The sequence below is a fragment of the Necator americanus genome, chromosome IV (genome assembly GCF_031761385.1).
Source record: "Necator americanus strain Aroian chromosome IV, whole genome shotgun sequence".
NCBI classification, from domain to species: Eukaryota; Metazoa; Nematoda; class Chromadorea; order Rhabditida; family Ancylostomatidae; genus Necator; species Necator americanus.
In genome coordinates, this window is record NC_087374.1 from 1,458,542 (window position 1) to 1,592,175 (window position 133,634).

A 133,634-nucleotide genomic window follows, 5' to 3' on the forward strand; every position below is an offset into this window, starting at 1 on the left:
AAATTCTTTATTGGGACTTTTCCTAACCTTTTTTTTCTTTTTCCTTCTTCTTTTTCTTTTCGGAGATCGACACGAGTGCTAAATGGTTGACACGTCACCGTCGTCGTCCGTAGCCTCTGTCCGTCCGTCCGTTTTTTTCGCCTCCTTTGCTTCGCCAGCAACGATGTGTGTCCTTCGGGGGGTTTTTCCACTAATTGACAGTTGCCTGCTGTTCGCCATTCAGTGCGTGATCACAGCGAGCGTGTCGTCCCGTCGTCCCGTCGTCGTCGTCGTTCGTTCGTGCCGAAGTTTCCCTCGCCTTGACATTCGGAAAAATTCTTTTAACCTAGTGACTTGAGTGCGATTTGAGAGATTGACGATTGGTTATGCTTACTATGGGACCCTCATTCTCATCATCTTCCTCATCCTCATTCTCACATATAAGTAGGAGTAAGTAGGAGGATCTGTCTGCTATAATCCTATCGATATAGTCAGCTCCGAATCAATTATCAAAACTCTGGAACAGTTCTTTCATCTTATTTTATTTCAAAGTATTATTTTATTTGTTTTTTTTGCGTTTTAAATTGTTATTGAATTGTTAACAATTGTTTTCTTTAGTAGAGCCGTACACGAGGTTGTTATAGTCCTTTATTCGTGGTTAACGTTTCGGCAATATCGCCTTCTTCGGAGCCTGAAAGGGGTGAAATCGAACGTGACTAATCCGATCAAACGCCTTATCCGCCCAACAAAGAAAGTCCTACGTTAACCGTTGGGCCTCATAGCTACCAGTGGAAGAAAACATCGTACCTTAGGATCAGCTGACTATCCTGCCACTGCTAGATACCTGATGTGAGGTGACTAGCGCAATCAAATATCAGCCTTAAATAAGGCGCGAGTTCCCACATAATGCAGAGGCACTCCTCCTTGCGATTCATCTTTGGGACCTTGGAGTGGATCCAAAAAGCCTCCAGAGCCTTGCGCGCCGCAATGCTAGGTTCGCGCGCCAAAATCGTGATCTTAACTTCAAAATCTTCTCCGTTATGACGCCGCACCCTGTGACCACCCAATGCAGTGGAGTCACATGATTTCCTTTTGCCGTCCAGGTGTTCTTTGATTCAAATTTAAATAAACAATGTTTTTTACCTAAACAAAAATCCGTTCGTGGGATAGGAAGGATTTTTCCTGAGATCACCTGTTTTCATCCCTGCAAATGGCTTCGTGTCAAATTGCTGCATCCATGCTGACCGGATCGATCAGTCTGGACTGCTGAAGATTCGTGGACATTCTTCAGGAATTTTTCCCCACACTTCCAATTACAAATTCATTTTATTGTTTACATACATGTTTTTTACGAGTTATTATTTATTATTATTATTTAAATTACGATTTTTTTTTCGAAGAAATGCTCTCATAGCCTTTAACTATTAAAAACCCTACCGAAAGGTATTGAATCCTTTACTGATTGTAAAAGATTTAAGGTATTAACGCAACAGCTAATGCAAATTTGCAATAGACTTTTCTGTTTATTTGATTACGGATGCCAGGCAAAACTATTTTTAATCATATTCTGCATCCTTAACTTCGAAACAATCCATTATTAGCAAACGATGTGCGAATGCATAATTTATTAAGCTTCTATATGAATCTATGAATAATTTATAGCAATAACTAGCTTCTTTGGAAGATTTATATTTGATATAAATTAAATAAAAATAAATAAATAAGTAAATTATTTATATTTGTGTTTAATTCGTCTATTCCTAGTTTAATTTTAAATCCACATGACCCCAGTCTATCTATAGACGTAGAGGTGTATGTAGATGACTCTGTCGACTCACGTAAGGTTGTGGATCTGAAATATGTGGCCAGGAACTTGCTCTCCTTTAAAAATACCATATGGTAATCCTTGGACGGGCTTAGTGGGTTTAAACTTCAATATTTATTGCTTCTAATTTTCTTTTACAATTATTTATTATTAATTCATTATTATTCATTATTAATTATTTATTATTCATTTATTTTTAAAAGTAATGTAGACATCTCTTCCTGAGGAGCACTATTGTCTAGTAATTTGAACTTCTAATAACTATTGATCACTGTTTTCCACATTTTCTCGGGATTCACATATTTAATGTTCTATATTAGAGGATTTTTCCGTTCACAAACGTTTCTACCTCTCTAAAATAATACTTTTTTACTACTATTTTTTATTTTTAGTGTTATTTTTTAAATTATTTTTATATGATGAACGGTGATCCGTTGGGACTACTAGACTCACTAGAATTGAGCATCCGCTATCAAAACTCACGAAAATTTCCCTTGCACTAATCTAGCATATGGATTTTTTTTTGTCGAGTTGTTTGAGTCACTTTCACATCTGGTATTCATGCGGAAGAAATATTAATTATTTATTCAATGATCTTATTACAGATTACACTGACTAAACACTCTCCGGGTCCTCCATTAAACTTCGAAGGCATCACGACACGAAATGGACGATGTCGTGGTCCCAGCACAAATTGTAGATAGGGTTAAGCACGTATTTTATGAATATTGGCATGATTATGCCCAGTTTTCCCTGGCAATTCAGGTGGAGACGCTCGAAGCTGAACTAGTTGCATCAGTGCCTCCAACGATGCAACTTATTACGGGCGGTAGAATGACTCCCTTCCGCAACACGTCTGCGATTATTCACACAGGACGTCCTTAGCTGCTTTCTTAGGTTACATTCCCTGAATTACTGAAGTCGGACGTCAACGGAATTAACCACGTTTTGAACCGTAATTAGTTGCATCGTAGGAAAAATGGGTGCTGCCGCCGCGGTTTCTCACGTGTTTCTCTGTATTCCTAGGCAGAATTGAGCATCGATATCTTATGAATTACACTTCTATCTATTCGTGTAGAGATCCTAACACTGTCAATTTCTTGATGTACTGCCATTTGAAAAAAAAATCAATTTTTCAATTGATGTTCGAGAACAACGAGCTTGCCTGCTCTAAAAAAACGAACTTTTGTTCTCGACCACAAAGAAAAAAAAACGGAGGGAAAATGAATGGAAAAATGAAAAAAATAAGCTTCTTATGATCCTGGAAGATATTTGAGAAGTGGATTGTCGTTGCCCACTCATCCTTTACTACGAAAAAATGGAGATCTCAAAACAAATGACTTACTTTTTTTTCCTTTTTTCTGGAAAAGTCAAAAAATTTGTAATAACCTACGTAGTATTCTGTGCTCTCTAACGAAGCCGAACTCTTCAAACGTTAATAACACCGAATCAATAACACATAATTTTCCGTGGATTTTTTTCCCCGAGCAAATGTAGCTACGGGAAAGAGAAGATCACTGCGTTTATTGATGTTCTCCGATTTTTTAGTGATCCATAAGAAACTCATTAAAACACCAACGTCTAAAATTTTTGTCTGCTGCAATTTTTTTGTTGTAATTTATTTCCCTAGAACATTTTAGTAATGGATCTAATCCTTATAACCTTCACCAGCTTTACAAATATCCAAAAATTAAGTGAATACGTAATAATTTAATTTAAATCTAATTTAATTTAAAGTAACTTTATAGTGAACAATTTCATTTCTTTTATTTATGTATTCCTGAATTCTCTGCTAGGCTATGCTATAGCACCTATTTAATTATAATAAAAACTTGATTTAATTCTACTAATCCAATATTAAAAAAAAATAATACTAGGGCTTCTGATTAATTTTATTTTTATTAGATTTTCCTAATAAATTCATCTAAAATTCGTTTCTTTTTTTTCATATTTTCTAGCCGTATGTGGATTTTCTTAAATAATGCATGTATTACGTCCAGTCAATCACCAGGGACCACGAATAAATTACCATCAGTTAGAAATCATTGACTGTTCCGTTTTGATGTTCCACTTTTTATTTCCTTCTATTCTTTCTTTCTTTTTTTCTATTTTTCTCTATTCCCAAACCGCTGTTCCTGCAATGCCCTTGCAATTATACAAAAATATGAAAAAAAAGTGGAAAAATGGAAGAAAAAGAATTTTTCCTTTAAAAATTACATTATTTTATAAATTTTTCTAAAATAGAATTATAAAATGTTGAAGAGTCTCATTTCAAAGTATTCATTCAAAGTTTTTCAAAGTATTCATTAAAGTATAAGTTTGTCGTTTTGAAAAAAAAAATTGGATGAACGAAACCAGTTTGATGGTTGTTTTTCTCAGGAAGAAATTGACTTGAGAAATTTCCATCCAAGTCCATAACTAGGTCCTCTAAACCGAGAAAAAATTGTGTTAGTAGTTGAATGTTGTTTTTCATTTATCAGCAATTCATAAAGCTGTGAAAATTCCCCAATGTCAGGATCTTGATGATTTTGATGGAACAATGCTCACCGGTGGCTGTGTAAACCACTTTCGACAATCAGATTGGAGAGTCTCCGATTTCCTGTGCTGTTGCCTCATAACAGTAGATTTTTTCAAATAAATATGATGCCGTTAATTAAACAATTTGTTTAAGAGCTATTTAATTAATCTTTTCCTTGTTTAATAAATTTTTTCCTCTGTATTCATACATTCAAGTATTAGTTTTCGTTTTTTAATAATTATTAAGATAAAAATTATAGAAAATTAAAAAATGTTGAAAAGCTCATAAAATTAGTACTTTTGAAAACAATCGGATGTTTACCACATAATATTCAATACATAAGAACCCGTGTCATCAGTTTTCTCTCAAACCACACAAAAATTGTGATCCTAACATGAATTACATGAATTATTTTTACAAAATAAAAAGAAATTGAAATCATTTGGAAAAAAATTCTTTTCTTCTCGAACAGCTCTTTTCCAAATTCCTTCCATAGCTCTTTTTCTTTTCCTCTTTTGTAATCTGTAATTTCTTCTTTTTTTCTGTCATCACGTCCAGAAAATTCAATTTTTGAAGAGTACTCGTGTGTAATTTCGCGAAGTTTTCTTTCTGTAGATGATCACGTGTACATTTTATCAAGTGTAGATATAAAATATTCTATAATCCTATAAAAAAAGGAGTTCTAAATAATCCTTCTGAAGAAGTCAGCAATATTCCAGAGAGGACAACTTACTTTCTCTTCTTCCCGTTGGACTTACATTCACAAAAGCGTTTATCTCGTCTATTTAATTTGTTTATTTCTTGCTTATCTCGCTCCAATAGACTTTTATAAGCTATATTTAGACAAGAAAATATTAGTAATAAATAACAATAAACCCACACTGTGCATAAACCCTTAAAAGATTAGGGTATCATTTAAAAAAAATAACGCTTAAAAAGTCTGCTGCTCACCGTTGAGCCGCGTTGTCGTCATAGAGTACTTAATAATTTGCTTACTATAAATTTTAATAAATAATTTTTTTATAATAATAATAAATAATCTAATTTTAATGATTTAATAATCTAATATAATTGTTTTACTTATATATGCATCTCTGCACATTTCATCTACTAGAGAAAGGCCAAGCACGATTTTCTTGCCTGGGGCACTTATGTTTATGCTGGCGACTGCAACGCGTTCGCAGCGGTCCATGTTATTTTAATTCCCCACCATGATTCACTTTTTCCTCATTTTTGCCTACGAAAACTCCTAGTTCGCCTTAATTACCGCTGCTTTGTAGCAAAATGCAGCTCAGAAATATTTTGACTTATTGTTTTTGTGGATTCTACTTCATAAACATGCACAAGTGATCAAGTTTTATTCACTCTTTTATTTTTTCCAACATTTTTTTAAGTTTGTTTTTTTTCTGTTATTTATTGGTATTCCCCAGTGAGCAAGCCAGATATGTTGTTTAGCGTAATAGAAATGAAACAGGTTTTCTTTTCAGGAAACGATCATGTTGCAAAGGGAAAAATTTAATAGAACGTACATTTCTTTGTGTACTTACGCATCAAATTTCATTGCTGTTGCTTCGAAATTCACATGTATAGTAGTTTTTTTTTTACTTTTCCCTAGTCCATGTTTTTTTTCGTTGTTCTGCAATTAACGAAATGGTGTGCCGGATTTCCAATGCGAAAAATATTCGGAGAATTAGTGATTTTTTTCTGAGTCGTTTCTTGGTGAACGAAGGGATTACACCAGAAAAAAGAGTCTAAACAGCTTTTTTCGATGTTCACTCGATGACAGTGGCAGTTCTTTGAATTTCCAGAAAAAAATACGTATTACGTGGTGGCGATGTTCTTGTGCAAAAGCGGTTAAATCGGCGTTTGACCTCTGACGGCAGAGTCGTAAAATTTCCAAAGAATAAACGCACTCCTCCTATAACAGCTCTTTAACTACGTCTGAGAATAGATTACATCGAAATTTGCGAAGATTTATTGCGGGTAATTTGGAAATATTATGACTAGACCAATCTCAAGCGAATCTATCCGGATATTCACAGTTTTGGTCTAAGAATCGCTTGAACGAGCAGCATTTTTAGTCAGTAGATGGCTTTCCAGGAAAATTTCATGAATTTTCGCTGGTTGCTGAGTGTTCGACCAATTTAAATCCATCAAATAATTAATTAATTACCAGTCCAACTATTCCTTTTCATCTTATAAAATTATTCCTTAAATTGCCCTAATTTTGTCCGGTTCCTTTGTCGCAAATAGTACAGAGGCTTTATCCAGGCTCATAACTAAATAGACCTCTTGAGAAGGAAGAATTATTCGCACTTCCGTAGATCAAGTTATGTGGACCTATTTTCTTTGATTTTCTTTTTTTCCCCAAGTCTGGTAGATTTCCGCTCTCCTTTTCACATCCAGAAATCATAAGGAAAGGCGTATGCAGCGCTAGCTGGTCATCATCACAGTTACGAGACGATTTATTCGAAATCGCCATAAACCAATCAGACCTTTAATCGCTTCGGGATCTACAAATGATGCTAGATTTGCCCCAAAGGATCACCTAGCACAGATTTGAAGCATCGGTTGGTCCATAAGTCATTCCACAAGCTGTATGGACGTACATCGTACATCAAACGATTCCTGATTGAAGTTGAAGGAGTCGGTGAATCCTATTTGAGCTGATAAAGGCCAAGCACTTTATCCTTTAATTCAGGATTCGACCTTTACCGCTTTCTTTTCGTTGTAGGGCAATGAATATTAGTATTCTTTTGTCTCTTCATGGTATTCAATAAAATAACAGATGTACTTCCTGCAATCTTCCGTGTCCCTCATTTGCTTTTCATCGAAGATTATTCTCAAGGAGTTTAAGTGCGTTGTTTTTTTGTTTTTGTCATCTATTCAGCAAATCTTTGACTTCTCATCTCATTGCGGCAATGAAAAGAAATTGATACAGGCTGAGAGGGAGGCTAAGAACTGGAAAAAATCAAACCAACTCAATTTTTTTTTCACCTCGATCCACTTACGACCTTAATTGTTAAAGGCATCGCTCCACGAATCTGACACGGATTTCAGGTGAAGTGTTCGTATACGGGATAGTAGATTACGGATAAGGGGATGATTCCGTCCATTTCTTCCTAATTCCCGAATAAAACTGCCCGGAAGATACGACTTCGAGCGTTCCGGGGCGCTGTTTTCCACAACGAGTTCGATTGGAGCGCGCCAGCCTTGTGCACTCGCCGCATCTTCTGGTGCGTTTTTTTTTTACGGCAATGAGGAAGAAATGGACGGGATCACCCCTCTCTACATAATTTACTATTCCGTATACGAATACTCCACCTAAAATCCGTACCGTATCAGATTCGTGGAGTGATGCCTTTAACAACAAACCGAAATGTTTCCCTGTGGAGGTCAGCGGCGGAAATTGAACTTTGCTATGGGCGGGGACGACGATCGACGATAAACAATTTGCATGCGTTTCAGTCAGCGACGTTTAGTCTTCGGTCAAAGAAGACGTTTTTTTCACGGAGACCACGGTAATGACACCAGGTTGAAGGTTATGGTGGTCACAACACGTCGTCTGCGAAAACATTCATCGCCACGAGAATCATTTATCTGTGCTGTTGTTGAGGTGACATTTTGACGGACGATGAGAGGGAGAGGACAGCAGAGTTTGAGGTGAACCCATCGCCTCAAAATTCAATTCGGTTCTCTAGCCGAACCTTTGTTTGATTAACAGTGATTGAAAAGAAAATGATGATAATTTCTATGCTTACTAAGTGATTTCATCGTTGCTCACCATTGCTGGATGTCACGGATACCCGTTCCAGAAATTTCGTTATTCAAAAGACAAACGAATAAAACATCTAAGGAAGATGACTAAGATGACGTTTTTTGTTTCCTTCTCGTCTATGAATCGTGGAAAAAAAGTAGTTTGACGAGTTTTCCCAGTTCTCTTCACGTACGAATTTTCGTTTCACTTTCAATTATTGTCACTTCAATTACATATTTATGTTTTGCTCTTAGTCTCAAACCATATTTTTTTCTAAAAATAATATAAGACATAATATAATAATACGAATATAATAATTTAATAATAATATAATACCCATTATAATAATATACATATATAATATAAGACCGAAAAACATTCTGCGATAATTGCAAGGGGAATCTTTTGCAAACCGAATGACCGCATGTGCAATTTTCTTCCAAACACAAGTTTAAGTTTTAAAGTGCTGTAAAATTTGTGTAAAGGGTAGGTATGAAGTGCGTGGAAAAGGTGGAAAAAAATGAGTCCTTGAGGAGCGTGCATGGATGCAAGCGACATTCGAAAAATCCAGGAAATTAACATCTCACATGGATTCCTAGTTGAAATTTTGGTGTATTTAGTCCTTTTTTCCTTTTCTTTTTTTCTGCTTTTTTAAAATTTCCTTTTTGAACTGGTAAAACCTTTAAAAAAGAAAAAGAAAAAAACAGAAAATCAGAGAACTTGAGGAAAAAAATTATTGTAATCCAAGCAACTTAACAGCTCCTTTTTAATTGCCCTAAAGAATCATTCCTAAAAAAAAGGAAAAATGATTTTCCAAAGCAAACCATGAGAGAAATATTCTAATTTAACCTAGTCGATCATAGAAATTTATTCTGGGAAAATTTTCTATTCACTTAAAATCGGAAACAGTCCAGGGAAGCCAATCAGGGACGATATGATAGGAATTCATTATGGATCATTTTATTCCTCATTTCTTTCCGCTATTCGTCTGGAAAAATCCCTGTAATTCGTTTGTAAATATCCCTGACCTAGAATTATTGTGTCTGAATTTTAAAGAATTTTGAAATTTTAAGCTGCTTTCTCCGGAATCCTCTCCGTAAAGATTTTAAAATTGGTTTCCACGCGTATCCACTGATGTGGATAACCTGTAATTTTCCATGAAAATCGTGAAAAATCACACGTTGCTGAGGAACCATCCGGTATCTGGTATTTATCAGTAAATTGTCCCAGTAATTATTTTCCTTTTGCACTGTATAATTTTCCGGGAGGCCGGGCAGGGGTCCGGACGCACTGCATGCGTCAATCCAGAGATGAGACGGCGGTGGTTTTTGGGCGACGACTCATTTTCAGTAATAATTTATCTATCTGAGTCCTCGAAACTCAGCTACACGTTTATTTTTGGGATCAACGTTGCTTTTTCTTTCTTTCTCTCTCCCTTTTGTAAATTCTTCACTTTTCATTTATTTCATTTCTCATAGTCCTTTCCGAATTATTTAAAAAAAAACATCGTGAAGTAGCAATGAGATTTTTCCTGTATCTTTCCTATTGAAAGGTCTTTTAGGAGAGGATTGTTAAACAATTAAATCCTGCCCAATTTGATCTTTTCACACAATTTCACACATAGACACCCATATCTGATTATTCTGTGCAGGACCTTCTTATGGATACCAAATAAAGTGAGACACTATCTAGGCAGTCATTCCATATTTTCAAAGTGTAACCGTAAATGCGTTACCCACCAAGATGCATTAATCAATTTCATAAAATTATTTTATATATTATTAGATTAATTATTTATTTTATTTTTATTTTATATTATTATTTATTTTATTTTATATTATTATATATTTATTTTATTTATTACATTTCATTTTTTAAACCATTTATTATCTCACAAAATTAGCTAGTAATCTCACAAAAAAAAACTCACGTCGACTCTCTTATAGACATTTTTCTTTTTCGTATCCATGAGAGATTGGTAACTGTAAAATTTTGTGGAAATATTATTTTGTGACTGTAACTGTAACTAAACTGTAAACTGTAGCTGTTTTTAGTTAATTCATTAAAATATATCTAACTAGTTCTACAATACGCCCATTACTCCTTTTTTGAATGGTTGATGACTATTTTAATTTTTCCATAGCAATAACCTTATCTTTAATTTTAAAATTTCTTTAATTTCTGTAAAACAGCACCAGAAAAGGGTCCCCTTATAGTTTTCTCAAAGTTAGGTCTCCAAGCAATTAGCTTCTGTCTCTGTTTTCTATTTTCAAAGTTCTAAAATAGGGTTAGACCTGCCTAATGAGGCTTTCTTAAACGAATAAGCTAATTTCCATGCATGTTTTGCTGCGAGAAAGCGTTCCTATCCAGGAAAATTCAGAAAACTTTCAAAATTTTGAAGGAAATATTTCGTGTTGATGATGAGATTCATGGAACAAGAGAAAAAGTACTCTTTTGTTGTATTTGGACGAGATAAGTTTTTTCAAATTAGAACAGAGAAGTGAGAAGTGATTGTCCAAGGATTCCACGGCGCGAGATTCCCAGAGCATGGAATCAGCGGGATTCTTGACTCGCTTGCGGTTAGCCTTCATCACCTTATTTGCCAGATCACTCCATCAAAAGCTTTATATTTACATATAAATTTAATTTAAAAGTATTTACCACTCAGAAGTAGTTAGCAGTTTAAGTTGATGGGACCCTTATTTTTATCAGCGGGATGATGGTGTTCATGTCAGTTTACATTTCCATTGAATGTTAATTGCTGAGACGAGAAAAACGAGAACTTTGTCCAATATTCCGGAATTTGTTTTCAAATTCTAGCGGTATCGAGGGAACGTAAATGCAACAAGATTTGAATTTCCTTCAACAGTAGAATATTCAGACAATTATTCAGCAAAATTCCAACAAGAAAACATCGATAAAATCTCCCACCATTAACGCATACGTCCCTAAAAAGTGAAGCGAAATAAGCTTCATTTGAAGAAAAAATTGTTTTTTAAAATTTAATTTTATTTTTTAAAAAATTTTTTACTTCAAAACTTTGATTCAATGGCAGAAATTTACTGGAAGTTGCTCTGCTGCTCCTCAAATTACATACATACTTAGTAACCTAACCTAGGAAAACAAGTACCAGGGAAATTCTGACGTCTGGGATTATCCGAACGTTCTCACTAGGATTAATAGAAGATCCATTGTCAATGTTTAAGGAATTACGTTGTTTTCAAAAATATCTGATCCAAACAAATTTTTTTGAAGCGTAGTATCTCATCATAATTGTTTAGAAATAACAGAATACATCCAAGGATTAATCCCACATAAGAGATTATGTCGTTAATTCAATCAAATATTTTTCAGAGGATGGATTATTTTAGTTTACCCACATCAACAATTCAGGTCGCAAGTGGGTGGGAAAAAAATTATCCACGTAAAATTATAAATTACTAAAATTAAAAAAGAAACCTATGACAAACTTTAAACCTGTGGCATTGTTTTGGAAAAATTAATTTAAAACTTAAAAAAAAAAACTTAAAAAAAAACTTTAAAAATTTAAAACTTTTAACTTTAAAAAATAAATTAACTTAAATTAACTTAAATTAAACATAAAATATTCGGAAAATTGGCTGACTGATTTTGACTTGATTTTTTCAAGTTCTTAGCCTCACAACTCAGCCTGTCAATGTTGAAATGTCAATTTTTTTTCATCGCCTCAATGAGTAATACTAATAATTATAGTAAAAAGTAGTAGTAAACAATAATAATCTATTTGGTATCCCACTCCACCCACTCATTTATCCAGACGACAAAAATACATCACTATGTTGGTGGTGGGTAGGACAACAATTTACTTACAGCCGTTGATTATGAATAGAACCAGAATAGCGGTTGGGGTGTCCGCCAGAATTAATGGACATTACGTTTTGTTGCCCGGATGTGCTGTGCTCTTTTCTTAAGTGCTACACATTGCTCATTCATGCTTTTGCTGTACCTATAGCATTGTTTTGGAGCTTTTCTGCCGGAAAAAAGTGAGCGGAATCCGCTGAGTGCCCGTGTGAGACTCGCACTCTGTTTATGGCGTGTTTATGGCGCTTCTAATTCCTGTGTCTGAGTGTTTCATAGTTTATTTTTTGGAGAGAGAGAGAAACAGCACGAGGATGTCGATGATGAGGGCGGAGCGAAGGTGGACGGGGGAGGAATTCGTGCCTGGTTCCATTCCAGACAACAAAGGTTTTGTTACAGGCAGGGCGGAATTCCCCCGATGTTCTGATTCATTCACGTCGGTCGTCGGTTATTCGTCTGGCATTCCGTTTCGTTATCAGTGCAGTAAAGGCATGTCGCGGCAGCAGATTGTTTTCGTCGTTCATGGATTTTTCCCCATTTTTCCTGACTTACATACATAGTTCCATTCGAAATTAAAGAAAAATTTCATTAAAAGTGCAATTGTTTCTTTGTTTCTTTAAGTAGAATCATATTTTCTCTTTGAAAATCCTATTTGCCTTCATTTCTGGTCAGCTGTGTTCGAAGTGAGCCGAAGCTTTCTTCATTGTTTTCCAGTGAAAACCCTTCGAAATGTTAATCGGATTAGCTAGGCTAGATCTAATTTGATTTCCCACCATAGACCATCAGCATTTCCTTGGAGATGGAGCAATATTTTCCAATCAACATTCTGTTTTTCTTTAACGAAACATCCTATACTAATTTGACTTAGAAGCATAGCGAAGAAAGAGGGAGACCGTTCCTTCTTGAATTCATACTTTTTATATTTTTTTATATTTTTATTTATATAAGACTAAATTTATAAAATGAAAAATAAAAGAAATTAATAAATTAAATTAACTTAACAAAAAATACAATTTTTAAATATAATAATAAATTTTATATAATTTCTAATTTTATTCAAAGTTTTTTTTATTAAGGAGCAATAGATTTATTTTCAGACGTAATTTGTAAAAAGTAGATAAAAGGTGTTTTTTGGAGTAACAGTCTTGTTTTATGAGCGATATTCATGTCCATAAAGTCCGCTCAATAATTGGCTGGTTTCTATGTTTCATGCTTCAAAAGGTCCCAGAATGGGACCCAGAGTTGTGGAACTCATGTATGACTCCGCCCTTCAGCTAAAAATCAGCCACCAGCCGCACTCTAATTTTGCGCTCGTCGCACTGGCGTGCGTGTGGGACCTGCGCGCCGCCGCACGGAACCGATCACGCAATACTGCACCACGAACCAGTTCGTTTTGAGCGCATTCGTTACTTCATGCGTATTTCATGGATACATAACAATTATATGCGGCTGTTCCTCCCGAATCTTGCTTTGACCGCGTACGTTGAGCACAAATTAATGGAGACCGCGTGTGTGTGGCTAAATACTAGTTGGTATCCATCAACGTATACGGTAACAGCCGAACTCCAGGACAAATAATTACGTCATAGGTATTGTATTCGCATGTTCTTAACTAGAAAACGGTGGAATACAATGATTTTACCGTTGTACGCACAAATTTTATCATTTTATCTATCAAAAACTTTTCTTACTTTAAATAACATCATTACATAATTTTCTGGATATCTACAGCTACAGCTGCCATGGGTAGATCAATCTATCAATCAATCAATCTGTCTATCTCATGGAGGACTTGTGAAATGACATTGCTTGGCGTTGTCCATAGCTTGTTGAAATTTTCGGATTTTTCTTGGCATTTCTTTTTAGAATTTCTTCCATAGCTTGTTGAATTTTTCGGATTTTTCTTGACATTTCATCAAAATTTCAAAGTATCTCACTTATCTTTTTTAATGTATGGAACAGCACATTTTCCTATTCATCGTGGTGCAGGTTTCTCCTTAAAAAAATCCACAATATCTCAAGAATCACGTAATCCTCTCCGAATTTTTCGTTTTTCCTGTCCTAGAACAGGCAGAATTTTGTTTCACTTCTTCGCTTCTTTAGAGTTTTCTTATACTTTTACGAGTTCCACTGCAGAGAAATGAACCTGAAGCATCCTGAAGTAAAGTGTTTACTTGTACTCAAGTGTTCGTTTTTCTCCGATGAGTTAACACAACAATGAACATTTGCACTTCACCTCAATCTAAGTGTTCACCTCCGTCCATGAAACGAGTTCCTATCAAAACCGCCCGCTGTATCCTTTCTTTTCACCTTCATTGACAATTTTTTTCCTGGTGATCTACTGACTTGTTTCCTTTATTTCGTGATTTTTTGCTCGGTTTTAGCTCAACTTCTCATGAACAAACAATTTTTTGCTTCACTGGGTGACGTTGCTAAGTGGGCTCCGCGTTTTTCCGCCTGTCCCACTGCCTTCGTGCTGCTCTTGCCGTCGACGCCAACGTCGACGCAACGCAAGCGCCAGCGTTTCTATTTGATCCTCGAATCAGTCGATATCTATCATGGTGCTGCGTCTATGCGTCCTATGGTCTTAGAAATACGTCTTCTTCTTCTTTTCTTGGAATCACTTACCTCTTGGATCACTTGGAATTCTAAGGCAATTTGAACTTAAATGATATCTCATTGCTCACCTTAACTTAGATGTTAACTGTGTCCATTCAGTCATAAAATTTTTTAAAAGTTAAAAATAAGTCTGTGTAGTCACACGCTTTTCCTGGTGTGTCTGTCTGTCTTCCACGAATTTTTTTTTTGAATAAGAGTCAATTCAGAAATTAGTGGTGCCATCAAATTATCTAAATTTCTTCTTTCAAATGGCTTTCTTTCAAATTTTATGATGTTTGTAAATAAACAACAAACATAACTTATTCGACCCCCATTCCCATTTTCTGGAATGAACCCGAAGATTATTGTTTAAGTTGCTTAAAAGTTTAAGTTTAGTTTTAATTTTAAGTTTTAGTTGCATCTTAATAGTTGTTGTTGTATTCAATCCTGAAACATCCGCTGAAATTTATTTCATTTTTTGTTCTTTCAGAGTTAGGGGAATCCAATATTCTCTAAAATTAATTTCATTTTTTCATTCTTACAGGAAACCTTCAATTGTGGCAGTATTAAAGGAATATGACCAAAAAAAAACAACTAAAAAACCCTACGACCAAGTCTGAGTTATATTTTAAACTGTAAAGCCGATATTTCGGGCGAAAAGACTGCAGAATTCTCACGGATTCAAAAAATTCGGTTCCTGTGCATTGCTAGTTTAATGCTTGCTTGAACTGTGCATTTATTGCATGAATTAAGCCATTTTTTAAAATTTTTTTGAATTTTTTCTTGAAATTTGATTTGCTTTCTGTGATCTTTCCAAGCTTCTACGCCATGGCACCTCACTCAAGCACAAATGAACGGATTAAATAAAATTTAAAGAGAATTCGAAGGGTTTAAAGGAATCGAAATAGAATCCATTACCGTAGTTCTGCTCCTCACCTGTTTCTCGATCGATTGAACAAATCAAATCAAAGAACGAGAGTGGCGGATATTGTGTACACGGTTAGATTGTTCAAAATAAATGTTGTCATAAAAATAAATATCTAAAATAAATCATAAGTCATAAGCATTTTACTTTAGCTACATTATTATATTACTAATATCGCACTACTCCCAATTTTCTGGGAGTTTTCATGTAATAAAAAATTTTCTACAATGAGCTCAACAGGCTCTACAGATCTAGAAGCCAACTCACCTACTTTCCCAACGAAAACTTCATCCACTTTTCCCATTTCTCCAAAAAGTAGATATCGTATTACTCAACTTTTTTTCGGTTGAATGATGCTGGCGCAGTCTTATCTTATGTGTTTGCTAAGAATCCTTGAGAAAACGTATGTATGGGGAATTATAAAAAATGCCTATTATACTTGCTGGATAGCCCCGTCACACCTAATTTATGAAGCAAGTTCTGCGTTTTCTGTAAACGAGTTGAATTCCGAGCGAAAACATTTGTTTTGAAGTTCTTCACAAACACTTCTTCGTATAAGTTCGGTTAAGACTAATTCCCCCCCCCCCCCACGAAAAAAAGATAAAGGCATCACCCCACGAATCTGAGGTGGTATGGATTTCAGGTGGAGTATTCGTATACGGGATCGTAGATTATGGAGAGGGGGTGATTTCGTCCATTTCTTCCTAATTGCCATAAAAAAACGGCCCGGAAGATACGACTTCGGGCGTTCTGGCGCATTTTTTTCTACAGGGAGTTCGACTGGAGCGCGCCAGCCTTGTGCGGCGCCACATCTTCCGGGCCGTTTTTCACGGCAATTAGGAAGAAATGGACGAAATCACCCTCCTCTCCATAGTCTCCCATGCCGTATACGAATACTCCACCTGGAATCCGCACCGCCTCAGATTCGTGGTGTGCTGCCTTTAAGTGAACAGGGGCCGGTGTAGAGCAGGCACTAAGAGGTTTCACTGTAACTGCTCCGATCGCTCGAGGTTTCGAAACCGCTCTAATGCCAACCAAACCTTTCCGACATCGATTATCTTTCAGGGCAGGACACCTTTAAGACTAAATCCCGTAACTTCGCAAACGGGTTTCCCCGTAGGACCTCTATCTAGCCTCAGGAACTTCTTGAACCATTCTGGTTTACAATGAGTTTTTGCGCAAGTTCACATGTCATTTCCATTATTCTCTCGGAATCCTAGCAATGTGTGGACTCGTACGAAACTGAAGCGAATGTGTCCAGAAAAAGGGGAGTTGTATAAAAAAAAAGAGAAGCGTCTTACTTTTGTCACTTTAGTTTTAATTTATTATTAATCAATTCTACTATTACTTATTTACTATTAATTTGGCTGGGCGGGTGTACCGCAGTCGGTAAGAGGTTACAGATTAGCTTGCGGATCAAATTTAGCAACGGATTCCTATGCAAAGAGATAGGTATCTAAACTATAAAAAATTATTAATTAATTGTAAAAATTATTATTCAACTGTAAAAAATTTCTGGATTTTTGGTAGTCCATTAGTTATCCTCAACTGGTTACATCAACCCTGTAACATGACAGCGCAGTCGGTTAGAGGCTTCGCTGCCTGCATGCCTGCGCTGTCGATTGATCGAAGGTTTGAATTTGGGTTTGATCCAACCTAATGCCAACCAAACCCGTTAATACTTCCAGGATCGATAATATGGAAAATTTGCTATACTAGTAAAAGTTCATAATTCTCCTCGCTGAGGCCCTATCCGTTTCGTTGCATTGAATATGATGCTAATATTATTTACATGTATTCGTTCTGTATCTGTACTTTTCCATAATGTATTTCTATTTATAGACTGGGAGGCGCCAGAAGCTTCCTCTATCCACATTTCCTTAATATTCACTTTCCGGAAATTTTCGGATACTTTTCGACTCAGTATCACCTTCAATTTTATTTTCACCTTTGGGAAATTTCCCTTTTCTCTCACTTCCTCCTTTTTAGTTCCGTCGACACACATCTCCACTTCCAATTTAACTTTTCTTTAAAAAAAAAGAACTATAAATGAGAAATTTTTGTACTGTCGATAGAAGACAGAAGTAAAGATCAATACTTTTATTGATTTCTGAAAACCTTTAATACTTCAGGGATCGATAATATGGAAAAATTTCCTATGCTAGCGAAAGTTCATACTTCTCCTCGCAATTTCTTTGGCTACAGTTCAGGCGAATCAATAAAGTGTACCAGTAGTCAATCAATATTCAATGTAGCAAAATTTAAGGACGAACAAAAGTCCTAATCGTCGTACTTTCATCAATCCTTCCTGCGCTTTAGAAAATTTAGAAAACTTTAGAAAATGTTCCTTTGGAAGTGGATTTGGAAGCGATCGTGACTCTTCCAGAATGGTTTCTTCTCGGCTTTTTTCCTCAGTTAGTCAGCAAATTTCTGCTTTACGATCATTCCATCAGTGAATTATGATATTTTCCATTCTACCGTACCATTTTCCTTAAAAAAAATAAGAAAAACATTTAAAAAACGCAACCCTAAAACCCTGAAACATGATAGTACACTGAGAAATGGGCCAAGGTCATGCATGTACCCCTCCGTTTCCACCACCATCATTATATCACAACTCTCAACTCTCAGCTGTATAAATCATTCCGATATATCCGGGGAGGAGAATCAATTTCATTTTTCTTCCTCTCCTCCTCCTCCTCCTCCTCCTTTTTTTGCAATGTATGTATGACCGTATGATAAGGGGTCCTGTGCAAACACACCACATCCATAGGTTTATGGATACGTTAGCACACAGCCGGCGAATTATTCCCGATACCGCATCGATCCTCATCTTTCTCTGGTCTTGTTCCCGGGCATTAAATGATCTACAACTCTAAACTCAATAAATACTCGTAGATTTTTATAATTCCGCAGCAAATTTGACAAATAAGGACAATTGATCTCAATTGATCCCATTTGATCTCTATTGATGAGTGATAATTAGGATCAGTGCAGGATAAGAAAATCGTCGTCAGGGTCATTCCGGATGGGAAACTAAATGTGTAGTTCGCTCCGAACTGTAGTATCCGATGAAAATGGCTCTTCACAAGTTCTCGGATACGGTACTAAGGTGAAAAAGATTGAAATATTCGACCTTTATCAATCCCCAATCAATGGGATCCGCGATCATGTCCGATTCCAATTCCCAAATTGTATTGGGATTTATGTACGTGCACCTGTGTGCAGAGTACACAATGATTTGCAAGGACAAATGTGAATGTCCTTATCCGGGGATCGGAGGACAAATCCATACCGTACCAGTTTATGAACACAGCGAGGTGAAGAGATTAATTGAAGGCCTTGGGCGGTGTCGAACCATCGACCGCAAACGTGTGCGCAGCGATGATCTCTTATCGATCCCATATACACCGGCTCTCATTCTACGCTTACTAATCCATGGAAGAAGTCCTAGAAATAGCAGAGAATTCCATTCGATTCTCGATTCTTCTGTTCCTTTTGTTGAATTCGTCATATTTTCGTGTTATTCGCTTCATATTTCGTCCGTCGCTGTTCGCTACAGTTTTCGATGCCAATAGAAACAGTCACTAAGATTCTCCAGCAGCAAATGTGAATGCTAACAAACAAAGCTTGGAATTCCCCGTTCCTGATTATTCAGCAGCTCCTCCGGCACGGCACGTGCTCCTCGGTCTCGATCATGTTCTTCGAATATTTGTTCCGTGAATTCGTCATTCATTTCATAGCGGCATCTGTAGAGCAGGTGTTTTCCAGGAGAAAAAAAAACTGCATGCCACTCATCCTGGGCTTCTTGACGTCAACTTCGCCTCGCCGAGATTTCAATATGTAGCTAGCTAGGTTGGATGGGGGTTGAATGGGTGGATTTTATGAGGATCTACGGGATCTATAGAGGTGGATGAGGGGTTACACGGTTACGGGCGCGCGCCATGTATCATGGAATTAAATCCTGCCGCCGCCGCCGCCGCCCTTCTCGCTCGCTCGCCGTTTCGGGGCATCGCTGGCTGGCTGGCTGTGCTTTTCTGTCGCTGCTTTCGGTGTCGGCGTGCGTGTGCCTGTGACTCATCCATCGCTCCTCTTTTGTGAGTGTTATCAGTGCACCATCCTCCGGCAATAGCACCAGCACCATAGACGACGTCTCACATATATGTGCATCGATGAGACTTCAGAAACCAACGTTATGCGGTGAGTAGAGGGGAATTTGTTTTTTTTTTCCTTCCATGAAGATTTTCTTCGTAATTCGACCATACCTCGGGAAATCCCCGTTTGTGAGACTTTCACTCTATTTCTTGGTAATTTTGGTAGTCCCAGCGAGAAAAATCCGTTTCTTCTCTATTTTTCTTGAGGATTTTCTTCGTTTTCGATTTGACCACACCTCGGGAAATCCTTATTTGTTAGATTTGTACACGATTTCCTGAAAATTTGGGTAGTCCTAGCCGTTATAAACCCCTTGCCTCCCTAAGACATCCCTATAAATCCAGCAATTCTTTTCGTTTATTAGAAACGTGCTAAGAAAAATAGTTTCCTCTCTAGGAAACGTTCGTTTTCCTCTCTTTCCATAAATGTTTCCTTTTTCAGCACTTTTCTTGATTTTTTTTTTAATTTTTTCTGACCACACCTCAAAATATCCTCATTTATGAAACTTTTACTCCATTTCTTAAAGATTTGCCTACTCCCAGCTGTTTCTACATCTCCTGGCTTCACTAAAACATAAAATAATAAAAAAAATAAAAAAATCCATCAATTCCCTTTCTTGATTAGAAACGTGCTAAGAAAAGCAGTTTCCTCGCTAGGAAACGTTCATTTTCCTCTCTTTTTGTGAATGTTTTCCTTTCGAGTTTTTTTTTTCCTGCAGTTTGTCATTCCACTCATTCACTCAGTCACTCACTCACTACACGTTCAGCTTCCACTCAACTTCTGTACCAACCGGTCTGGGAACTTTCGAACATCAACGATTTCGTTTCGTTTCGTTTCGTTTCACGTATCCGAATATAAAATCCGGGAAAAACGTTTTTTTGCTGCGTTCTTTTCGTTTCTGGAATTTCTGACGGTGATGCAGCACTTCGCGGATTCGTGCAGGTATCCACTTATGGTGGATCTTGGCCGAACAATCGAACATTTCATCCTCAACCATTTATTTCACAACTTTCCCTCCCAGTCGGAGCGGGATTAACGCTATGGATACGTATTGTTGGTTTTAATTCCGTACAAAATTGATGTACTGTACAGAAATGTAAAATTTCTTTTCCTTAATCTTGTTTTCTTCGTATTCTTAGTAATTTTTCATGTTACTTGTGATGTTTTGATGCTTCTTGTAGGATAGAAAATTCTCTTAAATTATCCGGAAGGACTTTCAGTGTTTTTTGTTCAGTGTTTACAAACTTTATTGATTTGAAAGAAACGGGAGAAAAGTGAAATTCTGTGAATTACCTGGGTCTTTTATATGAGAGGGAAACTAAGCAGAATCCGATTCTCATCCAGCCTTGAACTTTGGAAAATTAGAAAAAATTGTTTTGGATGCTTCTTGTACAATAGAAAATTCTCTTAAATTATCCGGAAGGACTTCTAGTGTTTAACAAACTTCACTGATTTGAAAGAAACGGGAGAAGAGTGAAATTCTGTGGATTACCTAGGTCTTTTACATGAGAGGTAAAAGCAGCAGAATCCACTCTTCTCATCCAGCCTTGGATTTCAGAAAATTAGAACGTTCGGTAAATGAAACTGCACCGGCGTGCACTTTAGGCAAACCAAACTTTCGACATTCAGATGATGTTTTTCAAAAATTTTTCCTTGCAAATTTTCATGAGCCTCGCCACGTGCACTTTCGTCAGGGTGGTTTTTTTTGTGTGATCACACGGAAATGAGCTCCGGACGAAATTCGATCCAAACGACCCCGTAAAAAGTTCAAGAAGGGGGAGTTCGACGAACGTGCAATCCTATTATCCTATGAATATGAGAAGACGCATACACCTACACGTATATTCCGCGCATTTTTTTCCCTGTTTTTCCCCTCGGGCTATGTAGTTTTCCTCTTTTTCTTGAATAACAAAAGTAGATGTTTGAAATTTCATCCATATAATACGGCCGGTTTTTATTCGTACTTCTTTTTCTTCTTTCTTTATGAATTTTCTTCTGGAAAACTCTTTTTTCTACTCACTTTTGTTCTCGAGAACGTCTACCTCAATTCCATGAATGTTTTTCCGAATGTTCACTGAACATTTCTGCTGAACATTTCAGAATAAAATAAAAGTGTTCTACTCTCAAAATCATTTTGTGAATCAGTGTTGACGGAAAATTTCAGTATGTTCAGTTCCGTCTATGGTTCAGGAAAAAGATTTTACGAGCATTTTTACGGGCAAAAAAAGTTTCACGAGCATTTTTCCCCAAAACATTCCGATGCGAATTTCCTTCCTGACAAAATGTTCCTAGAACAAAAAAAAAAGAAAAGAAAAACTAAAGTCATGCGACACATACACAACACGGTCATTCGTTGGAACAAAATGAGACCCATAGGCGTTTTTTTTTTCTTTCTGGATGTTGATTAGCCGCGTCGAATAGCACTCCAGGGATCGTACATATTTTGTGTCGCGTTAATTCCACACACGAGTTTAGGAGGGGGTTTGTTTTGTTGACTCGATCTCCACTTGAGCACTTAACTGTACGCAAATGTTTTGTTTACGTTACGTATTTGTGACGTAAAAACAAATTTGCAGCTAGCTGGATGGCCCTGTGCTCGTGCTCGAAGCTTTGGGTCCCACAACGTTTCGTTTCACTATTTTCCATCGTTCTTCTTTTAAAATTCTTCAACTCATAGCAAGAATTTGTTCATTTTCGGCAGATTTCCCTTAAGAATAGATAGGTCCCAGAACGTTGAAGCCTGGATATGACCCCGGTGGTGATCTTTGCACCTCGCCATGGCGCACTGGGCAACGAATGTCCGCAATTTCCGATTAGAACATCAGTGACGGGCCAGTGGCAGCCCAATAGAAGACCACTTTGTTCCCATCACTCACTTTTGGCGCACTTTCAAGGATTCACCGATCACTAATCCTCCTTGATTTATTTCCCCGACGTGACGAAGCAAATCTTTGCTTGCACGGAACTGTAAAGTTCTCGGAATCTTTTTCTTGAACACCTCTGCTGTTTCGGAAGAGTCATCCGAAAAATCCCTAACCTTTTTCAAACACAGCAAGCCTTTTTTCATTAAAAAAATTATTGCAAAGTTATTTCTTCTACTTTTTTTCCTCTGTTACTGGCTCTCTCTCTTTTTTACTTGACTCGTCGATGTTCCCATTTTGCCCGTTGGCGTCCCTCTTTCCATGAATGTTTAACAGGACTACCCTATCCTGAAAAGTGTGCAACTTCCTGAGGGTAATCGAATCCGGCATCGTCACAAATAACCATACATGTTTGAAAACTTCTCATTTTTTGAATCTGTCTCTTTTTTTTGCATTTAAAGACATGAAATTAACCAGTTGAAGCTTCTTCTCGCTGACCATGCCTTAAATATTTATATTTTGATTGTTTCATTTTGAAATTATTTTGACGACGAGCCATTTATTCATGACTACCGTATGGGGGGACACATTTTTTTCCTTAAAAATTTGTTTAATTTTTAAGTAGATGAGTGATTATGGTTTTAAAGAAATTTCTAAAGCGAAACCTCCTACCTCATTTCATGTACATCGAGCTAGTAGAATTTTCCAACTGGTGCTCCGCTTATTTTTTTTCCCCTGACAAACAGGAACATCCTGAATGTGTTGAGGCACTCGTGTTCGACACTGATCCGAGAGTTTTTATTAGGATTAGCAGCTTGTCCAGAAACTATCTTTGCTGGTTACGTGGTTGTCATCAAAAGCGAGTTTTCACGGAATGAAAAGAGGATTAGGACGTGAATTTCTGCAATGGGTGTCGCATTGCATTCGTTGTATTTACGCTACGCAGCTGTAGCTGACGCAAAAGCAGCGCAACTGAACCACTTCCTCAGAGAAATTCCTGGAACCACGAAGAAACCGCAACCTCCTGCTCCTTATTTTACTCCATAGATTCCAAGTTGGCGGAAAAATTGAGCGATATTCTCCTCTATGCCGTACAGAATTATTCTACCGTAATCCCACTGACGTCACTAATTGTTTTTGTGCATTTTTCGCATTCAAGCGAAATAAAGCTACCAGTAATCTCATCCCTGAGAACCAGTGCCGCTGAAAAAGCCACAGACTAATACTCAAGGATTTTCCTCGGATTTTTCGTTCCTTGAACGTTCTCTGTGGAACTTGCTGTTGTTTTATGCTCATGTAAACACTCTCAGCTTCATTCAGCATGAACACAGAATTCTCCAAAAAATTCATTGTTATCCTCGAATCATTTTTCCTGCTCGATACATAATTTCTACCCACCTAAAAATCCATAAATCTAATCTAATATTTGCTTTTGAGAGCAGTCATACGTATGAAAACACACAGTCATAGCGCTAATAAAATTTCCTCATAAAATTTCTATCCGTGTCTACGCCAAAACCTCAAACGCTACGCTACGCTCTGCATTTTTCAGCGCCAGTCCCTTGGCATCGGGCCGTTGGTCAACTGGCACGCCGTGATATGTCCATCGTGCAACCGCCGCCACATTTTATGCAATTCGCACAAACCCAGGCTCCACCCCTTAATTTAGATGACATCGATCTGCAAGGAGGACGACTTATTGATGTGGTTGAGGTGAGCGGGTGTAGATCCGATTGAGGATCCGCGATTCTCTTCTTTCGTTCCTTATTTTTGAATATTTGCGTGTTTTTTCACTCAAACTTGTGCATATTGCATCAATGTCACAATTCCATGCAAAAAAGAATTATTCTACGATTTTATTGCATCATTGCACTTTCATTTATGGCATCTGCACATCCAGAGAAAAGTTAGAAAACTCACTCAATCGTTGAGGTTTGATAAACACCCTCTTTTCTGCCATTGGTTTATCTCTTCCTGCTCAAGAAAGCGTGTTTAATCAAATTTTTAAAGGCAGCATACCACGAATCCAACATGATAAGGAAATCCGTGGGGAAAACCTCGAAATGAGGTTCTAGATTAGAGTTCTAGACTAGAGGTTTTAAATGAGGATCAGGGGTAATTCGGCTGGTCTCTCCCTAATCGTCGTAGAATTGGCGTGAAATATACCGTTCTTTCCTACGAAATCAGTTGTGACGCGCCATCCTTTTGGACGCGCCGCGTCTGTGAGCGAGCGATCGAAGATTGATGAAGGTCCCTCTCCAACTTATTTAAGTAGAACCAATGAATAGGCTGCTAAGGAGAACGGAACGTGCACAACGTGAACGAGGAGGCACGTTCTAATGTATCTCCTAGGAACTAAATCGGTTCCCACCCCATTTTTAATAGACGTTTAGAGGAAATTAAGCGTAGCCACGCTCATATTAGGAATCTACACCCAAACTCTATATTTGTCCATAAAGACCCCCGACATCGCGTATATAAAGTTGCGTTCTAACGTGCCTCGTAGGGAATAAAGTAGTTCCCACGCCGTTTTTTTTTAGATCAGATTCAGAAGGGAATTACAGTAGCCGACCCTTGAAGCAACAGTACATATGTAAGCAAGTCTTGTGATCCTTTATTGTGGTTCCTTTGGAATTCTTTATAGGATGGCAAAGAAGAAAAAACGTTAAATAACAGTCAGCTCTTATAGAGTTCTTTCAGGAATTTCAGGAAATGTCCCCTATACCTCGAAAATGCTAAAAATTCAAAGTTCACTCTGAAAAGTGCTATTCAACAACGAAAAAACAATTTTGACGTGCAATTAGTCCTAATTATAGGCTCCATGTATGCGCCTATAGTGATCCCCAGTACGGTTGGTGGTAGTTATGGTGACAACAATGCTCCATAACTAGGTAATAATTACACATAACCGGTATCTTACCGTATCCTCTCGAATAGACTACTGTTTATCATAACCGTGACGCTGTAATTGAAAAAAAAAATAATTAGCTTCAGTTTATTTTTACCGGCTGGAATAATCAAATATCCGGGGTTTTTTTTGTTTGGATTTTTATGCTGAGTTGAAACACCTGCATATTCCGAAAATCCCGGAATTCGCTCGATAAGTGGGAAAGAAACATTAATTTCAAACAATGAGGGAACGAACAGCTGAGAAAAGTGAGAAATTTATTTCTGTTTTCTGAATTTTTAATGATTCCAAATGATACGAATTACAGTATAATTTGTGGAAGTTTCTTGACTTAAGCTTTTACATTTTGTGGAAATTTCTTGACTTAAGCCTTTACATTTTGTGGAAATTTCTCGACTCTTTCTTCCCATCAATGCGGTTGAAAGTTTTTTTTTATAATAATAAGAATAAGAATAAGAATAATAAAAAAATAAAATCTCAGCGGGAGAAAAAAAAAATAGAAAAATGTTAGATACGCTCAAAATCCTCTGAAATATCGACTTAATAAATATATTTGTAGTTATTTTTTGTGATTCTGTTCGTAGAGTAAAATTTTGTTCGAGTAATCTGGTAATAGTATAATTTTTGGGTAATAAAATCATATTCTTCAATAATCCTCAAGCTTTTGTGCCCCAAATAGAGTTAATTAAATAGTTAGTTATTAATTCTTAAGTAATTATAAATTAGAAATTAAAATTAATGCCGTTTATTAATTCTATATATATTTCTGAAATTATTTTGCTATAAACACTGGAATAAATAGAGACATAAACGTGAATAAGGAAAACACTCAAGATTTATCTACTTACTAGGTTTTAAATTTTTGAGAATCATTTTTTTATTTCAAGATTCGGCTAAAAATTTCCAGAAGCTCCTGGATTCATTTTTTAAAACCCTATAAAAAGAGCAGCGAAAAGGCGTCTGAATTATTTATCGGTTATTTATTTTTTGCCTGGTGCCTTTGAGTTTTTCCAGAAAATGGAAAACAAGAGAAGTCTAACATTTTTTAGACAAGGAAAAATGACAAAAAAATTACATCAGCGTTTTGCTCACAAATTTATTGCAAACAATATAGCTTCAGTATGATATTTTACTTCAAATTTACATAAACAAATCACTACCCCATTATCGATCGTTTTGATGGTGTTTCTGCAAAACAGGTCCCGTGTTTATTGATCGTTGCACTTATGTTGAACCACGAGACCGCGACGCGCACGGTTAACATGTTGCGGCCGCGCTCGGCGTATGTATGAAAGTATGAACATCATATATGTAGATTTGAAGTGAACGAGGTGTAAGCAACTTGTCTAGGACTACTATCGACTTCTATAGGTGTTAAATATGAATTAGGTGTTTTTTTTTTCAAATTTTCACAATTTTCCTTTCCTCACCATTTTTTGGAAGCGTTCACGCTGCTTTTGCTACTGATTTCTACGTTTGCATTCTATTTTTTCATATAGTTAACAGAGAAAACTTTCTGGAATGCTAATGTCTTGCAGATTAGTGCAGACAGTGATTTTTTTTCTATTTCTACGTTCACTGATATGAGAAGTAGAACTGAATGATGAAACGTTGTCGCATTCCTTGAAAAGAGCATCCACGGAAATTTTTCACGCTCGATAAAAATATGGTCCACGACATAGTTTCTGGGAATGGCAATTGGAAATCAAAGGACGACTACAAATCCTTCAACCACTGCATGAAATGAGACTGCGTAGATTATTCGGGAAGCTAAGCGGGACAACAAATATCTAAACAAAAGGGTTTAGGGACCGCAAAAGTCTCAGTTTATCCTACGATACAACTTTTTACGCCCATGAGACTCATGAAATGAGACTGCGTAGATTACTGGCGAACCAACCTAGACGAACAAACTCTTCACAAAAGCAATCAGATCCACTTTAGGCCCCTTCTATTGTCACTCGTATTCATTTTAAAGAATACCTCTTCAGAAATACTCAGATGTCTTCGATTCTTAAATTTGTAGAAGGTATATTTTTTCTACTATCATTCCTGTAAACAGGTCAAGGTCCTGACGGGAGAATTTAGTGCCAAAAATTTCCACGACCGCTTTATTTGAGAATTTTTTTTGCATTTTTCGTATTTTTTCTTTCCGAAATTTTCTTTTCTGATCCAGGAATCGTTGGAAAAACAAATTTTAATATGTAGTTCCTTCCGGTCAACAGATTCTAATATAAGCTACATACCACCGTCGACAATCTGGTTCTGTGAGGGTACACCACAAATTTTCGCCCTCAATCCTACTCAGCTCACTTGATTTTGGTCCGTTTGAAGAGCGGCTCGAATCCAGATATGGGTATAGTTGTATACAGTCCTCCGTTCATAATTATTCCTACATATTTTTGCTCCTCCGTAAAAAAAAATCAGCTTTTTCTGATGGTGTATTTCATGAAGGAAAAAATGATATTTCAATACATCTATCCACATTTTTTCTAGGAAGAAGAAATAGACGCAACGGACGGATGCCGCGTTCAAGTGATCACCTATAGGATTGAGTCCGAAGATGGGACCGAACAGCTGACGAAGACAATTCGAAGAAAGGTTCGTTCGTCATGGAACTCTTCCAATATCTTGCAACATTTTTTCCCGTTCGCCCGTTATCGATTTTTGAAGCGCGGATCGGGGTTTCGGATTGTTTGCGGACGCCCACAACTCGATCGATCGATGCCTGTTTAGTATTCGATACATATGTGACTCATCTGAAGGGTTTAGGTGGTTGGAGTGCGTCCGTGCCCCGTTCGTACGTACGTCGGTCATAAAACGCGGGGGATCTCAGCGGGTACCGAATAGAAAGAGCATCCTCCGCAGTTAATGAGGCTGAGGTTTTTAGTTATGAGGAATCGAGCACATTAGTTTGCATAACGACGTGTTTTTCGTTTCTCGGCGGGAACATGCATGTGTTTCTGTTCGGGAACCCCTCTGTGTATTCATTAATCTCCTCTGAGGTTACATATTTGCAGTGGTGGTGCACACCTTAACGAACAGAGCAAAATCGCCTCCACATAAGCCTCCCTTGTCCTTTCGTGGTTTTCGGGATTTTTAAAAAAATTCTCTTCGAAGAAACCTTAAAATGGATTCTACTTCTCCGTAGAGATTTCTTCTTGGAAGAAACCTCAAATTACTTTTATCGGTACTCGTTTTTTATAAATGATTAATAATAATATTATAATAATAAATAATAAAAATAAAAAATATAATAGTAATAAAAAATTTACCAGTTGTGTAGAAATGATTCGATTAGATGATTTCCGTTACCAGCTACTGGAATCGATGACTTTTTTCCTAACTGTTGCAGTTTTTTCCTAACCACCATCACCTACCAGGTCATTCAGTAATTTGATCCTAGACGGTTACCGACGCAAACCATTCTAAACAGAAATGAACAAATTTTTTTTTTAAAGTTATGGAGGAGATGAATTTTCAGGATGTTACACTGATCCACTTTTACATATTTTTATTTCTTATTTTATTTTATTTTTTATTTTCATATTTCTTGCAGCATAGAACTACGTATTATTCATGTCAGGTCATCCTAAAAAAATGGGAATTTCTTTTAATTTCTTTCTTTTAATTTTAATTTCTTTTTTCATCGAATGGAAATTTTCCTAATTTTTTTCTTTGACAAGATTCTTTTTGAAAACTAAATTAAATAGTAACTACGCTAATTCTTTGATTAAAAAAAGTACGTAGTGCAAAATATGGGTACTTTTCTTCGTTTCCTGCATTTTTCTTCATATTTCTCGTCGGCTTTCGACTCGACCCTTCAAAACCTCTCGGATTTTGTGTGATGCAATGGAAAAACTCCATCATTTATGTGAATACTTCCTGAATATTCAGATTGAATATTTTCGGACCACTCCACAGCGAAAACTTAGTTTATCCTCGTACCCTAGCTCAGAATACCATCTTTTGGAGAGAAAAAACTCTTTAAAAAAAACACAGTTCCAACTGTTAATTGGAAAATTTACCCCCGAAGTGCCGTTTTTGAAACATTTATGAGAATTATGTTGTTCTATTTAATTCGAGAGGGGAAAAGTGGTTTTCCGATATGTCCAGGAAGGCGAATATTGATGTGCGATAAACGTGCAAACAACGTGTGACTGACATTTCTTGCATTTATGAATTTTCTTTTCACGCACAATTGCTCTACGACTCCCTTTACCGACTATGATTCTTTCTAATTCTTTTTTATCATTATTTTTTCCGATTATTTGCGGAGAAAATCGATAAATGGTTAATCTATTTTATTTTTATATTGTACTATTATTATCTTATTCTATGTAAATATTTAATTTAATATTATTTAATTAGTTAATTATTTAATGAATTTAAATAATATTCTATGTAAATTATTTTCAAAAATTTTAATCTTAATTACCGTGCTTTCCCAAATGTGCTATTGGAATCAGATGCAGTTATTTACAAATAAATTACGTGAAGTTTCATCGCCGAAGCAAAAAAAAACAATATCCCAAACTCTTTTGAATCTTTGAGTTTTTATACATGCTTTTTGTCGCGAAAAATCCACGAAATCTCTCAGAGTTTCTCTTTTCGGAACTATTTGGGAAAATGCGACGCTGCTCAGCTGTATGGTCAAGAATTTTCTATTAGTACCTAGATTCTAAATGTTTTTGAATTTTTTTTTCGTGATTTTATGAAATTGTTTGCGACGAAGAATATGTTTAGAATACATTATGTATGCAAATACATTTATGTGGTGGTCGTTCGAATTTGAAAAAAAAATATTCGTATGAGATCTCGTAACAATCCATTTGGTGAAATAACATCTGGAAGAAAAAATTGAATTCCCCTATTCAAGTCCTCTCATATTTCTCTCCATACGGCAAACGTTTGGTGGAGAAAATACTTTTCCATCAGGATAATCCGTGACGCTGGTAGTTGGTTATAGCAGTTACAAAACTAGGGAAAATGCGCAAGGAAATACAGTTCTCGGAATTTATGGATCTCATTGCTTTCTTTTTGAAGTTCTTTTTTATCTCTTTATTCTTTTCAAACTTTGTAAAATCGACGTGGAAATATGAAGCATTCAAAAAATTCTACATCATTTTTGATAAAGGATTCCTCGCCTTGCAGAGCCATAGTGTTGCAATTTTCAGAAAAAAATTTATTCGCTATAACTTTTTTTCCACTGTGACCATTAAAACGAGACGTCGAGCGGGAGAAAAGGCATTTTCAACACCAGGACATAAAAACTCCGGAAAATAACAAGAAAATATTTAAAAAAACAGAAGAATCTAGAAAGAAACAAAAAGAAAAAGTGAAAGAAAAAGTGAAAGAAACCAATACTAGAAAATTCAAAAAATTGTTGAAGTATGAAACTTGTTGAAAACGATGGAGGAGCAACAGTGGAGAGTTTAGAGGCACCGTTTAGACCTCCACGGACCTTAACAAACATAAACAAGAAAAAAGATCCTTTTAATTGCTCTATAACAATATTCTCCTAAAAGTTCCTTAAGTTAACTTAGGAATAATTCAAAGCTATCCTAAAATCCTAACCATAACGTGAAATTTTAATTTTAAAAATGAAATTTGAAAATTTCATACACGATCTGTCCTGTATGTGTTCTTTCAATAGTGATTTTGTTTGATGTTCGCCAGCCCAGTCGTCTTTTTAGACGTTACAGTATCCTTTTACATTATAATAACCGAAATAGCATCTGCTGTTATTTAATTTCATTTGAAAGTGTCAAATTTCAATCACAATTCTAAAAATAAAAAGTGCACTTCGAGTGAAGCGAGCGTTGTTTGCCTTTATTATGCGCTTGTTCACTTCAAGAATGGGAAATTAGCCAAAAGATGTACGAAAGTCAAAAACAAAGAAAGTTTTAAAATTTAAAATTTAAGAAAAAATCAGGAATTTTTTTTTAAATTCAAATTTACAAAATAAATAGTCAATGTAGAAAAATCACTCCTTGAAAACATTCAAGAACTCCATGATATAGGTGGTTTTAGCCCAAACATCGAGATGAGGAATTCCTGGATGTTTCTTTTAAACTTCGAAATGGAAAAATAGTGGTAAATGCTTTCAAACTTCATATTACCAATTTTCTGATTTTTGATAGTTCGTAGCTATTTTATTTTCTTTTATTACTTTTATTTTTTATTATTTTTATTTGTTTTTTTCACTATTTTCATTTTATTTTTTGCGTGTGAATATTTTTTTTGTCTTTTCCACAATTTCACGTTTCCCACAATATTTATTTCTATTTATCTTTTCTATGTCATACCTGTTTATCTATTTACTATAATCAGTATCTTCAAATTCGTGGAATATTAAACAGTTCGTTCCGGGTGTAAGATGCTAAGGGATAGCCTAAGGTTACCTTCCTGTTAAGAAAGAGAGAGAGAGAGAAAAAAGAGAAGAAAAGAGAGAAAAACGTTTGGAAGTGGGAAAATGGTTCGTTACCCTGATATCCTAGATTTCACAATAGGAAGTGCATTGTGTGTGTTTTGGTATTAACGTATTGATTATAATAAATTATTAAATATTGACATTTAAACTGCTGGATATACTGAAATTTTGAGTTTTTTTTTCAGAAAAAGTTTTGTTTTGTTTTGTTTTTTGTTCGAAAAAGATAAAGTTTTGAGAGCAAATATATTAACTTAATGAATTTTAGTTTTCATAGGATCGAATTAGAATTAGCAGCATGAAAAACAAGAACCTTAGCTCTGTATCCTGAAAAGGACAACCTAACCGTAAAAAAGCCGTGAAAAATACATAAAAATACGTAACGTAAATTACGTAAAAATAACCTAACGTGGATGTGAATGTAGGGTCCCGTAACGTATACTCATTGCTCGTTGAAACGTTCCTGAAAGCGTTCCTGAAAGCTTGAAACCTTGGCATACTTCTGTTTTGTTTTCTTATAGTGTGCCTACGAGGTTTTTTTTTTGAAAGATAGAACATTTATTTGCTTTAGGCACGCTCACTGCTCTGATCTTCAGTACTGATATTGATTGATCAACAATGATTCTTTAACTGGGAAATTTTTCCTCTAACTTCTAGCGAATCGCGGTTCATGTGAAACATTCGAGACCTGTCTAAGTTTACCTTTATGTAAACTACGGTACTGTACGTACCGACATATATATGTCTTTCTGGATTTCTTATGGAATTTTCGGGACGAACAGTCGTCGCGTCGTCGCTCCGTCGAGATTCGTTGTGCAAACACACACGCATACATATGCGTGGTTGAACTGTCGGCATGCATACATACATAAATTGTACTTTGCTCGTTTATTGGATTTTTCCCCGTAAATCATTTCGAAATTCACCAACACCAACACGCCCAATAATTTTATCCATACGTGTTTTCATTGCGGATCGCAATCGCAAATGTTTAACATCAGGATACCTGATGACGAATATGTTACATCGGTGGGTTTTCCTGGTTGAAATCCCTTATTGAATCTCATCTACCGTACCAAGAATTTGACACATTTGAAATTTTTGTTGGAAAAAATCCGCCAAAAAATTGAAATCATGATCCTACACTTTTTTAATATTTCAGGATTTATATGTTGGTAATGATTGATCTACTGTTTCTCAGTCGAATAAATCCATATCTGCCCTAACGAGGGACAATATTTGATTTATTCAAATTTCGTGCCTTTCCGTTCTGTCCTCTCGCGGAAATGCGCATGATTATCGATCGATTCGATATTTTGATTATTGAAAAGTTCATTGGCACTGTAAAGTCCAGATATGAACGTGGTTTCCCCACTCGACAACGAAACGAGTCACCTGAGTTACTCCGACGAGTACCATAGCACCATATATTTGGTTTTATTTATTATTTAATCGGTTTTAACTTTATATTATTTGTTATTTATTATTTATGACTTATGATTTATTATTTATTATTTATTTGGTTTTTCTTGAGGATGTAGATCCACTAATATTAGGTCAATGCATACGTAATTAAGTAATAATTATATAGTAATAAAATAATAGTAAAAATAAAATAAAAAATAAGTAAAATAAAAAATAGAAAAAATAAAATAGCAATTTTTTAAATATAAACTTACGCAGAGTAGAAAAAGGAGCTTAGCCTTTTGTAAAAAGCTGTTTAAAAGAGAACTTTTTTTCCTCTTCAAGTTAGTTCTTTTGGTTTTTCATGCTGATTTAATTTTTGTTTTTTTCTCTTAATTTTTTGATCAGTAGACATAAATATGCGTCTATATATGTCTCATACTGATTTGATCTTTGGTAATTTTTCGATCAATAATCTAAAATTACATACTTCTGTATGTCTAGTCTAAGTCGATTGTGTTCAGCCGAACGAACGCTTCGCGATCGCCACGCAACGTAAGTCTCTGCTCTTTCTGATACTCTTGTTTCCTCTGTACTAACCCAGTAACGAACGGACAAGGGTTGCGCTCAGTTGGTGGAACACACTCGACGCCGACTATGAATGCTCTATAGTTCGATCAGTGGTTAAAATTCATTATTTGAGCTGACTTTTCTCTACATTTTTGAGGATGCATTATTTTAGATAAATGGAATCGATATTCGCTGGCTTTATAGAGGGTATAAAAAAAACCTAAATCTGATTTTTTTTTCTAAAACGTATTCTCGGTAACTTTTTCCCGGAGGCTGTAGATGGAGTAGCTCTCGAGGTGCAGAGGGATCAAATTTTATTTCCAATCCATGATAATTCGGTACTCACAAAAAAGCGAGCACTGAACTCGTTACGTTGCATCCACGAAGAGGGAATACCCTAAATTAACCAAATTACTTCCCTAAGTGCAACGGCAGCTCTGATCAGCATCTCTGAGGCTTTTCTGACTCTTGAGGGAATAAAAAAAGAACATATGTAATAAAAGAAGAAGAAGAAAACTCCAGAAGATGTTCTGGAACAGTGCAACCATCGCTGCGGTGCACATTTTGCCCATTTTTGTCGCAAAAAGTGAGCTAATTATGTATGGGGTGCGTTGTAATGGATCCTCCGACCACATTTGCATTTAAACAGGAACTCCTCGTTGTTTCTGGATCACAGGATCAAAAAAATTAAGTAAAAAAGAAAAAAAAGAATGCCTGGATGTGAATCCTTCCTCTGCATTCAACTATAACGTTAATAGCTGACAATTTTTCTGATTTCATCTCAGAGTTTTTTCTTCTCCAGGCATTCTTTTTTTTTCTTTTTTACTTAATTTTTTTTTGCATGAGAATCTTACTTTGTCAGAAAATTACAACTATATTTTGTGACAGCTTTGTGGAAGCAATTTCTAGAAAGTGACATTTACTGTTCCCCTCCATTTCCTTTCCCTTCATTCCACTTCCTCTCTGTTTTTTTTCATTATTTCTCTCTCGTTTTTTTTCATAATTTTCACCTTTTTTTCCTTTTCCTAAATTCCAACTTACAATGAGTAGGCGGTTGTTGTTGATTGTTTGTTTTTTTCTGCGAGCTCCAGGAGCAGGCAGGGCAGATTTCGGTACCTTAGGAACCTTGTTTCGGTCTGATCCTGGTTAAGGATAAAATTCGAAATTCTAAGCAAGAAAAAAAAGAGCTGCAGAATCGTTCAAAAAGATTTATTTGTCGATTTCCCTGGTTTCTTTTGAGAAAAGCGGAGGTAAAGAAGCGCGTAATTGAAAAAGTCTAGTCTATCATTTATTCCAAAAATTCCAAAAATTCGTGAAAGTGAAAAGTGAAATTTTCCCCAATATTTCTCCTAATTGTTTTTCTTCACTTTGAAGTTCAGCAATCACTAAAATAGTCTGCACGCAAATACACAAAGGCTTGGTAATAAAATAGAAGAACGTAGAAGAAATTAAAATCCAAAATTCTTTTTTTAATACTTTTATTTATGACTCTATTTTATACCGTTTGGATTCCTTTTTTGAATTTTACTTTTTATTTTTTAGTAAAAAGTCAACTTTTATGTTCCTTCTCATCTTTATTCAGTATCTATCCGTGCTTTCCTGATCAATCCTGTGTTTCTTCAGTCTCGGTTAATTTTCTTCTCTTTTTTTTCTGAATATTTAGTAATTGTGTGAGATTATTTACTTGTTTTTTTTTTTCCTTTCAAACTAGTAGCTTTGTAAATTTTTCATCTTTTCGTATTCCCATATGCAATTGTACAGTATAGAACGATTTTTCTATGCCTATAAAAAATTAGTTTACAAAAAAATTTCATGGGATTAGATTAATTCAAATCAAATTATTTTCCTGAGTCGGAAATCCAACAGAAGAACTGTATCCGAAATTCACTTACTGAAAAAATAACGAAAAATACACGGTGTATTTCCCATCTCTCTTCAGCACCCCTGTAGTATTCTATATAAATAAAAAGATTGGGTTGGAGGAACAAGAAGACAAGGGCAGGAGATAAGTCTTATTAAAATCCTATTCTGAGCTGCCAGGGTCCAGAAAAACTTCCGGAGCAGACTCGGAGCTGCGCCAATCACTCACGTTTTTGTTTCACAAGCTATAATCCATGAGAGACATCGGCACATCTGGTTGCGAACACACATTTCCACGAATCCATGCAATACTGCTAGGAGCTCGCTTCATTCCTACTCATATCCATATGTTTCAGATAAAATTCGACTGCATGCAAACATCACGACGTCTGGAATTATCAAACGGGAAGGAGGCTAAGGTTGAGGAGAAATGTGAGCGATATCAAGGTGACATTAAAGGATTCCGACCGGTGGAAATCACTCAGAATAATCAAAAGTTGCAACTGGATCCGAATGATGCACAGGTAACGTGGATATCTTTTCTTCTTCGAGTGTTAGAATCTGGAAACAATCTTGAAATAGGAATAAATCAGGAGGAAACCTGAAAAATTGAAAACCAAGCAAAACCACGAAAAAACTCCGTTCATCACTATAATTCTTACTTACTCTCTTAACCTATCATTATAATTTTTATGTGGTTAAAAGCCATAAAAATTACCATGGCGATGAAATAAATAACTGAACAATTTTCCATAGAATTAATGGATCATCGGACATTTTCAAATAATCTCTGGCGTGTTTATCTTTCCACTACAGGTACATACTTTCTATATTTTAAATTCATATATTTTATCCGAAGCCATTAAATTATCTATCCATTAAAAATAACTAAATATAAATATAAATAGATGTAAATAAATATAAATGATGAAATTCTGCATTAAATTTTGTTCTCGATCCTTGTTTGATCTTATGGTGGGAGTACGTTTTTCCTTCGAATCGAAATGACACATAAAATACGGAATCGCTCTGCTCGGTTGGTGACGCGTGCAGCAACGGCGATAAGAGCAGGGAATTTCTCTTGAATGTTTGGGGATTCCGGGAAAAAGTAGCTTAATGAGGTGAAGAATTTGATTTTAAATATTTTCGAGCTCTTTTTAAACTTAACTCTTTTTAAACTTTTTAAACTTACCAGCGAAATTTGCTTTTTTTCGCTCCTTTCCCTCCCGTTATTGAGGTGAATTGTCACAGGTTTAATCAGTTAATTTATCCGGAAAATAACCGAAATCCTTAACGTTTCCTAGTGGACGCAGCACTCAGAAAACGTCCACGCATACATAATTTCTGGAATTTGGACGTATTGCACACAATATTGTGTGCACTACGTCCAAATTTCACATTTTTCAAATTTTTTCTTTCATAAATTTTAATTATATTGCTTATTGCGAACACATACTGATAGAATTAAGTTTAATTGAGTTCAGTTTTGAACGAAATGAGGAAATTCTTTGGATTTATTTGGGTTTTTGGTGAGAAAAAACAAAATTCTCTATTCTTTCCTCCTTCCTGAAAGTATCCCAGGTATGGTTCCACCATATATTTCTCCACTGAAGGTGAATAATGCCTGCAATCGGTTTTTTGTTGTTGAGTTTGCTGTCGGAAAGAGGTCGGCACGTACATATTTTCCCTTCAACGAACTAGAATCCATTTACTGTGTGCTCTGAAAATCCGTGGGTTTCGATTCGACGACTGCATTCTAAAGGGGAGATGTGGGGGGTAGGGGGGAAATATGTGGGGACACATCTAGCACTGTAAATTTCGCAGAAATTTTCTGTTGGACGGTCATTGATCTTCCCTCGGACATGAGCATTCCCTTTCAAGGCAAAAAGATTTTTTTAGTTACTTAAGTCTTACTTTATGTGCTCGAAACATTTCAGGATGTCGCCATCTCCAATGTTCTTGGACAAGTTCCCGATACATTTATGAATATGCTATCAAAGGAAAAAGATACGCTCGGTGAGTACTCACACACATTTTGTTGTTGTTGTTGTTGTTTTCTTGTTTTTACTTCAAATAAGTGTAGTCCCAGCTCCAATTAAGTACTGAGAAATGTTATAAAGCGGAAGAAAAAAAGAAAGAGAAAAGGAAGTAAAAGATTTTGGTCGTTTGAAATCTCTTGTACAGGTTCATTTCATAGCGAAAGTAGGTAGTTATAATGACTACGTAAATATATTGCTTTTGATTTTTTACTTTTTTTTATTTCGGTTGAATTTTAGAATTTCAGGAAGCTATAACTAGAAGTGTACAAATTTTTTTCTACTAAGATGGCCAGAAAAGCAACGATACTTCTTCTAATGAAATTTCTCCAATGAACTTTACCTTATTTTTTATTCCAATTCCATGAAAAAGAAATACATTTTAGTGAAAATGTTCCCCGATCTTTTCGCCCATATGCGCTCACAATCCACATTAATACCGGCATCGACAACTGAAGTGATTACGAATCCGGATGGAAGTACCACCACAAGGGTTAGAAGCAGTAAAAGTTACAGGTTAGCTTGTATATACCAAAATTAACATTTAAATTTAACAACAACAAAACTTAACAACAACACAACAACAAATCTTACAAATTCTCATCTTACGTAAAGAAATCTAAAGAAATCTAAGTGTAAAAATTACTGGATAGCAGCCCAGGAATTGTTACTGACCCGGTTAAATCCACAGTATAACGTTATAGTAGTTCCTTACCATATACAAAACTACTACAAAACAAAAAAATGTGTTTTGTCAATGATCAAAATGAGAAATCTATATGAGTTTCACTGCTTTTCTATTTTTTTTTACGTTACTGTACGAGGTCTCTAAAAAAATGTAAATAATAGTAAAAGTAATAATAAAGTAAAAGTAGTAATAGCAAAAATGCTACCTAGAACTGGGTTCGTTCACTTTTTTCTTTAAAAAAATGCTTCCTAAGAAGCTGTTCCATAGATAATTATCCAGTTGAATTAAATTCCATTTGAATCAGGTGTGAAAATTCGAAATTCATTGTTTTCTAACGTAAAATATGTCGTCAGTGAAACACGGCGTTGCCAGCGGTACAAGTACCGCTGGCAACGCCGTGTTTCACTGACGACAGCACCGACTTTCGATCTATTCGGATCAAAAAATTATTCTCATTGCCGAATTTTTTTCTGAAGCAATTGAGTTGATAATTGGATGGAATTGAATTGAATTTATATGAAATAATGATGTATAATAATGTGAAAAATTAGTTCCCCTTCAAAAAAAATAGTTTGGTCGCTGCTGTTAAATTTCTGTCCCACATCTTGAGAAATCTTGAGATCCTGAGAAAAATTTACAGTATTTGCTCCCTTTAATTGAACCGGACAGTATTTTGCAGATTTTTCTAACAGTAAGCTGCATCTACCTAGATTTTTTGGAAAAATTTGAAAATCTGGAGACAAAACCTTTTTTTCCTGATTTTTCGGCCAAAATCAGAATAGAATATCTGTATTATTGTTATCTTCAAAAGGAACTCAAATTAGAACAACTAATCATCCCGGGAATCATTGGGAATTATGGAATAGACAACATTACTTAAAGTGGCTAGTATTGGTTTTTTCTTCTTGGTTTCCCATGGTTTCCCATTACTCAAAGGCATTCATAGAGATCAGCTTCAGAAAATCCACAAAGAAAAAGGAGATAAGGAGAAAGAAAAAGAAATTTTTCCGAGAAAATCCCATAGTTTTCCATAGTTTATGTGCTGGAAATGAAATTACCGCAATTTTGCGTCATTTATGCCCTATGAATGTGAAAAATAGGTAATTATTCGTTTACACCTTCTTATTTGGTAGTTGAAAAATAGGTATTTATTCGTTCCTAACTGGTACCCCTCGGTTTGCAAAGTAACTCCTATGTCGTGGTTGTCGACCATAAAACTTTTCGGATTTTCCTGAAATTGGTCTTGTTGTTAGTGACGAACAGAGCTTTCTCTTATATTATAACGCTCCATTCACTACCAATTTCACTAATTATTTGCTTGGATGGAAGTTCGAACAAAAACGAATTTTATTTTTTTAAATTTTTTTACGAACGAGAAATAATGCGCACCTTCGTGTTATTTTTTTCCTTTTTTTCCGAAAGAACTTCTCCTTTTGTGGTCAAGCTCAGTAGGTACCCTAGTCTTTCCCCGACATAGATATTTACGTTCTCCCTCAGCACGTTTCATGACTTTTTTGGGAAATTCTACAGGGAATCCGAGGGGATCGTTGTTTTAGAAACCCTAGGAATTGTGTTGTGTTTGTGGTCTGCTTCCGAAGAATTAGCGGACATCGCTGAATTTTTCGACCATCGTCTTGGGAAAATACTAACCTAAGCTTGACCTTTTTTACAGTATGCTGCATCTATCTAGATTTTTAGAAAAATTTGAAAATTCGGAAAAAAAGTCTTCTTTCCCAAATCCCAGTGTAATCTTGACCTTGCTTACAAATGCTCTGCTTTTTGTGGAAAACAAAACGATTTGTGTTGGAAAAATTGCTCTCTTTAAAAATAAAAAGTAAATTTTACTTTTGCTGCACAAATAGCTCTTTTTAGTCACTCAAAAATCCCAGAATCTGCTTCTCATTTTGCCAGAGGATATCTTCTGAGCGCGCAATCACACACTTTGCCGGCGAATGTCCTTGAAATTTTTCGGCTTATGGAAAATATGGGAATTTAGGCAAAAGCTATTCGTAGCGTTCATGTACAGTTAGTGAAATACACTCCATAAAATGTGAAATCCAACACAAAACCACATTTTTCTATTGGAAATTATTGGAAATTGGGAATCGGTGGCGGCTGGAGCCGCGGTCATCCCAAATCCACGGTACGGAACTTGGCACCGGGACGCGTTCATTCGAATGTGACACATGGCCACAACGTTGGACCGGTCCGGGTCAAAACAAAGTTGATTTATTCCCCTTCTGGACTGAAACCGATCCAGATCCCATTTTTCTACACTCTGAAACTATTCCATACGACTTTCACTATGCTGATCGCTGCTGGTTCCATGTTTTATTTTCTGGTCGAGTTCATCCCACTGACGTTATGGCGATTTCTTGGGTGATTTTTCTAGAGTTTCATTAAGCTTTCGGATCTACGTTCCAATTCTACTTCAAAGTACTTCATATGAAAATTTTCAGACGTTAGGATCTAATTATAAATCAAGAAAAAAAAAGAAAAAAGAGATCAATCAAGAAATTTTATGGATTCAATAACGTGTGACGAAAAACAGTTGGATGGGTACAAACAGTGAAAATACAGTAAACTTCAGTTGTATTCCTGTCAACAATGTGTTTGTATGAGCTGGCGGTGCAAAATACAAATCATCTCACTCTATCCAACATATTTTAGAGTTTTTTTTTGTGAAAATTTCTGTCCCACATATTAAAGCCTTCAGACACGAATAAATAAAGCTGAAATAAGCTAATTAATTAAATTATTTACATTCATTCACCTTCATGGATGTGAGGCCAATATCGAGCAGAAAAAAGAAGAACCTTTCTGAAAAAGTGAAGTTTTTTGCACGCTTATTATTAAAATTATTCGCTCCGTTAATCATATGATTTCAAAGACTGTTAGAAGAATTTTGATAGCATTGTAGAATAGGGAAGAAAAATTGAGTTCTTCTTCCATCACCAGAAAAAAGAAAACTAATCAGGAAAAAAGTCAAAAAATCGAAAAATTGCAAAGAATGCAACTTGCACTTTGCTATTATTTGCAGTTGAATCACACGAATTGCTGCTTTTAGCGTTCAAAAATTCTTGTCAGAAGTCAAAAAAAAAAACAAAAAAAAATTCTTCATCTTATGAGAACTTTACGGGGGTTCAGCAGAGTTATTTAAAAGTTACATTTCTTTTTGTTCCTTGATATTCCTGAACTCCTTTTCACGACCACATATGTACATCCCAGAGCTTTTAAACTGGTGATCGCGTAGAAATGATGATGTGCGACGTGTGGAGTCATTTTTCATTTCCATTGCCGTAATGCAGCAGAGTTTTGCATAATCCATTATCATTTTGACTCTTTTGTGTTTTCATTCTCGGCTAGTCGGCATCGATTTTATTCGACGCTCTTCCGCTGTGTTAATCAATAGTAATAATATTATTTGGTGCAATTTCCACAGTGTATTATTTTTCAATGTGACAATATTTCAATTCTCTCTCACCATTAGCTTCCAATACTTCAAAAATGAGCAAAAAAAACTATTTTGAAATAGAAACTAAATGATAAACTAGTAAGTGGGCAACTGTTAACCTTTAAGGTCTGCATTGAGTTAAAATTACTATTAAAATTACCAGGTTTTATAAAATTTTCCTTAAGACCCGGAGCTGTTATCATTTATGTTCATTTAGTACTAAGTGATATTGTCGTCAAACATTTTTTTCATCGAAAATACAATCACGAAGGATTTTTGTGCAGTTCCATTTATTTTTTCTATGTATGTACGAAAATTCTTCAATATCTAACGCAGTTTGGAAGTCTCTCCATTATGCCCTCAGGGGAGTGATTTGATGGAAGTCCATTAAAAGTACTTCAGATAAGTGTATATACACTTTTATGTAGATGGAGCCTACCCTACTACATAAATATTCTCTACTCTACTGCATTATTGATAAAATTGCAATTAAATAAAATTTAATTTATACTATATATCTAATTTATATTACAATTAAAAGAGTATACAAAAAGGAGAAGAAGACAAATAGAAGTAGGTTAAAAAACATTTGCGTTGAGTTAAAGTTAAAAGATAAAAGTAAGTTAGAATGCAATGAAATAAAATAAAAAATAAATATAATATAAATAAAAAATAATATATATAAAAAATATAATAAAATAGTTAAAAGTTAAAATTAGAATGAAATGAAATAAAATAAAATCAAGGATAATTAATCACGAGCAGTTCTAACTACAAACGGCCATTCAGGAAGTGGAGGAATGTCTTCATAATATTTATTTATTTATTTATTTATATAGCAATTTTTTTGTTCCCACTTAGCTGAGTTTTTCAGAGACATGAAATTTTTGTTAGAAGACTCGTTTGAAAAAAAAGAATGATCCCATACTTCTTTCCAGCTCACACTTCTCGAAACATGAAACGTACATAAATGGAGTGAAGCAGATGTCGAAAAGCTCCTTCAAAGCATTTGTTGAGTACAAGGTAAATTTTGGACTTTTTTCGGATTATATCTACACTTTTCCTCTTATCTTTCTCACATCAACGTCTGCTTTACGTTCTTGAGATTTATATCTTTTCTACAAACCTTATTTTTATCTAAAAGTGCCTTAATATGGATAATTTTACGAAACAAAAATCTATAAAATTAAAAATGAAAAAAAAATTAAATTAAAAATAAAGTTTATTAAATAAGGACAAATTTAGGGCCCAGAAGGAGGTTTTCGTGTTAAACTGGCCGATAACGCTGACGATCTTTCCGAAGAGGAAACGGAGGATGATGACCACACTAGTCGGTAAGTCCCCAAGGACCGTGAGGATGGATGAGGCAAAAACTCTCTGCTTAGGTGTTATTCGGAGATCACAGACAGTGAAAGTGACATACAACCGTACGGAGCGGCACAAACGAAACAACAAGCCGAGACGAAGAAGCGATATGATAAGGTGTGTGCGTTTTTTTCCTGGATCTCGGGAATTTTCCCCACGCATCTCGAAAATCTCCCCGATCTAGGCTTGGTTTGCTGCCAAAGAACTTGTGGATAGTGAACAGAGATATGTGGATAAGTTACGACTATTGGATGAGGTATGGTGGTGCTAAATCGGTTTCCTTAGGTTCGTAACGTTCTTAAGGTCCTGCGTTTGCAGTTATTCCGACAAAAAGTGGTGAAAGAGGCTGCTATTGACAAGGACAAACAACAGAAACTTTTCGCCAATGTTGCCAGCTTACACCAATTCCATAACACTCACTTCCTTCCACAGTTGATGGAAGCAAGTCGAGATTGGCATACAACAAAGAGGTACGCTTATTTAAGTAGTATTGATACGGATAAATTTATAAGGTAAAAATTTATAAAGTAACAAAAAATTAAATTAATAATAGAATTAAGTAGAAAAGAGCGTCCGCATGAAATCCTATAGGATCAAAAATCCCTCGTCCGTTATCAATTCTTCCATTCTTTTCCCCGCTCTCATTACGATTTTTTTAGTATTTTATGCAAAAAAAATCAAAAGAGACATGAAGAGTCACGTGAAGAAGCTTATTCTGCGCTTGGCAGCAGTTTTCTTTCACTTTATTGTGATCCTCATCCAATAGTTACCTTTCAGGATAGCAAATGTGGTTCGAAAACAGGCTCCCTTCCTAAAAATGTACTCCGAATACACAAACAACTACGACAGAGCCACAAAAGTCTTTGAAGAAATGAAGAAGAAGAAAAGATTTGCGGATATTGTTCGCGAAATTGAGGTAGGATAGGATTTATCCTGGTAACATCTGAAGGAAACCTGAAGAAATTCTTATCTAGAAACTTCCGGAATGCGAAGGTCTCCCACTCAGTCACCACCTGATTTGTCCTGTCCAGAGAGTCATGCGCTACCAGTTACTTCTTCAGGTGTTTTCATTTTTTTCAGTTTTTTCTTTCCCTCTCACTTCGGACAAAAATTTTTATTCAACCACTAATTGCTGTTCACAAACTTTAAGTCTGAAGTCTGTTGTGTCTAATAAACTCGAAATTTTTTTCTACTGTAGTAATTACCAGTATACCATTCCTGAGCAAAGTTATTTTACTCTAAAAGTGCTTTTTCCCCTGGAAAACTGTATTGAAAATTTTTCTATTTAACAATTTTTATTTAGATTGTATTTTAAATTCTATTTACGATTTACTTTTATTTTATTTATTTATTTTAAATTTTTGCTCGAATTTATTTTTTAAATTCTCATTAAAAAATTCCTTAAGAAAAGTTCCCTAAGAGAAACGATCAAGAATCAGGCAAAGATACTATTTCTCGCCTCGATTTCTTGTATCGGGTTCATTTCATTTTCCGAAATTTTGTACGGTGAGTTCAGTAATGAATCGAATTTCCGACCATGATTAATATTTTCATCCATTCATCACCTGTTCAGGGGTGTTTTGCTAGAAATAAACATTTTTAGCATTGTCTATTAGCTATTTTAAATTTTATTTACGATTTATTTTTATCGATTTTATCTATTTATTTAAATTTTTCTTCCTTTGATTTCTTGAAGTGGTTAGATTATGATTTGAGATTTGTTGAAGAGTTCCTACCATGTTTATTGAAATGAAGATATAATGGTAACAATAGTAGAAGAAGAATACTGGTAATAATACTAATAATAAAACTAATAATAATAATGGTAATAATAATAATAGTAATAATAATAGTGGTATTCATTTGTTTATTCATTTATTTGTTTATTTGTTTATTCACATACGCCAATGGTGCACCAGAAAAGAAAGATTAAAAAAATGGAACAAACTTTGTCTGAGTCAGAGAATCTTACGAACAAAAAGAAATTACAAACTTTACTAAAACCGGAACTCAATTTTTATAAAAATTATTATTAATTTAAATTAATTTTGGAATTATACACATTGTAATAATAACAGTAACATTATTGCAATCAATTCAAAAGAATAATTACTTTTTAAAATAATTTTCAGCATTCTCATGATGGTAGAGATTAATTTCCACTATTTTCAGGAGTACAAGAAACATTTAGTGGAAACCGACGCAGACTACGAAGACACCGCCGCCGCTCTTCAACTGGTACTCCAAGCTGCTTCTCACGCCAATGAAATGATGAAAAAACTGGTAATTTTTGTTAAATTTTCATATAAAGTGGGGAATAATCCAGTAAAATAACATTGGCTATATTTTTTTATTCCAATAAAAAGATAAAAAAAATGAAACCAATATATTTATTGCTTTTGCGCTCACTTCCATTGACTTCGTAGGGAAAATTCGCGGATTTTGGCGTCGGTTTGGGTTCCTACGGGATTATTTTGAATAAGGGCCAAATGGAATTTTCTGGACTTTTTTTCTCGAAATTTTAGACATTACAGTCTTTTTTCACGTGTAGAACGAATAGTTGTGATAGTTCTGTCACAAATGTGGTCGACTCCAGAGAAAACACTTATAAGGAACGCTAGGAAAGTCCTAGGAATTCGAAACTTTCCTCTTTTCCTAGATTACCATTTATTTTTTATATTTATACAGTATAAGTATGCTATATTCTATTCTATTTATTATTTAATCTATATTTTTTCTATTCTACCCTACATTCAATATTTGTATATTCTATATTTTCTTTGAGAAATTTTCGCCAGGTGGAGTATTTTAGGATGGCTTCGGTAAAGTAATTGAGGTCCAAGAACAGCTTGGAAACTCCATTTCACTTGTGTCTCCCGGAAGAGAATTGCTGAAGACGGGAACTTTACAGGTTAAAAAAATTTCTTTCATCCTGTCATTCAGATCACAAATATTGCTAATTTACTATATCTTTTTTATCCCTCCGCATTCCAGAAAATTTCCTCCACAACTGAAAAGACAGAGGAAAGAGTGATTTTCTTGTTCAACGATCTTATTCTTCTTGCATGTGAAAGGAAAATGATTGGGCTGTATAAATATCGGCTGCGAGCCGTGTTCCATGCGTGTCATACACAGGTGATCGCATCGTGAAGCCGTGGATTTTTTCCAGGCTTTCCTTTTTTCCTCCGGAATTTCTGAAATTTTCCCGTTAAGATATGCGAGGGAGACAATCTGGAACGTGAACATTCATTTTATGTGCGGGGATCGGATGGGAATGGTCCGTCAAGATGTGTGGAGCTGTATACAGGTAATTCGCTAGTATCTATGAAATTTTCAGAAAAAGAAATCAAATCAATTAAGTTTTTTTTGCGTTTTTTTTCAAATACGCGGTATTTAAAAAGGGTATTTTTTTGTCTTTTTTCAATTTTTGTGTTGTTGTTCCTATATTTTTATCTATCAATAAAATTAAATTTAAAAAATATAGAAATGAATAAATAAAATAATAAATAAAATAAATAAAAATATAGATAAATATAGAATTAAAAGTTTTTCTATCAATAAAATTCTAAATTTAAATCCTCTATTCCATTCCAGACACTCAAAAGGACAAAAACGATTGGGTGGAGAGCATGTGTGCCGTAATAGATGACTGTAGAGCAAATTCGGCCACATTCGGTGCAAGCGTTGTGAGCATAAATTTCCGGAAATTTCCCACCACGATTTCATCCAACAATAGAATCCTACGTTTGTTTTTTTTCCAGAAATCTGCTTGCGAGACCAACAACAACCATAGCGAAAGCCGAAATTGTGCCGACTGCGACACGGAATTTAGGTATATTTTTTACATCTGAGTGAGAGAATTTTTTTCTTATACATTTCATTTCATTTCATTTCATTTCTCTTCCACTCTCGTTTACTCTTTTTTTTTTTGGAAATTGGACAGTGAGGTAACGTATAAAAAGCTTTATAAGAGTGTGAAGGAAAAGAAAACAAAAAAAGGAAAAGGAACGTTGAATTCACGTTCTTGTTGGCTCTATGGAATAGCCCAATCAACCAAAATTTCTACTCATTTTTTGTTCCAGAAAAGTAGAAAATTTCGTCTTCTTTTCGTTTCCCAAATCTTTTCGGAGAAAAATTTCGTTTCCCAAATCTCGTTGACTCAATTTTTTATTTCAGCCTCTTCTATCGAGGAGTGAAATGTGCAAAATGCAAACGGAAGTTGTGTAAGAAATGTTTCGGTCGCTATCGAACTGAAAGCAAAAACAACAGGATTTGCGAGGCTTGTGTGAAGAATATGGTAAGCTACCCGCCCTGCTTTGTTGCTTTATAGGACTCTACAGGTGGTTGCGTTGCGTTGCGTTGCGTTGTCGTGGGGTAGTGCGACGCATTGGGTGCAACTTAATCCATTTTATGCCAATGTGTCGCGACGTGCCCGGGCACTTCCAGAAAACATAAATGCACTTTCAAATGCTGAGATTTCAAGGAGAGAAGACTTCGAGAATGTCCGGCATTGCTTTGGATCGGAAATGCGCTCGCCTGATCCAATACAAATCCACATTTTCCACAAATCCTTACATTCCTGTCCATGAAGTTCCTATTTCAAGCAGTCACTCTGCCCATGTTTACTTATGTTTATTGTTTACTTGTGTTTACAAGAGCAGTCAATGTGTTTCCTGCCACATGTTTAGGTCCACAAAAACCAGAGAATTTTTAATGTCAAAATTAATACACTTATTCCAGGCACTTCTAAGAAGGTAGAAAAGCGATTCATTGAAGTGGTCTTTGACTCAGCCCTCGAAACTCAGGAAAATCTTTTATATATAAATCTGATAAGCCTTGTATATGGTATCCTTGGTGTTAATACGGACATTAAACATACAAAAAGAGCAGGAAACGTGCAGTCGTACCGGAAAATCGGAAAGTATGGGTTTACTGCTATTAGGTCTTGCATGTACCCATCGAAGAAAAATCGCTGGAACACAAAATATGTATTATTTACATAAATTATTTATTATTAAATGATTAGAAACAAATTTTATGTGCTTAGGTTCGCTTAGATCTTCTTTACAATATAAAATTCCTCTTTCTCTCGTCATTTAATTTATAAGAATCGATGCAGAGTTGTTTTTTTTTTGTTAAGCTAAAAAATAGAAGAGAAAAAAAACTAAAACTAGAACTAGAGATAAAAACTAAAAGCTAACTAAATCTAGCTACTTAAAGAATATTCTGAATTGAAAAAACTTTAACCGTGGCTTGGTAATTTGTTTCGATTTGAACTCCAGCGGTGCCATCTGAAAATCCTTAGCAGAGTCGTCCTCATCGTCGAATATTCCAGGGTTTCGAGAACATTCGTCGCTCAGCGTCCGCTCAATCGAACGTCAGACAAAATGTCTTAGCGGTGCCAGCGCAAGGAAAAGGAATCCTGCACGCAAGTAGAGTGAAGGTTTGTGGAAATTTCAAACACTATAACTGTTTAAAAGTGTAAAATTCTTATCTGTTGTATTTATTTATTATTTTATATTTATTTATTACTTTATTATTTTGTATTTATTTATTATTTATTTTTATATTTGTTATTTCATTTATTATTTATTGTATTATTTTATTTATTTTATTGTATTATTATATTAATTAATTTATTTATTTTATTTTGTTATTTTATTTATTATTTGTTGTAGTTCCGTGGTTCACTTGGAAAGACATTCGAGCGGTATTTTGTGGTTCGCAACGATTTCTGTCTTTATTCCTACAATACGTGTGATGTGAGTGATGTTGACGGAAGGAACCAGCAGGAAAGAAAACATTCACTCTCATCCATTTTTTTTTCAGGATGACTGCGCCCTCGCAATGTTACCGTTACCTGGCTGTGAAGTGAAGTTGTGCGGTGAACGATTCACCTTCTCACTTCGTGTTGGATCTCGTCGAATGTATACGGTAACCGTAGAAGATGAACAAAGTCAAATACGATGGATGGCCGTGTTGGATTTGGCCGCAAATGCACAACTTCAACAAAACCCGGACAACTGATACTTCTATGTGTTCTATGTATCGGAATATCGGAATATTTTCCCTTTTTGTGATTTGAACACTGACAGTTATGATGAGATTTGGTGCATTCATCTTTTCCTGGTCGGTTCGTTACGCCATTTTGCACCATATCTCCTCGATCACTCCTCTACGACTACCTTATCAGCCATGAAACACTCAGATACAACGGTTATTGCTAGTTGAGAAGCTCGAGCTCAACGCATAGTTTTAAGAAGAAAAAAAATCCTGTATAGTCCTAAAATTCAAGTGCAATCACCAGCCATTCTCGCTACGCTTCTAGTCATCAGTCGGTCGTTTAATTTCCATATCTATTTCATTTGTTTGAGAAAAAAACCGCTATAAATCCACACAGAACCCCAGAATCTCTTTCATCTCACTTATAGGCTTCTATTCGGTCTTTTCTTTTTTTTTCCTCTTCTTCACCGAATAACACCCAACTTTCATCCCATTCGTGCCGCTCGAGTTGTACAAAATTATTATGGAATGTAAATAAAATTACATGCATGGATTTTTTTTGCACCTACTCAGAAGAGCATTTATTTCGACATTTTTTTCTAATTCTAATCCTGGGAACGGGAAAAGTGAAAAATTGACTTGGGAACAGACGTAATTGTTTTGGTCGCAGGTTTTTAAGTTAGCGTCCAAACTTACGGGCTTTCTCCAGAAAGAGAAGCACGGCAATGAGTGGACGGTACTGAGTGAAAAAAAAACGAATAATTCTAGAGGTGTATAAAATTAGAAGAAGGTGACGGAATTCCGTGTAAGTTCAGATGTGAATAAAAGAGGACTTCAAGTAAGTAAAGTGGGCTAATCAGGACCCGTACGAAATAAGAATACCATAAAAATCTTAGCACAACATCAAAAAAGAAAAAAGAAAAAAAAGGAAGGAAAAAGAAAGAAAAAAGAAGGCGAAAAATTATGGACGAGTGGTTGATGGAAACGACGAACCTGGAATTATCTGAATTTAGTTGCATATGCAGACATATAGGGCGGATGTGGTGTAGCGGTTAGAGGTTCCGCTTCCTGCACGATCGATCGGAGTTTCGAATCCGTCCTAGTGCTCACCAAACCTTTCATCCCTCCGGAGTCGATAAATTGGTACCAGACTTGTCTGGGAGGATAAAAACACTGACTTGACACATCGGCTAGCCCCCGCAAGTCATTGTATAGGCCAGATACACGTTCGTGAACCTCAAACGATTCTGAATTGAAGTGAACGTGGTGGCACGGGTCCCAAACGGATTGATTAACGCCAGAAACTTTATCCTTTATCCTTTATGCAGACATGTACGCGCCAACTACGGTAATAAGGGTCCCAGATGGATCGGAGCGTAAACACTTGAGGGCAGTAGTAAATACGGCTTTACAATGGACTAAAATTATATGCACGTGAAAATGTTAGCGCATATGGGCTGCGAGGCGCAGTTGGTAAGAGGTTTCGCTGTGACTGCATGATCGGAGGTTCGAATCCGCCCTAGATCTAAAAAAAAAAAGAAAAAGAGGTTCCTACCTCCTCTCGATGAGAAAGATTTGAGATTCACAACTACACAGCTTTTTTTAGCATAATTGACAATTGCGCGACATAATTGCGAGAAATTGACAATAGTTTGTGTCGAGTTTACTTTTGAAGTTGTATAAATGTGGAATAATAGGTACATGACGAAAATTTTGATAGGTTTCTTTTCCGGTTTCTTCTAGTTCTTCGTGATCTTCTTCATGCATCTGATAAGATAAATTTGGAAAAATCTACGGAAAAGGTAAGGTCAACCTTTGAAAATCCATCTCATTTTGAAAAATTGAAAAATTTAGATGTGAAAAAATTTAAATATGAATCTCTCGCTCAATTGGTGCAAAACGAATTTCTTAGTATCACTAGAAATAAAACAAATCAATAAAATAAACAAATGTTTAGAAATAAATAAAACTAGAAATATAATTTTAAAAAATAGATAATATAACAACTACGCTTTCACAAAAGGTCTTTCCTAAGACAAAGGAAAGCAACAAAACGCATGAAATTCCACAGTATTCACTAGAAAGCGACGATGACGGTTGGATAGTGTCAGGAAACCCTTTAGAGGACTACATATACGCTTTTTTCATCCGAATTCAATGTTGCACATTCACGAAAGATAGCCAAACTTCTTCGGTAATAAAAATACTGAAAGGTCCTGATAGGTTATCAGGGAACAACGCCCTGATCAGGCGCTGCTTGCGAAAATCACACTTTAACACCAATTTTGTTGTGAAATGCTGCTTACTCCGTTTATTCGCTCCTGGTTTTTTTTTTTTGGAGTTTTTTCAGCGCAAAACAAAAATTTTTATTATTTTATTATTATTATTTTGTTAAGATTTTATTTTAAAATTTTTTAGCTATGAGAGAGCTTGTCCTTCTCCTTGGCCTATTCGCCTTCAGCCTTGCAGCTCCTTCATCCATCGACGCAACCTACTCGGATGATGTGGCTCGCAACAAAATGCTGCCGCTATCGTCGGCAGCGTACTCGAATTCACCACAAAACTGTCTCACGAATAAATTTACCAATGCTGTGGTAAGTGGTAGCGCATAATTAAAGGATAAAACTAAAAAAAAACTATATAAAAAATAAATAATAAAAGTAATAATAAAAAACATAATAATAATTAAAATAATAATAAAAATAATAATAATAGTAAATATCTATAAAAACCATGGTGGATGTAAATAGTATAGTTTTACAGCTAAAAAGACAATTGAATATAAAATGTGATCTGTTCAAAACTGATGTTTGCTCGGGATTCTCAGCTGTTCTGAATGGTGACAACGCAATTGTACTCGGATTCAGGTGCGTATGCGTAAATTTCCCTTGGCAGTAAATTTTTTTAAATGAAATTTTCCCAACCAGCGGATACATAAAAATTACATTAATTTACAGAGGAACCGACGGATTCCTTCAACTTGTTCAGGAAGCAGATAAAAGTGTTCTCAAGAGTCAGGTGTGTTTATGGAGTTAATAAATATAGGAATTTCCAGATATAACCATTATTTCCATCGCTCAATGCATAATCCACGGTGCATAACTTCCGTACCTACAACTTTCTTTTTATAAATTTGTTTTTTGTCGTTGTTGTTCTTTTAACTCGTTTGTTTGTTGTTGTTGATGTTGTTTTAAATTGATTTAATCGGAAGGACTCGCCGGAAATGTTGAACATGTTATTATTTATACAAAAAACATAGCACAATGACGTCATAAAGAAGTCAGAGAGCGTAATTTTCCAACCGAACAATAGCTTTGCAATTTTTTTCCTTTTTTTATTTTATCTACATATTTAGCCTATACTAGTTCAGATTCTATCGATTAGTATCGATTATAATCTTGTCTCCTTACTTTGTTAATAGCTACGGCTATTAGAATGCATCTGTACATTTCAATGAGAGAAATCACATGAATTTCTGTTTTCTATTTTCTTTTTCTTTTTTATTCATTTAATATATTCCGAAGCCTAGACTTCACCATTCAAAGCCTAACAAAATCCATTTTTCCGGCTTTCCGGAAATTTCTAGATTGTTTCCGTAATGCGTATGACTCGTTGGTAGGTTCGGACAAAAAAAAACCATCTTAAAAATTACTTGTTTCCCTGGAATTTTCGAGAGATGATGATTCCTTGAAATCATATTTCGATCCGTGTTCTCAGGTATCCTGGATTGCTGGCGGAAAAGTGTCAAAATACTTTAATGACGCCTTTATGTCTATTTGGAATGGAGGAATGAAGGATGATTTCAACACTTTGCGAGCAAAATATCCTACGTATCAAGTTTGGGTGAGTTAAACTAAGGTTGTAAGATAGAATTACATTAAATTCGTTAAATTATTGCGTTGTTGGTTGGAATAGAAGATAAAAATTGGAAGATAGAGCAAGAGAAAACATATTGGCTAATTTTTTCACGTTTTTCGATTGATTGATTCGATGACTGATTTAATTTGATTTTTTAAGTTTAATTTTTTTTGTTACAGATATTTATTTCTGTTTTTTTTACTACAAATAATTTTTTGTTTTTATTATTATTATTGTATTTTATTATTATTTATCCTTTTCATTATTAAATTCGATGGAAAATGCGATGAATAGATTTTCTCTCTGCTTGAAACATTTCCAATTCCAAGAAAAAAAAAATAAAAAATGTTCCTGGCTAAAGAACTCATTACTGTAATCTCCAGGTTACCGGCCATTCTCTCGGAGGTGCCATGGCATCACTGGCTGCGTCATACATCGTAGCAGCCAAACTGGTCCCAGCAGCTAACGTGGAACTGGTCACATTCGGTCAGCCAAGGACCGGAAACAAGGAATTCTCCGCCGCTCACGACAGTCAGGTCGGTCTCTACGGCTATTATCCAAGATTTGGAGTAAACCCGGAGTTCAACCGGTGGATCCGTTTAAATCCGGCAACTTTCTCCTATTGCTGAAATCAACAGCCTATTGTTTTTTGTTTTTCTTCCTCTGCCACCGTCCACACCTATCATTTTAAGAAAAAATCCAATAATAACAGTTTCAAATGTTCTCGTACCTTGGAACCTCGCCATACTTCTGTTTTTTTTTTCTATTAGTGTGTCTTTACTAATTAAATTAAATTTATTTTTTGAAGGTTCCATTTAAAACTTCGTTGGCACACAATGTAATAGTATACAATATAATTCACTTTTAGTTTTTTAAAGTTTTTTTTTTTAAGTTTTTTCAAAGTTCCTTCTAGTTTCTTTCGCTTCAGTCTGTCATGTTTTAGCTGTGAAAATTTATGAGTTGACTGGATCATTGTCGTCTATACCTCCCTAAAATTTGCTGTAATGTAGCCGTAAACAAAAAAATGGACCTGCAAATTTATTCGGGTACAATTTTTGTTAGGTTAACATTGCTACTGCATCAAAGTGAAGACTAATCTGCATCTCTAAGCACTTATGTAGCTCTGAGCAGAATAAAAATAACTTAAAAGTAAGTAAATAGGTTAACAAATTTCGAAAAATACGAAAGTATGAAATTTACCTCCTGCTTCTGCCGCAGCTCACTTTCGTAAAGTTGAATCAACATGTTCAATTCTAGCTCTCAGATTTTTTGAAAGAACGGGGAAATTTTTGAGAGGTTTTGGAATTTTGACGCGCATTAACCTACCAATTTGTTGAATGTCAAAGCAATTTCTATGAATATTTCGGATATATTTTATTTTGTAAACTTCAGAAGCACACGTTTGCTTCACAGCACTAACATCTCATATTTTTGTTTAGTAATACTTTTAATACACGCTTTTAGTATCAACCAACATCTCATTTTTTTTAGTAATGATATCGAATGAATTTTAATTCTACGTTAGTCTCGGCAAATTTCTCCTTTAACGCCTAGCTTTTCCATATAACTTCCTTCCAAAAAAAATTATTATGGTGTTAATAAGTAAAGACCAAAAAATTTTACTGGTCATCGAAGTTATTGGAGGATTTTAATGAAATTACAGATGCCATATTCCTTCCGCGTGACTCATTGGAGAGATGTTGTTCCACATATTCCGTTGGAAGACATGGAAGGATACTATCATCATAAATTTGAGGTTTCTTTCTTTCTTCAGGAAATTATTTGGCTTTCTGATCTTTAAACTTGCAACGTAGCAGCGGAGAATCAGTGATTATTCGACACACTGACGAGCACGCGTCCGCTTAGAACAATCGTAAAAGAATTATCAGTTCTTTTTTCCTCCCATAGTTATATCGTGACGATATCACGCTACTAGAAACTGCACGAGAACAGGCCACCATGCAACGAAGTCACTTGATTCTCCGGGTGAAAAAATAGCTGCAAGGACACTTCTAGGGAAAAAATGGGATTGACATCTAAGGATATGGAATAGTGGAAGAGGAAAAGAAGTTTGTGGTCTGAGTTTCGTCTTTCTGGATACATTGTGAGAAAGCGATCTGAGCGCTTCTTTAGATTAGTGATTAGATTAATATTAGCTCAGAAAATTTTCTTGGAATTGGTTCGCAGTTTTAAAAACAATATTTCATTACTACTAACGGGTGGAGCAAATAAAAGTGAGCCGGAAAAAAAGGGTCTCAGCTTACAAAGAAATACATCAAAGGAAAGGAGATAGTTCGTTAATCTGCTTATAGGAAATGTTCAAAATGACCCCCATCTCATCTCCTGGCACAAGTTCAGGAAGTTACGGAAAGCAGACCCTGGCTGAACTGCTGGAATGGCTGCCATGTCATCAGAAATGTTCAGCTGTAGTTTTTGAAGACTATGAAGGTTGTTGCGAGCTCTGCCCGCACTCTGGCACGAATCCTGTCAGAAGAGTAAAGATTGTGTGAATGTGATCCACGGTTCGGTGGGATGTGGGGGCAGTTGTATCATCCTGTTGGAAGTAACTGAAGTAGGTCTTTCTTTCCTCAGATAATCCTGCCACAAATGTTAGCGAACTATCTCCTTCCCTCTAAGGTGCTTCTTCGTAACCTGCCCCTCTTTTCCTCGGATCACTTTTATTTGATAAAAAATATGTTTACATATTCAAGGCATTCTACCACAACAACATGAAGAATGGCGCTACCTTCAAGGTTTGCTCAGGTAAGCTGTGATTTTCCTGGAAGAATGCTCGAATTTTCCGCAATGGTACCAATTTTCAGCTGATGAGGATAACGGATGCAGTGACGGTCTCGACATTACTACCTCAATTTCGGATCATACACACTATTTTGATGTTGATGTTAGTGATTACGGTGCGAAAGGATGCAAATAGATCGAGAGTAGTCTAATAAATTTCTTCAAAGGAGTTTTTCCAAGTGATTACAGTAGAATCGGGCAAACACTTTGAGATAAAACTATCAATTTTGAATGGATACATATTTCCAAGGCGTGAAGATTCCACGAATTGTATAGAAATAGGCAGAGTTCATCTAACAGAGTTCTTTTATTTTCTTTTATTTTTGTTTTTGTTTTTTTTTTAATTTTTTCATTTGTTTTTTGTCTTATATTTTAGACATATTTTTTCTTTTATTTTAGGTGCTCTTCTATAAATTGTATCGGTATTTCATTGCATATGCCTTCTTATAAATGTTATCCTCCTGTTCGAAAAAAAAATTGATCTATGAAAAAAATTAGAAAAAATTAATGCATCTTCGTGTTGTTCAATTTTCAAGAAGGGGAATTTCAGGAATTACCTACATAATCCGGCAACTTATCTGAATCATTCGACATTTTTCTAGGAAGGATTGAGCGAGCGAATTCTTTCTTCTTGACATAATAAGCAGCGTCCGTAGTAAATCTCTTCGGAACCTCATTTCACTGAACTTATCTCACTGCGCAGATCGTTGCGCTTTGGAAGTGCTCCAGTGATTAGTAACTTAGAGCTCGACGTAGCAAGAACAGGAAGAATTTCAATTTTGTCCTAAAAAAAGTCTTCACATGAAGTAAAAGCGATTTTGGTGCTGATGTATATTGCACTGTTGACTGATGAGTTGGAGAAGTGTCCACATTAAAAATATTTCTAAAATATTTAGTAATAATTTAAAATAAGAATAAAAATTTTAAAAAAATTAAACAAACTTAAAATGTCTGAACAATATTATACATTTGTATCAAATAACTACTTTAAAAAATATAGAAGCACACATACAGCCTGGAATAATGCATACAATCATTGCTTTGCCGTGTTTTGCGTTATACGATATATCCGAAAACTCTGATTTGAACAAGAATTTCAAAAAAATCTTCTGGATTAGGAGTTATGCAGAAGCAAAGGAACAACGCTCTGTAACTTCCAAAATCCGTCATTATAACCTTTTCAAACATCTCTCGATGATCATTTTTCTTTTTTTTTTCTCTCACCGTAACCTACACATTGTATTCAAACTGTTCATTGGTGCATTATCAAGTGCTGCAGGATGTGCCTACAAAGCCAATGTGGGTGGCGTGATAGAAGGGGAATTTCGGGAATTATCCAGATAATCCGGCAACTTCAATAAGAAGGTCAAAAACTGATCTGCGGTCTTCCAAAAAAATAACTAAATCACACCAATCTGTTGTTCTGCGAAAATTTCCATAAACTGATGTTAGTTCCATAGCGTGAATGAAATTTAAAGGCATCACCCCACGAATCTGAGGTGGTACGGATTTCAGGTGGAGTATTCGTATGCGGGACAGTAGATTGTGGAGAGGAGGGTGATTTCGCCGATTTCTCCCTAATTCCCGTAAAAAACGGCCCGGACGATACGGTTTCGAGCGATCCTGCACAACGAGTTCGATTGGAGCGCACCATATTCCGCGCCGTTTTTTACGACAATTAGGAAGATATGGACGGAATCACTCCCCTCTCCGTAATCTACTATCCCGTATAAGAATACTACATCTGAAATCCGTACCACCTCAGATTCGTGGGACGATCCCTTTAAAGTATTACGCCGCTGAAAAATGTAGATTATCAAGTAAAGAGTAAAAATTTTGGAAAAAATTGGGATTCACAACGTAAGGTGCACCAGCTCACTCTTCAAAGCATTTTCTTTTTCAAAAATTCAAAAGTAAAAAAAAACTATGTACGGAGTGTACAGTTAGAATCCGGACAATTAAAGTTTTTTTTTTGCAAAAAGTTGTGTCTCAAAAATTCAGAGAAATAGTATTTCTATCAAATTTTCCGAGGAGAATTGAAGAGTCTAGAGACAATATTTTATGAAAAATAGCACTTGAAGTAAAAAAAATATATTGTACGTTCTTTTTAACGCACATTTTTATAAAAATGAGAACGTAGCGAGTTCCGTAAACATACGGGAATTCTGGCTAGTCTTCATTTTGACGATAAAAAACCAGGATATGGAGAGTCAGCTTCAGTTATCGCATCAGGTGAGTCTCTTTTTTTCCCAAATGCACTTAATGCAAACGTTTACGGTAGCTTTTCTTTTTTTCCTAGAAATATTGACACTTTCACATGAAAAATCGACAGCTGCAAGGGAAAACGATAATCATGCGATCAGGAGCTTCGCCACAGACAGCAAAGATCGAACATTAATCGAACCGTTCCAGGACAAATCCTAAATCCTTTGAAAGGGAATCACATCAGAATTTTGCAATGACCATGTTATTTTTTTTTCTTGTATACTCCGTCTGTACCTGTATAGACAACCATTCGGAGAATAAATAAATATAATAAATAAATGCCTAGGAATAAACTCAGTTCGTTCCAATATTTAAGGAGAACTCATAGATACGATACCTCTTACGATACCTCTTAGTGAATTAGTGAATTTTCCTACAAAATTTGAAAGAGAAATAAACTCGGAGGAAAAATAAACTTAGAAAGAATCGGAAATTATGACTAGAAAAAGGGAAAATGGAAGAATTAGGGGGAAAGCTAGAAAGTTCACTCTCCTTTTTCGACTTCTCTTCTTCTTCCTAAAATTAGTTCCAGTTGTGAGCAGATTTTTTTTCTAAAAAAAATTATTTGTTAATTTAGAAGACGTTGTGACGCTTCGTTTTAACTTGTGAATGCGCCTGCAATGTAAAAAAATGTTAAAAAAATGTGCAATGTAAAAAAATCTGAAAATTAAACATTTTAAGCTGTCAAAGCTATTACCGCGTTATCTTCTTGTAAACAATTGTAATACTTATATTAAAAAAAAAGCTGACACGCCCTATATAATATGATAACACTAAAGATTGTAAGAAGTTTAGTAGCTGCAATTTCCCTTAGAAAAAAAATTAATTATCTAGTGTCAGATAAGAAAATATGGCATGACAATTTTCGGTTCGATTTGCAGTATAAAAGAATTCACTGAGAACAATAAAAGCATATTCAGTCTTTCCCCCTTACAAACATTTTTTTTCTCATTCACATTTTTGTAAGAGCGTGGATCATAGCGAAAATCGCTTGGCAGAGCGGCCATCCGTTTCAGAAATTCAAATTAATTCTTCCCTCGAACTGCACGTGCTCCTAAAAATGCTCCTACAATGCTCCTAAATATTTTAGCTTTCGACTGGTAAGCATAGAAGGGGAATGGAAAACGTAAAATGTTTCTTTTTTCCGGATGAAAATGCTATTCATACTTTCGCTTGCGGTCTCCGCCCATGCTTTGGGCACTTATTCGGACGAGTTCACCCGGCACTTCATGTTTCCGTTGAGCGCAGCCGCCTATTCGGATCGACCAGAAATGTGTATTAAAACGCTGACTCGGAACGCAACGGTAACTCATTTTTTCTACCGGAAACTCAATATTAGTGCTATATTACTCAATCTGAGCTCAGTATTCCGTTGAATATTTCCGCTTGTGGATATTTATGCTCGTTACGTTCACAAAAATACAAAGTTTTAGAAATTCTCACTTTCTCGCACTTTTTTTCCGCTAAAATAATAATTTCTACAACAGTAAATGTGACAAATTTGCTCATTTGCTGTGAGCTGAGATCGAGTGTCTCGGCTACCTACCTACAATGACTGTATTGAGTATAAGAAACGTTAAAAATTCGATGTAGCCGAAATTATACAGGAAAATTTTTGAAATAATTTAAACAAAAGCTCATTATTTAGCTATCTCGTCAAACTACAGTTTCATGTGGAGTATCCAACACCACCTGCTCTGGATTTACGGCGGTAATTCCAGAAGAACGAGCGATAGTGTTAAGCTTTAGGTTAGCTTTGAATTTTCTCTTTCTTTTAAACCAATTCCTTCAGAGGGATCTGATCAGAAAGATAAGACACTAACGATCTAATTTTATCAAAGCAGATATTCAATTCCATGAGATTCCGGATCACACCCACAATACAAAAAAAACAATAAAGCAGAGCAAATCTAATTGGTTTTCTTGAGCTGTAACCAAGATTGGTATTGATCGCCTGTTAGCTGTTGTTTAATAAAAACGATCAATACCAATCTTGACTACAGCTCAAGAAAATATCTATGTAATATCCAAAACCCCAAACTTACTGAGAGAAATAACTGACGAAGCTCCAGGAGCCAGGAATAAAATAAAACAAGATCAAATGACCAGTTTCTTTAACTCCCTCATCAGTTGCCGCAAGGAACTTTCGAGATTACGATATTTATTGAAAAAATTAAGTGAAATAAGTCAATTAAAAACTACGTTTCAAAGTGCCGAGATTCAAAAACAGTCGAACATGGGCCATGCGCAGCAATCGTTCAATCAATCGGCCATCGTTGTTTTCTGGAATAATCATTTCAAGGATTTTAAACAGTATAATGCTATGGTATGGTTCCTAGAGGTAAAAGAACTGTTATGTTATGAAACTCCTCAGCCTAGCCTTGCCATGTATGTAATACTCAAAAACCCAAACTTAGTAAGAGGAAAACTGTCTAGGTTCCAGGAGTCAGAAAAAAAAATAAAACAAGATCAAATGACCAGCTTATTTGACCTTAACATAAGTTGGGGCTAGGAGCTTTGGAGATTATGATATTTATTTTAAAAAATCAAGTGAAATAAGTCGATTGAAGAGTCGAAACTCCGATATCTACAGTGTTATTTTATGACTTTCCAGAGGTACAACAACAACCGCGCAACTAATCGATCAAGCAACAAAAAGCGCATTCAATAACTGGGTAAACTTTTTGATTTTACTTAATTATTAATTTATAATTTAGTAATTTTTAATCAAACTATAATTTATTATAATTTGGCTAATTTTGTTATCTCTCTCTCTCGATCCCTCCGAATCTTTGATCTATCATTTAGGTTAAATGGATGTTTGGAGGGCATGTATCGAGTTATTTCGGTAATGCATTCGTAAAAGTTTGGAATGGTGGAATGGGTGCAGACTTTGTGAAACTTAGAAAGAAGTATCCAAATTTTGAAATATGGGTACGTATGGGAAAATTTCCATGAGATCAACGAAGACAAGGATTATCCTATGAATTTTCTTTGCTGCAGATCACTGGTCACTCGCTTGGGGGCTCAATGGCATCACTGGCTAGTTCATATCTTATAGGAAACCGTTTTGCTGATCCACTAAGAACGAAGTTGATGACTTTTGGTCAGCCGAGAACAGGAGATCCACATTTCTCGAACACTCACAGAGAACAGGTAAGGGTCTCAATCTCTAGTCCTGGGAGTACGTATTGAAAACGGAGTCAGCAAATTTATGTTTTCTTGTTATGCCAACGAGGTTTTGGTGGAACTTTTTTTAATGGCCTGACATTTCGACAAACTCGTCCTTTTCAAAGGTCTGAAAATGGTTCGAGGTCTTTGATACCATGCATATCCCATCAACTCCTCCTCTCTCCTCGCCAAGCCTCGATATTGTTCCAAGTACACCACGCGAGACCTTCAAAAGGAAAACAACTGACCAGTCCCACCGACTAGCGGGGTTGGTAAACCACCGCGTTCTTAAAGATCGTCACCAAGGCGAATGGGATCTACGCACTGTGCAGTATCCTTAAGTACTGGTGTACTGGATAACGTTAAGGACCTGCATGTGGGGCAATCTTATAGCTCGCAGAGTGTTACGAACGGCAAGAAGTCATTGGTAATTGATAAGCACTCATTTTTGTTATTCATGGACGGATTCCTGACGGAAATCCAGAATGCTTCCAAACGTCGGGCCAATAAAAAAAGTTTCACTTAAACCTCGTTGACATAGCAAGAAAACATAAATACACTCTCAAATGCCGAAGTTTCAAGAAGAAAGGACTTGGAGAGAGACAGTAAAATTAATAAATTTACTAAATTATTTACTGAGATCCACATTTTTCTAATACTCACAGAAAAAAGATGTCCGAGATACATATGTTGATCCCTAGCCGGGTGGGAAGAAATTGGAGATAGGAACGAGGACGATAATTTCCAAAACTCATCCAATTTAATATCCATGCTTCCAGGCCGAGTATGCTTTTCGAGTCGTGCATTGGAGAGATATTGTGCCTCACATCCTAACCGCCGGTTACAAACATCACAGGCAAGAGGTATTACAAGTCAAGGGGTTTTTTCTGGATGGGTTCTTGTTCCAACCATCAATAGACCATCATATATCTAGGCATTCTACAAAAGCGGCATGAAACCCGGTGATTACACAGTCTGCAAAGGTGCGATAGTTTGTTATTTACCGTCTTCTGTTTACAATCAATACGTTTTCTTCTTCGTATGTGTTTATTTCAGATGACGAATCGAAAGAATGCAGCAATGGCCTGTTCCTTAAAGCAAGCACAAGAGACCATACGCATTATTTCGGGAAACATGTCAGCACCTATGGAATCGAAGGCTGCGTTTAAATAATAATAATAATCTGCAGGATTAATCTCTGTATTTTCCTACACATTATGAAAAAAAGTACAAAATACTACAAAATAGCTCATTTGATCTCAAACAGAACGTTTATACTGCGAGGTTAAATTTTGTGTATTGTTTTCCGCCTTTGATGCGGTTTGTGAGTACACCTCAGTTAGGAAAATTATAGGATTATAGGAATTGACGAATGCAGTTAACTAATAAATGATCGGTTGTATTTTTCACTTCCTTTTCCTTGATATAATCACTAGCGTTACTGTAATAATTAGATAGGACCGCAAGATCTCCCTGAATTTGAAGTCTTTAAAAATATGGAAGATTCCGTTACACAACATCATAAAAATATGCCAGAGAGTTTGGCGTTGGTCAGTCCTCGCCGGCGAGAGCGCCTCAGTTCTTTGAATTCACGAAAGGAATTTTCAAAAAATCTCACTTTGATGATGAGATTCAGAGATTCCAGGAAAGCTCAGTATTGAAGTGTATTTCTGCTAAAGAAATGGAAAAGTATAAGCATTTGTTCGAGAAAATGTCATGTCGGATGAGCAATAGAAGAGTGAAGGGTGGATAAAGTGTCTAACGTTAATCAATCCGCTTGGGATCCGCCACCACGTTCGTTCAATTCAGAATCGTTTGAGGTTTACGAAGGTGTAACTGGCCGATAAAACGACTTGTGGTGGCTAACCGATGTCCCAAGTCAGTGTTTTCATCCTCCCAGACAAGTCTGGTACCAATTTATCGACCCCGAAGCGGTGAAAGGCTTGGTTGGCACTAAGGCGGAATCGAACCTCCCGTAGATCATGCTGCAGCCACAGCGGAACCACTTTCCTTGCATACCGCTGGGAGATCTCCGCGTCCGCCTTCACCGAGGACGCGTCGCGTCACCACATAACAACATGTTTTACGATGACTTTATGTACCTTTTGGCATGCAGACATTTCTTTTTTCCTCCTTCACTCTCAAATCATCATTTCAAGCACGTTGTCGTACCAATCCAGAAGATAAAACACAGAAACCCAGAAATCCAGAAGATAAAACACAGAACTTCTCTCAGCGTCTTATTTAATGATATGACTGCACATAAGTACAATTGACACTATAGACCTCTGTAACGTCGTGGAATTAATTTTTCATTAGCTGCACTTTACTGGAAACTGCATTGTCTGAAAAATCCGAAAAAAAATGAGAAGAACAACATAGCGATGGCGTCAGTAACAAAATCTCTTTAAAGTTGTAAGTAACTCGAAAGTTTGTAAGTGTACGAAACGCTCCAAAAAAAAAACGAAAAGAAACGAAGCCAAACAGATTGTACTTTATTGAATTTGGGAGGAAATATGCAGAGTTTAAATGATAGTTGGAGTAATCCCAGCAATTGCCAAAAAAATTAGATGATTTTTGTAAACGAAAAATTTTCTGAGATAATGAAACGTTTCTGCATTCGAAATTCTAAATTACTGGATTAATTAGAATTTTACTGCACATGGACGTGAAAAATGACATCCTCGACTTCGTAAAACACTGTTTCAAGACTGATCTCAACAAAAAAAAAGCTTTAAAAAAACAGATACTTAAAATTTCGAAATCCTTTGAAACTTTCGATGATGCATGTTTCAGGGAAAAAAAGATGCTTAACCTCATTTGCAAAATCAGCAAGTGGTTCTTAATAGTTGATTTGTGGAAAATGATCCTTCTACATTAGAATGAATTTAAAAGAGTTAAAATCCCCTTCTTTACACTTGTACTTAAAAACTTCTATTATTTCTGGTAAAGTATCCGTACATTTCTGCATTCAAAATATTTAGAACACACATGTGTATAACGCTAATAATTTAGGTACTAATGATTTTAAAATATTAGCATTGCTTTGAATTTGAAAAAGAATTATTTACATAGCGGTCGCACCCCTTAGGCTCCTTAGACGTATTTAAAAGGATAAAGTCACTGGCGTATCAATCCACTTGGGACGCGCCAACGCGTTTTTTAGCGGAATTCGTAATCGTTGAGGGTTTGGAACGCGTTTTGGCCTATACAATGAATTGCGGGGCCAGCCGATGATCAAGTCAGTGTTTTTATCCTCCCAGACAAGTCTGGTACCAATTTATCGACCCCGGATAGATGAAATGCTTGGCGAGCACTAGGGCGGATTCGAACCCTCGACCGTGTGGCTACATCGGACATCTAACCGGCCGCGAACTGCAAAAACTGCAGAACTTAGGAACACCTGGTTGCAATTCCTGTAACTTGCTAAGAAAAAAGATTTCTCGTCATCAATCTGGAATGCCAATCCAGTGCCAATGACTTGACGTTGTGACTTTATCAGATAACTCTCGTGGAATTTTGTAGTCTATCCATTGTGGTTCGTCTACATGTTATATTCAAACTGTTCAATAGTATGTTATCAGTTGTTGCAAAATTTGCAAAAATAAAAATTGATGGCGTGATCAGTTGGCTTTCTAGTGTAAGAGCGATCATATCTGACTCAAAAATTCCCCAAAAATCACCAACACCGTCGAATTTCTTGGTCGTTTTCAGTGTTCATCGACAAATTGAAATATGTTCGCATATGAAATGTGTTTATGCGCTGGATCCGAATAAAAAGTCTAACAATACCTGTGGAATGAGAGAACATGGAAACTGGACAGATAAGTATGGTGTATTACAGAAGATGACATTCGAACTCAGGAGGTGACATACTATTCACACGGTAATTTTCGCTCCACATTTCCATCCAAAAAAAACATAAAAAATTTGAACATATTTCATATTATGGTAAAAAGAAAGTAGAAAACAAAAAGGAAAAGCTGTTCAATGTTGACCTATTCCTTCTGGTTCTTCCATGATCCATCAATCAAAAATTATTAGACTTGTAGAATTTTTAGAATAACTCCGTTCCGGCAAAGTTGAAATGGACTTAAAGGCATCACCCCACGAATATGGGGAGATACGGGTTTCAGATGGGCAATGCCTATACAGGGTCGTAGATCATGGAGAGGAAGGTAACTCTGTCCATTTCTTCCTAATTGCTGTAAAAAAAACGGCCCGGAATATGCAGCGTGTGCACAAGGTTGGCGCGCTCCAATCGAACTCGTTGTGGAGAATAGAACCCCGGAACGCCCGAGGCTGCATCTTTCTTGCCGCTTTTTACGGCGATTAAGAAGAAATGAGCGGGATCCCACGTGTGTCGGTGTTCCTGCGATCTACGATTTGACCATCGGAAATCCATATCACGCCAGATTCGTGAGGTGATGCCTTTAATTCGAAATTGTAGAGGGGCCGTGAACGCATCGAAGAGCGTGTACTACTTCTTAAGCAGAACCAAGATTGTTATCTATCTTTATTCTGACTAAGGTTTCGGGGTCGTCGCCTTCTTCAGAGCCTGGAAAAATCAAAGACACATGTAATTTTCATTTTTCCAGGCTCAGAAGAAGGCGACGACGCCGAAACGTTAGCCAGAATAAAGATCAATAACAATCTTGGTTCTGCTTAAAAAGTAGTACACAATGCCAAGATTCAAAAAAGGTCGAACTTGGAACTTACGCATCTAAGATCATCTCCTCTCTCCTTTTCGAATCATTGAGCTTGTGACACTTTTTTAACGGCTGGATTCTAACTAAACTGAAGAATGCAGTAAAAGGGTTAATTCTCTGATAAAAAAGACGTCAATCTGGGTCTTTTTCGTCCTTTTGTGTCTTGTGCTAATCAACGAAGAATCAAAAATCCCACTGGAAAAGATTGACAGAATGTCGCAGAAGCGATAGTCATTCGATCAGGAGCTTCATAGCAGAATTCAATGATCGAACATTGAATAACTCGAAGACAACGCTCAAATCCCCCAAATCCAATGATAGAAAATGGAGTCAACAGTTCTTGAAATTGAAAATTAATTCAATAAATTTTCAAAATAAATTCAATTCATTGAAGGCGAACCAAAAGTCAAGAAACAAATCAGTGAACTATTTATGGGGAAAGAAGAAAAGAATGTTGCATAGGACGGTAGAGAAAACTAGAAAACTTTGCTTCTTTTTACCAATCCTTTTACGAGTTTCTTTTTTGTGAGAGGAATTTTTGGGAAACAAATTTATTCACTGACTTCTTCTAGATGCGGATGTTTGTATTTTTTTAACCAACCACATTATCCACAAAAACCTTTTCGTTTAAAATGTCAAATCTTAAATTTGTACTATCGTATATCCAGTTGAAATGAGAAATGTCAGATCTTCCTTGAAAAACCAATGAATTTGAAAAATACAATAACACTGGACATTGAGCTGGAATCATTGAACCATTCGGTGATTGACAGCAAAAAGATTTGTGAGACCATTTTTTTGAGAAAAAAAAGATATCAGACAGATCTACTGCCAGATAAGAGGAACATATAATATTACCTAAGAAATTTACCAGTATATAAATATTCTTTCATTCGACTCAGAAAACAACTCCATCTTCTCGTTAGCCTGAAAAACTTCTCTTAGTAAATTTTGCTCTCATATTCCTTCAATAAGGATGACGATCGTAGTTAGCCACACTTAAAAATAGTTGTACTTGCTTGAGAGCTCAAATTAATTTAACTCCTCTAATAAACAGCGGAAATACCTACATACCCATTTCAATAAGTAATTTACCACTGGCAAGAAAAGAGAAAGTATCCAGTGGAGGAATGTTTCAATTAATTTTTTATTAATTAATGTTCATTGAAACTACAAGTGAAAGAAATTGCAAGATAAACTATTTTTTTCTCTCTTTTCAGAATGATTCCGCTGATCATCCTCTCTCTTGCGGTCTCAACTCATGCTGTGAGCAAATATTCAGATGAATTCGCTCGATCTTTCATGTTTCCATTGAGCGCAGCCGCCTACGCGGACAGACCAAAAATTTGCGTACAAAAACTGTTCGCTAATGCAACGGTAAATGAAACTTTTTCAAATTGAAATTGAAATATTTTGTACAGCGTTCACATTTGAGCGTAGTAAGCAAGAAGTATATTGTTGACTAGCAATCTAATTAAAATTACACAGGTTGAATGCAAAATAATCACTTCCTCAGTGAATACGCGAACAGTTATTCTGTTCCAGAGAGGTGTCAAAGTTCTAACTATGCAGGTTTTAGCTATGCAACTAAAACCATGGAATAAATAATTAATTTTTTTTTTGGAGTAAACTGAAGGAGAAAACCTACTATTTAGGTTACTGCCCGAATCCTAGTCTATTGTGGGTCACCAGATTCCACCTGCTCCGGATACACAGCGGTACTACCAGCACAAAGAGCGATTGTGTTAAGTTTTAGGTTAGTCCTATAATAGTACTTCTTGAGCAGTATACTGGGGAAAATTAGCCGCGTCTATAAAATCGAAAAGATCTAACCTTACCAAGACAGATGAATGACGAGACTACGGTACCCAGAAGTAGAATAAAAATGAATCAAGTAACGAATCTCATTTACCTTACCATAGCCTGTATCAAGAAGGAGCTTTTGAGACTATAATATTACAATTCGTCTGAAATAAGTGTTTTGAAGATTGGGATTGCAATATATGTGGTGTTATTTTATGACCTTCCAGAGGTACAACATCAACTGCGCAACTAATCGATGAAGCGTTAAGAAGCGCTTTCGGTGATTGGGTAAGTTGCCTAAAGCTCTCCTTCAGACTTCCTGAATCTCTAATTAACCGTGCGCTCATTCAGGTTAAATGGCCGTTTGGTGGGAATGTCTCGAATTATTTTGGCGCTGCTTTCGCGCTTGTCTGGAATAAAGGAATGGGTAAAAGCTTTGTGAGGCTCAGAAAGAAGTACCCAAACTATGAAATATGGGTACGTATAAACACGTCACTGTCAAGTGCAGGAAGGCAAGAATTATCGTATACGATTTCCGCACTGCAGATTACTGGCCACTCCCTTGGAGGCTCAATGGCATCACTGGCTAATTCGTACATCTTGGGGAAAGGTTACGCTGATCCACTAAAAACGAAGTTGATGACTTTTGGTCAGCCGAGAACAGGAGACCCAAATTTCTCAAACACCCACAAAGAACAGGTAAGCGCCTCAGTCTCTAGTCATGGGAGAACGGATTGAAAATGATAGCCAATACTGATAACAAATTAACTGGATTGTCTATGGTGGATTATAGTTGTATTGTCTATGGTCCAATATAGGGTTTGGATTGGATTCACAAGAGTAGAGACAATGCCTTCGAAAGTCATTTAATTTAACACCGAGGATTGCAGGCCGAGTACGCTTTTCGGGTTACACACTGGAGAGACATTGTGCCTCATATCCTATCCATAGGCTACAGACATCACAGACGAGAGGTTTGGCATCCCGCGCATATTCTTCAATATTTTTTTACATCCATCCTTATTTAGACATTCTACCAAAGCGGCATGAAACCTAAAGAATTCAAAGTCTGCGAAGGTACGAAAACATTTCATTTCGTCTTCTGTTCAGTTTTGACCAATATATTTCGTCCAGCAAAATCGCGCAATCATTTCAGATGGCGAGTCGAATGAATGCAGTAATGGTTTGTACTTCAAAAGTAGCACAAACGACCACACACATTACTTTGGTAAAATGGTCAGCGAGTACGGAATCAAGGGCTGTGTCTAATTTTTTTTCAAATCGCAGAATGTTATTCTGCAATTGTTTGTACATTGTGGAAAATTGTAGTAGTGTACCACTTTTCGGTAATCTCAAACAGAAATTCTTTTGCAAAACTGAGAGATAAATATTCTGCAACGTATGGTCACCTCTCATTGTTGATATACGACTGAAAATGATGATAGCATTTATTCTACACGGTTGCATATTCACAGGATGTTACGCAATAATCTACTCACAACGGATTTCTTTACATTAATTTCCTGGAAATGTGGAGGGTTTCGCTGCAATAACGGGAAATTCCCAGAATCACATAGCTAAGTGATATGAAAACATCAGCCACTTTCATGAAAAGAAGATGAAGATTATGAAAGACCGAAGATGACCTTGAACACTGTAGAGGATAGTGCAGTAAGATTGGTATTTCTTCGACAGATGAAGGAAAGGACGCTGAACCGCATCCTTACGGTCGATGTTAGAAGGTTAATATATTTCTCTTGTAAAATCTGCAAAAAAGCAACGGTTTGTGCGATGCTGTTGTCTCCTGATCCTCAAGCTTTCTTAGCCGTTAAAATCACAATTTCGGTGTTTTACATTAAGAGTTGTGATTTTTGGAGGTTTGTGGACCGTTAATAAATAAGGTCTGCCTCCTACCGACACATCACCATGGCGAACGGATGCCACCACAAAGGAACAACATTAATCGGTGGGAGAAGTAAGAAAAGGATACCAGCAGTTTGTTGGAGGAACCATGTTCTGGTAGGCTAGGTCGGTAAGTGAAGCGTCTGTACGCCATGTGTCGTGCCCCGGGTCCGCTCCGAGTAGGAGCAGCGGGCATCGGTGGGGGGACCCAGGGCCGACTGCCCGGATCCGGAGGGGCCCTGCGCTGGGCTAGTCGCCGTACGGCGGCCTAGCCCCTCCGAACCCTGCGGGCTCGATCCGAGGGTCCCTTCCCCCCTGCCCCGACTCCCCCTTTGGGGGCCTCGGGGCTGCCCCCTTGATCCCACGCCCCAATGTGTTTCCTAGGGTGCAATGCGGTTACAAGGGTTTTACAACTAGGGTTTATCCTTAATACATCAATACACGACACGGCACGCACAAATATACACGACATAAAGGTGGATCAAATAAGGGGCCAGTCATGGCTAGATGGTTAGGTGGCTCTCGGCGGCAGATGGTTGAAGGTTGCGGTTCGGACCCCGTGGGCAGCCAGCCAGGGATAGGGTTGTTGCGGTGGTGTGGCGGTGCGGCTATCGAACGAGGTGGAATATAACGCGACGCAACACGACACCATGAATAATGCGAATAGGAGACTGGTCCGAGATCGGGAGAGTGGCGAAAGAAAGCTGGAACTGGAACCCCGACTGCTCGGTGCCAGCCCTTATATATGGCTGCCACGTGGGAACGCTACCGTAATACATTGCCATTGGCAGGGTTTCCCACGCGGCGCGCGAGAACGGCGACCGGCTGGCTGGGAAAGTCGTGCCGGGCACGACACCATGCGGGAGAGCTAACTGAGGAGCCCTAAACGTGCTAAAAAAAAACTATACGTGCGTGTGTCTGCTTGACAATTACATCTGACCAAGAATAGAGCTTATAAGGTCTTAAAGAGGGTTTAGGCCCGAACTGCACTTGAGGGGTAAGAAACTTGAAGCGCTTTTCTTTTATCTAGTGTAGATTTCAAATTTCTATTTTTGAAGCCCTATATTTCAGTGGTCATTCATCGCTTTAATTCCTTTGTTTGTTTTCTCTATAAAAAAAAAGATCTTTTCATCGCAATAATTTCTTTGACTTGATGACTCTATTTTAATTTCAAACAGGAAAGAATGCAGGTAGAACCAGATGAATTGTGAAGTCGAGTACGACACGGAGGCCAACGTGAAGAGAATTGCCAAAATGTGGGCTAGAGTTACGTCAAGGATCGGCAGCTACATAGTCAAGCAGAGCCCCACTTTCATGACCTGAGTCCTCAATTTCAGAAAATTTCCAAAACTTTTCAGGACTTTCCAACAATAAAACGCGCTACTCTCGTAACGATTATTGTTCTGCAGGCATAACATTCTCCTCAGTTGTTATTGTATTCCACAGATCTTCCTTACTCCCTTATCCAGAGGGAACACAGCCGGTTAGTCGGAAGGCTACGTGACGCGTCCCCACGTGACTGATAAGAGGTTAATCGCCAACCAAAAGCGATCTCTTTGCGGTGGCAGGACCGGCTCGTAGTACGATGGCATCTCGGGCGTCAGTCTTCCAAAAGCGTGCAATCAAGTGATTGGGAGATGCAAAGGAGGCTCTAATAAATTAGCTCCAAACGTCCATTTCCAACGGACAAAGCATTCTTCCAATATTAATGAACTCAGAAACAACTAACGACGCGAGTCGGACGTCTGTAGATTAAAAAAAAATGTGGTCCGACGCCAGCTTTGACTGTCTTCGTCGCTCACATCAAGCCACGAAGAAACAATTTAAGCATTTATATGGACGTGGAGAAGTTATAGAGAGAAAATCATATCTTCTACGAGGATATAGTTGGCGATTTCAACGCTAAAATTGGACTCAGAAGAACGCCTGAAGAATTTCACGTCGGAATCCACTGCCTTCGATGGAATGACCAGTGAGAGAGGCTTTTTGGGTTAGTCATGACTACTAAGAGCATCCATGGGAGCTTGTATAACATCTTCAAGAGTGTACGAGAAAAGCGAATAGTTTCAAAACCACCACGAGACAGAAGCAGTACTGGCCGAAGCAGTGGAGGTGGGTAAGAGCATTCGCTGTGCCTGTCGGAACTTAGCCAATCGTAAAACAAAAACGACTGCTCTCCGGAACCCGGATAGAACAATTACAGCAACGATAAGAAGGAGAAAGTCTTTCACGACTTCTCCTCAGATCTCTCCGATAGCCACGTTCACTTTCCTCCTCTCCATCTGACTGAAGAGGGACTTGTCACACACCGCCCATTGTCGCCAATCACTGAATTTCTGAAGGAACTCTTTCAACAACTGCATTCAAACTAAACATGGCATGCAGCAAAACAGTTAATTCTTCGGTAGAAGATTATAAAGACTTGAATCTGCTTCTTTTTCGTTCTATGTTGGTCATGTGCTATTGCAACAAAGAATAAGCAATTATGCTGAAAAGATTGACAGAATGTCGAACACGCGATAGTCATGCAATCAGGAGCTTCATAGCAGACTTCAGTGATCGAACACTGAACAACTCGAAGACAACACCCAAATTCCGCTAATGCAATGATGTAGAAAATGGAATTAATAAAAATGGGATGGAATGGTAGAAAATGGAACAGTCAGAAAACACATTAGTGAACTATTGATTGGAAAGCAAAGAATTTGGCATAGGGCGGTAGAGGGAACTAGGAACGCTTGCTTCTTTTTATCGATCCTTCTTAGTGTTTTCTTTATATGAGGAAAATTTTTGGAACATAAATTCAACCAATGACTTTTGGGTTCAATCTTGGTTGGTGGTGGTGGTTCCACTACCAACCAAATGGTTCAATCTTTATTCCAAACATATAACATAAAAAAACCTTTCAGTTTAAACTGTTAAACCATATGTTTTCGCTTAGCCGGTAGAAATATGTCAAATCGTCTTCGTTAAACTGATGAACTCACAAAATTCTCTGCCACTGAAGACTATAGGAGCCATCCGTTGATTGACGGCAAGGAGTTTTGTGACACAACTTTTTTTTTTTTAAAAAAAGATAATTGATAGATCTATGCTGGATAAGAGAATAATATGACAGCACCTAAGAAAACTAGCAGTATATAAGTTCTTTCATTTGGTTCAGAAACGAGCTGTATTCCCTCGCTTGTGTCGACGATTTTTCCTTGTAGAAAATTCCTTTCATCTTTTAATAAGGGCAACGATCGTAATTAACCACGCTTGGAAACAGTTGCACTTCTTTTAAAGAACTCATCAGAGAATTCAAATTAATTTAGCCATATAACCAAAGCCAATGTGTACAACCCTATTCGTCTAGGACATTTAACACTGCCAAAAAAACGAAGCTATCCAAATAGGGGAATTAATGTTCTATGAAAATACTAGTTATGTAGAGAACGTGCAAGATAAATTTACTTTATACCATCTTGTTTTATTTATTAACTACTACATAAACCTAAATTTCCTGTCTCTTTTCAGAATGATTCCTCTCATCATCCTCTACCTTGCGGTCTCAACACTTGCTTTGGGCGACTACACGGATTTTTTCGCTCGAACTTATATGTTTCCATTGAGCGCAGCTGCCTACTCGGACAAACCAAATATCTGTCTAAGAAGGATGTTTCGTAATGCATCGGTGAATCTTCTTCAGAACTGAAATAGAAATACTTTGCACTAAGCTCTCATTTATGTACTGCTTACTACGTCTATTGCTACTAGCCATTTAACGAAACTACACTATTTAGCTTTATCGTCAAACCACAGTCGTTTGTGGCATGCAGAAAACCACCTGCTCCGGATTCACAGCGGTAATTCCGTCAGATAAGGCGATTGTGTTAAGTTTCAGGTTAGTCGACAATTGTCCTGGAGAAATTTATTAGGAAAAACTAACCGCATCTGCAACATCTAAAGGACATATACCAAGACGGGTAGTATAGTAGTACGCCACATACAAAGAAATAGGATGAAGTGACAAGTTTCCGTTTTTCCTTATCTTCAGCTGCGGCGAGAAGGAAATCTGTAGGATGTGATAGGTCATGTGAAATAAGTGTTTTGAGAATCGGAATAGCGATATCTACAGAGATGTTTCATGACTTTCCAGAGGTACAACATCAACTGCGCAACTACTCGAAGAATCGGCTAAAAGCGCTTTCAACGGATGGGTAAACTGCATAAAGCTCTCCCTTACACTTCCTGAATCTCTAACTGACCATGCACATATTCAGTTTAAATGGATGTTCGGAGGGCATGTCTCGAGTTACTTTGGCAATGCATTCACAAAAGTCTGGAACGGTGGAATGGGTGCAGACTTCGTGAAGCTCAGAAAGCAGTACCCAAACTTTGAAATATGGGTTCGTGCGAAGATGAATAAAGCCAAGAATGGAAGATGTACGAAGTCAAGAATTATCCAATGCACACTGCAGGTCACTGGCCACTCTCTTGGAGGCTCATTGGCGTCACTGGCAAATTCGTACATCCTGGGGAAAGGTTACGCTGATCCACTAAAAACGAAGTTGATGACCTTTGGTCAGCCGAGAACAGGAGACCCAAATTTCTCAAACACTCACAAAGAACAGGTAAGCGTCTCAGTCTCTAGTCATGGGAGAACGGATTGAAAATGATAGTCAATACTAATAACAAATTAACTGAATTGTCTATGGTGGGTTAGAAATTCAATATAGCGATTGGATTGGATCCACAAGAGTAGAGACAATGCCTTCAAAAGTCATTTAATTTAACACCGAGGATTGCAGGCCGAGTACGCTTTTCGGGTTACACACTGGAGAGACATTGTGCCTCATATCCTATCCGTAGGCTACAGACATCACAGACGAGAGGTTTGGCATCCCGCGCATATTCTTCAATATTGTTTTTACATCCATCCTTATTTAGACATTCTACCAAAGCGGTATGAAACCTAAAGAATTCAAAGTCTGCGAAGGTAAGAAAACCTTTCATTTTATCTTCTGTTCAGTTTTGACCAATATATTTCGTCCAGCACAATCGCGCAATCATTTCAGATGGCGAGTCGAATGAATGCAGTAATGGTTTGTACTTCAAAAGTAGTACAAACGACCACACACATTACTTTGGTAAAATGGTCAGCGAGTACGGAATCAAGGGCTGCGTCTAAATTTCTTTTTCAAATCGCAGAATGTTATTCTGCAATTGTCTGTACATTATGGAGAATTGTAGTAGTGTACCACCTTTCGGTAATCTCGAACAGAAATTCTTCTGCAAAACTGAGAGATAAATATTCTGTAACGTATGGTCACCTCTCATTGTTGATACATGACTGAAAGTGATGACAGCATTTATTCTACACGGTTGCATATTCACAGGATGTTATGCAATAATCTACTCACAACACTTTTTTTTCTATCTCCTAAAAATGTGAAGGATTTAGCTGCAATAACTGGAAAACTTTCAAAAATTACACGGCGACATTAAAACATTGGTCACCTAAATGAAAAGCACCAGCACAATGAAGATCAAAAATGACCCTAAACCCTGTAGAGAATACCACAGTAAGATTGGTATTTCTTCGGCAGATGAAGGAATGGACGTGGAACTGCATTCTTACGATCGATGTTGGTAGGTTAAAATATTTGTCATGTAAAATCTGCAAGAAAACAGTGTGTTGTGCGATCCCGTTGTCTCCTGATTCTCAGGTTTTTTCGCCTTTTAAAAGAAAATTTCGGTGTTTTCATCAATTTTGGTGTTTTTTTAAAGATTTAAAAAAGGCTAAAAAAGGTTTGCCTTTCTCCAATAAGTCACCTTAGAGAACGGTTCCCCTCTATGAATTGCTTCGGTTTCCATAAAACAGCTCAGCTGCGGTTGATTTTAAGCCTGTAAATATAGAAACTTTTTACGTGATTGTACACAAAATTTATTTTTGCGATTCACCGTAAATTTTGAGAAAATGATTTTTTTTTCAGAAAAAGAAACCCATTGACTATTTAGAATCTTAGAAAATTCTGTATTATTCAGCTTTTAATTACAGATAGTGAAGTTATCATCAGCCGTGTCAGATACCTTACTTAGGTCGTTCTGAGGTATTGCTGTGTTATCCCATTGATGGGGCGCGTTTACTCAGTAAGAGATTCGGCTGTCTCCACGATCAGTCGGAGGTTCACATCCTCCCTAGTGCTCGCTAAGACTGAGTTGACACAGTGGCTATCCTCTGGAAGTCATTGCGTTGGCCTCTTGCACGTTCGTAGACCTCAAGTGGTCCTGATGTGAGGTGAACGTTGTGGGAAAAGAAAAAAAACGAACAGAATTGAAGAAGAATTGAAGTGAAGTAGATAGATTAACTCCACACACTTTTTCTTTTTCTTTTATTCCATTGATTACTGCATTTGAAAAGAATACAATAACTACAGAGAAGAATGTTATACCGTTGTTAATGATACTATTTGCGAGAGAAGTGTTATTGTTAATGTTTTATTGTTAGAATGTTCTGCAATTTTTTTTTGGAAATTATTGAATTTGATTAGATAAAAGGGAAGTAAAAAAGTAAAAACGAGACTATGCAAGACACAAAGGACGTGGTTGCGTTAACCTCTTTTAGAAAGCAAATATCCTAGGCTCGAATGAGCAGCCAGATACAAGTTAATATGCAAACCAGTAAATACCGTGCAATCAGGTTCCTCGGAGGCCTTCAATCATTCCGTTCTCCGCCCCCTCTCTGGTAGACGTTTATTTCGTTCGACAAATCCACCTCGGACAGCACTCAATGTTTACAGTCAAAACTGGGTAGACAGAAGGGATCTTCCCCCACGGCTTGGAAGACATACGACGATTCCAACCCATACGGCTGTCCCACTACAGGAACTACTGCCACCAGGCCTGTAGGGTGTAGGAAGCGTGTAAGCTTGCTCACCGAGAGTACTACACCCTGGTCGTCACTCCTACAAGGATATCTGCTCCTAAGGGATGTCCGTCTCACGGACTTCATCCTACACTTATACTACGTAATTTGCGCTAATTATTTTAGGGATCCACAAACTCATGGCGCTCGACACTGCGTGACGCAAGCAAAGGTTCGATCACAAAAGCCCCCCTGGGCTTACCATGCCCGCGTACGGACTCCTCCCGATGCACCATGTGCTGTCCCGTATGCTAGTCCCCCAGGTCCAGTTTCGGAGACTCACTGATGTGTGGGCCCCGTGAGGAATCCTAACATCCAGGGAATGCGACGTGTGCGGACAGTCAGAGCTGGAGTTTATCCGCACATGGTCATGGTAACCACTAGGCTTGTGTTTGGCTTCGATGCTTCTCTCCCTGTAGCGCGGATCACCACCTTGGGAGGCCCTAAGGATACCGCTATATTTCCCCTTACTTTACCCTTACTCTGGCCCCATGCCGGCCTTACACTAGGCTCTGCTACTTGTGAGGATCCTCTGGCAGACGCCCTGTGGGCACTGCGGCCTGGCGTCTTCGATGCCTTGGCAGTATATGTACGCACACTTAACGTATACGTACAGTTGCCTAGCCACTCCCCTATGGCTCCTGTCTACTCTACTACGTTCAGTACACAGGGTACATACTCAGTCTTCATCCTACTCTACACATACATACACAACTAAATGGGCAGGGCCTAACCGTCCACTCACTACGGGCCCGGCAAGTACAAATCCCCGGACGTATGAACGAAGTCCTGGTCGCGGGACCATGTGCTCCGCTACGCCGGACAGCCTCAAGGACGCCGGTTACCTCCTGTTCGTGCGAGCTCCTCCTCCCCCCTTTTGGCAGATGGTATTGCTCGAAAGTGGCGCTGATGTTCGATACCAATCGCATCCTCTCCTCGATTCCGTTCCGGTTGCCGCTTGCCAGGTGACATGTTGATGGAATGAATTTCGAAACATGGAACAGCTCCTTTTGTAACAACGAAACTGGGCGGAGCGAAAAGCGCGCGAAAAGGAGGAGAGCTGTGGGACCTTTGTCGCGTCAGCGGCACGCGCCCTGAAAAGAGTCGCGTGGAAATTGCGACAAGATAAAAGAGAAGCGCTCCAAATTTTCTACCTCTCAAGTGCAGTTCGATGTGACCTCCTTTTGTTGCCATGCACAACCTTAAACTGTACTCTATAAGACCTCATAAACTCTATTCTTGGTCAAATGTAATTTTCGAGCAGACACACGCACGTATAGTTTAGGGCTTTTCAGTTACCTCTCCGCATGGGACTCTTCACTTACCGACCTAGTCTACCAGAACAGGGTTCCTCCAATAAACTGCTGGTATCCTTTACTTACTTCTCTCACCGATTAATGTTGTTCTTCTGTGGTGGCGATTCGCTGCACACGCTACGATACTCACGTTGCATTTTACTCACGGATTTGGACTTAGCAAGTCACAGAATACACTGCACTTTCCCTTGTGCCGTCCACATCTGGCTGGCCTGGGCGAAGGCTGATCCGCCGCTGCGGAGTTTGTGGAGTTGTGTCATCACCTGCCTGCTCCTACGCGTGAGCATCATGGTGCGTAAACTTTAGGTCTTCTTTTTACTTGGAAAATTTTATCATTTCTATCTTGTTTTGTTGCTTTTCTGCGATCGATCAAACGTGCACCATGACCTTACGGATACCTTATACAAATTTGATGGGTAGTTCTTTCTTGGCTACCTTAATAATCGGCGACCAGGTTAATTGCTTCACAATCAGGCTGTTGTGCTAGTTCTTGATGGTAAAACATCACAGAAAACAGAATTAACTACTGCTGTATCCTTCAGTAGAAGATTATGAAGACATGAGTCTGCGAATTTTTCGTTTTCTGTTGGTCATGTGCTACTGCAACAAAGAAGAAGCAATTATATTGGAAAGATTGACAGTAAATCGCAGAAGCGATAGTCATGCGATCAGGAGCTTTATAGCAGGCTTCAGTGATCGAACACTGAATAACTCCAGCACAACGCCCAAATTCCCCTGATGCAATGGTAGGAAATGGAATTAACAATCCCCGAAAATAAACTCAGTCTATTCAAAGCGGACTAACAGTCAAAAGACACATAACTGAACTACTGATTGGAATTCAAAAGCAAAGAATATAGCATAGGACGGTAGAGGGAACTAGAAGCGTTTGCTTCTTTTTATCGATCTTTTTAATGTTTTTTTTATATGAGGGAGATTTTTGGAACTTATATTCAATTAAGAACTTTTTGAGGATCCAAATGTTTCCAATATTTATTCTAAACACATTACATACAAAAACCTCTCAGTTAAAATGTCAAACTTTACATTGTATCATCGTTTATGCAGTGGAAATGTTTCAAATCATCTTTGAAAAACTGATAAGTTTGAAAAACTATAACACTAAACATTATTGGAACCATCGTTGATTGACGCCAAGGAGTTTTATGATACAATTACTTTTTAAGAAAAAAAAAATACATTGGTAGATATCTATGCTAGATAAGAGGATAACATGACAACCTCTAAGAAAGCCACCAGTATATAAATTCTCTCATCTGACTCAGAAAGCAGCTCCGTTTCCTCGCCTTGTCGCTTGTCTCTTGAAAAATCCCCTCATTTTATAATAAGGGCGACGATCGTAATTAACCACACTTAGAAATTGGTACACTTGTTTCAGAGAACTCATCAAAGAATCCAAATTAATTTAGCCACAAAATAGTAATGCGTACAAACCTATTCGCCTAGGACATACTAATAAGTAACACTGCCGACTAAATTGGAACTATCCAACTAGAGAAACTGATCTTCCATGAAAATACTAGTTACGGAAAGAAAATGCAAGATAAATTTATTACATATCATAGTATTATATTTATTTACTACTGCGCAAGCCTACTTTTTTGTCTCTTTTCAGAATGATTCCTCTCATCATCCTCTACTTTGCGGTCTCAACACCTGCTTTGGGCGACTACACGGATTTGTTCGCTTGAACTTATATGTTTCCGTTGAGCGCAGCCGCCTACTCGGAGAAACCAAATATGTGTCTAGGAAGGCTGTTCCGTAATGCAACGGTACATCTTCTTCAAAATTGAAATAGAAATACTCAGCACTGTGCTGTCATTTCTGTAGTACTTATACTACGCATATTGCTACTAGCCATTTAACGAAACTACACTATTTAGCTCTATCGTCAAACCACAGTCGTTTGTGGCATGCAGAAAACCACCTGCTCCGGATACACAGCGATACTTCCAGCAGATAAAGCGATAGTGTTAAGTTTCAGGTCAGTCCTATACTCGTCCTTTTTGAGCAGTCCATTAGGGAAAACAAAGCGTGTCTGCAATATCTAAAAGATCTGACCATACCAGGACGGACAGCAAATACTACAGTAGTAACAAACAATGAAACAAGATGAAGTGAGGAGTTTTCTTTACCTTTTCATCAGCTGTAGCAAGAAGTAACTTGGTAGGGTGTAAAAAGTCATGTGAAATAAGTGTTTTGAGGATTGGAATTGCGATATCTATAGTGTTATTTCATGACTTTTCAGAGGAACAACATCACCTGCGCAACTACTCGAAGAATCGGCTAAAACCGCTTTCAATGGATGGGTAAACTGCATAAAGCTCTCCCTTAGACTTCCTGAATCTCTAACTGACTGCCCACTCATTCAGTTTAAATGGATGTTCGGAGGGCATGTCTCGAGTTACTTTGGCAATGCATTCACAAAAGTCTGGAACGGTGGAATGGGTGCAGACTTCGTGAAACTCAGAAAGCAGTACCCAAACTTTGAAATATGGGTTCGTGCGAAGATGAATAAAGCCAAGAATGGAAGATGTACGAAGTCAAGAATTATCCAATGCACATTGCAGATTACTGGCCACTCTCTTGGAGGCTCAATGGCATCACTTGCTAATTCGTACATCCTGGGCGAAGGTTACGCTGATCCACTAAAAACGAAGTTGATCACTTTTGGTCAGCCAAGAACTGGAGACCCAATCTTCTCAAACACTCACAGAGAACAGGTAAGGGTCTCAGTCTCTAGTCCTGGGAGCACGGATTGAAAAAGAAAGTCAGGAGAAATAATAAATTCACTGAATTATCTGTGGTGGGGATAGAAATCCAACAAAGGAACTGCTTCTTCAACAGTAGAAAGAGTGCCTTCAAAAGTCGTTTAATTTAATATCGAGGATTGCAGGCTGAATACGTTTTTCGAGTTACACACTGGCGAGACATTGTGCCTCATATCCCATCCATAGGCTACAGACATCACAGGCGAGAGGTATGACATGAAGCATATAAATTTTAGTATTGTTCTGACATCAACGAACTTCTATTCAGACATTCTACAAAAGCGGAATGAAACCTAAAGCATTCCAAGTCTGTGAAGGTATGAAAATCTCTCATATATTCTTTTTCTTTTGTTACATGAATTTTGTTTCATGAACTAAAATCGCGCAATTATTTCAGATGGCGAGTCGAATGAGTGCAGTAACGGCTTGTTTTTCAAAGGTAGCACAAAAGACCACATATTTTACTTTGGTAAAATGGTAAACATGTACGGAATCATGGGCTGTGTCTAAAGTTTTTCAAATCGCAGAATATTATTCTGCAGCTGTCTGTATATTATGAAAAATTGTCGTAGAGTTCTACCTTTTGGTAATCTCAAGCAAAATTTGTTCGGTGAATTGAAAGATAAATATTCTGTAAGCGTACAATCACCTCTCAATGCTACTGTATTAATGAAAATCCTGAGATCATTTATTCTGTATGGTTGTATATTCATCGGGTGTTATGCAATAATCTACTCACAACATATTTCTTCACATTAAGATCTTGGAAAATTCGAGGGTTTCGCTGCAGTAACTGGAAAATTTTCCAAAAGTACACAGTTAAGTTACATAAAAGACCTTAGCCGCTTATATGGAACGCATCGACACAGTGAATACCAAAGATAACCTCGAAAGCTGCAGAAGATACTACAGTAACACTGGTATTTCTTCGACACATGACGGAAAGAGCGCAGAACCGCATCATTTTTCATTTTCAATGCAAATATTTCGGTATCTCTCGCAGCTACGGCTCCATAACCTTAAGAATCCTGAAGATTTGGCTAAAGTGAAGTGCTTCAACATACACCAGCGATCAACATGGGTTGGCAAAGAACTTAATAGATGAGCATAAAAACTTCATAGCGAATATTCCTCCACGAGAATGAACTTCTTCTCTGTTTCTCCAACTAATGAGCATCTTATAATCAGTGCAAACCAGATGGAGACCTTTCACAATTTACTAGCTGTTGATTGCAACTACTACTCTTTATTATCATATCGGACACCTATGGGCTATGGCTATGCTTTATAAATAATCTTCATGGATAATGGTGAAGAATCTTGAACAGAATGAGATTGAATCTTCTGAGAGTGAATGAGTGCAAAAAATGTTATAGAATAAGAAATGGAAACAGCCTTGTATAATAACGGTTAATTAATTGACGAAATAATGATGAAATGATGGCGAAAATAGGCGTTAAAGTATCGTTTTACATACAGCGGTGAGTACATGTAGTGAACGTGAACTACTAAGAGAATCTGGCAGCAGTAGATCAAGAATCGATTCCTATTTCCGATCACATACCATTGGCGATGTTTTCAGAGAGCTGAACAGCCCTCTGAACCTGAAAAAATATGTAGAGGACGTTGTAGAGAGTTTACCGATCCAACCGAGGAACTGTCGCTCTTCTCCAGCAATAAGGTAAAACATGATACTCATGCAGGTGAATTGCAAGCATGTATACTGTATGAGACTTTTCTTGCGTGCAAAAACTCGGCGAAGAGCTTAAAGTGTATACACTACCGAGTATTGCGGTTTTGTTTAATCTAATCCACAACGGAATTTATTCCTTTCCTCATCTCTCCTTTGTTGCCGATTTTCATGTGGCTGGACTTTTGCTAATGTAGTTATGTAAGTAAGTGTCGACTGGAGAAATCGCATCGCGTATTTGTGGGTCCGTTGTTGGCGGGAGAATTTGGAGAGCAGATTAGTTGCCACTACCTAATCATCACTGTACATAAACCCACTCTTTCAGAAGTTGTAAAGTTAAAGGCATCACCCCACGAATTTGTGGTGCTACGAATTTCAGGTGGAGTATTCCTATACGGCATAGCAGATTATGGAGAGGAGGGTTATTTCGTCCATTTCCTCCTAAACGCCGTAAAATCGAGAATAGAGCCGTAAATCGAAAAAATAAAAAAAGTAAAATCGCGCTCCAATCGAAAATTGTAGAAAATAGCGCGCCGGAACGCCCGAATCCGTATCTTCCGGGCCGTTTTTTACGGCAATTAGGAAGAAATGGACGGGATCACCCCTCTCTTCATAAATACGTTGAATAAATACTTTTCTGACAGCTAAACGGGAATGGCGTTATTGTTGATAACCGAGAATCGGCTTAAAATCTAAGAAAAAAAAACACTCCAATTTATGCAGAAAAAAAACTGTCGCTGACAACAGCAAACAATTGTTGCACTACGTAATAAATCGAGGTCACGCTGAAATCACCTGGACGAGGTGGTGTGCAGTACCCACTCAATTATAGAAAAGTGATAATTATGCAGAAATGTATTCTCCAGCGACGTAATTGGATTGTAAAAATCTAGCTAAGGAGCTTTTAAGTTTAAGCTTCGACAAAATTAATCACATCAGAATCGCTTTGCAGAATCGTCTGTATTCGTTCTATCAGGAACATTTCAGGTTAATTCTTATTCGCAGGTCGTGTGAGAAAATGCATACAATTGCAACGCATCCACTCTTTCCGATGTGGCTACTCGGAAGCAATAATCTACAAGAGCTCAAAATCCCTGATCAAATTTTTCCTGCCAAATTCGTTAGATGGAATGTGACTTGAGCTAACGTACAGTGAAGAGGGAAACTCTCTACTTTTAATCGGCAGCTGGTGCTATTGCCTAGCGCAGCTGCCCGCATCTCCACCTGGATACAGTTACAGTTCCTTGGATACAGTTCCAAACCATCTCGATGTACGGCAGAAATTCGTGAAGAATCCATCCATTCATCTCAGTTTCATAGCCTGCGAGACTCGCGTGAACTCCCTATCCCACTGAGAGACCCGAGTTCCTCAGGTCGACAATGCCCGGCAGTTCACCGTGACGAATTGGGGAGTTTTTACCAAACATACCACACTCCCTCTAGATATCTGACTTATTTCGGTCAGGCTTCGGCACTGTCCCGGACAACAGCAACTTCCAGCAACATCTAAGTAACTTCCGCCATATAACTGTACAAGTTGCATAGTTCTACTCGGCGGAAGTTGAAAAAACAAACTGTAATTCACTTTTCATAGGGCGAAAGTGGCGCAATCGATTAGCGGACCTCTCACAATGTACTCCTCATAATTCCTGATTGTTCAAATAAATGTTCTTTAATCATTACACTTTGACGCCATTTTTAGTAATAACGACTATTCATGACTTTTATAAACCAGATCATCAAGTAAATATTATGAATATCAAACAATTCAGGATATAAAAGGGCCCTAGCATTCTCGCCATGCATGCTTGCGTGTTTTCCGACCATACATCTCTGTGCGAACCAAAAATGTAGGTTTTAAAGGTTTTTTGGAACATTTCAGGTTATTTTTTTTGGCAGGGTGTGTGAAAAAACGCATAGAATTGCAACGCATCTACTCTTTCCGATGTGGCTATAATCTGCAAGAGCTCAGAATCAGTGATTAATTTTTTTTTTCTGCCAAATTTGTGAGATGAAATGTTGCTTGAGCAAATGTACAGTGAACACGGAAACTCTCAACTCCTAAAGGCATCACCCACGAATCTGGGGTGGTGCGGATCTCAGGTGGAGAGTTCCTATACGGGGTCGTATATTATGGAGAGGAGGGTGATTCCGTCCATTTCCTCCTAATTGCCGTAAAAAAAAACGGCTGGGAAGATTCGGTGCCGCACAGGGCGGACGTGCTCCAATCGAACCCCTTGTAGAAAATAGTGCGCAGGAACACCCGAAGCCGTATCGTCCGGGCTGTTTTCTACGGCAATTAGGAAGAAACGAAAGGAATCACACTCCTCCCCATAATCTACGACCCCGTATACTAATACTCCACCGGAAATCCGTGCCACTCCAGATTCGTAAATTTCGTGATGCCTTCAGTTGGCGGCTGGTATTATTGCCTGGCGCGGCTGCCCGAATCTTCACCGAAACATGTTGGAAGGATTTTTCGGAAGACGATTGATGATGAATTTGAGGTTAATAAGACTTCTGAGTTCTCGTTTCAAGACTCATTTACAACAAGCTTTATAAGTTACAATTTAACTGTTTTTTTTTTGTTTCTGTTCGCTCATTGGCTCTAATAAAACCACAGCATCTGTGAGAATGTGACTTAAAATAAATGCGGAAAGCGGATTATGAAGAACGGTACAAAAATGTACAAAAATGTGAGCCTGTTCAAAAACTAGTGATTTTTTTAAAGAACTAAAAGAACTAAGTTCGACCTGATTAGTTCCAAGCGGTTTTTAGGAAAACAAAAAAAAATATCCAACAGACATATTTCTTCTATTCTGTTAGGAAATAGCTCACTCCTCTTAAAAATTAAGTGTACCACTTCAAGAGTATAAATTTATAACACAAAATGACAAATTTAAGTTTATAAATTAACGTTAAATTAAAGTTTATAAATATTAATTTAATAAAGTAATTTTAAAATCCCTTAGCTGCGATTTTTCACGAGTAACAACGAGAAAAAGCTAAGAATTGTGAAGACATCGACTGCACGCAGGCTCTTGCACGTCCTCTTTTTATGTAATATATAAGGTTTTTTTAGAGTCTTAATACCCACTAGGCAACGGTCTCTGTATTTAAGCTTCTTTTGTAAGATAACATTATCAGATACTTCCACAGATAACGATGTTATGAATGAATTTCACCATTCACATTTTGTACTTCACAGAGAATATAACGCCTCTAAGATCTTTCATTTTCTTTTTTTCTTCCGTTTCATCACTTTTATCGCTTGAATTGTAGCTCTTTTTTAAGTTATAATGTAATTTAGGCGGCTATGAGTTTGCCACGTGCTTCCTTTAAGCTGATTCCCTTCGTAGTCATCTCCATACTTGGCTCGGTTTACTGTGCCGAATACTCGGACGAGTTTGCGAGGATGTTGCTGCCGCTTAGTGCTGCAGCGTACGCGGATACTCCATGGAAATGCTTGGCGATGCATTTCCCGAAGTCTCAAGTGCGTCTTCCCGTAAAGAAGAGAGAAAAGTAGCAGAAACTACGTTTAAGGGCATAACACCGCGAATCTGAGGAGATCTCACGTGGAGTATTCTTATACGGGATAGTAGATTATGGAGAGCGAGGTGATTCCATCCATTACTTCCTAATTGCCGTAAAAAACGGCCCGGAAGATGCGGCGCGTGCACAAGGCTGGCGCGCTCCAATTGAACTCGTTGTAGAAAATAGCGCGCCGGAACGCTCGAAGCCGTATCTTCCGGGCCGTTTTTTTACGGCAATTAGGAAGAAATGGACAGAATCACCCTCCTCCCCATAATCTATGATCCCGTACACGAATATTTCACCTGAAATCCACACCACCTCAGCTTCGTGGGGTGATGCCTTTAAATCTTCCAGAATATTTGCTCAAAAAAGGCAAGAGGAGAGCATTGAAACGTAATATAAAGTCAAAAACGATATTTAGAGAGAATGCTACGAATGTTTGATTTCCAATCCATTCCGTTAACAATAAAAGAGTAAAGACAAAGTAAGAGATGTTTAAATGTGAGCGGTAAAGATTATCTGGTATGAAATGTGCACAGAAATATTTTCACAGAAATGATAGGTTTTTTTAATTGAAAGGTATTATTTCCTTCAAAAATCCCAGTGAAAATGCAAAACATTCCTTACAAATTCAGTAATCAAAACGCTCAGGAGCACACAATGGCTTCAATTTATCACAAAAGCACAATTTGTTAGCGTTGGGACCATTATTGGTAGAATATTCGGTAAAGTGGCTTTAAATCCGTATAAAAAATCAAATACACTTCTTCACCTCACTCCCATTCAGTCCAACAGGTATAATGAGTTGAGTCGCCGGAAAAGCAGAGACATTTGAGTGATTCTATGGTCTGCTGATAACTTAAAGGCATCACCCCATGAATCTGAGGTGGTAATTTCAATTTTCAATTTCCGAGGGTCAAAGACTATACGGGGAGAGGGTAGATTACAAAAGCGGGTGGGATCTCGCTCATCTCTCCCTGCTTCATTACGACGTCCTCTTTTGCAACGCGCCACGTTTGCGCCCCTGCCTACGATTCGTGAAATGGAACGAATTGCCCATCGGAGCGGACTTTCGACGAATCGCAAGCGGGGGCGGGACGTAGTGGTGGCGCATTGTAATAGAGGACGTCGCAAGGAACCGCATTCCGATGCTGTCTGTTTAGAGTGATACAGAGACAGATGAGGGAGATTCTACTCGTTTTTGCAATGTACGTTCCTATTCTTTGGTCTTCAAAAATCCATACCACGTCAGATTCGTGAGATGATGCCTTCAATGATGGATGATGGCTATTCGGCGGCGATTTTGAAGAGTACATCCCCAAATCCTGGCTCTCATGGGAAAATAATGGAAGCTATGAACACCTGCAAATGCAGTGCTCAAAATAGCTAGGACATTTATAAAAAACTTGTACCCTTAGTTAGTTAAAGAGTTAGTTCTTAAGTTCAAAGCTCGTTAACAAGAGCGAGATCAAGTTAGAGGCACGTAATGCTAAAGCTACATCTCATTTAATGTTGCAGATTCAACGTCAGGTGACTGTGAACTGTGGTAAATACATCTGCTCTGGATTCACAGCTGTTCTTCATAAGCACAAGGCTATTGCCGTGAGTTTCAGGTGAAGAATACTTTATGTTGTGCTGGAAAAAAAAAATTTGGTTTAAGTCTATGTTACTAGTAGCTTCGACTACGCTCTCTAGCAACAAATGAAAACCAGATCAGAATCTTATACAAATTATTTGAGTTATCGCTCCTTAGTATTGTAAATATTGTTTTTTTCTTCTGCTTTCAGAGGAACAACAAATCCAGTCCAGTTGATAGATGAGGCCATCAAAAGTGTTGTCAATAGCTGGGTATGTTTTTTTCTTCTCTTTTTTTTTGCACTTTCGATCGTTGCCGCAAATTGAAGAAAAAGTACTATTTAATGCAGGACTATTATTTTACTCTTATCCTTTACTTAGCTTCCCTCTTTTTTTTAACAAATTCAACATGTCGCAAAGGAGCGCATGTGGGTGTTTTTCTTTGAGGAAGAAATTAAAATTTATTTAATGCATGAACGGATTTGTTAAGGAAATTTCGATAGGAAGTATCAGGTACTTTCTAGTTTTATTTAATCCGTGTTATCGAAAGAAAGAAAGTTAAACAAGTTTAATGTTTAGTCTGCAATCTCTGCCAAGGTGTCCATATACAGAGTTTAATTCGAGTTGATCTTTTTGGAAGTGAGTTATGGTATGAACAGACGTCCAGACAGAAACAGACAAAAGAATACCCACACCTTTTCATCATTTAAAAGAGTTTTATTTTGTTCTGTGACCGTTGAATGTGATTTTCTCATTTAGAAACTAATGATATGCCAAGTCCTTGATCAAAAGTTTTTATTCTCTAGTTCTTATAACAAACACAAGAGTTAAGCATGGATTAATTTTTATTTTTAATTATTATAGGTATAAAGTAAGTAAGTATTCAAATTTTTTAATTATAAATATAAAAAGCTATAGGCACAAATCTACCTTATATATTCTGGAACTACCAACTCAAAAAGAATTCCAATATGTAACAAAATGTTCTCAAGAATAAATTTTCAATAATATTTCAGATTGATTGGCCATACGGTGGAATGGTTTCAAAGTATTTCTATGATGCGTTCATGGAGATTTGGTTTAGTGGAATGGCAGCAGACGTTCAGTTTTTGACAACACAGTTCCCAAAATACGAGATTTGGGTAATTTTTTTCGAACGTTTGTTGGTATGAATGAACACATCGTTGGTTTCATTTTTTATTTATTGCGACATAGAATATTGAGACAGAATATATGTACAATGGTTGGTTTTTTTTAAGAAGGAAATTACAAACGAACGCATTGGTTTGGGATTTGTTGTGACGAATTCGTTGCTTTCAAAGTAGCGTCTTACTTATTCAAAAGATTAATTAACTAGGAGATTAACTGGGAAAATTTGCTGAGAAGTACTTCAACATTTACTTACATTTACAGAAAAACTCCAATATTATTGAATCCGACGAACAGTTTCATATGTAGTAATTTTTTTTATCGCGGATAATTTCGTAATTATGGGTTGTATCAGATTAGGCACTCACTTTTTTACACTTTGAAAAAACTTCTCGAATTCTGGGACACGCCTTTCTACTGGCAGCTCAAGTAAATGCAAGGATCCCCATCCGCTCTATTCCCGAACTTCGCTCCATCCAACTACCACTTGTTCAAAGTATTTAAAAAAAAGCCCTGAAGCTTTAGCCCTAAAGCAAAAATTGTTCAATTCTTTCATTGACTTCACATTTCCTGTTGAGTAGTTCTTGGAGAAATGGTAGAAAAGTGAAGTCAGTATCGTTTTTAGTAGTCTACAACAATTATTTCACAAATAACAACAGAAATATAAAATATATCGAAGTACAACTTCCCTATAACTTTTAACCCCTACACTTTTTGTTTTTATATCAACTATTTAAAGTATCCAGGCTAAGGAATCAATCTCCCTTCTCAAATCAAATTTGCAAAGATGGCACAAATTCGACGCATAGCACAGGAGCCGCCGCGGTTTTTTTCTTCGGGGAAGAGATTAAAATTTAATTTTTGGGTAAACGTAATCGTTAAACAAATTTCGATATGAAACATCGGCTACTTTCCACTTTTTTCCACTATTCAAGTAAGGAGACAAACCAAAATAATTGCTGAGGAGTATTTCATTGTGAAAATTTCTACTTGCAAAGGAAATAAATGAAAATTTTCAGGTTACTGGACATTCACTTGGTGGAGCAATGGCTTCTCTTGCTGCTCACTGGATGGTTGGAAGTAAAATGGTGGATGGTAGCAAAATTAAACTTGTAACACTGGGTCAACCAAGGACCGGTGACAATGTGTTTGCAAGGAATCATACTGCTGCGGTGAATATACGTATTGATTTATTGTCATTCGTATAACAACATGCGCTAATTCATGACGAGATAGCATTTCTATGATATTTTGGAAGGGTACTTCTCAATTCATTCTAAAAAGTTGTTTTCACTGCGTCCTTTGTTCAGATTGACTACACTTTCCGAATTGTACACTGGCGTGACGTCGTACCTCACCTACCTTCATACGACGAGAGACCAGGTGGCTACTATCACCATAAAACTGAGGTAATTTTGGATAAATTTGAAATATAACTCTATTATCTTTTATGAGGTAAAGACTTATCTCTCAAAGCTAGTATAATCACAGTCAAAGAACATTTGAATTTTTTTGAAGCCAAGAATTTTTGTAACGGACATAAATTGCAAGGACTGTCACTCACTCGAAAAACAGAACCCAACCAACTTTTTTAGTTAAGGAAAACCAGACGTGGAGTAAAATACGGTAGGAATACGCAGTCTGATATAAATATGTATTTACTTGTAGATGTCCCATTAAGGCATATCTCTTTTATATCTTTGAAAAATGCAAAAGGATAATAAAAGAAAAAATTTGTATGAGAAAATACTTTAAATAACGTTTTTAGACCATCTCAATGTTTCTGTCATTATTCCTGCTGAAAAGCTTTGATCTTTTGTTTTTTTCTTAATCATTAGCATACAAGATTCTCCATACAATATTTCAGGTTTTCTACGATGATGAGATGTCTCCGAAAAAGTATACCGTGTGCAAAGGTAAAAGAAATTTTTGATTTAATAATATCAAATTTCTTTAGCATAAATGAAACAGCCTAAATGATCTCCCTCTTGGAAGCATATAAGATGCAGGATGTGATGGAAGAGATTAAGAACATCTGGCTTCCTGCTCACCTATTCAGCACCACCATTCTTCCTGCTTTGACCTAAGCTTTAGAAACATGTGCGTTTCGCAAGGAGGACGAAGATGTTATCAGCGTCACAGAGCGCTGGGTTGAAAGGATGAAGCTCGAATTGTTCCGCTTAAAGGCATCACTCCACGAATCTGAGGTGGTGCAGATTTCAAGTTGAGTATCCTTATAAGGGATAGTAGATTATGGAGAGGTGGGTGATTCCGTCCATTTCTTCCTAATTACTGTAAAAATGGTCCGGAAGATGCGGCGCCGCACAAGACTGGCGCGCTCCAGTCGAACTCCTTGTAGAAAATAGTGCGACAGAATGCCCGAAGCTGTATCCTCCGGGCCGTTTTTTACGGCAATTAATAAGAAATGGACGGAACCACCCCTCTCTCCATAATCTACTATCCTTTACAAGAATACTCCACCTGAAATCTGCACCACTTCAGATTCGTGGGGTGATGCCTTTAACACAAATGAAGGAAAGGATGCTCGAGTGAAAGAGAGGAACAGTCCTTCGTTATCGATCGAAAGTTAGAGCTGCCGCATATGCCAAGGAAAGTAAAATTAGGTGGGCCAAACCCCATTTCTTAACCGCAAACGTTGGTGCAGAGCTTTGAGCGACTGGATATCACGCGATATCAAATGCACCGCCGGAAGACAGCTGCTCAGACCTCTTCTCCAAATCCTTGAAAGGAAAATGTGATGCTTTCGAGCCCCTCACAGGAAGAGAAGCCACTGGGCAACCTTGGCCAGCGATCGACACAAATGGAAGTATTCCCACTCACCGGTCTAGCAAATGAATGAAGAACGGGAGCACAGGTGCTGCAGAAAAGTGGAAAGTGGAAAACTCAAAACAGAAAGTGCAAACCTACTTTTTTTCTAACTATTGCGATATGAAGGTATGTATTCTCTGTTCATATTTCAAAGATTGTGAAGTTTGCACTACTGAATCCCGTTTAAACTAGAGAATCACTAAGGAAACTGTAACTCATTCATCTCACAAAAGATTTTTTATGTTCCTCCTTAAATGAAAATACTAAACAAAAATAATAGTAACACGATAATTTCAGAGTACGAAGATAAAAAGTGCAGCAATGGACTCTGGGTACATACAAGTATTTCGAATCACAAACACTACTTCGGGAGAAAAATCCGAGAATGGGGAGAGAGTGGATGTTTTGAATGAATCTGCTCAATTTCTCAATTTGGAACTACGCATTGTTTGAGAGTGATAATGACATGACAGTAAAGTGAATAAGCAGATGTAGATCGTAATCAAACAGTACTGAAGTAAACCTCGTGCCAGTTACAATAATAAAGTGAGCGTAACAATGATAAAGCGTCTTTAAATTTAGCTGAGATATTTTTTAACGTAAAGATACCGATTGGCACATACCTGAATGAACGGAAAGGGACAAAGTAAAAAATATCCCTTAAGTTGCAAAAAATTGGCCATCTTCAGGAAAGACTGACTGACTAGAGTCACAAGGTTATTTCTGATACAATTCTTAAAAATTATTTTTTTTCGGAACGAATTAGGGATTTTTTTAGAAAAAAAGAAAGAAAAAATAAAGGAAAAAAAAAATGACGAATTTTTGGAACCACTTGAACGTAAAGCTGCACCACAAGCGAAATGCAGCTACTGGATTCTGCCGGCTACTTGCATGGTCGGAGTGAAACGCACTTCTAGACAAAAAAAAACTGCCAAATCTTCTTTGTCATACGTTTTCACTTTCAAGGTCGCAAGTACGATGTTTCATATCTCCCACCAGTAACTACAGTTTGAAAAACAGTTCGTGTAAAAAGCAGCGAAAAAGTGAACAGCTATAAATTCAGCGATCAGATGAATCAAGAGCACGTGGCTGATTGCTTTAAAAGCATCACCCCACGAATCTGAGGTGGTACGGATTTCAGGTGGAGTATTCGTATACAGGATAGTAGATTATGGAGAGGAGGTGATTCCGTCCATTTCTTCCTAATTTCCGTAAAACACGGCCTGGAAGATACGGCTTCGAATGTTCTGGCGCGCTATGGCGGCGCTACAGAATCTATCTACCCGGTGCTGTTTTATAAACGGCAGAACTTTACGTCTCGACTGAACTACCTGCCAACGCTGAGCGTCCTCAGATCTTCCTTTACCAACATCTACATTAACCTTAAGCCAATTACGCCTCAAGAGGATGGAAATATAACATCTCTACTCAAGACTTCAGTGGGCAGTTTTCGCATCAAGACTCTCAAGTTGATCCTCAGGAAGGAACAATTTTCGAAGTGATTACCAGATCTATAATGTTTAAGCTAAATATCTACATATATAAATTGAAGATTTTTTTATTGAAATTCAAAGATTAAGAAAGCTTCACTTCTGCTGAAAGCACTGGATATCATTTCGCAGCTTAAATTACAGTGAAACATACATGCTTCCGCAACGCATGGGTGATCTACGTTACCAGAAAACATTACAGAAGTGAATTCTGTCTTTTTTAAAAGGGAACTTTCTCAAGGATTCGCACAACGTGAATCCATAACCGGTCTTAGAATTTACAAAAACGCTCGTTTTAGTGAAGAACATTTCTTACCTGATGCCGCCATTGGAATAGCAGTTATCGATAGCGCAGGGATCGGCACATTCAAAATTCTCAAATACTCCACTAAGGATTTTCCAGCAGCGAGGTCTCTGGTTGTACAACACGTTCCTCTTCTTGTACGATTCTTCTGATTATGCTTGAAATGTTTCATTTGGAAAATGTTTATGTCCCATCTGCTTTCTTCTAATCAAAGTTTTGCTGCGCTTGACGGAAGTGTGGAAGTTCCTTTGATTGAATCAGTTGACGTTTTCCTAGCTACAACGTAATTATGAACTGTGGAACTTGACGTTGACTTTACAGGCAGGTGTAGCATGTTAAAAAAATTCCCAAAGTTAGTCGAAAAAAAAGATAATGGATGTAGCAATGTTGTTTCATGGTAATATTTCCGGTGGTTGGTTCGTTTTGTCGTTCCGGTGTTGTCAAATCTACTAAATTAGATCTAAATCGCATGAATCGGGCAGATGTGACGCAGTTGGTAAAGGCTTCCGCTGCGACTGCTTGTGAAACCGTCTTTGTGCCCGTCAAACCCTTCATCCCTTTTAAAATATCTCAACACTTCAGGAACAAGCTAACTAATTCTTTCTCCTACTAAAAAAAAAGTATGATTTACCAGTAACGTGGTCACTATCACAGTCAACCAATATTTGCAATTAATTGAGGAAAGCCTTGTTCATTTCGCCGTCGGAAAGTGGCGATAACGGTTGTCGAAAAACTAAAAGAAATTCGTTTGAAAAAAATGACAGTTTCCAATTTCTTTGCCATTTTTGCACTCAGATGATATGATCATTCAAAGGCATCACCCCACGAATCTTAGGTGGTACGGATTTTAGGTGAAGTATTCGTGTACGGGATTGTAGATTATGGAGAGGTGGGTGATTCCGTCCATTTCTTTCTAATTGACGTGAAAAACGGCCTGGAAGATGCTGTTACCACCCTTTACTTACTTTTCTACTTTTTTTACTCTTACGTTTTTAAAAGTTGTGGTTTATGGTGCAATATTGCGTTGGCTGTTACCACCACAGGGTCCCGTAAGGTTCAATTTCTTCTAGATGATCTTGCTGCGTATACATGTACTTTTTGAGTGGACCGTCCTAAATTTCACCACTAAAAATGAATTTTTGAACTGAATTTTCGACTTCGTTCATTGGATGCGGCGCGGAAAATGCGGCGCGTGCACAAGGCTGGCGCGCTCCAGTCGAACTCGCTGTAGAAAATAGTGCGCCGGAGCCCTCGAAGCCGTACTTTCTGGGCCGTTTTTTACGGCAATTAGGAAGAAATGGGCGGAATCATCTCCCTTTTCTTAATCTACGATCCCGTATACGAATACTCCACCTGAAATCCATACCGCCTCAGATTCGTGGAGACCGCAAGTGCACCGAGAATATAGTGAGGAAGAGTTAGAAAGCTCCGTGCTCACCTTCTTAACATTAACGTACTTCCCACCTTGATCTACACTTTTTAAAAGTGGGAGCTTTCCGAGCTGGAGGAGAATACGATCAGACACGTAATGCAAATAAGCGACAACAGTTGGACCAGAGAGTCGTCGGTCTTCACACGAAGTTCCTCAAAGAAACATAGGATTTTCTTTGTGTCGCTCAGGAAAGTTACTCTTTCATCCTCGTGCAGTTCACGATATTGGATAACTTGTTTACCTCCTGCTACCTCCGCCACCATCGCTGAATAAACTGCTCTTTTTTTTCTGCTTATGACATTGCTCTGTAAATCGTTCTCCGCTTTTCGGTTGTCAACACTACCGTATTTGGACAACAATGAGATTATTAATAGTCAGTTCTAAATCTAATATCTTCGCTTCTCACTCTTCTTTTCCATTCCTCTCTCATAGTCGAACAAATTCAGCGTTTTTTTTTCTGAGAGAAGAGTTGCTGACTCTCCAGGCTACGAAATTCCCCTGTGACGGCGATCTTGGCCCGGCAGCTCGTTCGCTGCTTCCAGAATACCTGAATACGACTAAGATATCGGCTTTAATAACGTTTCTTTTCCTTTGCACGATCGCGATCTTCAAAAAAAAACGTAAGTGATGATTGCCCATGTTCGATTGTCCTTGTCTTTTTTCTCTGGGGTGATGAGCGCTCACTGAGGCGCTCGAGCAGATAAATCACTGTTGGCTTTGATTTTTTCCTGAGGCCCTGAGATAAAAGTTAGTTGTTGTTCAATAAAAAAAGATCAATGCCAATCTTGGCTACAGCTTAAGAAAATCAATTAAAAAGATAAGTGATGCATAGAGGATAAAAGGACCGGCTGCTCTCAAAGCGTTACTACAATTATGAAGAAGATAGAAAATAATCGTAGGATCTAACTGTTCATCTATTTCCCAGTCAAAAACCTTTATGAAAAAAAAACCCCTTCCAGAACAGTGATATTTGTCTCGACATAGCCAGGAAAATTTAAAGCTACTGCCTAACTCTATTTCGTTTCTCAAAGTACTTTAGTAGTTTACTGAATGTCTGCCCTCTAGCGTTTAGTTCAAGGGAATTGTAACGTTGCCAGAAAGGTCAGCGGCTGGGTCCCCACAAGTCATTGTATAGGCCAACACCTCAACGATTACGAATAACAGTAAATAGCGTTGGTGCATCCCTGGATACTGCTGGATTGATGCGCCAGTGAGTTTATCCTTCTAAATCTTTTTTAAGGCAGTAGATGTATCGGATTGTCCGCTTCTTTTGTGAATTTCATTTACAGGATATTAAGTTCTCAATTCGCGAATGCTATAGGATTTGTTCCTAAAACTTAGATGAATCAGATAAAGAAAATAAATACCAAAAAGCATGGGGAAAAATCAGGAATATATTCCCTACACCTACACCATTAAATTGCACAACACCATTAATGCAACCGAATATTAGGTAGATTAGACACTTCAAGCAAACGTTCCTTTCCTCAAACTGATCGTTTTATCAAAAAAAATGTTCTCTCTACAAATGCAGACAGAACGAGAATTAAAGTGATTAAGATAGTAACTGTCAAAAAAAAACCTCGTTATAATCCTTGCTCCTTTAAAAAGTGAACCGAGGAATCCACAAAATGTTGTCTTATCTACTTAAATTGTTTGACCATCACCTTAGCGTTAGTGTTTCTAACAGTTGTATGGTGATGAAATAATATTCTCTTTTACTGATTTTATTTTTATTATTATTTATTTTTTATTTAGGAACAATACCCTCTTTTACTGATTTTATATTTATCTTTATTTATTTTATTTTTATTATTAATTATCTTTATTCGGGAATAATACTCTCTTTTACTGATTTTATACTTATTATTATTTATTTTTATTTATTTATTGATTTCTACGCTTTATATACATATATTTCAAATGATTCAACAGGCGTTACAGTTTATTATTATCCATAAAAAGTGCAACACTACGTGTACCAAACGCTAAAGACCTCTTCATCCCCTCGATTCAGGATGATAGTGCTTCTTTTAATCTCGTTGGCCTCATGGGGTGCTTGTGAAAATGAAAACTACACTGACGAATTTGCTCGAAAATATATGTTCCCATTGAGCGCTGCCGCATACTCCGATTATCCTTGGTTGTGTCTGAAACACAAATTCTTAGGCTCCAAGGTATTGTTGAGGTTTTGTTTTGCAAAAAAAAAATCCTTCTAAATTTAATGCATTTGGCCCCAGTTGATCCGTCAAGCTACTGTAAAATGCGATGGAGGTGAATGTTCGGGATTTCTGGCGGTTCTACATGAGGAAGAAGCTATAGTCCTGAGTTTTAGGTGAGTTCTGAACACTTAAACGCTTTATATAAACTTTAAAATTTAAGTAATATAATTTAAAAATAATATTAATATTGAAGGGGTACACAAGGATTGTTGCAGCTACTTGAAGAAGCTAAACAGAGCGCAATTATGGCGTGGGTGAGCTTATTTGTATTTATTTTATGTCGTCTCCTTAAAAAGATATTGAGAGACTTCTTGAAAACCTTTCAAACAGTGATCCTTGAAAGCATATAGAAGAATTTAAACACACTTATATTTTTTCAAATATTTTCAGACTGCATGGCCTTTTGGTGGTAAAGTTTCAAAGTATTTTGAACATGCTTTTTATAACGTCTGGATTCATGGTATGGAAGAAGATTTCAAGGATTTAAGAGAGCGGTATCCTGATTACGATGTCTGGGTAAGTTCGAGAACAACCACTTTTTTTCATCCTTTACGAACTGAGTTGCAGAATTTCCCTCGGAATCTGAGATTTGAAGAAAAAAAAAACGAAAATGGTAAGGGGAGACATTTCAGGTGACTGGTCATTCACTTGGTGGCGCTATGGCCGCATTGGCAGCTTCACATATTGTCGGAAAAGGCCTAGTACATAAAACAATGGTGAAATTGGTCACATTTGGTCAGCCAAGAGTTGGCGACCAAATATTCGCAAGTTTTCACGATCAACAGGTAGTTAGGATTATATTTACCTAATTTGCACAACTTGAACACTTCAGTATACCAGACGCAGCTTCATTTAAATGAATTTGGGAAGAAAATATCTACAAAATGGCAAGTTCTTGAAATTTACCGGAGAAGAAAACCAACACGTGCATGATTCTGCAGAAAACTGCGCGTTGATCTGCCCTTGGGATTTCCTGCACTTCAATAAAACCATCCATAAGAACTCGGTTCGGAAAAAAGACGAAAAACCATACAGAATTGAAAGCTTCGCTGTTATATGACCGATTGTTTTTGAGCTGCCTTTGGTTCGTTTTCCGGAAAGAACGTCCAAGTTCCCTGGTTTTAGTAGTTAAAAGTAGCAAAGAAGATGACCGGTTTTTCTAAGAAGATCATTGGTTCCTTCAAAATACTTTCTATCATAAAATATCACCAAAAAATATTTTCTAGATAAATAATATTATTTTTTATTTTCAACACTATATTTGGTCACTCCACTAAGTTCGTTAGTAATATTTCAACGCCACCAGTTGATCATACGATTTCAGATCCCATTCTCGTATCGTGTTGTTCGTTGGCGTGACTTGGTACCTCATATTCCGTCCAAAGATATCTACCGTTACTATCATCAAGGAACTGAGGTAATCAGTCTTCTTTTTTTAAGTTGAGAGCCATCACCAAACGTTCTGTGGAATTTCTTCGTTATCTTTACCCTTGAAACACAGAGACGCATGATACAATCAAGTTCAGAGGCAGCACAAAACGAATCTGACGGTATATGGAATCCGCGTGGAAAAGCTAGAGATGGGGTTGTTGATTGCAGGATCCAGGTGGTTCCGCTCATTTCTCCCTAATCGTCGTAAAAAAACGGCATGAGAACCGTCTCAGTTCCTCCGTGGTACGCAAGAACGCTCCTCTATGTATACGTTCCCTCTACACCCTATTCATTTGTTTTGCTTGAACAGGCTGGTGAGAAGCCTTCATTGATTCTCGACCGCTCGCATGTAGATGCGGCACGTGCAGATACGGTGGCACGTTGCAACTGAGATCATCGCAAAAAACGGTGTCTTCCACGCCGTTTCTCACAACTTTTAGGAAGAGATTAGCGGATCCTGCCCGGATCCCGCAGTCTACTACCTCATCTCTAGCTGTTCCTCCGGATTCCCTCACCACTTCAGATTCGTGGTATGCTGCTCTCAAAGCCAACACATCTACGGTCACGAGCAAACGCGAAGTAACGGTTTGATCAGGCAGCAAGTCCTGTTTGTTAATCTATTCTATTATTTTATTTTTCTATTTATTTTTTCTATTTATTTTCTAGTCTACGTGCGTACTCCTACCTTTAACGCGCTTTACGGTAGGCGCACAAGTTCTTAGAAACGAGGCCGTATTCACCACTTCTCACAGATTGAGGCATTCGAGCATTTTGAAATTTATATGGAAGTATACAAGCGTAGAATTTTAGAAATTAATCTGTTTGGAAGCTGATACGACGTCCTTATCTCAAAAATTATTTTACACAGAGTTTGTCCTTTGTTGTATCGCACAAAAAAAATAAACATATCAAAAGTAGGAAGAGATTAAACATTTTTTTCCTTAGGTATTCTACACTACAAGCATGTACCCAAGGCAATTTGTAATTTGTGAGCGTGAGTGATTTTATTCATTCTTCCCTATCCATAATGGAAACCACGGTGAGGTAGAATGACCCAAGATTTTTTGTTTATCAGGTGGTGAAAACAAGGAATGCAGCAGCAGCATTTGGAATACTGGCGTTGACGATCATTTATTCTATTTCAACAAACTTGTAAGCGAATACGGTAAAAATGGATGCTACGAGTGATCTATATGCTTTAGTTTTTTTTGTGATAAAAAAAGCTATACAAATGGGTATTTCCTCAAATTTGGAAAAATTGTTGAATAAAATTAGCGATAGACGGCGATTTTTGTCTGTGGTTGTTGTGTGAAGTGTAGGAAACGTCAAATGAAACTTTTTCTGCTTAAAAGTAGAAAATAACTAAACCTGAATAAAGTAATTGTTAACAGATTTTTTCGATCCTAGGTAACCAATGCTATGAAATAATCAAACAAATAGAAGAAAATTCCAAAAATCAAAAAAAGACAAATTAAAATCAGATCCTGAAAAACGCCGGTCTTTACTTTTTTCAGAAAGCTTTATAAGTAGTATATGTAGTAGATAATTTGTATAAGTATAGTAGTAGATATTTTGTAATTGGCAACCTAGGTAAGTGAACTTAGACAAGAATATATGTTCTTCTGATCCACCTTCTGATCCAGTAAGTTACTTAGTATTTTTTAGTGTTGTAGAACAATAGATAAAGATGAAGGATAAAAGCAAGAGATGCGTTAATCAGTCCGCTCCGGATGGGGCCACCACGTTCATTTCAATTCGGAATCGTTTGAGGCTTACGAACGTGTAACTACTACCCTATACAGTCCCTTGTGGTGGCTACCCGTTATACCAAATCCAAGTGTTTTTATCCTCCCTGGACAAGTCTGGTACCTATTTATGGACTCCGGAGGAAGGACTCCGAAGGAGGAATAGCTTGGTTGACGCTTTAAACCTCCGCATAGATCGTGCAGACACGGCGGGACCTCCTACCGACTGCGCTCGGATGTCAAAAGTTCTTCCATGCCATGTCGAAGAAACAAAAATTATTTGCTCGCCCAATATATGAATTCTTCCTTCCACGACAGATCAGAAGCGATCAAGAGAGGCCAAAAAATGATAGATCAGAAACATTCAACATCAAAAGATCAATCATGCTCATCAATCAATCGATCATCAATCAGCTTATTCAGCTGCAACTGCCCCCATAGTCGATGAAAATGTCCGAGCTTGTGGCGCCTCTTGGTTGCTCAGAACGAAATACTTGGAGTATTTCGGAGAAAGCGACCGTGGACGTGTGGAGAAGGGATGAGGTCCGTGAAGAAGTCGGCTACACGAAAGAGGGTCGCGAATGGATGATGATCAAAATGGAATCGGTCTGGTTTAGATGGTTACTTGGCTGGAAATTTTCCTAGGGGAGAATATAGTGAAACATGGCTTGGGCTGCACAGTCACCGTCTTTACCATAGACGAATCGTTCCCGAAACTCCTAGGGAGATTGGGGCTGGACAAAGCGAACGATCTGCAGTTTTCGAATCGCTAGCGGAGTCTCTACGATATCAAGTGCGCGGATGAGAAGAGTTGCCCTTAGCTCTCGAAATAGGCTCTCCAGACGACAACATATCCAGAGAAAATAGCGTTTTCACAAAGGTTGCTTCTGAAGCTTGTCATGGTCTGGATGTTGGAGTGCCCTCAACGCTCGTTTCATGGACGGGGACAGAAATTGGTTGCTCGTATCATTTGAAATTCGATAAAAAAAAGAGCAATACTGTTATTTGGTCGCAATTTTTGCAAAAACAGCAAAGCACATATTAGATTTTTTTTTTCTTAATACGAAAGGTCAAACAACGGATTATCAAGCAAAACTAACTGACGAGTTTTTAGTGAAAGAATTTTTGGCTATATACAATTCCAATGATAACAAAGGATGCAAATCGTGTTAAGATAAGAAGCAAAATCACTGAAAAACCGTTAAATCTGGATGTACTTCCAAGTTATGCACGTAGTACTGTACCGTACGTAATAATGCACAACCAAAGACCACTCCTAGGTAGAATATCAAGGGGAATTAACGCAATATTTTCATACAAACTTCAAATAAAATTCTTTACGAAAAAAAAACCTTAAATGAATAAACTGCTGCTTGAAGCTTTCTTGATTCTGATCAGTATGTACAGGTACAAAAACTGCACCGCCCTTGTCGACACACAATCAGGGTCGTTTCCGGGATTTTTTCTTGCGTAACGAACCGATTTTGATGGTATCGATATTGATAAAACTTTCATAGTCATCTTTTTTTTTAAATTTACCTATCCATGACTATAATTCCGTTATATCCTTCAAGATAGAATTAGTTCTCCACAGTGTGAAGTAAAACTAACGCAGTAGAAAATCAGAGCCCCTTACTTACTTGTAGGGTGGGTGTAGTGTAGCGGTCAGAGGTTCCACTTCCTGCACGATCGATCGGAGGTTCGGATCCGCGCTAGTGCTCACCAAGCCTTTCATCCCTCCGGGTTGGATAAATAGGCACCAGGCTTGTCTGGAGGGATAAAAACACTGACATGACACATCGGCTAGCCACCGCAAGTCATTGTACAGGCTAGTTACGCTGTCGTAAACCTCAAACGATCCTGAATTGAAGTGAACGTGGTGGCGCTGGTCCCAAGCGGATTGATCAACGCCAGACACTTTATCCTTTATCCACTAGTCCCTTTACTAGCACATAGTCATCGTCTAAGGTTTTCCCCGTCCGTCGACCAACCTCACGCTGCAGTGGACACCTATTTTTCGAGCACTTGATCAGTTTATTTCATCATTATTTTATCATCATTATTTTTGAAAATGCGCGAAGTTCCCCCAAGTGTAATGTACTTTAGTTCATTTCACGAATCCCAGTTACTTCACATGGGCGAGATCCACGCTTTTTATAGGCTTAAGAGAGGCGCAAAGAGGAAGATTGATGTCCTTTGCGTTGGCGACGGCTGGCTAGTAGCCTAACGAGGTTTATAGTTATGATTTCAGCACCGATCTCGGATCCTAAGCGGATTGATTAACGCCAGAAACTTTATCTTTATTCTTTACTTACTTGTCATCACTACAGCTACGAACTGGCCTTCATAGTGTGTTAAGGAGCTCTGAAATTCACATCCGAAAAAAACATAGTTTTTTCTTCTTCGAAAGATCGGTAGTAAATGAGTTCATAAAATACATGCTATAGAAACTTCAATATTTTTTGATGATGTATAATTCCACAAAACAAAGCACCTTGGAAAATGTCAGAATTTTATAGATCTTGAATTATTTGAACTCAAACTAGAGAACTAGAGAAAATGCCTGAATCTTAGCAAAATTTTAAAATAATCACCTTAAACTTTTTTTTCACTTTTTCCTTTTTTGGACAACTACAGTGGAATGAAGATGAGGCAATGAGAAGCTTATAAGTGATTAAAACATGGCAGATCACAGAGCACTTACATTTCACTTTTGATTTTACATTCAGTGCCGCCCAGTCATCTCATTTGAAATTTAAAAAAAAACGTTTTCTGTTCTATCTTGACCTTTACACTCTCCTGCAGCTATCAGAATATTAAGGAAGGCAACTACGTTTGTCGTTGAAACGAACTATCTCGTGAAGTAGAAGTGTACTACGTAACACGATTAACCACAAGGAATTCCTGAAGTGCTAGATAATTTAGAAGCAACAGTTGAGGACGTACAATTAAAGGCATCACCCCAGAAAATCTGAGGTGGTAAGGATTTTAGGTGGAGTATCCTTATAAGGGATAGTAGATTATGGAGAGGAGGGTGATTCCGTCCATTTCTTCCTAATCGCCGTAAAAAAAACTGCCCAAAAGATGAGGTGCCGCACAAGGCTGGCGCGCTCCAGTCGAACTTCTTGTGGAAAATAGTGCGCCAGAATGCCCGAAGCCGTACCTTCCGGGCTGTTTTTACGGCAATTAGGAAGAAATGGACGGAATCACCTTTCTCTCCATAATCTACGACCCCGTATACGAATACTTCACCTGAAATCCGTACCACCTAAGATTCGTGGAGTGATGCCTTTAAGCACGAGCAAATTATCCGAAATTATTTATCGATGTTACAGGAACGCGGCTGTAAATGACTCCCAAAAATCATAGTCGGATCCCTAAAGCAGGTAAAGATGGTTCGACCCATTCCGTTAGCTATGGTACATTACAAGGTCCTCAGCCGTCACCACCACCACCACCATGATGACTGAATTTCAAAAATGTCGACTCAAAGCTTGGTAGAAATCTTCAATTTTATAACAGGGGCCATTTCATCGGCAAATTATCACTTATTTCAAAATTTTCTGTGTTTGAAATGGATGCAGCTGATGGTAGTAAAGAAAAAAGAGCGGTAAAAACGCAATCTTGCAAAAATTGCAAAAATTGGCTAGTGTCAAGAGTATACCTCCTATCTGTATCTCATCCGGGGAGTTTGATGTAGACGTAATATGGATAACTAGTATTCAAAAACAAATTACTCATAAAATAAAAATACTTTCTTAAAAATACTAAAAAAAATAAAAAAAAAATAAAATAAAATAAAAATACTTTAATAGCTTTCCTCAGGAAAGCAGCGGCAGAAAAAACGCATGAAATCACAGAAAAAAATCAAGTTAGTTCAGTTTATAGTAACATGATTCGATGTAGGAACATACGAGAACTGTACGGTTACAAAAAAAAAACAAAAGGTTACTTCCAAAGATGTTCTATGACAGCGGAATAATTTTTCCAACCCTCGTTCCCGACCGCTTTGATCTGAAAAAAACAAACACACGTACGTTTAGTGGACTTTGCTTATTTATGAGTACATATTTATGTGGATTTTCTCACATTCACTGTGTTATGGATATCTCTAATTCGTCTCTGTTTTACTTTTGCTAGATAAATCGTAGTAAGCACGGGTAGAAAAAGTGTGTAGAAGTTGAACAGCTGGAAAAATGTTACTTTTCAGGAAATACGAGATAAAAATTGTTGATAAAGGTTCAAGAAAGGGGTAACGATCTGGTACTCACGTCGGCGTTTTCTTTGTACGCCATCGCAAGCCGATTATTATGCTGGAAGAGTCGCACAAATAAGGTAGCAATGTCGGTTAGGACAAATGTTGTGAATTGTATGGAAGAGGCCCAAAAAAGTAGATTTGAAGTCACACGGTTCTCTATCGATTGAAACTTCGAGGACAGAGTGGTCCTGAGAGGAATCACAATGAAGAAGATCTCAAATAACCTGCTTTTTATTTAGGGATCAACGCCGATTTTACCTTATTTGTCTCCGTCGGTTGACAAAATGAAGAAGAACAGTACATGCTAATCCAGCAAGATTGATACAAAGCATCACTGTGATAATTAAATTCGCTACCGCATACGTATCCTGTGGAAGCATACGACCATTTAAATATAATCCATTAAATTGTACACCATGATAGAGCACTAATAAAATAACAAAAGTTGCAGTCACCTAAAAAGTAGAGGTGTATGAGTGCCAGTGTAAACTTCTTCATCCTGGTTTAATGGCATCACCCCACGAATCTGAGGTATTACGGATTTCAGGTGGAGTATTCGTATACGGAATCGTAGATTATGAAGAGAAGTGATTCCATTCATTTCTTCCTAATTGCCGTAAAAAAATGGCCCGGAAAGTACGGCTTCGAGGGCTCCGGCGCGCCATTTTCCACAAGGAGTTCGATTGGAGCGCGCCAGCCTTGTTCACGCGCCGCATCTTCCAGGCCGTTTTTACGGCAATCAGAAGAAATCTCGTCCACGAATACTCCACCTGAAATCCGTACCACCTCAGATTTGTGGTGGTGATGTCTTTAAAGACCGAGTTGATGGTAAAAATTTAACTTATGCGATCTTACCGCAGCCGCTAACAGTACCAAGCCAAGATTTTTGTAACCGGATTCATAATCTCGCACGAATACGGTGGCCACACATCGTTCAACAATCATTGCAATTTGTATATATTGCGAGAAAAATAATATAAAAACAATTGGTAATTGTGTGCAAAGATAAATAGCTTTAGATAGAAAGATTTCACAGGGAGTAGAAATTAAAAACGGTAAAAGGATGTAGTGTACCTGAAAAGAATTCAATCAGCCTAATCAAATGGTGCGAAAGAGCAATAATTAAATCAATTCCTGCCTGAAATTTTCAAAAATCTCAAAAAAAAAATTTCATCAACTTCAAGTTTTGAAAAAAAGTCTAAAAAGTCTCCAAGAATCGATTTTTTTTTTTGCCATTTTTCTCTACTCCGGATATTACAGATGAGAACCATTTATTGTATTTGGCAGCGAATAGTTTCTTTGCCTATTTTATTTTTAATTTTCAACTTTTTCCGCCTATTTTTTATTTTTATTCTTAGTACCTTATTGAAAAAAAATCATTGATCGACTCTGCCAAAAGTTACAAATTTACCTTCATCACAATGTTAAGACATGCGTAGGAGAAGCAACATAAATACAATGAACATAATAATACCTAAAATATATAATAGTAGACATAATTGTGGAAAAAATCTCCTCAACTCCCCAGGGAAACGAATTACCTTTATATTACAATGAAGACTCAAATTTTTGTAACGTTTATGAAAAAAATATACGAGATAGGTTGCCGAGGTAGCTGAGGTCGCCAAGGATAAGCACAGAGAGAAACGATAGTATCCAGCTGTAACGATGAGAACGCCGTTCTAAAAATACTAACATAATTTTTTCAAAAAACAATAACTGAACTAATAACTGAAAAAAATTAAATTAAAACAGAATTACTCAGTTATACTACATAATGTGTATTAAATCATTATTAATTGCATTTTAAACTAAATTCACAAAAATTAATATCAAAAATTATTAAAAAATTATTAAATAAAATAATTAACTTTGAGCAGGGCGAATATTAATAATTTATCTAATAATTTTATAAAACACAAATAAATATTTATAAATAATGGTATAGCATAAAAATACAAAACAAACAAAACAAAAAACAACAGAATAAACGAATGTTGGAACGAACGAAATAATATAATATATATAAATAAAATAAAATATAAATTTATAAAATAAAACCATTAAATAAATTATTAATATTCGCCCAGTAGAGTAAAGTAACAAAAATACGATATGATCGCTCACCTCTGTACAATAGTCATCAGTGAGGTATGGAGGAACGAACGCGGTCATTATTCTTCCAGTTTTAAAACTCGGATAATATCCTTCTGCTTAGATAAGAGCCAGGCAAAATTATTTGGTTTATCACAACGATGTAGATGTAGCCAGCTAAAATGTTATTTTTGTCAAATCAACAACTCACAATCATTTGTGAGTCACGGGAAAGATGTGAGTGAGGTAAGAGGAAAAATTTAACTTGATACTTAGATTGAGAATAATCTTCACTCCTGTTTTGCCAACCTTACAACTGTTCGATATAATATTGTATTATGAATCAAAAAACAGAAATATGAAGTTATTTTTGGCTCCTGAACAGTGGATTGTATGCAGTATTAGCAACTGCACGCCCTGGAAACAAAAATTTCTAGCATTCTACTACTAGGTCCCCTCAGGAAAAAACAATAATGCATATACATCCTAAAATACATTATATACCATTACATTTATTCTAAAAACATTTACATCTTTTCTTTTAACTTTCAACGAACTTTCAAAAATCACAACAAATAGTGTAATGTAGTAATGGAAAACAAAGAAGTTGTAGTTTTAGTTGAAAAAAAAAACAACAACAGAAAGTCCTGTTAAGCCGAGAAATGTGTGCAAAGACAAAAGCATCCCAAAACAAATTCTTTTCTTGCTGATCCTGCAGGAGTAAAAAAATTTCAAATAAAAATAAAATAAATAAATATAAAAAATACTTTTTAGTCAAATTTTCAAAATTTTTAGGGCAACGGAATTATAGCTGTGAGAAATAACAATTTTTGTATAGTGTATAAATAAATAACAAATAAAAAAAAGTTTAAAAAATAGTGTATAAATTACGGGTTTGTAGTTACCATTTTACTCTTCAAACAATATATTCACGATAAACGTCATATATCCTTAGGACGCTATCGGTTCGGACTCAACCTTGCTTATTTGCATTAATTTTAAGTGATTTTTTCAAAAAAAAAATATTTTATTGGTGCTTTTTAAGAGTTCCAATTATGTTCAATGGATAGAGCTTGCAAGCACGGATCTACTGATGCATAGTTATTATAATAGAGATCAAATTGAGTCGTGTTATGAAAAAAAAGAAAAATAGGACGCGGATCCTCATCCTTTCCTTCTTCACTCCAAGAATTAGAGATTATACTGTATCAGCGTATTTTATTATTAGTAGTAGATAAAAAATACCCTCTGTGGTTGGGGGGGGGAGAGGGCGGGGGGTTCTCCGTGTCCGGTGACAGAGTCAAATTAATTATTCTTCTAGCTATGAGTTGATTTGAACAGATGCAAGCTTTCCAACTTTTTTATTACATTCTGGAACTTTACGCTTAATTCTTTTCAGTGATTACTTTCACAAAAAGTTTGTGCTTGTTTTTTCCCTCATGGAAAAGGTGGTGGGAAAAAAAGGTGGTGGAAAAAAGGAAAAGGTCCTCAAAGCTGCCAAAAAAAAATGGAACTTGAAGAGATTGTTGTTACTGATGAAAACAGATGGAGTAGTATTTTACTACGCATAGTAAATATTAGTAAACCAGCTGCCGTCAACATTTGATATTTTACTCGAGCATAACAGTAACTGTCTGAAGGTAGCAGGAAATTTGACTTATGAGCAATTATATTTACGACGATGACGATATCAGCAGTCTGTCTGCCGTCGAAACTAATTGGAAAGTAGTTTTATGAGTTTTATTTTCGAAGAAGGAATCTAATTATAAGGGAGATTACAATGCAATGGAATTGTTTGAATGAGACACACATATGGTTGAATCTCCTATTATTTTCCAAATATGTATGAGTAAGTAATGTCAGTTGATTTTACCTTCGCTCATCAAAAAAAAGAAAAGTTTCCCAAAGTTCTTCAAAATCAAAATCATCATGAAAATATTTTATTCATTGCTAACTAAAAATATCACCAAAACATTTAGTGCTAATGAGTAACACTTAATTACAGAACTTTTTAGTAACGTGATTCCCCTGAGGATTTAAATTTCGTTTTTTCCTCATTATTATCATTATTTTTTGAATAACAAAAAGTGTTCGGATATCATAATTTGAGAAAAATTCTTCGAAAAAAAGATTACAGCAACGATTAAACGTTCACTAATCACCATAAGTCTCGAATTTATGGTACAAAGCAGGAATGCAATTGAAAACATAATAAAACATTAACAAACATAAAGATAACAAAACTAATAAAACTAATAATTAATAAAAATAAGAACATGGTGGTAGATATTCCTTATTAGTTAAGGGACTGCAAGGTAATCTTATCATCACAGAGACATTTTATTGAAATTTGATATAAAATTAAATTTTTTATGCGGATGAATAAAATAATTGTGTAAAATAATAAAATATTAATCAGTGTTAGGAATATAAAATTACATATTTGTCATTAGCTAAGTCCCCCTTTTCAAATGACGTCTTCAAAAAAAAACCAACGACTAACTTACCTTTAAAGTAATTTTTTAGAATTAATTTTCGACTACTCGACTTCGAATTCTTCTTTTTCTTCAGAATACGTGGAAAATTTTTTAAAGATTTATCTCAGAAGTAAAGCAGTTACTTTGTAGTCTGGGTAAACAAATAATACTGGGCCCCATCCCATAAATCACCATGTTTCTCTCGATTGTATTAATCAAAATCTAGTAAAATGAAATGAAACCTTAACGGAGTTCTAATGAATTAAAGTCTTTAGCATCTTTTGCTTTCTCATTTCAACAGAAAGCAGAAAGTACAGTGCGAAATTGTGAGAAATATTACTGGCTATATACAACGTTGGGGAAAATGTAGTGTTCATTCCACTTTAGAATTTTTATTAAATTGTTCGGAAAGTAAAGGATCCGTTTTTGCCGGATCTCCCCTCTGCCACGGACTACCATTTCCTGAAGCACCTGGACAACTTTTTCAAGGATAAATGCTTCAAGAATGAAGGTGACATTGAAACGACCTCCAGAAAATTTTTAACTTCTAGATCTCGAAATTTTATGCTGTTAGTATAAATAAGCTTGCATCTCTTGGGGAAAAAATGTGTTGATTTTAATGGTTCTCATTTTGACCGATAAAAAAGGATGGGTGTAGCGCAGTTGGTTAGAGGTTCCGCTACGTGCACGATCGATCGCAGGTTCGAATCCGCCCTAGTGCTCACCAAGCCATTCAAAACACCGGGATCGATAAGTTTGTACCAGACTTGTCTGGGAGGAGAAAAACACTGACCTGACACCTCAGTTAGCTCCCGGAGGTCATTGTATACGCCAGTAACACGTTCATAAACCTCACTATTCTGAATTGAAGTGAACGTGGTGGCGCGGGTCCCAAGCGGATTGATTAACGTCAGACACTTTATGGAGGGATCGGCCGTTACCCACTACCAAACGTTGGTGATGACTCCAAAATTTTCGAGCACGCACTAATCCAGAGAGACGAGCTTCATTCTGAAAAGTCTATAAAGGCCGACATAAATATTTTACGGACCATAGTGAAAGAAAATTTCATCATTAGTCACTGAGGAACTAGACGAAAAAGCGGGATTCCACTACCGGAAAAGAAAAAAAAAAGTGGATCCCTCATCAACTTTCCAAATCCTAATCGCTCGCGAAAAAACTAAAATCTTCTTTTCTTCGCTATCACATCTCAGAAAAGAAGCTCTTTTTGGGCAAAGTAGTAAGTAATGACAAAGAAATTGTCTTTTAAAAAATTTCAAGTGCCGAAGACAGCAGATAGGATCTGCAGAGAAAGTGGCCCCTCAGGCTAGAAGAGCCCTTCAGAGCCCTGTGTGCAAGCCGTGTTCGTTACATTGAACGGTACGTGAATCGAAGGTTTGTCTCAAAATTCTTAACACAAAGCATCAGCAGACAACTTTCTAACTCGCTTCCTAACGGGAAAAACCACTATCTTTCGGCCTGACGAAACAAGGTGATCTTCTACGAAGACGGCACCAGACTGTGTAGAACGGTGAGATTCGCAGCTGCACCGAGCTTCACTTCAATTTTATGATGTACTACCTTCAGCCAACAAAATTCACTTACAGTAACCAGAAGGGGATATTTGTTTTATGTAATAAAAAGTTTCCTTTACATTTCTCAAAAGCAGAAAAAATTGAGTCCATCACCAGACAAAAAAGATTTGAAGTTTTGTAAAAATACGTATGTATGTACAGTTTGCTGCGGCCAATACAGAAATGTTGAATAAGCAAATAAAATTACGGAGATTGAGTAAACAATCACGTAAACGTATCCGCGATAAACAACGTATTAAATTATAATACAGAAATCATGTCATGACTAGACCATGGGGAATTAAAATAGCAAGTAGAACACAATAACTAAGGTTGCTGCTGAACAAACTTCCTCCTAACTCCGTCCAGTTCTCATCCCCGCACTGATCAGGAAGAATTGGTGTAGTTAATGAAGAATCCACCGAGTTGATTTCCGGATTTGTTCGCTGTGGAGGTCTAAGGTTTGCAAGGTCATTGGCGACCCAAAGTGTTTTCGCAAAAAATAATCATCTTTTCACCATTTTCACTCCTCACTTCTAGAAAAAATCCTCTTTTGGATGAAAAAAAAATCACGTTCCCGTTAACAGTTCCTAAAAGACTCCATATAATGGCGGTGCATGAGATTTTTATTTAAGTCCTTAGGGCACAACCCGTAAACGCTGGCCGATGTGTTGTGCTTTGAGTTAACCTATCGACTGAATGCTTTCTGTAAGGTGATTAGGCCCTTACGAGGATAAGTCACTGATGGATTTGATTTCTCCAGGCTCTGACGAAGGCGATAACGCCGCAACGATAGCTGTTAGTTAATAAGGAAGATCAATATCAATCTTGGCTAAGCATCTCAAGCAAATCAATCAAAAATCATATATTGAAGGCATCACTCCACGAATCTGAGGTGGTACGGATTTCAGGTGGAGTATTCGTATACGGGATGGGAGACTATGGAGAGGGTAGTGATACCGTCCATTTCTTCCTAATTACCGTAGAAAACGGCCCGGAAAATGTGGCTTCAGGCGTTCTGACGCACTATTTTCTACGGGGAGTTCGAGTGGAGCTGGCCAGCCCTGTGCGCCGCCGCATGATTTGAAGACATCACCTCAGATTCGTGGGGTGATGCCTTTAAATCATGCCAAGATTCATGGACAATCGGACATGGGCACCACAGCCTATCAGTTCACTATTTTCTTAACTTTGCTGAAAGAACTTTTTTTGAGGAAGTCGGGCTGTAAAAAACTGATATCATTAAAATTATTGGGCCTAATCACATTTTTTACTACGGTCTACGTATTATTTTATGCCAGGTCAGAGGTATACAATTTTTCATAACGTTTTATTCATTAGTAACCAATATGTACATACTCAGCGATTAATGCATATGGTTCAAAAGAGACGTCTAGTTGAAAGACGGAGGCAAAATTAGTAAGGTTCAGCTTACTACGGTACTAGAGAGGTCTTTTTTCACCCTCAGCTCTTAGTTTGATCATTATTTTGTGATGAATCCCTTTCTAAAATGCGAAAAATACTTTCAACATGTTCCAATTCGGCAGCCAGGTCGGCTTGACGATTTTTAATGTCGGAGAGAAGATTTCTGGTCTGAAATATACAGAATTTGCAGTATTTCTGGAATTAGAATCCTTCATTTTTCCTTCATGTCAAATTCTTTTGAAAAAAAAAACAAGGACTTACATTCTTCACTTCAATCTCAAGTCGGTCTATATAATTGCATAATGGTGACATTATCAGTAACATAGCGGGACGGTTAATTCTCTGGAAAAAAAAATTTCCCTGTTCTGGATGGGATCATCCACTGCTCCAGGGAAAAAAAAACTCACTCCTTCGTCAATGGCTTTTAGATGAGCGTCTAATTCCTTAATTAAATATCGTTCTTCTGCTTCACGTACAGCACGTACATCATCATCAACCTGTAAACATAAATAAAAATCCAGATGGGACCCAGTTCTGTATAAACACCCGCACACACACACACCACAACGAATGAAGTGTCTTTCCGCATGTCATTTATGAGAGATAGCCCTTTTATTTGTCGTTCGGCTACTTCTGGAAACGATTCTGGTAAATCATTAAAATTAAAATTTCAATCAATTCCAGTCAGGACCTCGCATTCGTTTCAGTGCATCCAGCTCCTTTTGATCGTACTCGATGGCGGTGTCTGGGGATTCGGCTCGAAGTCTGACAGAAAAAAAAAGAAATTCGAAAAAAAAACAGTTACATTGTTGTATTTCTATTTTTATTATATTTGTTCTTTTTTTTTTGTTTTTTTCACACTCTCAAAGTATACTGGTATTAGTATAGTATACAGTAAGCTTGTCTGATTACCACTCAGCACCGCTACCAGAACACCCTGCGGGTCCCAGAATAGAGAAAATATGTAAAGTGGGAAAAAAGACACGTAATGCCTAGTAGGAGGCTTTTTCATTCGTTTTCCTGGCTGAAACAAGTTTGTGGATTGTTTACTTAGTAAACAAAAAAACTAGGAATTAGTTTAGATAACGGGTAAATTTAGGCAGTATGATAGCGAACAATAAGTGAAATTGATTCAATAAAAGGAAAAAATAACGAAAACGAAAAAAAGTCATTCGTCTATTGAATTGGAAGTCACAAGCTCACAAGTTCCCAGCTATAGTCATTCCGGAAAGAATGATCTGTATCGGCCAGAAAAAGAATTCTCCGAGTGATCTGATGATACCGTATCCAATATCATTTATCCGAGGGTGTCAGCGCGGTTCCAGCGGTTAAATGGGCCTAACTGGCCTATGCATATCCACCCGTTTACTGGAAATGTTAAACTGGTACGACGGTCGTCTTCTACACAGATCCACCGTTAAATTACAAGAAACACATAAACACTAGAATCTGAAGAATTATTTATTTTTCATTTATTAAAAAATTAAAAAATTAAATTAAATTTATTAAAAGACAGGGCGTTAAAGAGAAAAATGAAGGAAAAACGGTAGAAGTATGAACGAAATCAACAACTACTAGGAAATCTGCTGCTTTTTTTCAGTTTGCGAAAAAAAAAATGGAGCAATTTTCACTGTATAACAGTTTAAAAAACCAGAAACTGCTCTCATACCATAGATCATGTTTTTTATTTAGTGGTGGGTCAAAAAAACTGGTTCAAACTGTCTTCACAACTCAAAAATTTAGCCTAATGTGAAATCTAAGAATAAGTACATGGCAGTTCTTCCTTCTTCTAATTCAGGATCTTTCATACCCTGTACACATTTGAAATTATTATAGATAGAACAAATTTATAGTGTCCAGATACGAATTCAGCGGCAACAGACGGAAAAAAAAGCCAGACAAACAAGCTCCTTAAGAGGAAATTAAGCATCTAATAATACCAGACATCTTATTTTTTAAATACAAAATAATTTATGAAACTTTTTAGCTAATTAGTGAGAAAAGCATTTGAGAACAATCTCTTCTTTTTACTGCTCAATACTAATTAAACCCACCTTGCGGAATTCCGCCGAAAATTCCGTGGTGGCGGTGGATTTGCAGCGCGTACCGGTGGTGCCGGAAACATAGGGATAGCTCCACGTAGAATGGGGAATTCAGGCTCATCGGCACCCTCAGGCACGTTTCGAGCACGGCGCTGCATTCTTCTTAGACGTCGGATGAAGCGCAGGGTTAGACTAGTTTTTGTTTACCGGTAGGGTCAGCGAATGGCAGGCGCTTGTGTGCGTGTGAGTCACCGTCCAGTTGAGTCGACGAGTTATTAAATGAGAATCACTCGAAAAAAAATGTCCACGAAAAATACAACATCAAAATAAATCACGTGATAGTGATAGTAGATACCGTATTCTTCCTGCACATCATATTACTCTTTAAATGAAAGTTATAATGATGCGATGCCTCATCTGATAGTAAACACCGCCTTTAAGACTCTCGTCAGACTCTTGATGAGGTGCAAAGTGCACGGCGCTGTAGCAATCCTTCTGGAGAAGCGGCTGGACTTTAAAGGCATCACCCCACGAATATAGTAGATTATGGAAAGGGGGTGGTTCCGTCCATTTCTTCCTAATTGCCGTAAAAAACGGACCGAAAGATGCGACGCACGCACAAGACTGGTGTGCTCCAATCGAACTCGCTGTAAAAAATAGCGCGCCGGAACGCTCGAAATCATATCTTCCGGGCCGTTTTTTACGGGAATTAGGAAGAAATAGACGGAATTACCCTTCTTTCCACAATCTATGACTCCGTATAGGCATAACCCACCTGAAGCCCGCACCAACCCAGATTCGTGGGGTGATCCCTTTAATCTCTGTTTCGGAAATGTTCCGGAAATTTCCGAGCTATCGTTAACGTTGGCTAATGTTTAATGGTCAATCTCTGTAAAAATGATAAAGGATAAAGTGTCCGGCGTTAATCAATCCGCTTGGGACCCGCGCCACCACGTTCACTTCAATTCAGAATCATTTGAGGTTTCAGAATCGTGTAACTATCCTAGACAGTGACTTACGAAGTCTGACCGATCTGTCAAATAGGTAAACAAAAATATAAATAAAAGGGGAGCACTAAACAGTACCTGAGCCATTTATTGACTGCTTAAAATCTGCGATTTTTTCGCTTTATCTGCAATTTGTGCACGGGCAAATTTCTTGTGTCATAGTGTAATTGTAGCGGAATGCCAGAACTTTTTCAATTTCCTAGGACCCTAGCGCTTACTTCCTCTCTATGACTGTCAGCTGACAACTTCGTTTCCAATTTTATCTCCATCTTTGTTTGCAAAGAGTGATTGCGTCAGTAAGCAGATGGTACCTGTTATCTAATGAAATTTTATCAGTATTTCTCATCAGTTTCTCATTGGAGTGCGTTTGCGTTGTGGCGTTTTTAGCTATGGCAGCATTTTTGAAAGATCGCTTCTTTGAAAACACATACCCTCAAGTGTTTGAGTGCTTCACATATTCATAATATTTTTCTTTTTATTTTCTTTGATCTCTATTCCACATCCCATCTATTAAACTTTACCTTTTTAAGAGAACATTTTCTACTAGGACTATTTTGTTTTTTTGAGCTCCCATTGAACTATATACGCCAATTCAAAGACGAAATTAACTTTTATGAAAACTAATTATTCATTCACAATTGTACTTTTGTTCTAAAAGCCAATTATACTTAGTCAGTTGTATAAATTTCACATTTAAGAGAATAATAACCACTTTAAGTCGATAAACGTTAACTTTCCTTGCGTCAAACCCCAACACAGGTGTTCAAAAAGATAAGAGCTGTCAATTTTTTTTTTCGATGTATTTTATGGGAACAGTTGGCTGCTATTTTTTATATATCCATTACTTATAGCTATTTTGTTTTTTATACTTTCTTCGTCCTTTTCAGGCTCCGAAGAAGGCGATATAGCCGAAATGTTAGCCAATAAATTTATTTAACAACCTCGTGTACAGCTTATCAAACTCGATACTACTTTCCTAATTTTGTTTTTATTACTATTCATTGTTAATTATACACTTTACTTAGGTATTTTTATTTATACTTCCACGTAATTTTCTCTGATACTTACCACATCTATGTACTAATTCCGCAGAAAACGAGTTCTTTCTAAATCTTGAATCCCAAATCTTAAATTTCTTTTTATCCTTTTTTAAGAATAGATATGTAAATTTTGAAATTACTACTAACATTTCTGGATAGAGGTCTTTAGGAAATAAAGAAATAAATAATGCAAATAATAATGAAATAAAATAAAATAACAACCACGATTCTATGATTTTCCGGGCGCGAACACCAATCAAGCTGATTATAGTTGGTAAGCGTTATTCTTTGATTCAAATGATCTAATACCAGATCATCCTGCTTTCCCCTTTCCTGACTTGTAGCTCTGATGGGCCCAAGAGAAGTGGGACGGTGGGACCCTATCTTGCATGCAAGCATTTACGCGACGTTCCATCATAAATCGAAAGGTTATGATGGCACTGTAGCGTTTTTCTCGATTAATCTTGAATTTTTTTATGGATGGATGTTAAGAATTCATCGTCACACTGCCATCTTCCTACATTCATATCAATTCACTGCTCATATGAATTTCAGAGCCATGAGATCAGTATCTTTGGTTGTCCTATTGGTTTTACTGTTCGCGTTCACGGACGCTTTAAAAACTAAGTTAGTTTGCAAGCGTTGCCCAAATCAGAGAGCTCCTTAACGGTCCTGATTATTCCAGAAAACAGAAGAAAGAGGATGTCTACGTACAGTTGCAACCGGACGAACCCATTGTAGAGCCTCGTTACGTGAAGGTCCCAAAAGTTAGTGTTAGTTATGTTTATTTATTACTTATTTATTTACTTATCCTCGTACTTATCTTTCCATCAACAAAACGACTTAAATTCTTTACTTTATACAGCCACTTACCGAATATGACAAATGCAAATTGGAATGCAAGAAACAAAGAGATGCCGTTAATCGCAAAGAGGTATCCGATTCCTGAAAATTTCAAGAAATTCCTGAAAAAAAAATATTTGTTTCCAACGAACTGTGGGTTATTTTTTTTTAGCATATAACTGCTCTACGGGAACAGTTGGCTGCTTTGGAAGCTGAAGAGGCCGCTGCCGCAAACGCCGGTGTCGATGGAGCCACCGCTTCTGGAGAGGTTCGGATTGAATTTTAAGAAACAAAAAAAAAACAACAAAAAACAAATAAAAACATGATCAGTGATAAATGATACACATGTAACCACGTCCGATACGATCAGTACTCATCAATTGGTTGAACGCGCGTGCTAGCTTTAGGCAGCGCTGCTGGAACTAACTAGTAATTACTAGTAACTTAATTTATTTGTTTATTTAGTAAGTAATTACTCACTAGTAATTTTTCACTTGTCTACATGTTTGTCTTCTTGAGAAAATTACGGGGGATTCTAAGTAAAATAAAATAAAATAATTGTGATTCCAAGTAAATCAAATTAAAATTCAATTTAAATTACATTAGAATCATTAGAATAAATCACAAGGTAAAATAAGGCTTCTGAAAAATTCCTAAGTTTCACAAAACGTCTACAAAGAAAAAAGACAAAGTACGTCACCATATCCGAGTCTATCATTTTCAGTCTTCAGAACACATGTCCGAAAATGTCGGAGTGCCACGAAGCTGAAAATGGAGTCTGATCGTCTGACAACAATTAATCGTTATTAACCTTTTCGCTTTGCTTGTTTTTTGCATTTTGTTTTGTTGTCGCTTTTTTTTTCTCACGTTTTTGTATACTGTCATTTAATGAATCCTTTTTTCTGTTGACACGCATGTTTATTTTCAATTAATTTCTCCTTTAACGTTACTTCCAATTGTTTATTCCTTTAAGAGCTCCGCTTACATTATTTTATCCTTACTTTCGTACTTTTGAACGAGCCCAGTTTTCAGAGAGAAAAAACTTAAGTCAATGTAGAAACATTTTCATTAAATCAACAAAGAATCAGAAAAATCAATAAATTTGAAAAGGAAAATGATCCGTGGTACTAAACGAACTCCACTCTAGTGGATATTTTGATTTACAACACAAATGGAAATCTAGAAATTATGTTTATCAGTGCAAAGTAAAGTAAGTGATCCTTTCACGGACAAATAACAACAATTCATGTGAAAATCGTTACAGTGCTTACACCGAGTCGAGTTCCCTTATTTATTTATTTATTTATTTATTTATTTATTTATTTATTTATTTATTCATTCATTCACTTATTTGTTTATTTATTACACTCATTGACATGGTAAAAAGATGTGCCAAGGAAACATTAAAGTGCAAAATAACTAATGAAATAAAAAATAATAAAAACTAAAATAAAAGAAAACAAAGAACAAAATACAAAACAAGTACAGTAAATACATAATGAAAGGAAAGAAAAATTTAAAAAATTAGTTACAAAAAAATAAAAAGAAGAGCAAGGATTAGTTCCATGTACGAAATCCGACCCAAGTAAGTTAAATTCAGTAAATATTCTGTAGAATTCATCGGCTCAGCGCTCTATTTCAATTAAGAGCTTATTCCTAGGTTTTTTTTTTCTTACCAAAATTATCTTGGAAGTTCTCCATTAATGTACTCACGATCATGTTTGTTTAATTCGATTCCTGGCTTATTCGCAACGATTACTGCCTAGGTAACTGATGTTGTTAGCCGTATGTACCTACTTAGCTGCAATTTTCATTCACTTCGTTTGGATACGGTAAGGTAAAGGTAAGTGACACTCGATCCACAGTAAAATAGCACCAAGTGCGTTTAGGCTGGAACTATTCAGTTCGAATAAAAAAAAATTGCATCACTTGGCTTTTTTCATAACGTAGATCAAAATATATGGGTTCTCCCCTGCTGTAATATTTCTCCATTTTCTCGCTCACTGTGAAATTTCGCTATCACTCACTGTAATATTTCCTAAAACTTATCTTCATCATCTCTTTCCTGGAAACCCGCATATTTATCTACGTCAAAGTATTTCTTAGTACATTCTTCTTGAAAATTCGTACTGGGCTGCGTGTCATGAATTTCTCGTCGTCACATCGTTAATAATTAATTCTATCGTGATTTCAAGTGAAAACAGGCAGCAATCGTCATCGCATCACAAGAATCGAAGTCCTTCCACTAAGTCCTAACGAAATTCGCCTCATTTTCTTAAAATATGTAGAATCTTGCGTGCACTTCTGAACTAAGAGTATTGTAGCTTTTTTATTGATTTTCTTGAGTTGCGGCTAAGATTGATATTTATATTATTATTATATTGATATTGTATTATTATTACTATTACTCAAAAATATTCTGTTATCATCTAATTCCATAGTATTTTTATTTCGCTTATATTTTTGATTATTTATATTTTTATATATTCATTATTTTATTTTATATTGTTTATTTCTATTATTTTAGTCCTATTTTTTATTTATTTTTTGATATTTATGTTATTATTAAATTGATATTATATTGTTATTATTATTATTATTATTATTTAAAAATATTCTGTCATTACCTAATTCTATAGTTTTTTTCCACTTTAGCCACGCACCATTCAACTGCAATTTTAAAAAATTTCCTCTTTTGATAAAACTATTAACTTTTTCTCAAAAATTTTTCGCATGTATTCAACAAAAATCCCCCCTAACCCTGTCGCCAATATGAATCATATAAATTGTACAAAATTGAATAGACATGATGTTTGCGGGAAATATGTATGTTTTCAATTTCTTTTGAGAATTCGTATCTAAGAGAAAAACACGTGAGAGTGGAAAAACAATGATGGTGGCGCATTAGTTACATGGGAAAAATAATCTGAAAATATTCTCACGCCTAAGCTGGTCAGCTGATTGCGTATCGTGATTGATACGTATTCAAAATTACCTCCAACGGCATTGCTTTAATAAAAAGTGAATTTTTTTATGGATGGTTTCATATTTCCTCATTCATTATACTTCCAAGCTCGGGATTTTACATCCATCTACATATACGTATCTACATTTCCAGTAATATTTTAGTTAAATTATTTACGTGAACCGTATTTGGGTAAGTATCCGGTAAATATTCGCAGTAAGTAAGTAGTAAGGTAAGCTTTAAAATAAATAAAGCAGGTAAACTCATTAAAATAAGAGTTTTCCAGCTTTTCAGTGTATACTTTTCAAAATGTCATCATGGCGATTCGTGATCCAACCATTTAACACCGAGGCGAGAAAATTTTACTCTTTCAGCGAATTTTAAAACTTTACAACATGCAATCAAATTATAATGATAAAAGAAATCAAAATCATAAAAAAACATTTTAAAAACATTTCAAAAAATTATAAAAATAAGGGCTACAGATAAAAGGAAATGTTCAGAAAAAAAAGTGCACTTCTGAGAACGTCTTTCATAATCCAAAGAAATATGAATGTAATACAGGAAGAACGCATCCGTGAAAAAAATTGTCTCTGCTAGTGTGGAGGGGAAAAAAATGCATCCGAGAAAAAAAAACTGCTACTGCTTGAAGAATCATGTTCACCGAGGTTGCACTTACAATGAAGAATAGTAGGAACTACGAATAATAGCAGAAATTGTATCTCTATGGTTAATTACTCATTTTTTGCGCGGTTAAAAATTTAAATTTTTAAAAATAAATAAAGACATTGAATTTCCAATATGTATTTAGTAGCATTTTAAATATATCAGGAATTTTTCTACAGGATCTGTATATATATGGCATACCTGCGAATATTATAAAATCATATTGGGAACTTTGCTTTCTTCGTCACACTTCTTTAAAAATGCAGTGGGGCGCTAAATTTGCGGCGCGTTGATCTCAATGACCACGAACAGCTATTCGAAATATGTGAAGCGTGATGGTGTCCGCCAACAACGCGAATGCAACGCATGGAAAACAAGAATCTATTGTTAAAAGATGTATGTTCTTCATAACAAACAAAAAAGTTTGGTGATGGCATGACGGGGACAAGTTTCGATTTCAAAACACAACACCTACAACACTACGGTATGTGCTACCGTAATCCCAGCATGACTACACGCAACCAGAGTAGGTACAAAGTAGGTACATAGTCTTTGTTTAAGAAGCGATGCTACAAATACGAAGTGCTAAGCCATAAAGAGAAAAAAATGAAATTTAAAAATATATTGTATTCCATGAAATACGTACTAAACTAAAGGATAAAAGGATATAAGGATAAGGGAAATTAATCCGCTCCACGTTCACATCAAGATTCAGGATCGTTTGAGGTTTACGAACGTGTAACTGGCCCATACATACAATGACTTCTGGAGGCTACCCTATGTATCAGGTCAGGGTTTTTATCCTCCCAGACAAGCCTGGTACAAACTTATCGACCGCGAAGTTATGAATGGCTTGGTGAGCACTAAGGAGGATTCGAACTTCCGATCGATCGTGCAGGAAGCGGAACCTCTAACCGTTGCACTACACCTGCCCATATTTGGTAGATTATACCGTAAATTATAATATTTTAGTACTAAATTGTAGGTGTGTAAATTGTAAAAATTGTACCTTACACTAAATTGCTAATATATTAGTAAAGAAGGCATCTTTTATAACTACGCTACATACTTAGTTTATCTACTTTTACACCATCTCAAGTATTTCCTCTAAGGGATTACGGTAATCTAATGAGGACGATCTAACGTAAAGACTGTGATAGGATATTGAGCGATGTCGATGTGTTTTTTTTATTGATTTTTATTATTTTATTTCTTTATTTATTATATATTATATAATATATTTATTTTATTTTTATCCTATTTTGCTGTAATATGCGACTCTAAGTAAGCAATGTGTTCAGGCATCACTTTAGTCTAAATGTACTATCCGATACCGTACCACATACATAGTAGTGTAATAATCCTGGAATATTTCCATGTTTGCATCTATACGGCTGTTTTGCGGAGACGAAACGTTTCATATGTAGTTGCTAGGAACGTTTACATATTTAAGAACATCGATGAGGTGCCGCATAAATAACTCGTTTTCTTCTGTTCTCGCATTACTCGACGCTTATTAATGGAGATTACTTACATATTTGCACTGTGCTGCCGAGCTACGAACTACCGCATGTTCATACTTTTCCCGGAAGCACACATCCTTAATTTATTTCTCTGCAATCATTTCTTTCACATATCCTGATAATCCGTTTTCTCGGACTCTAATTAGAGCTTGGTAATAATTTCTGACGACAATCTCTGCTTTTCACACTAGTTCTTCATTTAAAAATGTTTCTCTGAGTACTTACTGCCTATCTCAATCCTTTTCTTTTCATTCATCCTCAAATTACTTTTGTTTCTTAGCACCTTTTTAATAGTTTTCTCTTTTTAATACTTTTCTGTCTTTACCCCTTTTTACCTACTCCCTTTTACCCCCAAATGTAGTGAAAAAAAGTTTTTATTTCCAACTCAGATTTTCGTTTTTATTCTCGTACTTTCTGATGTGGTGTTTCTAGCCTCTAGATTTAAAAAATTAAAAATTTTAAAAGGTATGCAGAGTACAAATATTTATTTATTTCTAACTCAAATTTTCGTTTTCATTCTAGTTCTTTTTGTGAGGTGTGGTTTCTAGCCGCTGGATTTAAAAAATTATAAATTTTAAAAGGTACAAATAACAATACACAGCTAAAATGAGCTAACAACTGCTAAAAAAAAACCGATGAGATTCCTACAGTATCAGGAAGAAATCTAGAAATATGTTCTTTTTTTGTATTAATTGAGCAATATATAACCGCCAACTAAAAAAGCTGCATACATACTGCTGTGTACGTATAAATGCGTAAAAATATACTGCTTTCATACATATATAAATAATTCATAAAAAATACATCATACAAGGATTATAGTAAAAAATTATAGTAATAAAATAATTAAATAGTCAGTTATAATAATAATAGTAGAATAAAAATCATTTTACAAAAATTTTCATCGTTATTCGTTTCGATAAAACGAGTGTTCGAATGCTCAACCTTGCAGTGAGGTGATAAAAGGACGATTCCATCTCTAGGATTAGGTAATTCGAGAAGCAATTGCTATTTGAATTTGCTACATATTTTTTCGAGTCCTATAAACTATACATAGTGTCTATAGCTCAGTAATTTTTCATACATACCTCACCTTACTAAGGTTTCATGGATTTATTTCAAGGCGCTCCATAAATGTGTTAGACGTCGTATTAGATTACTCTTATATTTCCGGGTGGACCATACCTTCGTCAATTTTGTACCACTCAGTTGTAAACTTTCGAGAAGTAACTTTTTTTTGAAGATTTTGCTAGAAATTTCTAGAAGGTTCTGGATTTATTCTTTTAAAATTATTTTTTTTTATTATTTTTTTATTATTTTTCGAATTATTACGAACAAAATGGCAATACATACTCGACAACAACGGTTCATATATATCTAAATTATCTTCTGTTTAGGAAGAATACATTGAAAAATTTTAAAAAGTGAAAAAATTCCTCTATAAAAATTAAATTAAAAAGTTCACAACCTAATAAATAAATTTATTTCGTCGCCATTCTCCATTCCCGCTGTGATAGCGCCCGATTTTCTCCCTCGTACACATTGTTTTCATAGCCTAATAGACCCTCACATTCCGATCGCTTCGGGACCCTCTTCATCGGCTAATAAATTATGAGAGTTGGTTTGAGTTCGTTGTTGTTGTTGTTGTGGTGGTGGTGGATTTGAAGCGTTCCGCCAAAAACATCCTCTCATTTTTTTACGTTCTTTAGAGAATTCTATCGGAATGTCTTTCTGTAAAATATGTACTTATAGAAATAATTAATGGAATAGTAGTAATTACGACAAAGTGTACTCACTCACTGTTGGTAATTTTCTCAAATTTCAACTACACAACGTGTCAAATGCACACTTTTATCCTTATTACTACGATAGGATAGGGTAGAAGAGCATTGCTGTCCTCAATCCCAGAAATCGGATCGAGAAGAGTTTTTCAAAGCTGAAAAAAGATAACCGTGTTAAAAAAAAGTGCTAATTTTCTTCCTAATACTTACTGTATCCAACATTTCCCTCAGAAATAATTGGTTTCTACTTATCATCATCGTAAAAAATGGGAAGTGCCTTTCTAAAATCATTAGGATATACATAGAGAAAAATAATCCTATAAAAATTTCTTTTTGTTGAATACCCCAAGGAAATTACAGTGAATTTGTTGAACACAACACTTATAAAATTTATAATTTTATAAATTGTAAAAAATATAACCCTTGAATATTGCCGTAAAAACTGTTAGATCTTTGCAGGAACGCGTAGAAATGAAGTAATAGTGATAATAATAATAATAATAATAATAATAATAATAATAATAATAATAATAATAATAATAATAATAATAATAACAATAATAATAATAATAATGATAATAATAATAATAATAATAATAATAATAATAATAATAATAATAATAATAATAATATGAAAACAACAGTAATAATGAATCATAGTAACAATAAAATGTTATTGATCAGTTTTTCACTGAGAAAACCGTTGGAAAACACATTTACACTTTCCTTAATTGTTCTCTGGACACGGAAAAAAATCATCTTATGCTTCAGGAGAAAAAAATCGGTGCGGATGGTTCCTATAACTATGCTAGGATTATATTGCTTAGTAATTTTTCATAAATACCTTACCGATCTGCGGTTTCATGGATCGTTTCCATGCGCTGCACGGATATTTTTCACGTCGTCACAATTTCGATCAGATTAATCCCAGACCTAGTCATGTTTTGTTTACACGCCATTGTTGTTCTATGTAGTTCATACATTGTTTCGACATTATGTTTATTCAGGCATTGTTTTTTCAGGCAGCTTTGTTGGATTTACGGCCCCGGCTACAGATCGGAAGAGTCCCGCGAAAGGAAAATTCTTCGCGGAATTTCTGGCTATAAAATATAATCTCTGACGATTTTTTTTTGGTTTTTCATTCTAAAATTGCTGGAGGTTGACAAAAAAAGCTTTTCTTAAGGAAGCTTTGCTCTTCCAGACAACAACGGACCTCGAATTATCGTCGGCATTGTTCTCTTATCTCTGACGACGTTTCGTCTAATCCGCTTTGACAGCTGTTGAAGTGAGCCGCTACACATATGTTGCACATTTGTATGGATCTTCCAAAAACACTAATTCCATGTAGATCAAAAATTGCGGGAAATTTGTCACCATGTAGATCAAAAATTGCGAGAAATTTGTCTTTTTTTCATCAATTTGCTCAAAATAGATATGTTCTTTGCGTTTCCTTTCAAATATGTATGATGCCTGAGAATCATGGAGAATCGAGGAAAGAATTTTAAGGGTGAGGTATTCCCCAACATCTCAAATAAGACCCATAGATCAACAAAAGAACATGAATCAGCACCACTAAATCCAGGAAAAAAAGTGACTCACCTAATTTTCTGGAATTTTACTTCTATTTTTAGATTTGTAGTGTTTAGCTCCACTCTCTACGTCCGTCATTGATTTCTGGGAGGATAAATTCGCTTTTTTTCCGCCGTCGCTCTCTTCCTAGAATAATTTCTTCTGCTGCCACTGCAGACAGAAACTGATTAACTTCAGTTTTTTTTCACATCTCTTCTAGGAAAACTCAACAATCGTCATCTCTCATCTCAGCTCATCCATGTTTTTTCTTTGCAATCCAGACCGATAGAAAGAATAAAGGATGAATTGCACGGTGTTGATCAATCCCTATGAGAATGTGGCTACAGGATCGACTTCAATTCGGAATCATTTAAGATTTATGGACGTGCTTGAAGCCTTAAAATGATTTCCAGAGACGAGGTAAGTTAGTATTTTTGCCCTCCCAGACAAGTCTGGCACCAATTTATCGACCCCGGAAGCGATAAAGGACTTGGTTGGCACTAGGGCGGTTTCGAACCAGCCATTGATCGAGCAGTCATAGCCGGTCTTCTTACCAGCGGGACGATAACAAATACGTAAATCAAAACGAATGTTTATATTCGTTACAAAACTATGCAATTTTAGTCGTGTCTAAACAAAACCCCTTCCTTAGATAAGGTGAAAAATTTTGCTTTCTTTAACATTATAACAGAACAATTTTTACATGAAAAAATAGAAAAAACACAGAAGAAGAAACAGAAACAGAAGAAAAATCCGGTAAGAAGTTTTTGCAGAAAAAAAGTGCTGATTAAGGGGAGTCATTTGGGTTTTTTTTTTCTCTTTTCTTCAGTAAATCGAACGAAGATGTTTGTATAAAGATGTAGAATATTTGAATATTTTTGTACTACCTTAGATTTCTTCATTAAAAAAGTACTAGTACTGACTCTACCAACGGCGGTTCTTCCTCAAAAATCCCAGTCAACTGTATCTTAATCTAATTTTCTCAAAATAGCCAAAAGCGAAACTTAAAGGTGAGAGTTTTTGACGTTGGAATCATCGTCGTTTTGTTCACACACTTATTTTTTTACTTTAATTCACATTTTTGGAAAAAAAAGAATAAAATTTCTTCTTAAACAACCAAAACCCACATTCTCTTATGTTTCGTACTTCATTTTTGTTTGTGGAATCTGATATTAGTAAAGTACCACCGTACGACCGTAAGATTTAATTTTTCTAATTCCATTAATTTCTTCCACGAAGGCTAATAGCGAAATTTTAGCTACGGTTTTTCTCGCAATTATTTACTTTCACAACGTTTTCACGCCTAATGTTTAGGAGTGGAGAAATCCAATCCTTTTCAGCTTTTTTTATCGAACATACCATCGGAATACCTCCAATATTTTTCCATTGACCGGAGCCGCTGGAAAGAAACATTTGGTTGTCTTTTCAGTGCTGGAGGTATTTTTTTCTATTCTCAAGCGGATATAAATCTAGTCATTCTTGCTCTTCCTCGCCATTTATTTTTTCTCCAAATGAAATCCGCTGGAGGGGGGGGGGGGCCAGCAAAAAGGGAAATATTTCGAATTTACTAAAAAATAGTGATCGTTTCTTGACTGTTTAACTAGGATTTTATGATTGATCACCTTTCTCGCTCTCTTTTATGTTTTTCGCTTGGAGTTTCGTGTTTGAATCCCTGGATGACCTCCTGGAATTGGTCAAAAATTAATTTTAGGGAGATTCCTCGTTTTTTCACAGTAGGATTTCCCTGAGATGAACGCTTATGGAAATTCTCAGTGTCAATTTTCTTCAAACCATAGTTTTCGGGCGCTCGTCGAACAAAGTCTTTATGAGCGGAAAAAAATAATTTTAGGGAATTTTTTCAATACTATGGTTTTTTTTGGGGGGGGAGGTTCCACACCCAGATCAATCCTTCCACAAAGGTGTGATGACCTGTGCTGGTTGTGATGTCTCAACGTTCGTTTGGAACGAGGACCGACCACTTCCCCGTGGCCCCATCGTTTTTGTGTGCTAATCTCCTTATGTGGCCTATTGTCTCATGTCACTTACCGTATTTGTGCCCGGATATCGTTATGTGCCGACGTGAAACAACGACGTCGTCGGGGTCAAATCCTCAGTCAACACATCGAGAGACGTCTATTAGAATGAAATCCAACACCCACAACCCCGTTGAATACCGCGGAGTTAACAAAGCATTCTGTAGCGAATCACACAACATCGCCACCCGCAGCACCCATTTATTTATTTTTGAAAATTCTGTGTTTATTTTTTAGCACACGTTACCCTCGTTACAAACAACAATGACAGCTTTTCTGTCTATTTTTATTATTACCTTATTTTTATTTCTTCCCGTTTATTTTTCTAGCTTCACTTTTACTTTTCCCCCTATTTTTGATATATTTGAATATATTTTGTATTTCTACCTAAATCATCTGAAAATTTAATTTAAATTTAATGTCTTAAAAATTATCACTCGAAACAAATAGCTTTTCGTAAGCTGATTTTTGGGGAATGTTTTAACTGCTTTTAATACTTTAATTAATAATAACAATAATAGAAGTAATAATAAATAATATAATTTAAATAGTAATATAATGTTAATGGAATATTTTTTGCGTTTCACCTCTAAAAATTTTAAAAATTAACACTTGAAATAATTAGCGTTTCATAAGTTGCTATAAATTTTGTAATATGTAGTTGCTTCTTGGCCATATTCCATGATTTTCAGGAAAATAGATCTACGAAAAAAAAACATAAACATTAATATTCTTGCATAAATACACATATATGCTCAGTATGACAAGCTAGAGCTAGAGGTTGACTTTAACGCATTTTTCACAAAAAAAAATCATTCCACTATTTTTATTTTCATTTATTTTTATTTTTATATTACTTTCAATCAAATGTAGTTTCTTAATTAGAACCACGCAAATTTCATAAGTTTAGTTCAAATTTATTTATTTATTTATTTATTAAAAATAGTGATAAGAATAAGGATATGTCGATATTTGATATCATTTACTTAGTTCTTACTTTACCTTTTCATTTCTCTAGCAACTTTTTATCCCTTTCTCTCTTCATCTCCTTTCTTTCTTTCCGTTTTCTCTTCTATCTCTTTCCTGTATGTTTGCATGACCTTTTCTTCACTTATTTGCTCATTCCTTAATTTCAGATCGTTCTTTTGCATTTGCAAACGTGTTCACTCCACATTTATTTCACTGACTACTTCCAGAAATTTTTCCCTGCGCTTTTTCATTTCCATTTTGCATGTATTTTGTTTTTTTAGAAGGAAAATCTCATCCATCTCCTTTACATTTAGTTCTTAGTTTTTATTATGTGCTTTCTCACCGCAATCAACAACTTTGGCATTCTTTTGTACTCCAACCAATAATCCTCAGAATTGAGGAATAGATTCAGGAAGTTTTTTTTTTCTTCCATATATACATATGCATGACTTGTTCATCTTCTAAAATAATAAAGAAATTTCGGCTTGAATAGATTTTCTTCTATTGAAAAGAGATTTTCTGGATCTCGAAGAGATTTCATCGTTTTTACTAGTTATTGGTTTTTTCGCTGGGTGTCCTGGAGTACGGTCACTGACGAACGCAGAAAGGTTTGAAAGATTGCAAAAAAGCACCTGATGGTTTCGTCTCAGAAGTTTTTTTTTACTGTTCATCGACGTTTCATCTTTTTCCTTGAATTAATAGGATTACGATGGGGTTCAGGAAGAGGTTTTTGTGGGAATCGTTTGTTGTAAGTATTGCTTTCCTACTTTTTTTTTCACTATTAAATACCTCTTAGTCATCCTTCTTCCTCGCTCTTTACACTCATCATGGGACCTTTTTTTAGCTCGGATGTTGGAATACACGATCCTCATTAAATAGGCAGAGATTTGCGGATTTGTGGATCCGCTTGCAACATTGCGTGCTAAGAAAGAAAGAAAGAAACGCTAACATTCCGAAAAATTTTTAAAAAAAAAAGCTAAAGAGGAAGTAGATGTCTTGCCCGGCGTTTATCACCCATTTCTCAGTTATCCACGCGTCGGCATCCACGTGAAAGCCCTTTGTAGACGTAATATTTGCCGTTGCGCGTAACGTTTGATTACTGTACAAACGTGGCGGCAGCTTAGAAACAAACTGTACACTTCGGGAACTTTCTATGAGCACGACACTTACTCTTACTTACTTACTCTTACTTTTTCTCGGTAGTGTTTTAGTAATGCTGTTGCTATTTTTAGTCGAAGCAATTCGCCGTCTTTATGCGGAAGTCAGTTGTCGCGTCGAGCCGTGGGACAATTTTTCCACTGAAATTAGCAGCTCAATACATGAATGTAGTTGATGGCGGCGATGGCGGTGGCGGTGGTGGTGGCGTTGAAGCGCCGTCGTCGACGAGTGGTAGTGGCTTTGTCCTTTTGTTCGAAGCGCGACGTGGCCGATTGCTTTTCTTTTCTGGAACCACCACCACGTTACGCCCACATTTGGCAAATTTTGCCGTTTCATCTCGGCGGATTCGTCGGTTCAAAAATCATCATCGCTCTTTTTTTTCTTTCAACTTTTGTGTTGCTTCACTGCACTGATTTTTTTCTCTTCGTGAGGAAAACTTCCTGAACTCTTCCTGACGCTATGATCCGAAGCTGTTGTCGTTGTTTTTCGGAGCGGAGAGGAGCCCTTAATTTCGAAAGCTGTCGAACATACGGCGCCACTTAATTTCATCGAAATCCCCTAAAATTAATCGCCAACACTTGACATCTACAAAGCTTTTCGTCTACGTCAAATCCTTATTCGTACGTTTTCTTTTACGATGCGCCAAATTCTTGGAGTCCTATTTTCTGTAATTCCCCTTTTTTTAATTTTTTTTTTTTGGAATTTAGCACTCTTTTTACTGGAGGATGCGATTATTGCTTTTTTTAAAATAGAAATTGAAGAAAAATATTGCATACTTTTTGTACTTGACATATCCAGATCTTTGTATACTTTTTATATGTTCTAATTTCTTTTCTTAAATAGTTTCAGATATTTTTCTCAGACTTATTTTGATGAGTTTCTTGGAATTTGAGAAAAATCGTTACCTGAAGAATGGATTTTTTTTTCAAAAATGTCCTCCGGAAATATTTCTTGTCAGATGTATCCGTATAATGTGTAGGGCACCGTCGTTTCCTCCAACCTTCGACTACCATACTTTGTTACAGTACCAGTGAATCATTTCTTCGTGTTTTCCGTGAAATTAAAGTTTTGTTAGGTGGAGAAATTTTAAAACAAATGTTCGATGAGAAATTACTCAATGGACAATTCTTTTCTCACCTTTAACTTTCTATGAAAAGCTTAATTATTCTAATAGTAGATTTCTTTACTTGAATCTCGTGCTTGTTCGTCCTTTCTTCTTCCACCTACAAATTACCTCCTACAAATTTCTTCGACGGCCGCCTATAAGTGCATTTATGTCCAGTGACACTTTTCTGATTTACTGCAAATAGGAGATAGTTTGCGTAGGCACGACCTTCCGAGCCGAACAACACAATCCTCTCTCTTTTTATTGGCCTCCACTGTCCAATAACTAGGTGGCAGATCATTTTCGTGGCATGAAAATCAGGGGCTCGAAGGATGAATAGCGCGTTAACGTATAGCGAGGAACAAGGTACTCGCTACCAGGGATTATTTAAAACTTTATTGTGGTATCTCTAATTCTTTCTAATTCTCTAATTCTAATTCTCTAATTCTCTTTATCTTTAGTATCTCTAATTGATTAACACCTTGACATTTTGCTCTTTTCAGCCTCTCACACATAATAATAATAATAATAATAATAATAATAATAATAATAATAATAATAATAATAATAATAATAATAATAATAATAATAATAATAATAATAATAATAATAATAATAATAATAATAATAATAATAATAACAATAATAATAATAATAATAATAATAATAATAATAATAATAATAATAATAATAATAATGTACCGAATAGTCCTGGTTTTTTCCGTGAAATTATTAAACAAATCACCGAAGTGGACCACTGTAGATCACATTTGGCATATTTTACGGACATTTTGCGATAATGGACGAAAGTCTAAAACGTATTTTTTTCTCTTGCTCAACACCTTTCCTATAAACTCTAACGATATTTGATTAATATCTGTTTATTAAGATAATACGAATATGCAACTCTTCTTTTTTCGCTCAAAATTTTAGGCAGGGAATTTGTAAAAAGAAAAAAAGTTTTATAAAATAAAAATGAAGAAATTAGCCCTTCTTGTGGGAAAAACTCCACACTAATTTACCATAAGAAATGAGATGATTACAGTTAATTGAAGGAAATTTGACCTACGTCGAAGGAACTATTTTTTTCTCAATACTTTAACAAGATGACAAGGCTTCTGGAATATTGTGAGGTCACACAGACACTGATTCGGTGAGAAAGTACTGATCTCTAGGAGAACTGGCAAAAATCTTCTTCCAAAAAAAAATCTTAGAGAATTTTCTTGTAGTATAGAATAAAAAGGTAGGTTGTTCTTGGACAGTGCAGTACTATGTATGTACAGTCAAGTTCTGCTCGTCTTCCAAAAATACGTTGTGTTGATGGCCATTTAAAATGTTCCCATCGTTAAATTCAGGGTAAACAACACGAAAGCTTGGAAATCAAAGTTCTCGCACTGTTTTCGGTTACAAACAATTCCCCAATCGTAGTTTTTTTTTCTTGTGAACAACTCAATTCGCTACATCATCCTTATCTTAAATCCTAAAACGTTCCTTTTCCAGCGGCTAACAGATCTTATCGAGGTTCACTTTCCCATCCTTGAAATCCGCAAAAAAAACCTAACGAACATTCCGCAGACAAAATGTGCTCGATGTCCTTAGAAAGCCGGAACTTTCCCACCACTCCACTAATATATGAATGAACAGAGGAAATTGCTGGAAGAATTGGCTTGGATTTACTGGACAAATGGAACCATCGAGAAAGGATAGTTTATGGAAAAACTAAAGAGAGTTATGTTTTCGGCAGAAAACCTGGCACAAACTCTTTAACAGTTCTCTTTTCTCTCATATTTTTTCCATTCTTCATTTTTACGACTCTTTATTTATCTCCTGTCTTGTTCCAAAAAATAGAAAAAAGAAAAAGAAAAGAAAAAATAGTAATAGAAATCATGTCCTCAGCCAATCCTTGTATCTATGGAGAAATAGGAAGTTTTCGTAAGCAATCCTTTAATTTCCTTCTAATGTTGAGTGTTTGTCCTGTTATTCGCAACAGAAGAACTCAGAAGCATGTGATGTTAAGTAACAGAAAAAAATTTAAAAATTGATTCTGTTCCTTTCGTCGCATCAGATTTTTACTTCTATTCGGTCGAAGCACAAGTCTTTGAAAAATTGTAGAACTTGAGGATCATTTGCTCTTTTTCTTTTTGCTCTCATAACATCCTAGTTAGAAAATTTTCTGTAAAGTTTAATCAGTCTAAAATCCTCAAATGGGAATTGTTTGGGTACGGTAGCTCCTGGCGATTCCAAACGCCAAACTCCATCCAAAAATCAACCAACAGTAACCCAATAAAAATCTCCCTTTTCGCATAAAATACGTAGATTTTAACCTTTTTCAACGTTGGCAGAGATTTTTTTATTTTTTTCTCTTATTCTAGTTCATAAAGTTCGGCGAAATTTTTCTAGGAATTTACAGCGAGTTTCAAATCAGCATTTCAACCCTTCAAGGTATTTCATCTCGTATAAGAAAACGTGGAGGTGCATTAAGCTACATTTTCCTAGAGTTTTTAGGAATCACTATGGTGATGAGAACAAATTTTGTGTTTTGTTATTCCACGTGGGTAAAATACGGGTACAATTCGCAAGTGCATGCCGCCGCACGACATCGTTTCCTCGTCGTCACCGAGAGAACTGACACACGTCCTTCGTGGACGCAAATACTTGAAGTGCCACTTTATGTCATTCATTGAATCCCTTGAGGCGCAAAAGTGAAGCCGAAAAGTTGCTAGTGCAGAAATATTTCAAATATTTATCCGCCTGAAATTTAAAATAAATTATTTATTCAAAAATTGTGCTGAAACCTTTAAAAAAATGACGAGGAAATGGAATGAGGAAAATGTGAGGAAATCATTTCGTTGCTTTTTAAAATGTTTTTCTAAGATTTTCATAGATTTTTTTGAAGAATTTCGAATAAGAAAAATTAATAAGAATTATTTTATTATTATTTTATTATTATATTTTTTATTATTAAGAATTCGAAAAGATTCAATGATTCATTCGAAAAAAAAAGTGGAATCG

General features: G+C 36.6%; 11 protein-coding genes across 18 annotated transcripts; 8 read left to right on the forward strand and 3 right to left on the reverse strand.

Annotated features, from left to right (window-relative positions):
* Positions 1-19,611: 19,611 nt before the first annotated feature.
* Positions 19,612-49,194, forward strand: RB195_000128 (uncharacterized protein; the record flags this gene model as incomplete). The annotated part of the gene is made up of 23 exons (XM_064196295.1): positions 19,612-19,639; positions 24,005-24,165; positions 27,857-27,961; positions 35,981-36,148; positions 37,562-37,640; positions 38,047-38,176; positions 42,741-42,825; positions 43,048-43,136; positions 43,188-43,284; positions 43,352-43,423; positions 43,486-43,637; positions 43,945-44,083; positions 44,142-44,228; positions 45,340-45,450; positions 45,980-46,078; positions 46,162-46,302; positions 46,381-46,474; positions 46,762-46,853; positions 46,929-46,999; positions 47,344-47,464; positions 48,503-48,610; positions 48,846-48,929; positions 48,997-49,194. The coding sequence occupies 23 exons, from the start codon at positions 19,612-19,614 to the stop codon at positions 49,192-49,194; spliced, it is 2,511 nt and encodes an 836-aa protein (XP_064052176.1).
* A 2,396-nt stretch (positions 49,195-51,590) lies between these two features.
* RB195_000129 (uncharacterized protein) lies at positions 51,591-55,963 on the forward strand (the record flags this gene model as incomplete). 2 transcript variants are annotated; one of them, XM_064196297.1, is made up of 8 exons in its annotated part: positions 51,591-51,764; positions 51,934-52,037; positions 52,128-52,188; positions 52,888-53,013; positions 53,412-53,564; positions 54,692-54,784; positions 55,740-55,791; positions 55,851-55,963. In XM_064196297.1, the coding sequence occupies 8 exons, from the start codon at positions 51,591-51,593 to the stop codon at positions 55,961-55,963; spliced, it is 876 nt and encodes a 291-aa protein (XP_064052177.1). The 2 variants fall into 2 exon arrangements, with proteins under 2 accessions (XP_064052177.1, XP_064052178.1); XM_064196296.1 differs by lacking the exons at positions 54,692-54,784; positions 55,740-55,791; positions 55,851-55,963 and adding an exon at positions 55,341-55,538.
* A 3,277-nt stretch (positions 55,964-59,240) lies between these two features.
* RB195_000130 (uncharacterized protein) lies at positions 59,241-62,432 on the forward strand (the record flags this gene model as incomplete). Its single annotated transcript, XM_064196298.1, has 8 exons — positions 59,241-59,396; positions 59,741-59,841; positions 60,707-60,767; positions 60,901-61,026; positions 61,096-61,248; positions 62,043-62,126; positions 62,198-62,246; positions 62,320-62,432. 8 exons carry the CDS (start codon positions 59,241-59,243, stop codon positions 62,430-62,432), a joined length of 843 nt encoding a protein of 280 aa, XP_064052179.1.
* Positions 62,433-67,193: 4,761 nt separating this feature from the next.
* Positions 67,194-69,044, forward strand: RB195_000131 (uncharacterized protein; the record flags this gene model as incomplete). Its single annotated transcript, XM_064196299.1, has 8 exons — positions 67,194-67,349; positions 67,628-67,728; positions 68,003-68,063; positions 68,127-68,252; positions 68,322-68,474; positions 68,666-68,749; positions 68,804-68,852; positions 68,932-69,044. 8 exons carry the CDS (start codon positions 67,194-67,196, stop codon positions 69,042-69,044), a joined length of 843 nt encoding a protein of 280 aa, XP_064052180.1.
* Positions 69,045-73,194: 4,150 nt separating this feature from the next.
* Positions 73,195-76,870, forward strand: RB195_000132 (uncharacterized protein; the record flags this gene model as incomplete). 2 transcript variants are annotated; one of them, XM_064196301.1, is made up of 9 exons in its annotated part: positions 73,195-73,350; positions 73,460-73,560; positions 73,816-73,876; positions 73,940-74,065; positions 74,138-74,290; positions 74,468-74,551; positions 74,607-74,655; positions 74,735-74,822; positions 76,711-76,870. In XM_064196301.1, 9 exons carry the CDS (start codon positions 73,195-73,197, stop codon positions 76,868-76,870), a joined length of 978 nt encoding a protein of 325 aa, XP_064052181.1. The 2 variants fall into 2 exon arrangements, with proteins under 2 accessions (XP_064052181.1, XP_064052182.1); XM_064196300.1 differs by lacking the exon at positions 76,711-76,870 and having other exon boundaries at positions 74,735-74,847.
* Positions 75,148-75,533, reverse strand: RB195_000133 (uncharacterized protein; the record flags this gene model as incomplete). The annotated part of the gene is made up of 2 exons (XM_064196302.1): positions 75,148-75,336; positions 75,492-75,533. The coding sequence occupies 2 exons, from the start codon at positions 75,531-75,533 to the stop codon at positions 75,148-75,150; spliced, it is 231 nt and encodes a 76-aa protein (XP_064052183.1).
* Positions 76,871-76,906: 36 nt separating the features above from the next.
* On the forward strand, positions 76,907-91,882 carry RB195_000134 (uncharacterized protein; the record flags this gene model as incomplete). Of its 4 annotated transcripts, XM_064196306.1 has the most annotated exons (17): positions 76,907-77,255; positions 77,311-77,549; positions 79,805-79,905; positions 80,170-80,230; positions 80,294-80,419; positions 80,492-80,644; positions 80,818-80,901; positions 80,961-81,009; positions 81,090-81,169; positions 85,693-85,875; positions 87,435-87,529; positions 87,704-87,764; positions 88,508-88,633; positions 89,660-89,812; positions 89,951-90,049; positions 90,508-90,556; positions 91,767-91,882. In XM_064196306.1, 17 exons carry the CDS (start codon positions 76,907-76,909, stop codon positions 91,880-91,882), a joined length of 2,124 nt encoding a protein of 707 aa, XP_064052184.1. The 4 variants fall into 4 exon arrangements, with proteins under 4 accessions (XP_064052184.1, XP_064052185.1, XP_064052186.1 ...); XM_064196304.1 differs by lacking the exons at positions 76,907-77,255; positions 77,311-77,549; positions 85,693-85,875; ... (5 more) ...; positions 90,508-90,556; positions 91,767-91,882 and adding an exon at positions 79,619-79,693 and having other exon boundaries at positions 81,090-81,202; XM_064196305.1 differs by lacking the exons at positions 76,907-77,255; positions 77,311-77,549; positions 79,805-79,905; ... (4 more) ...; positions 80,961-81,009; positions 81,090-81,169 and having other exon boundaries at positions 85,699-85,875.
* A 4,831-nt stretch (positions 91,883-96,713) lies between these two features.
* On the forward strand, positions 96,714-99,536 carry RB195_000135 (uncharacterized protein; the record flags this gene model as incomplete). The annotated part of the gene is made up of 8 exons (XM_064196307.1): positions 96,714-96,872; positions 96,936-97,030; positions 97,111-97,171; positions 97,308-97,433; positions 97,550-97,702; positions 98,242-98,334; positions 99,294-99,342; positions 99,424-99,536. 8 exons carry the CDS (start codon positions 96,714-96,716, stop codon positions 99,534-99,536), a joined length of 849 nt encoding a protein of 282 aa, XP_064052188.1.
* A 12,424-nt stretch (positions 99,537-111,960) lies between these two features.
* Positions 111,961-114,731, reverse strand: RB195_000136 (uncharacterized protein; the record flags this gene model as incomplete). 2 transcript variants are annotated; one of them, XM_064196308.1, is made up of 8 exons in its annotated part: positions 111,961-112,089; positions 112,183-112,263; positions 112,329-112,418; positions 112,484-112,554; positions 112,613-112,686; positions 113,976-114,115; positions 114,171-114,252; positions 114,697-114,731. In XM_064196308.1, 8 exons carry the CDS (start codon positions 114,729-114,731, stop codon positions 111,961-111,963), a joined length of 702 nt encoding a protein of 233 aa, XP_064052189.1. The 2 variants fall into 2 exon arrangements, with proteins under 2 accessions (XP_064052189.1, XP_013296531.1); XM_013441077.2 differs by lacking the exons at positions 114,171-114,252; positions 114,697-114,731 and having other exon boundaries at positions 113,976-114,121.
* A 1,838-nt stretch (positions 114,732-116,569) lies between these two features.
* Positions 116,570-117,635, forward strand: RB195_000137 (uncharacterized protein; the record flags this gene model as incomplete). Of its 2 annotated transcripts, none has more annotated exons than XM_064196309.1 (5): positions 116,570-116,637; positions 116,696-116,777; positions 116,876-116,944; positions 117,026-117,121; positions 117,585-117,635. In XM_064196309.1, 5 exons carry the CDS (start codon positions 116,570-116,572, stop codon positions 117,633-117,635), a joined length of 366 nt encoding a protein of 121 aa, XP_064052190.1. The 2 variants fall into 2 exon arrangements, with proteins under 2 accessions (XP_064052190.1, XP_064052191.1); XM_064196310.1 differs by having other exon boundaries at positions 117,578-117,622.
* A 13,486-nt stretch (positions 117,636-131,121) lies between these two features.
* Positions 131,122-131,412, reverse strand: RB195_000138 (uncharacterized protein; the record flags this gene model as incomplete). The annotated part of the gene is made up of 1 exon (XM_064196311.1): positions 131,122-131,412. The coding sequence occupies one exon, from the start codon at positions 131,410-131,412 to the stop codon at positions 131,122-131,124; it is 291 nt and encodes a 96-aa protein (XP_064052192.1).
* Between the last annotated feature and the right edge of the window lie 2,222 nt (positions 131,413-133,634).